Source organism: Pelophylax lessonae (assembly GCF_965119305.1).
Source record: "Pelophylax lessonae genome assembly, chromosome: 2".
Classification (NCBI taxonomy): Eukaryota; Metazoa; Chordata; class Amphibia; order Anura; family Ranidae; genus Pelophylax; species Pelophylax lessonae.
Genome location: NC_138769.1, coordinates 583,566,738 through 583,684,649, shown reverse-complemented (window position 1 = coordinate 583,684,649; position 117,912 = coordinate 583,566,738). Strand labels below are relative to the sequence as shown.

At 43.4% G+C, this 117,912-nt stretch overlaps 1 protein-coding gene across 1 annotated transcript; it reads left to right on the top strand.

Annotated features, from left to right (window-relative positions):
- Positions 1-8,777: 8,777 nt before the first annotated feature.
- On the top strand, positions 8,778-70,912 carry SMAGP (small cell adhesion glycoprotein; the record flags this gene model as incomplete). The annotated part of the gene is made up of 3 exons (XM_082248149.1): positions 8,778-8,868; positions 66,117-66,188; positions 70,610-70,912. The coding sequence occupies 3 exons, from the start codon at positions 8,778-8,780 to the stop codon at positions 70,786-70,788; spliced, it is 342 nt and encodes a 113-aa protein (XP_082104275.1). The 3' UTR covers positions 70,789-70,912.
- Between the last annotated feature and the right edge of the window lie 47,000 nt (positions 70,913-117,912).

Here is a 117,912-nt window from a genome sequence, read left to right as displayed (position 1 = left end):
TTTGATTGCATGGTGATGTGGGGACCCCAAAACTTGATCAACAACTACTCTAAATAGTTACCAAACAACTGGTTCAGTATTCTTTGAGTTTCTCACAGCCACCATCATAACTATACTGCAGCAGGACAATCAAAGGATGTAAACAAACCCTTGGCCACAAGTTTGTTTTTCTGCCCAACATCCAAGTTTAGAGCTTGTTATGATATTAGTAGTAGAGTAGTTCTACATGGACAAGATTAAAAGATAAGTTCACCTTTGTAAAAAAAAAAATAAAAATAAACGCACATCTTTTTGCAGGTAAAAACATGTGCATTTATTTTTTTTTTCCTAGAAGCCTGCAAAGCATTTCACTCGTGATCAGCAGAGCGTGGGTGCAATGCAGGATTTCTGCAGACTGTTTGTGTAAGCTGTCTGCTCGTACCTCGTACGGGCAGACAGTTACACACTGAAGCATCAATGAACTACCTAAAGCATCCTGGTAGTTCATTAAAGCGGTTGTAAACCCAAAAAAAAAAAAAAAAAACCTGCAAGACAAAGGCATAATGAGCTAGTATGCATCGCATACTAGCCCATTATGTGTAACTTACCTTAGAACGAAGCCCCGACACGGACCCCCGGACATCGCTGCGGGCGCTGCCATGATCCCTCGCCGTCTCTTCCGGGTTCGGCAGTGATTGGCAGAAAGAGACGGCTCCGGCGCGATGATTGGCCGGAGCCGCGATGACGTCACTCCCGCGCATGTTTTTCGCGAGTGATTTTCCGGCAAGCTCCCGGCAAACAAAATTGAAGGTCCCCCCGGACCTTCAGAGTGCATGCGCCGCTCGCGCGAGCGGCTGCATGCACTGCAAATATCTCCTAAACCATGCCGGTTTAGGAGATATTATTTGTACCTACAGGTAAGCCTTATTATAGGCTTACCTGTATGTAAAAGTGTCAAAAAGCGGGATACTACCGCTTTAAGAACTACAAACCGAGAGCTGCAAAGGTTGTTGGTAGTTGTAGTTCTCACATTCGCAGAACTATTGAAAATGTAAAATATTGACAGGGCAGTGTGGACAGAGGCCTGTATGGCCAAATTTTTTTTTAAATTGTGACAGCAAGTGCAGGCAGAAGATCCCCCACTCACTGTCCCAATGGCGGAATCGAGAAGGGGGGGGGCACAGGCTGATGCAACAGTAAATATATGGGTGTAACATATAACTGTAGCACCCTCCTAGGTATAAAAGCATTGTTTTCTCCATCTGCTTATCAGGGGAGCCTGATCAGTAATTTTGCATGTTACATGTACCCATGTGTAAATTAACTAGATCTGAGGGAGTGTCCCCACTGTGTCCAATGGGGGAGCCTGTTGGACAGTGGAGGAAACCAAGCCAGTGACACACAGGCTTTTGTGGCTGTCCCAGTGGGAGGGCACAACCACAGTGCATCCTGGGATAGGTCATAAAAGCTGGGTGCACATGTTACAGGGCGTCTTTGGGCGGGAAGCCAGGTCCCAGGACAGGGGCGTAACTACAGGGGTTGCAGAGGTTGCAATCGCAACTGGGCCCCATGCTCCAGGGGGCCTGTGCAGCTCCCCTGTACACCTGGATAGGAGGGGCGGCAGGGGCAGCATGTAGAGAAATCACTGTACTCCTTTTTCCTCCTGTAGCTGCAGGCCCCAAGATGGAAGGAAAGGGGCCCACTGCAGAATTTGTGAAAGGGTCCCGCTGCGGGACTGTAATAAAGGGCCCGCAACATGAGTAAAGGACCCCAGGATCAGTGGGAAGAGCCCCAGGCTTGAAGGGAAGGGCCCCCGGCCAGGGGTCCGAGGGGCCCTTCATGGTTTCTTGCACCGGGGCCCTGAAGGTTCTAGTTACGCCTCTGTCCCAGGAGGAGGGTGACGGCTGTCTCTCCTCCTGTCAGTGTGGAAAGGGGTCACAGGCAGTCGAACTAGTGGACCAGAAGTGTGGTGCTGGGCTGTTTGGTCCAAAGGTAGCTGACAGTGGAGCAAGTGACAGAGCAACCTGAGGAAAAACAGCATTCGTGAGTACCAGGGAGCTTGTCAGGAGTCTGCCCAGGAAGGGGACCACTCCAGGGAGAGTCAGTGGACAGAAGCCAGCACACACAGCAAGTAAAAAAGGGGGTGCCAAGTTAGACCCTGAAGAGTAATCACCTTTTATATCTTCACTTCAGTGGCAAGGTGAAGCAGCGGCCTTGCCGCATACACCACAGCGAGTTGTCCTCAATATTGTGCATAGTTCAAGTTGGAGTATCCCACTCATCCCTTCTCCCACCCCAGTTCCAAATAAAATACAAAAAAACAAATCCCCTGGACTGTTCATTGACTGAGCCGAGGACTTAAAGTGATAAGTTTAACAGGCTGTTGCTATGGGTAACCCAGGGGAATCCATTCTCAGCAGCTCCCAAGGGGGCAGTGCTACATATCATATTACAAAAGGTGAACGTATCGTTTAAACTTATCATAATAACATGTTTATTCTTGGAACTGATAGCCTGAGCTTTTAGGGCTTGGCTACTTAGTTATTATACTCTTATTATTTAATGGTTTGTTGTGTAAACTCATATGCTGGGTGTGTCTATTTATATGTCTGATTATGCTGTTTACAACTGTATATCATGGCTCCCATCCTATGTACTGTTAACAGCTGTCCCATAAAAAAAACCTTGCTGGAGACTGATAGCCTGAATAGTTAGAGGTATGAAGATGTTAAAAGGAGTTTGTTGTAGCCAACTATTTCTTCCAAAAAGGGCTAAGTGTGTTTCTAAATGCACAAAAAAAAATAAAAAATAAGACAAAATAAAATAAAAAACAAAGAACCATCGTCAGCTCTACAGGTGAATGGGAACCTCAAGTCTGTGGAGAAGCTTTACTAAAACTGGAACACTCATAATCTAGTGCAGCTCTGCATGGTAGCCAATCAGCTTCTAATTTCTGCTTGTTCCAATAAGCTTTGGGAATAAAACGCAATAGCCGATTGGGTTTTATGCAGAGTTGCACCAGGGTTGGGACTCTCCAGCTTTAGTAAATAACCCCCTATGAGTCTGTAGCCCCCCTCTTAGTCAAGTGCTAGGCAGAGAGAGTAGTTTTGGCTCTGTCTGCTTATCAGAAGAGTAGCAGGCAAAACATAGGTGCACTCTGCTTATCAGGTAGCAGGATTATTAGGCCTGCTTAGTGTGCTCAGTGTGTAACTCATTTGGTCTCAGGGAGTGTTCCCAGCACACCTTATGGGGAGGCACGTTGGATGCTGGAGGAAACCTGACCAATGATACACAGGCTTTTGTTACTGTCCCAGGGTTTGGCACAGACAGTGGTGCATTATGGGACAGGGTAAAAAAAGCCAAGGGGACATGAGGCAGGGGTCTTTGGGCAGGAGGCCAGGTCCCAGAAGGAGGGTGGCGGCTGCCTTCTCTTCTGCAACGGTTGGTGGTGGTCACAGGCAGTCGGCCTGGTGACCAGTGTATGTGAGGCTGAACCCAGAGGTCTAGGAGAAGCTGACTGCAGGAGTTGGGGCATCAGTGAATCTGAAAAAACAGTATCCATGAGTACAGAGGAACTTGCCCAGGATCTGCCAAGGAAAGAGACCACTCCGGAGTGTAGCGTCAGTGGACGGATGTCACCTAGCATAGAGAGGAAGGGGGTACTAGGGGAGTACCCTGAAGAGAAGTACCATAGCAACATTTACTTTATCTTCATTCAAGTGGCAGGATGAAGCAACGGCCTTGCCGCACTCTCAAGTTAGATGTCCTCAGCATTGTGAATAGTTAACAGTTGGAGTATCCCACTCATCCCTTCTCCCATCCCAATTTAAATAAAACCACAAAAACAACAACCCCTGGACTGACCCAGGGGAATCCTTAAAGTGTATTACTCAGCAGTCCTCTAGGGGGCAGTGCTACAAGTCTATATAGATGGTCTCAGGTGGTGCTCCTCTTCTGTCTCCCCAGATACAGGAAGAAACTGTAAATGAGGATCTCTGCAACATATAGGCCATGCTGCCCACTAGGGCAAATCCTAGTAACAAAGGCTGTAACAAACAGAAAAAGCGAGGGTGCACCAACCTAATGCATTATCATAAGACCATTTTATTGGGAAAAATATAAAATCCCAATATACCCACACAAGTGAACAACTGCAGGCATAAAATCAATTCAGACCCAATGCTAGAGTTGTGCCCATCCACAAGGGCGTAGCTTACAGGTTTTAAGGGCAGTGATCAGATCAGAGCTAACCACAACACCCTCTCTGCAGTATATAAATAATGATTAAGGAAGACACCCAGAAATGCAGAGCTCACTCTTACAAAGGGGAGGGCTCATATTGCCAAAATGACACTCCAATAGCGTCAATCTTTGTGGAGCTGTAATCAGACCCGGTTGACCAATCAACCAACTAAGCCGCACATGGAAAGATCACAATTTGCACAATCAGCATATAAATATGTACACATAATTCATGAACAAGTTAATAAATAAATGGAGAAATAGATACATATCCAAAATATGTAATAATTTAATCCATAGGTCTATAAACCAAATATTATATGCATAAATACAAGAAAAAAAGTAAAAATAATAGGAAAAAGCAATTGTACAGCAAACTGAAACCCTTTGTTCATCCCTAATAGAAACTAATATCCTGCATCAATTCTTAAAGCCATGCTAAATCCCCACTACATAAGCAATAATAAATACAGTATTGTTAAAGAACATACAGTACTTCGAGTTTATGTGATGGATTTAGTCCAATTCTCCAGCTTACAGGGCTTACAGGCTTCCCCCATGCTGACATGCACACTAGGGAACTGGGCGCCACACATTATTATTTTGTACTATTTTGTACTATTTAATAATATTTAGCATTATCAGTTTATTATGAATTTTTCAAAATTCATCATATGTACCTTCTTATACAATTTTCTCTGTTATAAGTTGGTTCTTATCAATTACTATTCATGTTGTTATTTATTTAATTATTTATTATGATTACTGTGCTGCTTTTAGGGATTTCATTCCTCTTTTCGTCTTCCCGATCCACAGGAATGCAGGGCTCCACATGATGTAATTGGTTCTGGCTGTTCCAATTGACGATAATCTGAGCGCATGCACGCAGTTCTCTAGGCAGGAAAGCACCACCCGGTCCATCAAATTGTATTTACCCAAAAACCAAAAATGTATTATATTACATCTAATTAATCATTAGATGTGGTGCCTGGATCAGTTTTCTTTTCTTTGGCTTTTTTCTCCTCTGTTTTCACCTGGTAATTTGGCCAGTAACACACCTCCTGTATTAGTGAGCCACAACTCTGGATGAATGAGATCAGGAGGCACAGCAGACACTAGCGTTCTCAGTCTGGGAGGGAGGGTAGGGTTAATTATATTAGCAGATTCAAATACACTAACAATTTGAAACAAAACTCCAGTTCACACTTTTAAATTAGAGCAAACAGGATTTTCTTCATTTTAGGATTGGTAGGTATTGAGGGGTTATGGCACACAGAAAGGGTTAACTGGTACACAAAGTATGCTAAACAGTATTAATATCCATAATCTATAAAGTCCAAAAGAATTCCATAGGCTATGGTAAGCACCAGCTGCAGCTGTCCTCAGAGTATGCCAGCTCTGTATGTAAGATAAAAAGGAAGAGATTGGACACACAATCTAAATGCAAAATTAAAATATATTTTTTTGCAAATGATCAAAAAAACTCACAGGAAAAGATAGAGGTACTCACTCTTAATATAAGTGAAACACCGCTGCTCAGCCTTCTCCTACAGGCCCCCCTAGTGGAATCTTGTTGCTGTGGATGATCAAATGGAAGCCAGATGAAAGCCAGGACACCAGTAGGAACCAGGAAGTCACCAGGGCCAGCATGGAGTGCACACATGGGCAGATGTGACATCACAGGAAGGACAACATGTACTGACCTGTCTTTCCTGTGACGTCACATCTGCCCACAGTGACAGAAGGCCACTGGCGGGCCCTGCAGAAGAAAGTGGCGGTGTTTACAGACTGTGGAAAATATTTAATTTCATTTGGAAATCAAGGTCCCAGAGTCTGTAAGAAGAGTGGAGAGCCACAGATTCCAAGTTGCATGAGGTCCAGTGTGAAGTTTCCACAGTCAGTGACAATTGGGGAGCCATGTCATCTGCTGGTGTTTGTCCACTGTCTGGTATCACTGTGCTTGATTGGCCAGCAAACTCTCCTGACCTAAAATCCATAGAGAATCTGTGGGGTATTGTCAGGAGAAAGATGAGAGACACCAGACCCAACAATGCAGATGAGCTGAAGGCTGCTATCAAAGCAACCTGGGCTTCCATTACACCTAGACTAACCACAGGCTGATCGTCTCCATGTCATGCCACATTATTGCAGTAATTCATGCAAAACGAGCCCCGACCAAGTATTGAGTGCATACTATACTGTACAGGGACATACTTTTCAGTAAGCCAACATTTCTGTATTAAAAATATTTTTTTTTTATTGGTCTTTTGTAATATTCTGATTTTCTGATACTATATTTTGGGTTTTCACTATCTGTAAGCCATAATCATCAAAATTAAAAGAAAAAAAATGCTTGAAATATATTACTATGTGTGTAACCCATCTACATAAAATATAGGAGTTTCACTTTTTGAATTGAATTACTGAAATAAATTTACTTTTTGATAATATTCTAATGTTATTAGATGCACCTGTATGTATCTAACAATTGTTCCAAGTCATTTGCAAGTTACATTTCCAGAAAACCCACAGAGGGGTACAGAATTAGTTATAGCCAAACATGGTGAAAAGGATTTGGTTAAAAGTGAACAGTAAGGCCTCTGCGAATTTGAGATAGGCCACAGAATAGGAACCTATGCCTAGAAAACCTCAGAGCACAGTATATAAAATGCACAAAAGTCAATTATGTTTATGTGTGCCTGAATCCAGGCACATCTAAGAGTATTTTATTATAATACAGAGAGAGGATGAGAAAAAGAGAGAGAAAGAGAAGACGAGGAAAAAAAGGGCGGGGGGGGGGGGTCACCACTGCGGGAGCCCGAGTAAAAGTAAGTCAGCACCATGACTCAATAAAGAGCAGGCACAAATAAACTGTGTGGATCAAACGTATTGCAGGTACTCATTAGAGAAGCGAAAGAGATTCCAATAGAACACCTGGTCTTATGTTCCTCGGTCTTGTCTCGAAGGGCCGAGGTAAGGTCCTCTAGTTGCTCAATGATATTCACCCTTGTGAGCCATTGGGCAACTGCTGGGGCAGATAGTTGTTTCCACATGCTAGGGATGCAAGCTTGTGCTGCGTTTAACAGGTGTTTAACCACTTTACCGCTGCTCACTAGAGCTCTACTGCGGCAAAGTGGCTCGATAACGTCTGGCGACGTAGACCTACGTCGCCAGACATTCCCCTTCCTCGGCGGCGCGCGGCGCCGGAGGCTCACTCCCGCTGTATTCAGTCAGGGGAGGAGCGGAGGTGATCACCGCCACTCTTCCCCTATCATCGTGGAATCGAGTGTGGAGATCCGCCAGCTTGTGTAAACAAAGCGGGCGGATCTCCTAAGTGACAGGCAGGGTCAGATTGCAGGGTTCAGCATAGCTGAACTTGCGATCTGTCCCTGTGTCACTCAGTCCCCTCCCCCCACACACGTTAGTAAGCACCAGGCATACATTAACCCCTTGATTACCAATAAAAGTTAACCCCTTCCCTGCCATTGTATTTTTTACAGTAACAGTGCATATTTATAGCACTGATTACTGTAGTAATGTCACTGGTACCCCCAAAAGTGTCAAAAATGTCAGTCAAGGGTCAGTCCGATCTGTCCGCTGCAATGTCGCAGTCCCGCAAACAAAAAATCGCAGATCACCGCCATTACTCGTTAAAAAAAAAACACCAAAAACTACAGAAATCTTTCCCTTAGTTAGTAAACGCAATAACTTTTGCGCAAACCAATCAAAATACGCTTATTGCGATTTTTTTTACCAAAAATATGTAGCAGAAAACAAATTGGCCTAAAATGATAAAAAATTTAGATTTTTACATTTTTTGGGGGGGAATTTCATATAAAAAAATGTGAAAAATATTGTTATTTTTTAAAAATTGTCGCTATTTTTTTGTTTATAGCGCAAAAAGTAAAAATCGCACAGGTGATCAAATACCACCAAAAGAAAGCTCTGATTGTGGGAAAAAAAGGACGTAAATTTTGTTTGGGTGCGGCGTTGCATGACCGCGCAATTGTCAGTTAAATTCGCACAGTGCCGAATCGCAAAAAGTGGCCCAGACGTAAGACAGCAAAATCCTCCGGTGGTAAAGTGGTTTGACAGTGGAGTGAATTTAGGCAGTATTGCAGCTGAGTTATCCTGCAAGGAAATAGTTTGGGTACTTGTTTTTATGGTCCACGGAACTGGGGGAAGCTGGGGTAGAGATAAGTGGTAGGTGTTCCTGTTCCTGATCTCAGACACTTGGAAGTTAAGGGCACAGCTTGAAATAGTCTTTGTACAAGTCCAGGCCTAGCTAAGGACACATGTCCTATAGAGCTGTAACATCTGAAAAAAGGAAACCTAGTGGAACATATAATATTTTATTTTCTAGAGCTATTTATTTTTGTTTTTTAGCAGTTTAGATTTTGATTTTAGTTTCTATTATAATTACTTGCAGATCTGCAGTTTATTTTCATTCGTTTTTTGCTGGTTGTGGTTCTAATATGTAAAATAGCAAAACAAAGTCACTACACATTCCACATTGTAGTTAAACTGGTAAGGTAAGATCAAGGAAACGCCTTTAAATGAGTAAGCATTACCTTCTGTGTTTAAAATTGCGACTAACCCCGGAACAGTCCAGGCTAGACAATACACCGCCTTTGAACAATATACAAGGTACGTATTAGACTTGGACCTTTAACTCAGTGTCTACTATCAGCATCCAGACTTCTTTTGTATATGCTAAGTGAAGAACAAAAAGCATTATAATGATAACTCTGGGAGTAAAAGAGTTAATGCTTCCACATAACCAGCAGTTAGCAAACAGTTCCTGGAATGATTATTCCAGTTGAGTAGTTGTAATACAAATATTTAAGCAATAGCAGTTCCTTGTTTCTTAAGAAACACAAAGGCCAATGAACTGTACCAATATACTGTATAATGAGAGGAATATGAAAAAATTAGGTTTCTGTTTATCTAATAATAAACGTAACGACTTGAAGACCAGGCCTTTTCTGGCACTTTTTTATTTACATGTAACGCTCAGTATTTTTTGTTAGAAAATTTCTTAGAATCCTAGAACATTATCTATTTTTTAAAGCAGAGGCCCTAGAACATAAATTGGTGGGTTTTGCAATTTTTTATATTACATGGTATTTGCACATCAGTTTTTTGAACGTAAATGTTTTTTGGAAAAAAATTACTTTTTTGAATTTTAATGCAAAAAAACACAATATAAAACCCAATTATTTGGTACTAAATAAAAGAAGATGTTACTCCGACTAAATAGATACCAAACATGTTACGCTTTAAAATTGAGCACGCGCGTGCAATGGTGACAACCAACATAAATTTACTATCCATAGGCGAAGCTTTAAAAGCCTTTACAGATTACTATTTTAAATTTACACAGCAGGTCTGGTGCTACAATCACTGCTCATGATCTAACGTTCATGGTGATATGTCACATGTGTGGGACGATTACTGTTTGCGTGCTGGATCGCTGCATACATTTACCTTTGCACGTGAGCACAGGGGCACTTTACATTTTTTTGCTAAATATTATTTATGGATTTATGTTTATTTTTACACTGTTTTTTTTTTTTTTTTCACTTTTATTGCTGTCACAAGAAATGTAAACATCCTTTGTGACAGAAATAGGCATGTGACAGATACTCTTTATGAAGAGGTCTGGGGTCTATAAGACCCCAGATCCCTCCTCTTCCCTTAAAAGCATGTGATCACATTAAGATCTGTGTGATCGAATACGTTTGATTTTTTGAAACTGGTGCAGTTTTAGGTAAGCAGGAAGTGATGTGATGTCATCGCTTCTGGGTTACCATAGCCCAAAGCCAAACAAAGCCGATCTGGTCTTTGTTTCGCTCTGCGATCAGCCAAGCATGTTGATCGGGACTCCCGGTGGGAAAGGAGATCCCGGGAAAGCAGCGGAAAGCAGTGTGAGTCCCATCCCTCTGCTTGTAAAAGTAATCCAGCGGGTAGATAGCCACTAGGATTGCTTTTACAAGACAGCCCACCATCTGCTCTAAGAGTCCTTTCACACTGAGGCACTTGTAAACTGCCCAAAAAAATCTGATCCCTTTTGCAGTGCTTTTGAGGCGTTAGCGGTGCGCTTTTTTTTTTTTTATAGATACGTGACTCAAAAATTGCTTCAAGAACCATTTTAAGGCGCTTCTTTTAGTGCTCCAAAGATGCTGCTTGCAGGATTTTTTTCACCGTACTGCCAGCTCACCGCCCCAGTGTGAAAGCATTCATTGATTTCAATGGTAATAGGTTTTCGCAAGCTTTTCAGGTGCTTTTTCTAGTGCCAAAGTGCTTGAAAAGCGCCTCAGGGTGAAAGGGCTCTAAAAATTGATACCCGGATGTAGCCTGCAGCTGCAGACAACATCCCAGTATAACCATTTGAACTCCAACGACATACCAGGTATGTGAAGTAATAAACTTCATATGAATAAATATACAAATGTTTCTGTTTTGTAACTATTGATACAGGCCTCATCTGTGCTTTTTATTAGTTTATTAGGTTCACTGCTAAATATTGTCACAAGATAGTTGATGGAGTGATGGAAGGAGAAACGCTGCAGCCCAGCATTCCCTTACTCATATAAAATTGTGTCTTTGTATCGTACACAAAATTACATTTATTTTGGGGTGCCTGTAAATTGACCCGAATTACTGTGCAGACTTCTGGAAACAGCAGTGAGCTAATCACAGGAATTTTGAAGGTTTTAGAAAATCATAACTCTTATTATAGCTGTTTGCGTCACCACTTTTCTTGTTCAGATGTCAATGCTGGAATTGTAAGATACCTGGCTGTGTCTCTAATCCTTTCCCACACTATCTGGCTAGAGTTCTGCTTTAAATTACAATATGGCTGCAAATGCAGAAATTTTAAATACTGATTGATTAAAAATAATTTAAAAAAAAAACAGTTAGGCCCCTTTCACACAGGCGGACCATTCAGATCTGCCTGTCCGTATTTTTGGCAGATCTGAACGGTCCCCCCATGCATCCCTATGGGGCATCGGATGTCAGCGGAGACATGTCTGCTGACATCTGATCCGATCCGATCTGTCAAATCTGGACGGATGGAAACCCTATTTTCCATCCGTCCAGCGGATCGGATTGGATGAGAACAGACCGACGGTCCGTTCCCATCCGATTCCCCCATAGAGATGTATGGGGAACTGACAGCTGTGTCTCCGCACACAGCGCGTAGAACAGCTGTCATCCTCCTGTTCAGCGGGGGATCAGCGGATCGATCCCCCGCTGAGATAAACGGAGTCCGTCTGACGGACGGATAGTGTGAAAGAGCCCTTAGGCCCCTTTCACACATACGGTCCATTCAGTTCATCAGTTCAGTCACGTCAAATGTATACGTTTTCCATCCATTTTTCATCCATTTTTCATCCGTTTTTCATCCGTTTTTCGTCCATTTTCATCCGTTTTTCATCCGTTTTCATCCATTTTTCATCTATTTTTCATCAGTTTTTCATCCATTTTTCATCCGTTTTTCATATGTTTTTTTTTTTTACATCCACTACCAATGCAAAAACGGATGAAAAACGGACCGTTTGTCCGTTTACATCTGTTTTTCGTCCGATCCGTTTTTTTGACGGATGAAAAATAGGGCACTCATCCGTTCCAAAAAACGGACATTGACAAGAGCGGATGAAAACAGATGTAAATGGATGATCGTCCGTTGTCATCTGTTTTTACATAGAGATGCATTGATGTCCATTTTTCATCCATCCGTTGACGGATGAAAAACGGACCGTATGTGTGAAAGGGGCCTTATGCTTCTTTTATTAGGCTAACAGTGGGAGTAAACATTTTAATCAGAAACAAAAAGTAAAATACAGATTAAAAACCAATAGGAACTGATTACATTTTAGCTATGTTAGAACCCAGTAAAATAGATTTTAAAGTAGGGCCGCACTTTTATCAAAGCTACTAAAGCTAATACATTTGTTTATAAGTGGAGTGTCACTTACACAATTTGCTTGCTTAAATTTTCATTACTAAATTGAGGACTTGGAGAGTTCAATAAAGGATCATCACATCATTGGAATGTAAGGGGACACCTATGGGTGAACATGATAGCAGTGAGGAAAAGTCTTCTTTGAAGCTGGAGAAACATTGTCCCTTGATTGGGTGACTTTAGTTAACAAACATTTGACTCACTTGGCTACAAGGGACAGTGCATATATACTATATACTGTGGGAAATGGGCTTTGACATGTGAACCGGATCTTGTAGGATCCCTTGTAGGGCAGACTTATAGAAGCACTGGAGAAGTCAGTACTCTGTACTTCCTCCTATGAGATACAGACACCTGAAGGCACCTTTCATGCAGCAAACTAAGCATGACTGCTATGTGATTAGCATGCAAAAGGAGACACTGATGATTCAAGAGGTTGAAAGATGCTGAAAATTAGCCTAAGCCCTCATTCACATTGGAGCGACTTGTCACGACAGGTCAAATCGCATGACAAGTCGCACCCTATTGGCCATATTCAAATTCATGCAATGCCGACAATGCGGTGCCACATCAATTTGAAACAGTAGTTTCTGCACTACTTTTGTTGAATTCTGGTACGACTTGCATAAACATCTGTGCATGAAGCCGCATAGATGTCTTCAAAGTCACACCCAAAATCACACTGACATTCAGCTTTGAAATCATGCGATTTCAGATGAAGTCGCACAATTTCAATGCTGCATTCAATGTGAACAAGGGCTAAACGTACAGACCTTGTCATAACAGAAAATGCTGATAGATCAACTTTCACATAAAAAGTTCAATGCCTGATCTTCTTCTTACTATATAGTAAATGCAGCTTTTTTGGTTAGTGTCTTAATTGTAGTTGTCCAGCAAAAAGAACTTGCTACTGGAGCCCTATCAGTAAAAAAACATTTGCACTTTAACATTACCATTTGCTCCTAATATTTGTACATTTTTGGTGCTGAAAACTGTCTCTGCTCTGGAAAATGCAGTTTAACCACTTCTGGACTGGAAGGTCTTACCCCTTAATGACCAGGCCATTTTTTGCGTAACAATTGCACGGTGTTGCAACACTGTACCCAAATAAAATGTATGTCATTTCCCCCCCCCCCCCCCCCCCCACAAATAGAGCTTTATTTTGGTGGCATTTATTTGATCACCTGTGAAATTTTTATTTTTTACGCTATAAACAAAAAAGAGCAGCAATTCTGAAAAAAAAAAACAATATTTTTGACTTTCTGGTATATAACATTCCCAATAAAAAAATATATATATTTTTTTCATTGTTTTAGGCCAATTTGTATTCTGCTACATATTTTTGATAAAAAAAATCACAATAAGAGCATATTTAATGGTTTGCGCAAAAGCTATCGCGTCTGCAAACTAGGGGAAAGATTTATGTCATTTTTATTTATTTTTTTACTAGTAATGGTGGCTATTAGCGGCTTTTAGCAGGACTGCGACATTGCGACGGACAAATCAGACACCTAACTGACATTTTTGACACTTTTGGGGGGACCGGTGACATTACTACATTAATCAGTGTTGTGTTAAAAAATTATACACTGTTACTGTACTAATGACACTGGCAGGGAAGGGGTTAGCGCCAGGGGTGATCAAAGAGTTAAATGTGACCATAGGGGGTGCTTTCTAACTGTGTGGGGGATGGACTTATGGAATGAACACAGAGACCTATGTTCCTAAATAGGAGGAACACAGGAGCCCTGTGTTCATTGCTGACAGAACAGCGGTCTGCCATGTTTACAACGACAAACCGCTGTTCTCTCTCCACGGGGATCGATCGCGGTTGCCCAGCGGCACCAAGCGCTTCCGCAAAGCGACGTACAAGTACGTAGTTTCGCAGGAACCTGCCGACCTGCTGCAGTATATGTACAGCGGCTGGTCGGCAAGTGGGTAAAACATAGCCTTGTTACAAAATCCTACAAAGGCGCATACCAATTAATCCAATTAAAATGTGCAAAACTGTTCCCCCATATTTAGAAGTAGCAATAGAATTCTGTTTGAACACAAAACAATTACCCTCAATGCTCTAATCAATTTATTTGTGTCCTTTAGCAATCACCTATAAATATTTTAAAAACAAGGAAATTAAATGAAAAATCATCACATGAACAATAATTGAAAATAACTTCCATGAATATTTTCTGATTTGGAATTTTTAATGCCCCTACTTTGCAAGGCTGTAAAAAATATTAACCACTTATAAAAGTCACATTTAAAAGTTTGGTGCTATGTAGATGTATAATTTATGTCCACACCCAAAGAAAAAAGCTGTATCTTCTGAGAATGTACTCTGTAAACTTTATGTGTTGTGTACTGTAAAAATGTAAAAGGTCATAGAACAAAGTGCACAATTTTGGGACAGCCCACAATTTAAAATAAAATCAGAATATATACAATACCCACATCCACTTCCCTGAACAGTGTGTTTTGCCCATGCAGAGTACAGTAACAGGTTAATTTAAATGTCCTACTTCCTTCCTCAGCAGATGATCCAAATCGACCAAAACTTTGTATTTGCTCTGCTAGGAAACAGGAAGTGACATAAGCAGCATGTGTATGTGCGTCAGGGGGGCATTAGGTGAATCTGTTACTTTACCCTACAAGTTTATTTTTTTTTGAATTAACATCTTTTTTATTGATTTTTCCATACAAGCAAAAAATAATATAACAGTAACATTGAAGTAAACATTACGTATTCCGGAACAAGGCGGACACAGTTACCAATAAACGAATACACTGCTATACATGAAGGTTCCGCAAGGAAAAGGGAAAGAAAAAAAGGAATGAAGTGATATGACGTGTAACAAAGTGATAAGGCGAGTATTTGCCAAAAAATAAAAAAATAGGCAACATACACGCTGAAAAACTAGCAGTGAAGCAAAAAAAAAAAAAATGGAGAAGTCCTCCCCTCTTAGTAGAACCTACACCGGGTTGATGTCCTCAAAACCCACTTACATGGGTGCTTGTTCATATGCCCTGGCTCTGAGTCATAAGTATGTTTACCCAATGGGTCGAATCGGATGTTCTCTAACAAATAGGTATCAGTACCAGTGAAATGCGCCCAGGGCTTCCACCGCTCTTTAGTCTGTTCCTCCATATTCTTCAGAGTAGCAGTCAACTCCCCCATCCTATAAATCTCATTAACTTTGGAGAACCATAGCTTACATATAGGCGGTTGGGTTTGTCTCCACATGGCTGGGATACACGCTTTTGAAGCATTAAAAAGTCAGAGTGTCAAAGTGAGCACCTTGTGAGGTGGAGAAGGAACAACGCAGGATCCTCTCCCACCTCGAACGCAGTCAGTTGTTAAATAACTGAGGCTACTTTTATCCAGAAAGGACGTAAAGAGAGGCAAGCCCAGAAAACATGGAGCATTGACCCCTCTCCCGAGCCACAACGCCAACACCTATCCGAACAGGTCGCATCCATCTTATGCAGTACCACAGGGACCCTATACCATCTAGTCAGGATTTTACATCCTACCTCCTGATATTTACAATCCATAGAGGATTTATGTACCATTGTCAGGATCTTGTCCTTTTGTGCGGACGTCAAAGAAATTGCAAGCTCCCTCTCCCATTGAGATATAAATGACAATTTTTGCCGTTTGGATTCATCTGCCAGCAATGAATAACATAGGGACAAGGTATGTCTAAGGGGATTTCCTGCTCTGCATATGGTTTCAAATGTGGTTAAGGCTTGTGGTTCATAGCCCTGCCGCCGAAGAGAAAGAAGAAAATGTCGCAGTTGGCAGATGCTCAGATAGTCCAACAGTGGTTCAGCCCATGAGGCAATCTCTCCATGAGTGGGTAATGGGCCCTGCTGCCATATATCTAATAGGCGTATCCTGCCCATGAGGGCTAATCCACGTACCTTAGCACTTGTACATCCCAGAGAAAATTCCAGGTTACCCAATATGGGAATAAGAGGAGAAGGTGCGGGTGCCACCTTCGGGTGTTGCTTAACACACCGCGATTCTTGAAGAGTAGCCCCAATCTTGGGGTGAGAAAACACAGCATCCGAGGGAGAGAATGAGGACCAGGGGGCCGGTGGAGTCAGCTGACCAGCTTCGCCGACCTCCAAGCCAACCCAACGCTTGGATGCCGCATTACTGTGCCAGTCCAAGACTCGCACAAGGTGTGAGGCTCGGTAATATTGAAGGATATCTGGGAGACCAACTCCACCCTTCGACTTTGGCAGAAACAACGTATGTAACCAGATCCTGGGGGACCTGAAGGCCCAGATAAAGGAACGGAACAGTACCCGAATCTGTTGGAAAAATTATATGGGGACAATAATTGGCAGGACTTGCAGTATATAGAGAAGCCGGGGCAAGATGTTCATCTTAAGTGCACTGCACCGCCCAAACCATCAAGGATAGGGCTTGCCAGGCACGGATCTCTGCCTTTATTATCCCCAACATAGATATGTGGTTTTTCCTGAATAGCTCTAAAGGGTCATCTGTAATCTGAACACCTAGCCCACAGCCCATTGGAACGGAAAAGATACGCGCAAAAAGCGCTCCTCATGCGCTGGAGTAGATATATTGAGTACAGCCGACCTAGTGAGATTAATCTTATAATTGGATAAAGCACCATAAGTGTGTAAGGCCACTAAGATATTTGGAAGTGAGATGATCGGGTTGGTGACAAAAAACATCAGGTCGTCCGCATATGCGGCCACCTTATGTTGATCCCCAGCAACCTGCATACCTGATATATCAGTTGACTGCCCTATTGAACATAAAAAGGGTTCCTTTGTCAAAATAAAAATAAGGAGCGACAATGGAGCCGTTTGAAATTGGAAAAAATTCCGACCGCCACTCATTCACCCTTACCGCCGCCGACGGTGTGGAATAAAGAGCCAATATACTTTGCATCATCTGAGGGCCCAGGCCAATATGTGACAGGGTGGCCCGGATAAAACTCCAGGCTACCCTGTCAAAGGCCTTCTCTGCATCCGTTGATAGTAACACCGAAGGTCTACGGGACACCCGGGCCATATGAACAAGATCAATGTCCCGGGTCGTGTTGTCCCTGGCCTCTCGAGACGGCACAAAACCCACCTGATCGAAATGCACAAGACGGGTGATATGAGGCAGGAGACGGTTCGCGAGTATCTTTGCGAACAATTTAGTATCAAAATTGAGGAGGGAAATGGGGCGGTAACTGGCACATAGCAGAGGATCTTTCCCCTCCTTATGAATGAGGGTAATGTAAGCCCTAAGAGAATTGGTGGGTGGCGAACCTCCGCCTCGCATCGCGTTAAAATGAGCTAGAAGGGGCTTAACTAAACGTGCCAAAAACTGCTGGTAGAATGGCAAATCCGGGCCGGGGGAAGAGAGCTGTCAATACACTCTCCTGTTCCCTTTTACGTTGTGCTCCGATTCGGATAAGGACACCCTAGACAATGCACTTATGAGCCTCCCATACTACTGACGGAGACAAAGACTCATCTACATTATCCGAAAAATAGTTGGAAAGCGACATATCTATCTCTGCCCTAACTTCTGGGATCTGGATTAGCGACTCGTTAAGCCTCCAAGTGTAAGGTCTAGCGGGCTTAGAGTCCCATGCACTGATAACATGGGCAGGAGCATGATCCGAATTGGAAAATACATCAACATGGGCAGAAATTACTAAAGGTAGGTCATTTTGCGGAATCAGGATGAGATCTATTTGGGTGTAGACGTTGTGGGTCGGGGAATAATAAGTATAGTCCCGCTCACCTGGGTGCATCAGTTGCCAAGGGTCAGTCAGATGAAGAGAGCTCTCGCTGTAAAAGGCGCAACCGTGTATGGGAAATACATGAAGTTCCCCTGGAAGCGTCCAAAAGCGGTTCAGCTACATAATTAAAGTCTCCACCCATCACGAGGTGCCCCTCTCAAAAGCCCAGGACTACCGGAAGGAGTTACTGCAAGAAAGATATATGGTCTGAATTAGGCATATAGACATTTAATAAAGTTAGCACCACCCTACCAACATTCCCCTTGACTAGTAAGAATCTGCCCATAGGGTCTGCTAATTCCTCTTTAAACGACCAAGGTAGGGCCTTAGAGATAAGGGTACTCACTCCCTTTGACTTAGAAATAGGCGAGGGGTGATACACCCATGGAAAATCTCTATTGTATAACCTAAGCAACCTAAGGACAGAGTCCCTCCGGAAATATGTCTCCTCTAAAAATGCCATATGTGTATGGCTACATTTTAAATCCAACAGGACGCGTGCCAGTTTTTCCGGGGTAAATAGCCCCCTCACATTAAAAGTGGTTACCTTACAGCCCGAGGCCACTCGCCCCCCACGAAGCAGCATGGTCTCCTCAATGGCCGTGCCCCGGCCCACTGAAAAAAAAAAAAGAAATCCAAAACAAGGAGAGAAGAAATAAAAAAAAAAAAAAGGAGGAAAAAAAAAAAAACAACGCACCAAGCTGTATATCACTACAGACACTAAGACATGGTTAAACCGTAACCAAGCGCAACCAGGCGCAACCTAATGAGGGAAAATGTGGTTAGTAAAGCACTTTAGATAACAAGAGACGTGACTAGAGGGTGACAGCCTGCTAATATAACATTCAGGCTAGGTCCCCCCAGCCAGGTCTACAGATGCGTCCGTCCACCCCTTCAGAGCCCCCGCATATATGCGGGAATAATATACCACCTAGCCCTCCACCCTCCCCACCCCCTCCAGAGATCACTCACCCACCCTCAAACCCTCGAAAGTCCATAATGAATATTCAAAATAGACTGAATCCGTAGGTCCGTCCCCATAAACAGGAGTACATAATGCACACAATGAGAGAGATATCACCATAGATCCCAGAGTGCCCCTTCCCCATCCACCCATTCCTGTGGGTTATACCCCCTGGGCAGCGGGGGACTGGCCACAGTAGGAAAGAGACAACATAACAACAAGGGGGACCTTGATAGACCAACGGGCAGTTTACTTGAGGGTGGGCAAGATTATATAGGACCTCCTGTGTAGGACCTATACTTTATTGGGGGCCATGTCCTCAACAGGGATTCTCTCCGCTACCGAGCCAACACGTCCTCTCCGTCTATGCCGGGACCGGGAGAGTAGGGTCCCATCGGCAATCGGCATCAGCAAGGTCTCGAGAAAGGTAAATAACTTGGGAAGTTGATCATGCCATCTCAAGGCAAATTAGTTTTCGTTCCTTAGGACCATCAAATGGAATGGGTGACCCCAATGATACGTAGCACCAACATCTCATTGCTAACAGTGGTTTTAATATGGCCCTCATCCTCAAAGTGCGACGGGAGAGATCCGGCATTAGACTTATTGAGGCCCCTTCAAATTCCAGTGCTCCGTGATTCCATGCTCAGCGCATGATGTCTTCCTTAAAGGCGTAAAAGTGTATTCTAACCAATACATCACAGGGATGATCCACTCGGGGAGCCAGGACTCTATGTACTCTGTCTATTTCAATGTCCTCTGTAGTGGGGCGGCCCATTAGTTCATTAAAGATCCCAATTACTCTCACTTTAACATCAGGGCCCATAATGGCCTCTGGGAGTCCCCGCATCCTAATATTATTTCTACTGCTGCGATTCTCACTGTCATCCTGTTGTAGTTGTAATGTGATCAATTGCTTCTGTAAGAGGCCTGTGAGTTTTCTAACTCAGTAACTCTAGAGTCTAATAGAGATTGGGCTTCCTCCACAGCTCCTACCCTGCCGTCCGCTTGATTAATTTGATGTTTAAGGGCATTTATTTCATATGAAAGATTACTCACAACTGAGGCGGCCATTTCGTTCATGTCCTGCTTGGTCGGTATGATAGATAGGAATTCCTTCCATTGAGAAGCCGTTGGACAGTAAGGTTGACCAGGAGAAGCAGGAGCTTCAGCGGTGTCTGCCGGCGGTTTATCCGCTGTACACCTCGGGGACGGGGATCCCTGGGGAGAGGGAGAGTGAGCCATAGCCTGCCCCTGAATCGTTTTGGAAGGTTTCTTCTGAGTAACGGGGCTGGCGGTAGGCGGGCGAGGCGGCACCATCTTAGGGAGAGTTGAGCCTGTCTGTATGGAAGGACGTCGGAGGAAATATGCCGCAATGTCCGGTCTCCTACCCGTCTCCGGAGGTTTCACCGGCTCTTCTGGTGCAGGCATATGCAAAGATGCGGGGTAGGACACACACGCTGGCTGCAGAGGCTTAAACACCGCTCTAGGTCACGGAGCTCCGATGCTTCAAGTCCTCATGTCGGCGTTACTAAGCCACACCCCTGCATGTTTATTTTAATATGGGCCAGACTAGGCACAAACAATTAGATCTGGGTGTGCAGCTTTTGGAGATTAATTCATTCATACATTAGTGCCATCTCAACTTTGAAGGTTGATGCTAAATTTTATATTCACAGGTCAAAACATCTATACTATATGTTTAGAAAAAGTAGGGCATTCAGATTACTGCAGCACCAACCTCTTATTTACATTCATCCTGTAAAAGTTAACAAATCATTTAACTGTAGGACATTCACAACTCAAGGCATAATCCCTTCCAATCTTTTGGATACAACTTCCTCTGTTCTTCTCTACTCTGTCACTGACCTTCTTTTTGGTATGATGTATTTGAATATGATGTAAAGATCTATATAAATAAATGTTGTACTTAACTAAAAAGTTGGAAAATATATTGCCCAGAGCATTGACATACCTCGCAACTTTTTGAAATGGGAATGAGGGACACCTATTAGTAAAAGTATGTAGGCATAGGACACACCCCCTTAAAGGAGAATTATACAAAAAAATGGTTAGTTAAAGCCACAAGTGTTTTTTTTTTACCATTACCATTCCTTTATATTGGCTTTTGACATTTACAAATGTGGTCATTTAGAAATTGGATGAAAGGTTTAGCACTGGGAATGCATTTTATATACAACTATATAGACCAGACCAAAATGAGGGACAAATGAGGAGGAAAGAGGGACAAAGGGACTTTGTGCCAAATCAGGGACAGTCCCTCAAAATCAGGGACAGTCCCTCGAAATCAGGGACAGTTGGGAGCTATGCATTGATTGCATTTTCCTGATTAATCCACAAAGGGGATTGACATTCATTATTGGCAGGATTGATTTTTGGTTTTGCAGTTTTTATTTTTGTTAGATGGTGTCCATTGTAAGTGCCTGTAAAGGCATACAATATATGTATATTAATATTAAGTATTGATGGTCTGTTAGTTTTTCTTAATCTGAAATTTTTGACATAGCATTGACATGTCTTTTTTCATTAAATAGTATCCTTCTTTCCAGTAGAGATGGGGGGTATGCTTATTTTTATTCCTTGCAGTATGATTCCCTACACATACCACAGACCTGCAATTAAAGGAAAACCTGTACTGGGCGCAATATAGGCTGCAACTGCTGACCTTCTGAAAATGTGATTAGTCTGGTAGTCAGTGGCTTCAACACTGTTTTATCAAGAGACTTGGTGATCTTAAATATACTGTAAGCTAGTTACCCGGATATAATATTTATCCTATGGCTTCACTACTTGGTGAGCCACTGACTCAAAAAATAATTTACCACCAAAAAATCAGAGCTCTTGATATGCATAATTGGTAAGGGTAAATGCTTTAGATGGTACTGATACCACAGTATTACTGTAATAGCTGGGAAACTAGATTTTCCAGAAGAGGCCAGTAATTGCAGCCACCATTTTCCTCTGAATACAGACATCCTTTAAAAATCCATCAACTTTGGATTCCTTGCCAACAACTAGTGATGGGCTGACCGTTCGAGTCGAATGTACAGTAAATTTGACTCGAACACCATGTGTTCATGCGTTCGCTGAACATACAAACAGTTGTGGCGCTCAGCAGGAAGTTTGCCCGCCGATGAGCACCCCATAATGCACTGCGTGATTGCAGTGCATTAAGTGCTTGTGATTGGCATGCACCTGACCTGTATGTTTCAGCCAATCACAGCACAATGTCCTGTCAGAGCCATGATTGGCCAAAGGCAGGGTGCCTCTAGGCTATCATGGCTCAGGGGTTAAGTCCACGCCCCACACAATATAAGGCTGCTTACACGGCAGCTGTGTGTAGTGTGTTAGTGGAGATTAGGAGTGGACATTAGGCAGGTAGTTAGTGTATTGGGCTTTCATATTTAATGCAGTCAGTGCAGTGTAGTTGGGCAGATTTTTTTTTGTGGTGCAGCAACACTAATTTTATTTAGGGCATAATTGCTGTCCCCCCTTTTGTGTCACAGGTGCTATTCCTTCTGCGTCAGCAGTGTGGTTTTTTTTTTTTTGTGGCGAAGCAGCACTAATGTTAATTAGGGCATAATTGCTTTTCCCCCTTTTGCGTTGTAGGTGCTATTCCTTTTGCGGATAGCAAAAGTGAAAACTGCGCTCAGCATTAAAGTGCTATAGGTGCATTAATAAAAAGTGCTATAGGTGCATCAGTGCATTAGTGATTGTTCACAATCAATAAATATGCAAATACAATGGTATATAAATAAATAAATAAATATTGGCATTGGTTGGGCTAGAAAAGTCCTTAAAGTGCTCTGTGCAACTGTGCAAATCTAAATCTTCAGCAATCTTGGATTAGATGGGAACCTCCACCACAAACACCTCCACCCAGTGGTCAGATGATATACTCCTTACCAGAATGCGATGACCCCTTAATTACAGGGGGTCAAACCCGGCATATCACTCCACATTGGCTCATTGGGAGCGTGAGACCGTAGAGTTCCGGTGAGGTGAGGCGTGGAGCGAGAGCGGCGTCCCATCCACCAGACCAGCTGTATACTTTGTACTACAGGCGCTTAAACACCGCTATGATGTAAGTGCAATATATCTTTTATTAAATCCAGTATCAAACAGGCTATAACACTATTGGAGTTTCCTTTGTCTTTCTTTGCACCTTAATGTCCGGAGATCCGGAACCTTGTCAAAGCATTTGGGCAAAATTCTTTGAGGTGATAACAGTGATGAGGATAACCTTGAGCCAATGTGGAGTGATATGCCGGGTTTGACCCCCTGTAATTAAGGGGTCATCGCATTCTGGTAAGGAGTATATCATCTGACCACTGGGTGGAGGTGTTTGTGGTGGAGGTTCCCATCTAATCCAAGATTGCTGAAGATTTAGATTTGCACAGTTGCACAGAGCACTTTAAGGACTTTTCTAGCCCAACCAATGCCAATATTTATTTATTTATTTATATACCATTGTATTTGCATATTTATTGATTGTGAACAATCACTAATGCACTGATGCACCTATAGCACTTTTTATTAATGCACCTATAGCACTTTAATGCTGAGCGCAGTTTTCACTTTTGCTATCCATTATTTACGTTTTTACGTTCAGATTGCAGCTCGCAGTGTGGAACCAATTCCCGGAAGTTAATTTATTATAATTTATAATTAATTTACAATTTATTTCACTAATTGAATGAGAAGTCCCTGGTGTCAAATATATCCTTTGCGCAGGTCTTTTTGGTTAGCACCATTTTTTTCGCTATTCCTTTTGCGTCAGCAGGGGTTTTCTTTATTTGGCTTTATTACGTTTTTCTTTATTAAAAAAAAAAAACGGTTTATAGAACACCAAGTACAAAAGTATTGCACCCAAGCACCATATTCCCTTCCCACACTCTATAATAAAAAGTTATAAAAACCCCCCCAAAAATCCCCATCATGTCCGAAAGGCCAACAAAGAGAGGCAGACACTCACAGGCCACTAAAAGAGGGCAAGCAGCCTCTGTGTCCACAGTGAAAAATGATGGTCATGGACATGGTGCATCCTCTGCAGGCGGGGCACGCTTGTCCTTTTTTTTTTTCAGGTGCTGGCCGTGTTATTGAGCCACAAAATGCAGAAGAGTTAGTGGAGTGGATAACTAAGCCGTCCTCATCCTCCTCATCCTCTATCACCCAGGCTCATACTAAACATAGAAACATAGAATGTGTCGGCAGATAAGAACCATTTGGCCCATCTAGTCTGCCCAATATATCTGAATCCTATGAATAGTCCCTGGCCCTATCTTGTATGAAGGATAGCCTTATGCCTATCCCATGCATGCTTAAACTCCTTCACTGTATTTGCAGCTACCACTTCTGCAGGAAGGTTATTCCATGCATCCACTACTCTCTCAGTAAAGTAATACTTCCTCATATTACTTTTAAACCTTTGCCCCTCTAATTTAAAACTGTGTCCTCTTGTGGTAGTTTTTCTTCTTTTAAATATGCTCTCCTCCTTTACCGAGTTGATTCCCTTTATGTATTTAAATGTTTCTATCATATCCCCTCTGTCTCTAGTTTGCCTTCCACCGCAGCTGCCAAAACGGGCTATTCCACAGGCTCCTTGTCCACAGCTGCTCCTTCCATAGCCTCACCATTATGCACAGTGGAGTTACCTGAATTATTCGATCATAGTGTCAGTTACATGATGTTGGATGATGTGCAACAATTTGAATGCTCCGATGTTGGTTCCCAGGTTGAGGAAAGAAATAATGTGAGTCTAAAGAGAGCGGTGACGATGACGGACAAGAAACTAGCAGTCATGTTCCCCCATCTGCAGCATACTACCAAGTTTGCTCCAGTGATGAGGAGGGAGGGGATGATGAGGTCACTGACCGTACTTGGGTGCCTGAGAGAATAGAGGAGGAAAGTGAGGAGGAGGAGAAGGCGGAACAACTCCAATGAGGCAGGATGTCCCCCAGGGGCCAGCTTAAGGGCAGCCACCCTATTGCATCACACATCAGAGCTCCACAGGTGCAGGGCGCTGCTAACTGCCTGCTGACTTCCAAAAGTTCATTGGTGTGGGCTTTTTTCAACACATGTGCAGCAGACTGCAGCATTGCTGTTTGCAATCTTTGTCAGAAGCGGATCAAGTGTGGCCAGAACACCAGCCGCTAGGGCACCACATGCTTGATAAGACATATGACGACCTGCCATGCAGTCCGTTGGCAACAGCATCTGAAAGACCCACATCATAATAAAATGCAGACATCTCCCTTCTCATCATCTGAGCTCTCTACCCCTTCTATACCTCAAGTCCTCTCAAAAACCTGCACTGAGAGGGATGATGGTATAGCAATGGGTGCCACAGGTACTTGCACCCAATCTGCTAGCAGTACCCCACCTGTTAATTTGACCAGCAGGCAAATTTCACTACCCAAGTTGCTGAAATGTAATGTAAAAAAAAAGATACTGTCCCAGCCCTCCACATGCTCAGCATCTAAATGCTAGCTTGGCCAAATTGCTAGCACTACAACTGCTGCCTTTTCATCTGGTAGACTCTGCCCCCCTTTCATGAATTTACGGAATGTGCTGTACCCCAGTGGCAGGTTTCAAAAGAAATTTCTTTGCACCTAAGGCCATTCCAGCTCTGTACCACCATGTGGTAGGCAATATTTTGGCCTCATTGGACAGAGCGGTCAGCAGGAAGGTTCACTATACTGCTGACTCTTGTACTATGATGATGTGCGCTAAGAGATAGCAGTTTACTGAGCCCAAATAAATATAATTAAGTGCCACATCCTAAATAAATTGAAAATAGGTTGTTGGAAAAAACATGGACTTTAACGGCACTAGATATGTAAAAATATAACAAATTTTATTGATTCACAACTAAAAAAGACATTAACAACATGAATACTTCGCCTCAAATATGGTGGCGTATCCCCATCCGGGAAAGGTGGAGACACACATGTCAGGCGCCTGTATGACAGCAATTTATGCTGTTATACTCGCTGATCCCCCCTGCTGGGCAGACCTGCCCTATACAGTTTTCTACTGAGTAAATATACTGTTTGGCGGATAATGTGCATGGACACGAATTGCGCCTGCTTCTAATCATTACTTTCATGGCGCTCCTGGCTGCAGACTCCCCATTCCCCGTTATCACATTGTGGCTCTTGCCTTTTACCATGTTGATGCATCTTGGGTATACTCAGAGCATTGAACGAGTAGCTCCAGAAGAAGCTGTTTCAAGCAAAACATGTTGAGCAATCTGGCCCTATGAATTATCTGCATACCCTGTACCACATCAATCGATCTAGATGGACGGCAATACACGCACTATCGTCTGTGAGATCTTCTGATGTATTCAAAAATTACTGCAGTGATTACTGTCTTGATTGTATTTACATAACATTACCTATTGTTGGTGGTTACACATATCAACGCCTCTGTTGAGGCGAAGTATTCATTTTGTTAATGTCTTTTTTAGTTGTGAATCAAAAAAATTGGTTATAGTTTTATAAATCTAGTGCCGTTAAAGTCCATGTTTTTTCCAACAACCTATTTTCAACTGCTGACTCTTGGTCCAGCAGGCATGGTCAGGGATGATACATTTCCTTCATGGCGCACTGGGTAACTCTGCTGGCAGCTGGGAAGGATGCAAAACAGGGTTCAGTGATGGAGCTGCTTCCATCACCACGCCTCCAAAAAGCTGGTGGTGATTCTGCCGCATCTGTCTGCTCCACACCCTCCTCTTTTTCTTCCTCTTTGGCCTCTACTGCTGAATTGTCCTCTGAACCAGCAGTGCTCCCTAAACATTCAAGGCACTACACAAGCAGTCAAGCTAAAAGATATCATGCAGTGCTTCAGTTGGTCTGTCTAGGGGACAGGAGCCACACCGGGCAAGAGATTCTGTCAGCTCTGCAGGGGCAGGCTGAGAGGTGGTTGACGCCACAACAGCTTGAGCCAGGAATGGTTGTATACGACAATGGCACCAACCATCTCTCCGCCCTCCGACAGGGACACTTGACACATGTTCGATGCTTGGCACATGTCCTGAATTTGGTGGCGAAGTGTTTCTTGAACAGGTACCCGGGCTTACAAGATCTTCTGAGGCAGGCCAGAAAAGTCTGTGGCGATTTTCAGAGGTTATACAATGCCAGTGCTTTGCTGGCTGACATTCAACAGGAATTCAACCTGCCCACCAACCGCCTCATTTGGGACATGCCCACCAGGTGCAAAGGGCCATCAATGAGTACCTGAGTGAGTATGGAACAAGGACAGGCTCAGGGGAGCTTGGCTTCTTTTCACCACGCCAGTGGCTGCTGATAATGCATGCACTGTCCTGTCACCATTTGAGGGGGCCACAAGAATGGTGAGCCACGACGATGCATGCATCAGTGAAACTGTCCCTCTAGTCCTACTGCTGGAGCACACACTTTGTGGAATCATGGACAGGGCATTTGAGGCAGAACAGCGGGAGGAATATGAGGACTTCCTTTCCTCACAAGGCCCCATTTATACAGATACCATTCCTGTGGGGCCACAAAACACACAGGAGGAATAGAAGGAGGAGGAGGAGGATTGTAGCAGCATGGATGTAGAGGATAACATACAGCAGTCTTCAAGGGATGGTTTTCATTCCCCAGAAGCCCCAGGAGTTGCACGTGGCTGGGGAGAGGTTGCTCCTGAAAATGTCATCCTTAGTGACCCAGTGGACTCAGAATCTCATGCCTCCTCAAACTTACGCTGCATGGGCTCCTTGATGCTGATCCACGTTACAAGGGTAAAGTTGCAGAGCTCCTTTGCCTTTGCAGAGGGAGCAGAGGATGAAAAATCTTGAGGACTCCTTGAAGAAAAATTTGTGCAACACCTTTCTAGACACTGGGAGGTTACTATTTCCTGGACAACGTGTTTCTGAGGCTTCATTCAGTCATTCAGTGGCGGAGAAGGCAGCAAGCTGACTGATGCCTTTAAACAATTGTTTAGTCCTCAGCACCCAGGGCTGTTAGGTTTAAGCAACCATCAGCAGCGTCTGCAACATATGGTGCAGGATTATCTAGGGGAAAGAGCAGACTTGAAGACCTTTCCAACTGAGCATCCACTGAGTTACTGGGTCTTGAGGATGGACCACTGCCCAGAACTTGCTCAATATGCAATTGAGCTACTGGCCTTTCCTGCTCCCAGTGTTCAGTGCTGCTGGAGGTTTTGTGACGAATAAAAGAATGTGTGTGTCCACAGACTCCGTTGATCGGCTGACATTTATCAAAATGAATCATTCCTGGATCAACAGAAGCTATCAAGCCCCTGATGCTGATGTAACTGATTACATTTGCTAGGGATCTGTGATCCCTTGGAGACTACCTATGCTGCCTATCCTATTCCTGAATATTGATTATGCTAGCTTCCAACAGTGTTTTTGGTTTACAGCACCACCAAAACCCTAGGCCCAATTTTTCTGCACCAGTATCACAGTTGAATGTAAATTTTTGTTCCTAATTTTTAACAGCAGGGCCCTTTTCTGCACCCAGCAAGAGTAACTGTGAGGGGTTACAGTGTTCAGGCACCACCATCCACCAACACCCAAGGCCCAATTTTTCTGCACCTGTATGACAAGTGCATGTAATTTAAATTTTTGTTTCTAATTTTTAACAGCAGGGCCTGTTTCTGTACCCAGCAAGAGTAACTGTGAGAGGTTACAGTGTCCAGGCACCACTAGGGATGGGTGAATGGTTTGGGCTGAGCATAAGTTTGGCCTAAACATTGCCCATTCAGGTATTTGCCTAACACCTGAACTTTCTCGGCACTTAGCGGGATGATCCCGCACCGAGCGCACAGTCAATATGTCACGAACAGGGGTCAGCTCACACAGGAACCAGCAGGATAGGAACACAGGCAGATCATCCTGGCAGGCTCATCTGAGGTGCAGAATCTAAGTACTAAACTGTGTTCACCAGAGCTCCTGATGGTGGAGATGGACTTTGCTGCGTGTTAGCCCCAGGTTGTGGTCCTCAGGATCTCCCCACCGGGAGATGAGCAAGCCAGGGTCCAGTAGCAGATATAGCAGGTAGGGATCAAGCAGAAGCGTAGTCAAGGAGCAAGCCAAATGTCAGTAACAAATGGTAGCGAAGATACGGACGGCAGCAGGAGAGACAAGCGAGATATTGGCTGGTGAAGGCACAATATTCTGGCAACCTGGAAGTGCAGACACATGGCTTTAATCAGGAAGTTCATATCATATGGATTTTGGGGGGGACCCTACGCCGTTTTTTCTTTTTACATTTTGGCGTGGGGTTCCCCCTTAAAATCTATACCAGACCCGAAGGGCCTGGTATGGACTGGGGGGGAGGGGGGAACCTATGGCATTTTTTTCATTTTTTTATCTGTATTGCCGGGAGCCGACAATACATTACAGCCGCGAGCAAGTTTGAATTACATTTTTTCCTTTTAGAAATGTCAGTATTGCTACAACAGGCTACATACATCATACAGATGTGCCACTTTACAGGCACATTAAGGAAACACCCCAGACATGATATTTAAAGGAATTTTTAATTTTTATTATTTCACTTTAAGCATCATTGAAATCACCGCTCCTTAAAAAACGATTGTTTTGAAAACATTTTTGTTGCATTGATGCATGTCCCCCGGGCAGTATCCGGTTCCCCATACACTTTTTATGGCAATAACTTGCTTTTAAACCTTTGAAAATGAGGACTTTTGATTTTTCATATTCGTGGCCCATAGACTTTAATAGGGTTTGAATGTTCACTAGAAATGTTTTCCTGTTCGAGATGTTCTGGTGCGAACCGAACCTGGGGGTGTTCGGCCCATCACTAGTGAACAACTGACTGCCCACCAGCACATGTAGCGCATAATGCCTTTTTTCTCTCTTTTGCGCTATTTGTCAATTTTCCTTTTTTTCGGAGTTTGAGGCATTTTTTATTTATAACAACTGTGGGGACTTGGCATAGAATATTTTCATACCTCGATACTCTGCATTGTGGTTAATCAGTTAGCATTCTGGTTTAAAGCGCTAGAGCCCTTCATTTGAATATTGTCAAATAATTTAAAATGTTTTGCATAGATTTCCCTACACTATCTGAAGACATACTGCTTAGTTACCTATTTTCCACCTGAAGTGGCTCTGGTGTGTAACAGTGGTGAGGACATTATAATGGAAGGCTTTGTTGGGCAGGGAACAAAGTCACTCATTCAATGTTCTTCATAAAGTTCTTTGAAATAAGTTGGTTTGGTTATCAGTTGAAGGCATGATGAACAGTGCTTGGTTCTAAAATGTTAAACAGACAATTGCCAAGAAATTGTTTTAAAGGACACCCTTAAAGGACATTCTGAGAAAACATGTAAGCTGTCGTTGCTGATCTTTCATTCTGCATGTGTTAAGCTGGGTATACACGTATCGAAATTCGGTAGGTTCAACAGGAACCAGCCGAATTGAAATCTGTGTGTACCACTCTTTGTTCAACAGTATCCAATCTTTAGCCTGGCTTCTCTGGAATGGTCCTGCTGGAAAACCAGCATATGATCATCCCATGCGGTCAATAGGCTGCAGCACTGACCAGTGTATTCTAATAGGGGAGGAGGGGGGAGTCTCTGCATGCACATCGCTTGTATGGACCTTCAACCCTTAAACCCACTGGTTGAACTCAAAAAAACTCAAAGTGTTTACCCAGCTTTGATCATCTGGCTATCATGCTTTTCAGTGCAAAGTGTGAACAGTTCCTTCTCACTTTTCTTCCTGCAATAAAGTGGTTCTAAAGGATGAAGGTTTTTGAAAGCATGAAGGTAAAAAAAAAAGCCTTTAGTATGCAGCTCCCCCTACTGCCACTCTTATTACTTACCCAAGCCAGATTGAAAACCAGTTATCTGCAAGAGCGTAGCTGCTGTCCTTGGTCTGTGTCTCCTCATTGGCTGAGAGACAGCACCATGAGCCATTGGCTCCAACTGCTGTCAATCACAGCCAGTGAAGAGGCAGTGGGGGCATGGCCAAGCCCTGTTCTGTGTGTCTTATAGACACATAGAGCAGGCTCCAAAGCAAACATGTGCAAGTGCCCCCATAGCAAGCAGATTGCTATGGTGGCACCCAGAGAAGAGGAGGAGCCAGGAGCGCTTGCAAGGGACCAGAGAAGAGGAGGATAGGGCTGCTCTATGCAAAGCATTGCACAGAGCAGGTAAGTATAACATGTTTACAGTTTAAAGTGTTCTGTATCAAAACATAGGTATAATAAAGGCATGCTAAATAAAATAAAAATTGTGAGGCTAGCATGTTAGTGGGGTATGGGTATTTTTCCGGTTCTATCTGTACTTGCTCCCCTCTCAGGATCTAAGTTGGAAAGAAACCATCATCAGCAGCTTTTTTTCAAGGTCATGACCAGCTTTTTGTAATTTTTTGTATTCGTTCTTGTGATATGTGAATGCGTTCCTCCATCTCTTCTATCTTAGAAAGTCTGGTGAACCACTCTCTAATGGTCGGAATACGTGTAGAACGCCAGAGTACCAGGACACAGATTCTTGCTACATTTACCATAAACATAGCCAGTAATCTGTGATAGTTCTTTTTAGGTAAGGATGTGTCGTGTAGGAGGTATTGCACAGGTGTAAGGTCTAAAGTAAAAGTGGTAACCTGTGCAATGATGTCATGGACATCTTTCCAATAAAGTTGGATGTGTTCACATTCCCACCATATATGGAGCATGGTGCCTTCTGCTTTTCCACATCTCCAGCATGTTTTGGGAACAGAGGGATAAAAATTTGGGGAGACGGGATGGGGATCTATACTATCTAGTTTCTACTTTATAACAGTGCTCCTGAATCGCAACATTAAGTGAACCTTTATGTGTGCACTCATGAATGGTATCCCATTCCTTGCTGGTCAGGGAAGTCTGAAAGTCTTTCTCCCAGGCTACCCGTGCCGAGTCCAAGGTGCTGGGAGACTCTGCTATCAACAGTGTGTAAATTTGGGAGATTAATCGTCTTTGTGGTGTTGTACGTGTACACAACAGTTCAAACGGTGTAAGCTGTCTCGTCCATGTTGTTGGAGTTTGGGTGGAAAGAAAGTTTCATATCCTTCTATAAATCCAAAAGGGGAAAGAATTAGTGAGGGATGTACATAATAGATTCTCATATGTATGAGGGTTTCCTTTCAGGAAGAATTGGTGTGCAAGAACGTCGTTATGTGGCCACTCTTGTCGCAAAAAAAAAGAGGTCGACTCTCCAGGGGAAAAGCTGGGTTACCTCTTATCGCAGTTAGAGGACTTGGGGTCAAGGATAATGACATAGATTTTGCTGCCTGTGTATAGGCTACCAAAGAAGGATAAATGAGGGGCTGTGACTTAACCTCTTGCGACCAATGTTGGGGTGCTATCCAAGGAAGTGTGTGGATTGGGGTTCGTGTAAATTAACGTTTCAAGAGAACCCACATTTTTCTAGTAGCATGTACGTTCCATTTGACAATTTTCCTCAAATGGCAGGCAAGGTAGTATTTATAAAGATAGGGCAATCCAATTCCCCCTTTAGTTTTAGAACGTGTGAGTCGGGAAAATTTGATACGTGGGGGAGAGTTCCTCCAGACGAAGAGGGAGCAGGCTCTCTTGTAGGAAGAGAAGAAGGATTTCAGTAGTTGGATTGGAATAGTTTGCATTAAGTATAGTAAGTGTGGGAGGACGATCATTTTAAGAAGTGCAGAACGGCCAAACCATGAGACATGAAGATTTGCCCATTCTTTAAGATCTGTTTGGGCCTTTTCAGTGCTACATGAAAGTTGCAGTTGTAAAGGTCTGGCAGTTTGGCTGTAATTTGGATACCCAGATAAGTAATAGCTTCCTTTTTCCACAAAAAAGGAAAGAAGTCTTGACAATTATTTACTTCCTGTATTGGGAGGGATATATTCAAGGCATGTGATTTGGTGTAATTGATTTTGAGATTTGAGAGAGTTCCAAAGAAGTCTAGGTCTTTTAATAAGTTGGGCAATGAGGTACATGGTGATGTTAGAGAAAGGAGGACGACGTCAGCGAATGCAGCCACTTTGAATTCTTTGTCTCCTATGTGGACTCCCCTAATATCAGGGTTAGATCTCAATCTATTGAGAAAAGGTTCCAGTGTCAGAACAAAAATTAGAGGGGATGGGGGCAGCCCTGATGAGTTCCATTGCTAATGGAGAAAGAATTTGATAGGTGGCCGTTAATTCCTTTGCGTGCAGAAGGAGTAGAGTACAGTGCCATAATATGAGTTAGCATTTTAGATTGAAGGCCAATTGCTTGGAGAACGTCCTGCATATAATCCCATGCTACCCTGTCAAAGGCTTTCTCCGCATCTAGGGATAGGAGGAAACCCTGGGTGCCAGAAGAAGTGAGCCGATGCTGTAGGTTCAGCACGTGAATGGTGTTGTCCCTGGCTTCTCTACCTGAAATGAAACCTATCTGGTCCAGTCAAGAATGGGAGCAATCTATTACCTAAGATGTTTTTGTATAGTTTAATATCCACATTAAGCAGGGATATAGGCCTGTAGTTCGTAACTTGAGGGGCATCTTTGCCATCTTTGGGAATGACGGTTATATGAACCTCTAGCAGGCACCCTGTGGATGTGTTAGGGTCGGAGAGAGTGCTAAAAGTTTCTAAAAGCCTGGGGGACAAGGTGTCCAAAAAGGATTTGTAATATTGAAGTGTAAGATCTGTCAGGTCCGGGGGGTTTTACCCGTCTTCATTTGTTTAATTGCATTTTGCAATTCCTCTACACATAGATACTTCAACTTTTTTACCCGTCCCCATTTCATAGCATAATTGAAATGACAGATCCTCTTTAAGAAGACATAAGGGTTCACTTTTAAACCGCAATGAAACTGATCAAGCAAAGATTGCACTTGATCAGCTTAATCCCAGGCTACAGCAGCCAAGGAATGATTCCTCTAAATCAGGAAGTAACATAAAAACTCTGTTTCGGTTTTTATTCATCTGTGCACTAGTTCTATCCCCTCTACATGGCAACACCCACATGCCTGGGCCATAGTTGCCAACATTTGAAAAAAATTTCCAGGGACACTTTGCAGCACAGCTATCAATTACTTACCACACCCACTTCCCTAAAGCTCCACCCACTCCGCATAATTAATCTCTGCCTACTTATCAGATTATAGGGTCTACTTCATAAAGAGAGAATTACAGGAAATTGAAAAGGGAATTTAAAACTTAAGGCCAAAGAAGCAAAGTTGGAATAATTCTCCCATTCAGCTGCACTACTTCTGCCTAAAGTTTAAAATTCTCATCCCAATTCCCTGCAATTCTAAAGTGTGAAATGTAAATATAAATAAAGTGCAAGGTGTAAATAAGTATGATTATACTATCTAGTATAAGTAGGTTTTATTGTACTTATTTACACCTTGCACTTTATTTAGATTTACATATTCCATTTTTTGTATGGTCACACCTGAGCACATTTCACACTTTATTCACCTGTCTTTGAATTCAGCCCTCTGTAGGGTGATGGGTTTTGGACATTTTTTGAAGAGACCTATTGTATACATAGAGCAGTGCATTATTCATTCACACAGTCATCTTTTTTGCTTTGATTGGATTGCTTTGGATTGGGATTTTCATCTGTTGATTCACTGCACTTTATTTATATCATATTTTGGACATTACTGTGGACATTTACTGCACTATATTTTTCATTACATCTCGGACGATATTGTGGAATTTTATATTAGTTGGGAGTTTACACTTTTTCTACATAGGATTCACTACGTTTTTTTGGATTGATTGGGCTATTCACTGTCCAATACGATCCTTTCATCATCTTTATATATTTAGTGTTGTCACACCAGCATTATTCATCTTATATTTTTCATTTTGATTGGGACAGCTTCTTACATTTTTATCCATTCTTTTTATTTGTGCTCACACGGCTGACCCGGGTAAGATCAGTTAGATATTTGCACATTCACACTGTTTATCCACAGCATCTATTTATCTCACGCTTTGTCCCTTGGAAGATTAGTTAGATTACTTACTGTTCACTCGGATCGTTTATTTACAGCATTCATTGATTTTACAACATTTTGCTATTTTGGGATATTTTATTGCACTGATTATTCACCTGCACGGATATCGGATTTGTTTAGTAGTTTCGCATTTATTTTGAAGTAACTCACTTGTCACAAGTCTACTACAGATTTGTTCACCTACATGTATTTATGCGGATTCGTTAATCCTTCACATCATTGTATACCTGCACGAATATCATAGATCTTTTTAGGAATATCTATTTTCCACATATTTTTTGATCAGGTTTTTCATATTAATTTTTATGCCGATGTTGATTCACCCCTATATGTGCCATCTGTATATTCACTCTTGTTTTGGGAGTTCATAAGATTTTTTTGAATTAGCACCGATTTTTGTTTATACCATATACAATTTCCTGCAGTATTGGGCTCCCCCTTCACGGCCCAAGTGGCCTGACAGCAGAGCAGGGCCAACAGGTGCTTGCCATCTGCTAAGTTCGGCGGCGGGATGCACACGGGAATTGGGACTAATGCTTGGCTGGGGCTGGGTAGCTGGGCAGGTAGGGCCCCCCGGGCAAGTGGGGCCCCTGGGCAACTGCCCAGTGTGCCCATTCGGTAAGATGGCCCTGGTAGGTAGTGTTTTGGGTTGGGATGGTTGGGATTCAAACCAACAATTCTAGTGCTGCTAGGGTGAAGTGCTAACCACTTAGCCACTTTGCTTCCCCTTTAATGGCCAAGACCTACCCTCCTTTCCCACATACCCTCAACCAATAGAAGATTCACTCCAGCTATATGCGTGACTTTAACTGACAATTGCGCGGTCGTGCGACACTGGACCCATGTGAAATTGACATCCTTTTTTTCTCACAAACAGAGCTTTCTTTTGGTGGTATTTGATCACCTGTGTGATTTTTACTTTTTGCGCTATAAACAAAAAAATAGCGTCAATTTTGAAAAAATAACAATATTTTTCACATTTTTTTATATGAAATTTCCCCCCAAAAAATGTAAAAATCTATTTTTTTTAACATTTTAGGCCAATTTGTTTTCTGCTACATATTTTTGGTAAAAAAAAGTCGCAATGGACGTATTTTGATTGGTTTGCCCAAAAGTTATTGCGTTTACTAACTCGCGTGGGGACCTTAGTACTACGGGGACCAAGTACTACGTCACTTTGCCCAGGAGAGGCTGACCGCCGCAGTAAATGTACTTGTGGCAGTCGGCAAGTGGTTAATATTCACAAAAGTCCTTTTCAGGGCTGGTATTCCGATATAGGTCCAGTCTCTCTTCAGTATAGGGACAGGTATCCAGTCTGTGTTTTAGGGGCAGTTAGAAATCGGCATCTGCAGTGACACAAATCGCTCTGTTAATGTACACAAAAGTCATTTAACCACTTTAATACAGGGCACTTTCACCCCCTTCCTGCCCAGGCCAATTTTCCCCTTTTAGCGCTGTTGCATTTTGAATGACAATTGCGCGGTCATGCAACACTGTACCTACACCAAATTTATGTCATTTTCCCCCCACAAATAGAGCTTTCTTTTGGTGGTATTTGATCACCTCTGGGTTTTTTCCTTTTTGCTAAACAAATAAAAAAAGACCGAAAAGTTTGAAAAAAAAAAAAAAGTTTTTTGTTTATGTTATACAATTTTGTAAATAAATAAGTTTTTTCCTGCACTGATGAGCACTGATGAGACTGCACTGACAGGCACTGATGAGGAGGCACTGATGGGGTGGCACTGATAGGCGGCACTGATAGGCACTGATATGTAGCACTGATAGGTAGCACTGATATGCAGCATTGGTGGGCACTGATAGGCGGCACTGCTGGGCACTGATAGGCGGCATTGATGGGCACTGATAGGTGGCACTGATGGGCACTGATAGGTGGCACTGATGGGCACTAATGGGCACTGATAGGCGGCACTGGTGGGCACTGATGGGCACTGATAGGCGGCACTGATCGGCGCTGACGGACGGCACTGATGGGCACTAATGGGCACTGATAGGCGGCACTGGTGGGCAATAATGGGCACTGGTGGGCGACACTGATAGATGGCAATGATGGGCACTGGTGGGCAGCACTGATAGGGAGGGCACTGGCGGGCAGCACTGATGGGGAGGGCAATGGGGGGCTTCCTGAGCCCTGATTGCCATCCCTGGTGGCCATAGTGGGCATCCCTGGGGTCATGGTGGGCATCCCTGGGGTCATGGGTGGGCATCCCTGGTGGTTCTAGTGTAACCCCCCCCCCCCCCGAGGGTCTGCACTGGTAATCAATGATCTGATTACCAGTGCCGATCCCCCCCCCCCCTGTCAGGGGAGCCGCCGATCGGCGCTCCTTTACTCGTGCCTGTCAGGCACGAACTAAGGAAACCCGATCAACGGCTCTTCCTGTTTACTATGTGACCAGCCGTGATTGGACACGGCTGGTCACATGGTAAAGAGTCTACGTCAGTAGGCTCTTTACCGAGATCGGAGATGCAGGGAGTCAGACTGACACCTCGCATCACCGATCGCCGCTCTGCGCGCCCCCCATATGACGTCCGGTCAGGATAACACAACCACAATCCCGCCGTCAAACGCCTATAGGGCGGGCGGGATGTGGTTAAAGAGCTGCAATTTTGGTATAGGTCTATTACAGTCTCTTCAGTATAGGGACAGGTATCCAGTCTGTGCTTTAGGGGCAGTTAGAGAGATCGGCTGCAGTCACACAAATCGCTCTGTTAATGTCCACAAAAGTCATTTAAAGGGCTGCAAATTTTTTGGTATTGCTGTGCAGTGCACTAAAAAGGGGGGGGGGGGTAATCCACAGTATAATATACTTTGTAGAAAGCATATTATAGTAGATTAGTAGTATTATTGTGCACTGTGCAGCATTGTGACAGGTGTGGTAACTGCTGTTGCTGCAGCAATACTACAAACAGTGCCAAACTCCCTGGCCAATTTTTTGAACAACTGGTGTGATAGACCAGTGGCCCCCCAATACCACATATTGAAGTGAGGTGTTATCTGAGTATACATTTACAAGTGTATTTGTTTCCTGCAACAATATCCAGGACGTCTTGCGGCAGGCCAGGAAAATCTCGGCCCATTTCCGAAGATCTTACATAGCCATGGCTCGCTTTGCTGAGATTCAACGGCGACGCAACCTGCCCCTCAGGCGTCTTATTTGTGACTGTCCGACGCGATGGAACAGAAACGTGCAGTTAACAACTACCTGTTCGAATCTCTGCGGCAGGACAGGTTCTGGGGAGCTTGGGTTTTTTTCACCTCGCCAGTGGCTGCTCATGCGGGACGCATGCAGACTTCTGTGGACATTCGATGAGATCACCAAACTGGTCAGTCACGGCCAGGGCGCCATAAGTGATATCATACCTTACGCCTTCTTTCTGGAGCGTGCATTGCGTCGTGCCATTGATCAAGCCATCGAGGAGCAGGAGCAGGAAGATGAGGAAGTCTCAATGTTGGATGAATTCCCAGTGGGTGCTACTCCATCTAAGACAAATCAACAGCAGGAGTATTAAGAGGAGTCAGAGGAGGATGGTGCTGGGGGGGGATGAGGAGGAGCAAGAAGAGCATGCGTTGTTAAACCTTTCTGGGATCCCTGGTGGATGGGGGGAGGAGAACGAGGATGACATTATCCTGGATGATGAGCTGGAAGCAGGCCACTACACCGCTTCCAGTTTAGTGCGAACGGGGGCCTTCTTGATCCAGTGTTTTAAGGGGGACCCCCGTATAAAACGCATGAAGGCCAAGGAGCAGTACTGGGTGGCAACGTGCTTAGACCCCCGTCACAAACACAAAATGGCGGAAATGTTACCACAATCACAGAGGGCGGTCAGAATGCAGGGCTTCCAGGCCTTGCTGCATGAAATGCTGTATTCTGCTTTTATGTGCGCTGGCAGAGGAATTTCCAGTCACAGAGAGACAGTTGCGGGTAGCAATCCAACAGCGCCTGCAAGAAGAGGGCGGTTTGAAGATGTCTTGGTCACTTCAGATATGAGATCCTTCTTTCAGCCGAACCATCGACAGCTGTACTCCGGATCCAGCACGAGGGAACGGCCCTAGACCGACTGGTGTCCGACTACATTGGGTTAACGGCTGATGTGGACGCTCTGAGGAGTGATGAACCCCTGGACTACTGGGTGGGCAGGCTTGACCTCTGGCCAGAGCTTGCACAATTTGCAATGGAAATGTCAGCTTGCCCCCGTCCAGTGTCCTGTCCGAAAGGACGTTCAGCGCAGCAGGGGGGATCGTGACCGATAAGCGCACACGCCTAGCTCATGACAGTGTAGACTACCTCACATTTATAAAAATGAATGAGCATGGATCTCTGAGGAATTCAACACATGTGACCAGTAGACCATGTTTCATTGAAATTCCTCATGCCAGGCCACAAATATCCACCAGACCGCCATCCACCCACAGCAATTCCTGGTCCTTGGCTTTGCTACATACAGCAGCATAAAAGGCATTTCATGTCCATTGAATGGAAAATTTTTGGGGCCTTTCAGGGCCGACAATTATTTTTTCTGTGAATGCCTAATGTACCTTCAGCCACCAAATACTACGTTCTTACCTGTTAGGTAAACCCATGTGAGCTAATTTTTGGAGCCTATACAGGCGGACACTTACTTCTGTATCTTGTGAATGCCTAATGTACATCCAGCCATCAAATACACTACGTTCTTTGCTGTCAGTTAAACCCATGTGGGCTAATTTTTGGGGCCTATACAGGCTGACACTTACTTCTGTATACTGTGAATTAGTGATGTCGCGAACATAAAATTCGCCGTTCGCGAATGGCGAACGCGAACATCGGCGAATGTTCGCGAACCGGCGAACATTGCGAACCGCCATAGACTTTAATAGGCAGGCGAATTTTAAAAACCACAGGGACTCTTTCTGGCCACAATAGTAATGGAAAAGTTGTTTCAAGGGGACAAACACCTGGACTGTGGCATGCCGGAGGGGGATCCATGGCAAAACTCCCATGGAAAATTACGTAGTTAACGCAGAGTCGGGTTTTATTCCATAAAGGGCATAAATCACCTAACATTCCTAAATTGTTTGGAATAACGTGCTTTAAAACATCTATTGTGTGTATACGATCAGGTATGATGTTGTATCGATCAGGTAGTGTAAGGGTTACGCCCGCTTCACAGTGACAGACCAAACTCCCCGTTTAACGCACCGCAAACAACCGCAAACAGACCAGAACCGACCAAAATGGGACAGGAACTGGGCTTTAAGGGTTAGGGTTAGGGTTAGGTTTAGTGTTAGGGGCTAGGGTTAGGGTTACGGTGAGATACTTAGGGTTAGAGTTAGTAACCCTACCCCTACGGCTCTAACCCTAACCGTCTAACCCTAAGCACTAAAAATAACCCTAACCCTAGCCCTAACCCTAACCCTAGCCCTAACCCTAATTCTAATTTTTTTTTCTGGTTCTGGACATGCTACAGAGCTGAAACTTCACAGGTACAGTTGTTAGACCCCCAGACACTGAATCACACAAAAAAGTTCTTAAAAATTGTAATTTTTTGTTAGAGAGCCAATTATTGGAAAAATTTTAAAAAAATAAAAATAAAAAAATTCTTTGGATTTAGCATTTGGGGGGTCTAAAAAGTGTACCTGTGAAGTTTCAGCTCTGTAGCATGTCCGGAAACCAGAAAAAAATACGAATTAGGGTTAGGGCTAGGGTTAGGCTTAGGGCTAGGGTTAGGGTTAGGGTTAGGGTTAGGGTTATTTTTATGGCTAGGCTTAGAGGGTTAGGGTTAAGGTTAGAGGGTTAGGGTTATGGTTAGAGGGTTAGGGTTAGTGTTAGGGTCTAGGGTTAGGGTTACGGTGAGATACTTAGGGTTAGAGTTAGTAGCCCTACCCCTACCCCTCTAACTCTAACCCTCTAACCCTAAGCACTAAAAATAACCCTAACCCTAGCCCTAACCCTAACCCTAGCCCTAACCCTAATTCTATTTTTTTTCTGGTTCTGGACATGCTACAGAGCTGAAACTTCACAGGTACACTTTTTAGACCCCCCAGACAATAAATCCAAAGAATTCTTTTTTTTAAGTTTTTTTTTTTTTTTTAAGTTTTCCAATAATTGGCTCTCTATCAAAAATGACAATTTTTAAGAACTTTTTTGTGTGATTTAGTGTCTAGGGGGTCTAAAAAGTGTACCTGTGAAGTTTCAGCTCTGTAGCATGTCCAGAACCAGAAAAAAAGATAATTTTTCAGTAGAGCAGGGATGGTGGGAACCCCTTTTACACCTATATGATCTTTTTTTCTGGTTCTGGACATGCTACAGAGCTGAAACTTCACAGGTACGCTTTTTAGACCCCCCAGACAATAAATACAAAGAATTTTTTTTTTAAGTTTTTTTTTTTTTTAATTTTTCCAATAATTGGCTCTCTATCAAAAATGACAATTTTTAAGAACTTTTTTGTGTGATTTAGTGTCTAGGGGGTCTAAAAAGTGTACCTGTGAAGAGTGTACCTGTGAAGTTTCAGCTCTGTAGCATGTCCAGAACAAGAAAAAAAGATCATTTTTCAGTAGAGCAGGGATGGTGGGAACCCCTTTTACACCTATATGATCTTTTTTTTCTGGTTCTGGACATGCTACAGAGCTGAAACCTCACAGGTACGCTTTTTAGACCCCCCCCCCCCCCCCAGACACTAATCCAAAAAAAGTCATGCCTGCCACCGTATATATCAGTGGTGGGTGGGCAGTGGCACTGCAGTGGGCACAGTACACTCTGTGGACCTGACAGTCACTGGCACCCAGGCAACTGCATTTATAAAAAAAATATATATATTTTTACTTTGCAAGCTGATGTGCCACCATATATATATCAGTGGTGGGTGGGCACGCAGTGGCACTACAGTGGGCACAGTACACTCTGTGGACCTGACAGTCACTGGCAGCCCAGGCAACTGCAATAATAAAAAATATTTTTTTTTTTTCAATTTGCAACAAGATGCTGTGCCACCGTATATATATCAGTGGTGGGCAGTGCACTGCAGTGGGTACAGTGCACTCTGTGGACCTGACACAGCACTCACTGCAATTATGACAGAGGAAAAAAAAAATATTTTTTAAAATGCAAGGTACTGTGCCTGTGCCACCCGAAATGAGTGTGGTGTGCACACAGTACAGTCTGTGGTGGGTCTGTGGCCTCTCACACACAGCAGGCAGGCAACTGCAGTGTACAATAGATATATATATATATATATATATATATATATATATATATATATAAAAATACTCAATTACCAGCCCTAAAAAGGGCTTTTGGGGACACTAGATATATATATATATATATATATATATATATATATAAAATACTCAATTACCAGCCCTTAAAAGGGCTTTTGGGGACACTAGATATATATATATATATATATATATATATATATAAAAAGAAAAAAACTCAATTACCAGCCCTTAAAAGGGCTTTTGGGGACACTATATATATATATATATATATATATATATATATATATATATAAAATTACACAAATACCAGCCCTTAGAAGGGCTTTATGGGGTGCTGTCAGGATGCTGTCCTTACAGCAGTAGTGGACCAAGAACACTGACTAGCAAGACCAGGAACACTGACTAACAACTGTCCCTAGCTATTAACAGCAGCAGCAACACTCTCCCTGCTCTCACTAACACACTGCTTCAGTATGATCTAAGATGGATGCTGCCCTTGCTTATTTATAGGAGGTGGGAGGGTGTGGGAGGGAGGTATGCTGATTGGCTGGAAATGTGCCTGCTGACTGTGAAGTTCAGGGTCAAAGTTTGCCTCAATGATGTATTATAGGGGGCGGACCGAACATCGCATATGTTCGCCCGCAGCGGCGAACGCGAACATGCTAAGTTCGCCAGGAACTGTCCGCCGGCGAACAGTTCGGTACATCTCTACTGTGAATGCCTAATGTACCTCTAGCCATCAAATACTACATTCTTTGCTGTCAGTTAAACCCCTATGAGCTAATTTTTGGAGCCTATACAGGCCGACACTCACTTCTGTATACTGTGAATGCCTAATGTACCTGCAGCCATCAAATACACTACGTTCTTTGCTGTCAGTTAAACCCATGTGGGCTAATTTTTGGGGCCTATACAGGCCGACACTTACTTCTGTATACTGTAAATGCCTAATGTACCTCTAGCCATCAAATACTACGTTCTTTGCTGTCAGTTAAACCCATGTGGGCTAATTTTTGGGGCCTATACAGGCCGACACTTACTTCTGTATACTGTAAATGCCTAATGTACCTCTAGCCATCAAATACTACGTTCTTTGCTGTCAGGTAAACCCATGTGGGCTAATCTTTGGGGCCTATACTGGCCGACACTTACTTCTTTATCCTGTGAATGCCTAATGTATCTCCAGCCATCAAATACTACGTTCTTAGCTGTCAGGTAAACCCATGTGGGCTAATTTTTGGGGCCTTTTATGGACGACACTTACTTATTTATCCTGTGAATGCCTAATGTACCTTCAGCCACAGAATACTACGTACTTAGCTGTCAGGTAAACCCATGTGGGCTAATTTTTGGGGCCAATACTGGCCGATACTTACTTCTGTATCCTGTGAATGCCTAATGTACCTTCAGCCACAGAATACTACGTTCTTAGCTGTCAGGTAAACGCATGTGGGCTAATTTTTGGGGCCTGGAAAGGCCGAAACATGCTTCTTTATCCTGTGAATGCCTAATTTTTCAGACTGGAATTGAAAATCAATGGGTCTGTAAAGGTTCCGCCAAATTGTGGAATGGATGCGGACCCATTTTACAGATGTGTGAATGGACCCTATATGTATTAGACATGTATTTACCGGCTGCTCTCAGTTCTGGCTGATTTATGAAAAAAAATATATATATTTTTTACTTTTTTTAATTTAGGACAACTTTTTCAATTGCAATACTTCTGTTATGACATTGTCCATGTGCTGGGACTATTTGTGCACAGCTAGTACGTCTTTTGTGGCTGCAAATATGACCTAAAGGTTTTTAAAGTTTGCCTCCCATTAAAGTCAATAAGGCCCGCTGGGAACTTGCAGTTTGCGGACTTTTGAGAAAATTTGCGGCTGACGTTCGCAAACCGCCCCGGCCGATGTTCGTCCATCTCTACTGATAACCCCCCCCTCCCTTCTCCTAAAAAAAAAACAAGAAAAAAACTCTCCAGTAATACACACCAAACTGAGCATGTGCAAAGTGCCTCAAGGCTCTGTACTATCAGCAGTTGGATTGGGGACAGTAAAAGAAGGGGAAGATCACACACCTTTTTACATAAGGTAGAGGATTAACCCCTTAGGTTCCACAGAGAGTATAATAAGCATGCTTTACTGCATATACAGTCTAATTTTTCTGTTGTGGGTTTAAAGCCGGGTACACACGATCAGAATGTCATATAAAAAATATCTCTTTCGAACCAATCGTGCGATAAACTGATTGTTAGTACACAGCTTTCGTTCAAAATTTTCAGAGGGGGCAAACACGAAAATTTTTCTCGTACAATACCAGATCGTACGATTTTCATTTAATCAGAACAGTTTTCGGCTGAAAATACAATACAAATACTTTACATCACTTCCGAATTTTTATTCTGTCATACAAGAATTTTCGTACTTCAGTAACCTATTTGTTTTAATTATGAAGACTACTATGCAAAAAAACAAAATAAAAAAAGAGGCGATTATTCATCCGCTAATCTCATCGTGTGTACTAGGCTGAAGACCTAAAATTATTATTTTAATTTATGTGCAAAGCGGCTCTCACAGTGAAAGGTTAATGCGGAATAGACATACTTATCAGCCCAGTGAATCTTGAATTCTCTTCTTTTCATCCACCATTCTGCTGCTGCATGCCTGGTCTTATGTTGTCATCATACTTTTTGCATCATGAAAGGTATAAGCTTATACTGATTTTTTAAAAATAACTATTATTTGTATTGTTATTACAATGCTAATGTTATGAAATGAAAGTGTATACTGTGACCATAGATTCCCTTTAATATTTATGTCAGCTTTTTAATTACTTGCCGACCAGCCACCGTACTTATACGATGGCAGTTCGGCTCTGTCCCGCCAAACGATGTACCTGTACACCAGCTGGAGCGCACGCTAGTGGGGGCGCACGCTAGAGCGGGCGTGCTACAGGGGGAGCCAATCAGCGGGTCTGACGGCTGCAATGTCTGCCGGTCACCCACGATCGCTCTCTGTGGAGACAGAACGGCCGACTGCAACACATTGTTCTGTCAGTAATGTACACAGGGATCCTGTGTTCCTCTTATTTAGGAACACAGGTCTCTGTGTTCATTCAGCAAGCCTATCCCCCATACAGTTAGAAAGCACACCCTAGCGACACATTTAACCCTTTGATTGCCCCTGGTGTTAACCCCTTCCCTGCCAGTGTCTTTAGTACAGTAACAGTGCATATTTTAGCACTGATTACTTTAGTAATGTCACTGGTCCCCCCAAAAGTGTAAAAAATGTCAGTTAGGTGTCCGATCTGTCCACCGCAGTGTCACACTCCCGCTAATAATCGCTGATCGTCGCCATTACTAGTTAAAAAAATAAACGAATAAAAATGACATAAATCTTTCCCCTAGTTTGTAGACACGATAACTTTTGCGCAAACCAATCAATATACACTTATTGGGATTTTTTACCAAAAATATGTAGCAGAATGCATATTTGCCTAAAATAATGAAAAATTTTGATTTTTACATTTTTTTTTATTGGGAATGTGAATGTTTTATAGTAGAATGTAAAAAAATATAGTTTTTTTTTTTTTCTAGAATTGCCGCTCTTTTTTTGTTTATAGCGCAAAAAAATTGAATTTTTGACCTATCGTAAAAATCTATTTCTCTGATGTTCATTGACGGACACAGCTCAGTATCTTCTTGACAGTTGGGTTATACTGTCACCTACAGGAGTAGGACACTAGGCAGGAAAAAACCTGACTATGCCTATAGGGCAGTCCCAGGGAGTATACTACCACTCTCAGCTATAGGCACTCAGTTTTGTTACAAGCAGTGTCAGAAGAAAGCCAACTCCACAGAGGGGTGGGTGCTGTGTCCGTCAATGAACATCAGAGAAATGGATTTTACAGTAAGTCAAAAATCCCATTTTCTCTTTCGTTCATTGACGGACACAGCTCCTTTTCTTCTTGACAGTTGGGACGTCCCAAAGCAGTGTCAAACATGAGGGGTGGGAACAGCAAGAAAAAATTCCCAAGGCTAAACCGTAGCCAACCAGGTAACAGGGAGCTCAACCAGAAACAACTGGAGCTCACCTGAAAAAAACAATACACCCTCAAAGAGGAGCAGGTCCTTTAAAACCTTACGGCCAAAAGAAGCATCCACAGAGGCCAACACATCCACCTTATAAGACTTTGTGAAAGTGTGGCCGCCTTGCAAACCTGCAACACTGACGCCTGATGACGGAAGGCCCAGGAAGCACTTATCGCCCGAGTAGTGTGCGCCTTAACAGGGAAAGGAGGAATTGAATAGGCCTGAATTATCGTCTGTCTGATCCATCTGGAAATGGTCGCAGCAGAAGCAGCCTGCCCTTTTCGAGGTCCATCCGTGAGTACAAATAGTGAGTCTGACTTTTGAAAAGATTCCGTAGCTGCCAGGTACACCCTAAATTGCCCAAACCACATCCAAGGAATGCAAGGCAATTTCCTTAGGATTTTTAGGCATTGGACATAGGGAAGACAACACAATGTCTTCATTCAAATGGTAATCAGAGACGACCTTTGGAAGGAACGACGGACAGGGATGAAGAACCAGCTTATCTCCGTGAACCACCAGGTACAGTGCCTTGTGAAAGTATTCGGCCCCCTTGAACTTTGCGACCTTTTGCCACATTTCAGGCTTCAAACATAAAGATATAAAACTGTATTTTTTTTGTGAAGAATCAACAACAAGTGTTGACCTAAATAACTAATGATGATAAATAGAATCCACCTGTGTGTAATCAAGTCTCCCTATAAATGCACCTGCACTGTGATAGACTCAGAGGTCTTTTTAAAGTGCAGAGAGCATCATGAAGAACAAGGAACACACCAGGCAGGTCCGAGATACTGTTGTGGAGAAGTTTAAAGCCGGATTTGGATACAAAAAGATTTCCCAAGCTTTAAACATCCCAAGGAGCACTGTGCAAGCGATAATATTGAAATGGAAGGAGTATCAGACAACTGCAAATCTACGAAGACCTGGCCGTCCCTCCGAACTTTCAGCTCATACAAGGAGAAGACTGATCAGAGATGCAGCCAAGAGGCCCATGATCACTCTGGATGAACTGCAGAGATCTACAGCTGAGGTGGGAGACTCTGTCCATAGGACAACAATCAGTCGTATACTGCACAAATCTAGCCTTTATGGAAGAGTGGCAAGAAGAAAGCCATTTCTTAAAGATATCCATAAAAAGTGTCGTTTAAAGTTTGCCACAAGCCACCTGGGAGACACACCAAACATGTGGAAGAAGGTGCTCTGGTCAGATGAAACCAAAATCAAACTTTTTGGCAACAATGCAAAACGTTATGTTTGGTGTAAAAGCAACACAGCTTATCACCCTGGACACACCATCCCCACTATCAAACTTGGTGGTGGCAGCATCATGGTTTGGGCCTGCTTTTCTTCAGCAGGAACAGGGAAGATGGTTAAAATTGATGGGAAGATGGATGGAGCCAAATACAGGACCATTCTGGAAGAAAACCTGATGGAGTCTGCAAAAGACCTGAGACTGTGACGGAGATTTGTCTTTCAACAAGACAATGATCCAAAACATAAAGCAAAATCTACAATGGAATGGTTCACAAATAAACATATCCAGGTGTTAGAATGGCCAAGTCAAAGTCCAGACCTGAATCCAATTGAGAATCTGTGGAAAGAACTGAAAACTGCTGTTCACAAACGCTCTCCATCCAACCTCACTGAGCTCGAGCTGTTTTGCAAGGAGGAATGGGCAAAAATTTCAGTCTCCCGATGTGCAAAACTGATAGAGACATACCCCAAGCGACTTACAGCTGTAATCGCAGCAAAAGGTGGCGCTACAAAGTATTAACTTAAGGGGGCTGCATAATTTTGCACGCCCAATTTTTCAGTTTTTTTATTTGTTAAAAAAGTTTGAAATATCCAATAAATTTCGTTCCACTTCATGATTGTGTCCCACTTGTTGTTGTTTCTTCACAAAAAATTACAGTTTTATATCTTTATGTTTGAAGCCTGAAATGTGACAAAAGTTCGCAAAGTTCAAGGGGGCCGAATACTTTCGCAAGGCACTGTAAGGTGAACGACAAGACAACGCTGCTAGCTCCTACACAATGTGCCCAGTAGTAATTACCACCAAAACGGCCACCTTCTGGGACATTGATAGCAGGAGAACCTCCCGAAGACTTAAAAAGGAGGCTTCTGAAAAACAGACAGCACCAAATTGAGGTCCCACGTCAGCAATGGAGACCGCACTGAAGAGCGCACTGGAGGAGCCAAGTGCCAAACTCCCTGGATAAAGGTGCACACCAAGGAATGTGTGGCCAATGGACGATGAAAGAAAACCTACTAAGGCTGAAACTTGACCCTTGATGGTACTCAAGGCCAGGCGCTGCTCAACCCCCCATTGGAGGAAGGCCAACATCTGAGCCACAGAAAAGGAGCGAGGGGGAACCCCAAGAGACTCACACCACGCAATGTACTTCTTCCAAGTATATAATGAATGCATAATTTTGTGCTTGTAAAAAAACATTTATATGTGTACGCATGTAAACACAAGTATCGGCATTTACGCGTGTATAGCTACGTACAGCATATTCTACAATGCATATCTATAAACAAAATTACGCAGCAGCTGTGGATCCAGGGTGCCACAAATACAGATGTATTTTACTCTGTATCGCCATAAGCTCTAACATATGGCTGTGTGCAAGAACCAAATATGCTATAATTCACAATTTGCATTTTTGTGTGTTTAGCTGCATTCAGTTAGAATACATTTACAAAAAAATTGAATTCTGTGAGTCCAGGAGCAGATTAGATACTCTGAGGGCCCTTTCACACCAAACGCAGTTGGATGCATTTTGAACTGCACTCCAACTGCATAGACAGCCCAAAATAAAGGTGATCCTATGAGTATAAATCATATCATTGCAGTGCAGTTTAGCGCGGTTAAAAAAGAAGTAGAGCATGCTGCATTTTTACGCATCGCAGTGCAGGGAACGAGCTACAAACGTACAGCACCCACACCACACAGCGCCCCTTTAAGCCAAGAAAACCAAGCACAAAAATGTTTAGAAAAATGCACTGCAAGGGCAGTGCTAATCACAGAGCAAAATGCATGCAAAAGTATTCCAACACACTTCCAACGCACTTCGAATGCATGTAAACATGCAGTCAAAAATGCGCAGTTATGTGCAGTACCTGCTGTTGAATGGGCCCTTAACCATTTCAGAGAAGTGGTTATACCGGGTGATGCCTTCAGCTAGAGGCATCAATCCGGTACCATTTTTTAGAGCCGGCGGTCAGCTTTCAGGTGATAACAGCCAATGTGGCTCAGGAGCCGCTCGGTCATTATCCCATGGAGCGGGAGGGGATGACACCCCCCCCCCCCCCCGCGTGTGCCGCCTTCCATGGGTCTGCCCAGGTCTCCCGTCCCACCGAGGGACCCAAGCAACCAGCCAGCACATCCGCTGGCTGGTTGGTGTCCTGATCAAAGCCGAATTGGGCTTTGATCGGGTCTCCGATGTAGTAACCCGGAAGCGGCGTGATGACGTCACGGCCGGGTTACTCTGTGGCTAAAGGCGCCGAATTTAAAAAACTGTCAGTATTCATAAATCCCGATTCCGGCATTTTGAATACATTGAAGTGCAGTGGCAGGGTCTGGGGTCTTTTAGACCCCCGATCCTTCCAGAAAGAGTACCTGTCACTGCCTATTACTGTCACAAGGGATGGTTACATTGCTTGTGACAGCAATAAAAGTGATCACATATTTCTTTTTTTTTTTTAAAACTGTGCTAAAATTAAAAAACATAATAAAATAAATAGGGAAAAAAAAAAGCGTCCCCGTCGCCGTGAGCTCACGCACAAAGAAAATGCCTACGTAAGTTGTGCCCGCAAATGAAAGCAGTGTTCAAACCACACATGTGAGGTATCGCCACGATCGCCAGAGCAAGAGCAATAATTCTAAAAAAAGAGCTACTCTGTAACTCTAAACTGGTAACTGGTAAAAAATGTAAAGCGTCGCCTATGGTGATTTTTATCTACTGTAGTTTGTCCCCATTCCAAGGGTGTGCGCAATTTTAAACCATAACATGTTAGGTATCTATTTACTCGACGTGACATCATCTTTCACATTATACAAAAAAATGGGCTAACTTTACTGTTTATTTTTTTTTTAATGCAGTGAAATGTATTTTTTCCAAATAGAAATGGCGTTTAAAAGACTGCTGCGCAAATACCACGAGACAAAAAATATTGCAACGACCGCCATTTTATTTTCCAGAGTCTTTGCTTAAAAAAAAAATATATATATATATATATATATATATATATATATATATATATATATATAATGTTTGGGAGTTCTAAGTAATTTTCTAGCTAACTTGTAAACAACATGTATCAGAAATGGGCTCGGTCCAGAAGTGGTTAAGGTGTCTAAACGCATTCAAACATATGTAAACGCAATTATATTTCTCCTGCGTTTAAATAAACCAAACACCAGAAATAGTGTTACTTAAGCATTTGAACATAAACATATGCGATTCTGCTGTCATAAATAACCTGACGATGAGCTATTAGTGGTGCACCAGGTTTAGGGAGACGGTAATGATGTAATGTAAATGCTTTGCTTCCCAGAATGATGTAATCCGGAAGCAGCCAGGCAGAGAAGGGTTACAGGTGGGTGTGGTGGAGGGAGGCTGATTAATGCCGCTCTGCACCTGTCCTATTATTGTGTGAGCTCCTCACCTTGTGCTGTGTGCTAGGAGGACTAGGAAATTGTGCTGTGTACTAGGGGGACGTTGGTTGGTGAGTATCTGCAGGAAAACTGACTGGCCCACCTAGGCTGGTCAATGTTTATGCTTGAGTACCATGAATTGTGCGTGAGTGTGCGTCAGTCCAGGTACGTATGTGTGGATGTTATTGTGAAACAATGGTTCTTCAGGCATACTCCCTCCTTCCTCCTGCTGTAAGTTATGTGATATGCAAAGAATGTCTCATTTTACTAAGCTACCTGATGTGATTAGCCGCAGCGAGCAGGCAAATTATTGACGCCAGTTTCCAGGCTACAGACATGTTGGCTTTCTCTGTGAGGTTCCATTCACACCAGCCTCCTGTGTTTTATTTAAACACAGGAGAAACTATCTGGAAAGTATAAACCCATTCTGCTTCCCAGATAAAGTTCTTGCATTCACGTGTGTTTCAATGTGATCATAGTATTTAATTTTATCCCTGGATGGACAGATTTCTGTTGTCTCAAAACGCACCTTAAATGAATGCATGTAAAATTTATACCACTAAAAATTGTTGTGTGGTGTGTGGTTTTTTTTTTTTTTTTTTTTTTTTTTTTTTTTTTTTTTTGTATGTTAACAAAGATGCACCAAAAAAAAACTTTTTGGTACAAAAACCAATGTGCTCAGTATGAGTATAAGAAAAGACAATGTTTGGTACACAAACAATAGGAAGTCCAGAATTGCATAAGTATAGACTAGTTCTGATGAACTGTGATAAATTGCCACCCTCTGATCTAGTAAAGCTAATTGGATATGTAAATTCTTTACATAGTACACAGGTATGTTCCCTCATTATATATATTTTATTAAAAAAAAAAATAAATAATAACAAACTGCTCATATATTAGTAGTGGTAAGAGTGGAGGAACACCAGGCATCCCACACATTGTCACATTTATTGGGGCAACGCCTATGCTCAAAAAATACATTTTTCATAAGGTAGCATCTGACTCGCCATCTGAATCCATTGACGGGTAGATGGAGGAGCAGATTGATTCAGCCTTTTGGACCAGAAATGGTTTCCCTCCGCAATATTCTAGTGTATTTTGGCCATTGTTACTCATAGATCTATCTCTCTCCAGCAGAAAGATCTGTGGAGTGCATGGCACAAAAATAATTCTAGCAAGTACATCTAACCCCTGTCTCCAATATCTATCTCTCTTATGCCCCGTACACACGTGCAGATTATCTGAAGACTTTTGTCTTCAGATTTACCTTTTCTATGTAGTGCAAGGGCCTGCCGGATTACATACAAATTGAAAGTGTTTAGGTTTGACCTCATATTATATGGTTTTGGTAAGTCTGCAGACAAAAGTCTTCAGCTAATCTGCACGTGTGTACGGGGCATTAGGGTACAACCACATTACATGAGTAAAATCTGCACTTTGACAGGTGCATGCTAACGTTGGTGTGCGATGCATCGCATGTAGTCTTACTATGTATGTGTGTATGTATGTGTGTGTATATATATATATATATATATATATATATATATATATATATATATATATATATATATATATATATATATATATATATATATATATATATATATATATATATTATATCTGATGTAACATGTATAGTTGAACGAGTTACCACTAAAAATCTTTACATGCATTTATATACACTTTAGAAATGTCCTATAAACAAAATGTACGTATGTTTATTGGCAGTGTACATGAGGCCTAAATTGATCATCTAGCCTGGCAGATGTCTATAGAGTGAAAATAAAAGGGACCGTTTCTAAAGCTGTAATAAACACGAAAGCAAACCCTTACTATATTGCAGTTTGCCAACTTAGATGTGATGGCTACATTAACTTTCTTTTTTAGGCTCTTTTTATTTACACCTAGTGGTCCTGTCCACCAGCTGTCCATTTCCAGCTGCTCCAGGGGGCAGTGTGGCTCAAGATTCAGTGCATCATTGTTTTTTTTTTTTTTCCCTCAAACTTTATTTGCAGTGTACAAAATGGACACTTAATTCATGGCAATGTACAGCAGCTTGATGCGCAGCTGTACAGTGTGCCATGATAAAATGCTGTCTGCCTCTTAGCGCAGACCCAGGTTGTGTTGCAGTGTGACTGGGACCCACAGGAAACAATTGCTTTCTGTGTCCTTGCAGTAAGAGAAGTTTTACAATGTGTGAATTGGCCCCCCCAGACTGACTCTGTTGCTCCTTCATTCAGATTGTAGACACGCTAATACAGGAGGTGTTACTAGCCAGATTATCAGGTGGATAAAGTGGGGGGGGGGGGGGAGCATAAAAATAAACCCTAACTCAACCAACACCTCAATTATTGGGAAAACTGCAATATATTTAATTTTTGGTATTGTGTTTAATACTGCTTTAAAAGAGAAGGACCATAGTTCTTTGGCCCCGCTATCCCTGTAGGTCGCAGGAATGCACTTAGTTCTCTCCTGTTTTTAGCTAAAGTTGATGATGTCACTCAGTTGGTCCAGACCCTGGGGGGATCCCGACTTTAATGTCAGTATCCACCCAGCTTACTGCAGCATGACAATCGTTGGTGAGCCGTGTCCTAAACAGCACATCACCAATTGGGTTAAAGAGCAAATAACAATGGCTCTTTACCATGTGATCATCTGGGTCCCCAGCAAATGCTGGCATTTCCTCTTCTCAGCGCTGTCACCGTCTGAGCAAAGGAAAGCCAATAACTGCTTTCCTGTAACGGCACATCAGTGCAGAAAAAAAATTACTTATAAAGTTTTGCAAATAACAGAAATGAGGTTTTTTTTAGTGTGGGTTTTTTTTTTTTTTCTCATTTAGCAAAAAAGAAAAAACCTTGCGGTGATCAAATACCACCAAAAGAGAGCTCAATTTGTGGGAAAAAAATGACATGAATTTGGTTTAGGTACAGTGTTGCATGTCAGTGCAATTGTCATTCAAAATGCAACAGCGCTAAAAGCTGAAAATTGGCCTGGGCAGGAAGGGGGTGAAAGTGCCCTCTATTGAAGTGGTTAATTGTCCTGAGCACTCGTGTCCCCAGGAAAGAAAAGGAAGGTAAATCCCATATTTTCAGTTGCCACCAGAACCGGAATGAAGAGGAAATCTGCAATGGGAACACATGATTCTATGACGGCTGTAAAGCAAGTGGAGTTGTTTCACAATAGAAGAGATCCATCCTCCCTGAGACAAAATGTCAAAATGACAAGTTTTTTTATTTATTTTTATTTAATCTTCATCTCCTTAAGAGCCGGTTCACACTGGGGCGACCTGTCAGGCGACCTGGTCGTCTGCCATAGATTAGTACAGGACCCGTTCTAATAGGAGCGCCACAAGTCGCTCCAACTTGGAAAAAGGGTCCGGAGCTTCTTTGGAGCGACCTGCATTGACTTCAATGATATGAAGTCCATGGCGGCCACGCCGAGGTCGCAGTGCGAGCTGCGCACCGCGACCTCACAGGTCGCCCCGGCAAGTCAGGTCGCTGCAATGTGAACCGGCTCTTAATCAACCTAAAAAAAACAAAGCCTTTAACCACTTCAGCCCCAGAAGGTTTATTCCCCCCCCCCCTCATGACCAGGCCATTTTTTGCGATAGGGCACTGCATCACTTTAACTGACAATTGCAAGAACATGCTTATGCTGTACCCAAATACAATTTTTTTTTTTTTTTTCCCCCCCAACAAATAGAGCTTTCTTTTGGTGGTATTTGATCACCCCTGCAGTTTTAGTTTTTGCACTATAAACAATAAGACCGACCATTTTGAAGAAAAGCAATATTTTTTACTTATTGCTATAAAACAAATCCTAATGTAAAAAAAAATCGAATTTCTATGTATTCTGCTACATATTTTTGTTTTAAAAAAAATCCTAATAAGTGCAGTCTACAAACTATGGGATAGCTTTTGTCACAATTCAAAAACAGTGTGGCTGTGCGGGGCTACTGCCGCATCATTCATTCAGAGTTCTATGAATGAATAAACTACATCTGTCTGATATTGCAGCAGATGGCTTGTAGTTATCAGTGAACTGTAAAGGCGCTGCTGAGCACTCTCGTAGTTCATTAATCTTCCTGTTCTCCAGTTAGGCTGCATTCACATGTCAGCGTATGGATCGCGGGCAGAATCGCCGCGATTCCGCCCGCGATCCGGAGACAATTGCAAATCGCGGGACGCCTGTGCGTTGCCCGTGATTTGCAATAGCACCCCAAGCGCTGAGCGATGTTGCCGCAATTTCCGCCTGCCGAATCGCGGTAACATCGCGCAAAAAAAATTGCGGGACGCAATACGCTCCAAAGAAGCTCTTGTACTTTTTTGGGCGTAATGCGTCCCGTGTTTTTTTTTTTTTTTTTTTTTTTCTGCGCGATGTTACCGCGATTCGGCAGGCGGAAATCGAGGCATCAGCGCTTGGGGTTCTATTGCAAATCACGGGCCACGCACAGGCGTCCCGCGATTTGCAATGATCTCCGGATCGCGGGCGGAATCGCGCCACGATCCATACGCTGACATGTGAATGCAGCCTTACTATCTGCCCATTTGGGGTGTATGGGTAGACTACTATACTGAGATTCTGCAAGAGCCTGACGTTGCCGTAGCAATCTGATGATCACAGGTGCAATGCTCTGCAGGCTGTAGGGGGATTGGGGAATTTAAAATACAGATGAGACTCAAAAAAATTGAATATCAAAAAGTTCAATATTTCAGTAATTTCAAAAAGTGAAACTTGTATATTATATAGATTCATTACACACCGTGATATTTCAAGCATTCTGTCTTCTAGTTTGGATTATGGCTTTCAGCTACTGAGAACCTAAAATTCAGTATCTCAGAAAATTTGAATATTAAGACCAATTATTTTTTTTTTTTTTCCCCCCCCCAAGCAACGGACCTCATCAACTGATGTCATTGGTTGTTGGGATGCTAGAGTCTAGAAAGTCCTAATGGTGCATAATGAAAAAACTTGTGGCTTTGTTTAACTAAAGGCAGGCTTGATCCACCTACTGGCTTGTATACAATTATCGATGCATTTTGTCATCGCACCCTGGTTGAAAAAGGTGTTTAAGGCAAGATTTTCTCCTTCCTTTTTGCCTCAGTTACAACTGTAAAATGTTGGAGTTCCCCTTACTTTGTCAGTGAAAAAAGGTCCCCAGAACAACTTGTGTGATTCCCAGCAGCAAAAGCATTACAATAAAGACCAGACCAAGGTGCTAACCATTCTCAGTTCTCTCTAAAGCTATAAAAAAAGAGTAGTTTTTGATATGCTTGTGTTACATTAAACTAAACTTTGGCTCCTACATCTATTGTTTAAAAAAGTGATGTGTGTGTACATGAGTGTATATACAGTATGTCAAAATCTTGTAGATGGGTATTACAGCAGAATTTTTCTAGTTAACATATGGGGACTGCAGGACACACTGCGTTCAGGATCACATCTGTGTACTTGGCTTATTACTGAAAGGCATGTATGGATGGATCGATTTCAGATGATCTATTTCTGAAAATAACCTTTGACTGTGGTTTTTTTTTTTTTTTTTTTTTTTGTCTTGTGTAGAATGCACCACTGACCAAGAACAATTGGGTACAAAACTGCTCATGTGCATATTTCTTATGCAGGCCAGGGATTCCATGTTTTGAAACTACTGAAACAGAGATCCATAGCTCAGCTTTAAGACTGGCCTCTCCTGCACATGGACAACCTGGGTGCTGGCCTTCACAGTCCGTCTCTACTATTCATTGAAAACGGGAGGGTAAAAATCCTCCACGTTCCTTCGGCTGCTCTTGCAGTGTTTTTAATAGTCAATGCGTTGACTACATGCGGTAAATGTCTCAAACCCCAAATCAGCCTTAGTTGATGATTCACCACTAATGGCTTGCTCACAATCGCATGCCTGCTCTTACTGGTTTTCGTGGTTTGACTGTGAAACCCAGGCTTGGAAATTGGGGGGGTTAGCCATTGTTTCCCTACACTTTTTTTGTAAGCTAGAATATGTTTCTCACAGTATTGAAAATTGTATTTGCCCTTGGTAAGTGGAAAGGAACTTCTACCCCAGAAACTTCAGTTTTTTCTAGGTCTTTGCCTAACTGAGTAATATTTAGGGCCTGATTTGGCCCTAGCAGTTTAGCTTGCATACAGTAGAGTGAAGCAAGAATTTCTCAGGGGGGACACATCCTGGATTTTTCTCCAGCCTAGATTTTCTTTTGGGTCCTTGGTGGTCTTCTCTCTCCCACGGGTTTTGGCCTTCTTTGCAGCATCTGTGCAAGGTGGTTTTCTGAAATGGCACCTCACCTGAGCCTTTTTCTATCTAAACTAGCTGCTTCAACCTCTTAAACTATGGGACGGCAGGAAGGAGTTTGCTTGTAAACATGACTACCCTTTAATAACAATTTTTTTTTTTTTTTTTTTTTATATAACTAAATAAATAAATAAATAAGGCACTCGGACACTTCGTTGGATGGAAAAGGCCGCGGCTTATTTTATTAGCTGGTACAAACTTTAAATACTCAACCAACAATATTTTCTTTAACATATTCAAATACAACCAACCCAGTCATGAACAACTCGGGTTGTACAAGAATAAAATTATCATTAATTTTAGCAATTATCCAAAACACCATTCATAAAACATAACTTACACAACAAAAAACGTCCCCCTCTGATACAGAGGTGACCCAACCAGACTAATATTGTAAGCCGCGACAAACCTAAAGGGAGGGAGGGAGGGGAAAAGCAGGTGAGGATTTTTGAAGAGATTGAGCTGTGAGGGCTCGGGCGGACCATTAAATAGCCCCCCTTCTGAGGTAGCCTTCCTCCCATAGGAGGGAGAGTGTGGGCGTGGATAGGGGCTCATTCGCTGGAACCACTACTCTAACTAAAAACTGCCTAGTTACTGCAACTAGTTTTGCCCAGCTACACCTGAGGCGGGAAAACCTGAGCAGGAAAGCCAGGAAAACAAGCCTTAGGGTCAAAAGTTCACTAACCCCTGACATAGCTTACCAGTATAACCCATATTAAAATGGCCTCACTAATGCTAACTACCATACTCTCACCCTTCCACCATCCCATAAGAAAGGGGGGCTTATATTAGCCCCCTTTCTCATATTCTTGTATAAGAAAAGAAGGGAGCACTGGGGACTTTAAGGTGCGATTCTCTAAAGTTTCCAACATACACATGGACCAAAAAACTCCATATAGTACAAATACACAAAATTGTATTTCTTTATACAGAAAAGAGGTTTTAAAATCACATCAGATAATGTTAAACAGTAAATAACCACACTTTAGTTGACCTGTTTTGCCAAAATGGCTTCTTAGAACAAGCACTGTTGATGCTCTCCGGCTAAATGGATGAATACAAAAATGATGAAAGTATATACAAAAACAGTGCATGTTTGCAACAGAATATGCAGTGGAAGTTCATTAGATGAGGCCTCTATTGCTTCATTCAACTACCCCTCCATACCTAGATGCCATGCATATAGTTTGCCATGTGTTGTAGGAATGCAGTATTTTTGCTACCACCTTTTTGTGTTTTTGTGCATTCTGTAGCCAGCAGTGGGTCATAGTCTAGTCAGCTGAACTCCTTTAACAGGACTGTTCCTACAAGCAAAGGGTGTCGTTTTTTTTGTACCACATATTTGAGCTTTCTCTAGCAGGCTATGTAATGCCCCGTACACGCGTGCAGATCGTCGGCCGAACGATCGGCCATCTTTTGTCCCCGGGCTGTTGTGTCTGTTGAAAAGTGCAAAAGACTGCACAAGAATTTTGTCCGCCGACTGCAGAAGTGATGCCATGTGATGGTTAACTTTCCCTGTGTTTTTTCTTTTCTGAGCATGCCCAGTCTTGCAAATCTGCTGTCTGTCGGCCGAATTCTGTATTGACTGGCGAACAATCGGCCGCTCTGGTGTCGGCATAGAAAAATTTTAATGCTTGCACGACAGATTCTTTTCGGCCGAAAGTGCGCTGTCGGAAGCATCATACTAACAAGCCGAAAATCGGCCGATCGGTCGTCGGCCGAATCTTAGAGGCATTAGAGATGATTCTGTGTTGGTGATATCTGATAGCCTGACAAACTAGTAGGTTTGGGGAACTTGCTGTGGAGTGCTAGTAAGTCCCTTATTCTGCCTCTTCCTCTTGGGTTGCCCAATGATGGTTTTTAGAGGTAAGTCCCACCTAGGCATGTAGGATACAAAAATCTCCCCTCCTGGGGGAACCCCTGAAGGTGCTGGCAGCTGAAATAGATCGTAAAGCTAGGTACACACAGGAAGTTGTTCTCTCTGTTAACCCACCAGGCTGGGGAGGGGGGGGGGGGACAGGTTTCTGTACTAACTAAGCAATGTTAGTGTGTGGCAATCTCCCACCCCCTTTCAACAGAAGGCGGTCATTAGAGTAGGAGAGAGCGAAGGACCCCCCCCCATGCGAGATGGAGATATAATTTTGTCCCTGTCACAAAAGCTCACTCGCTTTGGTGAAATGGTTAAGTGGAGAAAGGAGCTATGCCAAACCAGATCTGGCAACCTGGTTGAGCTTCAGTAACCTTACAAAACATTGCAGGATAGATTTCCTGTCCAGCCAAGGCCAGTCCTTCAGTGGAAAGGACCTTCAGGCTGTAGACTCAAGTAGTATTACTTGCTAAATCCTCAGATGCTGCCCTGTAAGATGACTTGAGAAAAAGAGTTGGGTACCTGGTACCTCCTTTTTTGCCCAAAAAAAAAATTTGTTTTATGGAAGGATAGTGTGGATTTGCCTGTTGCTCCTCTGGTACTTGTATATTACTGAGGTACATGAAAGCATTTAAAATGGTGGATGATGTGTTTTTATGTGGGAGGAGGCCTATCTCTCAGATGCTGCCCTGGAAGACTTCCTAGAAAAGGAGTTGCCAGGTACCTAACTGGTGTGTGTGTGTGTGTGTGTGTTTTTTTGTTTTTTTTTTTTTCTTGGGCACACAAGTCCCTTCCTTTTGAAATGGTACAGCATCAGGTGTTTTGATTCTTCTAATAAAAGCTGCAAGGAATGTTGTGTGGTGTTTGTTTGGGTTTTTTTTTTTTTTTTCCAGCCTAGGCCATCTTTAGAAATCCTGTTGGGGGGGGGGGGGTAAATAATTGACCCTCTGTTTCCCAAGTGGAATTCGGTCTGTGCAGTATATCTTCCTATAGAGGTTATCGGGACAGCCCTGTCCAACCATGGGATGTATACTGCAGGTCAATTGTCAGGCATGTGCTGCATAAAAGTTATGAGACAGGCTTCTTACATTGAATTAGTCCGGTATGAAGCCAAGCGTTATTATCAAGGTGCAGCTAGTCTATTAAAAAAATGACTTGGTAAACATTTTAAAAATCAAAGTAGCTTTGAAGAGGCAATTCTGTCATCTAGAAAAAAAAAAACTCTTCTGTTTTGTTGCTGTTATTGAGCACTTGTCTTTTAATAAGCTAGTTTTAATAGTTACTGTGGGTGTAAACATGCATTATCCAGCTTTCCAAAGATATTTTTAAGTGAAATAACACTCCTCAGGACAACCATAAATTGTGGACGCTACAGTTGGGCAAAAAATCCAGGAGGAAAGATTTACCTGGATATCAATTGAAAAAGGGGGGGGGGGGTGTAGGTAATAGCATTGGCACACAAGGTATCTCTATAGAAGTTGTGCAGTCCAAAACTGTCAGTAATTGTTTGGAGGGTTTTGTGATAAGGTGCTTGATTATTGAGTTTAATTTAGATTTAAATTGAACTGGTGCCATCTTTTCTAGCATCACATACAGTTGTGCTTAACTTTGCATATCCTGGTAGGAATTGTACAATGTTGGCATTGGTATGGAAAATTGCTGATCATGCCAAAAAACTGTACCCTTGAATGTTTTGCCTTGGTGCAGACACACACGGTGACACACAGGTTAATTAAAAGTTAATTTCCCACATCTGTGGCTTTTTAAATTGCAGTTGGTGCCTGTAAAAATAACCAATGAGTTTGTTAGCTCTCGCGTAAATGCACTGAATCATGGGGAGCAGAAAAGAACCATATTACCTGTGTAACAAGGTAATGGAAATGTATATAAAAAGATATCCAAAGCCTTGATGATTCCAACCAGTACTGTTCAATCACTTAATTAAAGTTGGAAAATTCTGGGGATCTCAATACTAAGCCAAACCTTGGTAGACCAAGAAAGCTTGCAACTGCCAGAAGAATTGTTTGGGATACAAAGCAAACCCCACCGGAGGAAAAACATATTCTGCTCTGGGAAAAGATGGATGTGGTTTCAAGGAGCATAATATGATACTTGAACAGACATGTGCTGCATGGTGGAGTTGCCAGAAAGAAGCCTTTACTGCGCCAATGCCACAAAAACCCAGTTATAATATGCCCAACACCTTGACATGCCTCACTGCTTCTAGCATACCACTGTGTTCTGGACTGACAAATGGTTTTAAACGCACAAGAAATCTTGTGAAAATTTGATGGCAAGATGAATGCAGCGTGTGTATGTATGTGTGCTCTTGGACTTTCCAGCACATTAATGACCCTAAACACAAAGCCAAGTTGACATTCCAGTGGTTACAGCAGAAAAAAATTCAAATTCTGGGAGTGGTTAGCAGTCTCCTGACCTTAATATAATCATGGTACTCTGGGGAGATCTCAAACGTGCGGTTCATGCAAGAGGACCAAAGCATTCACATGACCTGGAGGTATTTTGCCAAGGCGAATTGGCAGCTTTTACGCCTGCAAGAACTCAAGGCCTCATAGACAACTATTACAAAAGACTGCACTCTGTCGTCATTGCTAAAGGGGGGAGATGCACAGTATTAAGAACTAAGGTTATGCAGACTTTTGAACAGGGGTCATTTTAATTTGTTTACTACTTGCCATGTTTTGATTGTGACATTTCTGTTATGACCCACAGTTGACTATAAATCGCATAAAACTGTTTGCCTGCTCACTTGTGTGGGTTTTTTTAAAAAGGTACATACTCCAGTCTTGGCAAAAGCTTTTAGAGACTTCTACTCTACACTCTCTAACCTTGAACCAACGTTGCCCTCTTCAAGTTTGGCAACGTCTTCAGACTTGATTATTTCTATCCAAGAAGCAAATCTCCCCACGCTTACAGATGAAGACTCTATCCCAACCTATTTCTGTGAAAGAACTTGCTGTGGCCATAGCCTCCACCCAGCCAGGAAAGGCCTCTGACCCAGATGGCTTCTCTGGAGCTTATTAAAAGATTTTCAATACTTGCACCCCATTTTACTGAGGCCTTTTAATGCCATTATTGAAGACAAAAATGTGCCACTGGACATGTTGAGTACTAGCCTAGTGGTAATTCCCCCCCCCCCCTTATGTGCAAGTTACAGACCTATATCGCTCCTGAACTGTGATAAACTTTTTACTAAAATGCTTGCTATGAGATTGGCTGCTCTGATTACATGCATTCTCACTAAATCAGGTTGGATTTATCCATACATGGGAAACCTGAGACACCATTTGGACCCTTATCAAAGTTCAGAGATCCCATAGCTCCTTTTACTCTTCTCTACCGATGCCGAAAAGGCATTCAACAGGGTAAACAGACTTTTTACGCGAGACCTTTAGAGAAGACTACCAACTGCTGTCTTGGAGAACTGCACTCTATATTCTATTCCCTCCGCTACTGTTCATGTGAATGGCTTTGACTCTGGGCCCATTTAAGATGGCTAATGGCACTAGACAGGGCTGTCTGCTGTCACCGTTACTTTGTTCTTGCGTTGGACTGTATGGTGGAGGAGTGAAGATGCCCACAGATCCAGTTTTATCATATTCGTGGATATGAGACTTTTTATTAGCCTTCACTTATTTTTTTTCACACTTGACATTGAGTGGACTACATTCACTTATTTAATCTATTATGGACTGAAGGTGTGATTTTACTTTGATTAATTATTCATTTATTAGTATTGTTTGAGCGCGGTATTATATATCACTATATAAGGTTATCATAATTACGTTTTTACATGGCTACGTGCTGCTCACATTTGCTGATGTCTTTTAAGCATACACAATAATTTAATAATTTAAGTCATTGCTACTCGCATACACCAAGTTCTATTTGCGCAGGTGCTTTTGGTGCTGAACGCCTTTTTTTTTTTTTTTTTTTTTTTTTTCCTGATGAGATCTTTACCCTGAACTTTCAACCTTTCCTAATGCCCTATCCAGTGACCTAAAGAAATGGGTTTCTCTTGCCTTATGGTTTGGCTGCTGCAATGTATTGAAAATGAATGTCATGCCCAGGTTGCTATACTTGCTGCAGGCCTTGCCACTTACATTGCCTCCAAGCTTTCTTTCAATCTGTGCTCAGTTTGTTTGGCACGGTAAGCATCCCCCGTATCGGCAGAAAGCGGTTACTTCGGCCTAAACTGTGGCATAGGCTTTCTTGGCCCTGCGCTATACTATACAGCAGTCCAAATTGCTTGTCATGGACTGGTGTAGACACGCGAATCTCAAAACTATGGGTCGCATTGGAACAGGAAGCAGCTAATGCGCTACTTGCAGGGTTATCTTGGGCGGGTAAACAGTGTCTCACCTTACCAGTCACCCACTAATAGTTCCTGTTCTAGCTGAAATGGACAGGATTTTCAGATTGGCTTCCTATGGAGAGCTTCCCTTACCCCCCTATGATGCCAATAATGGGGACATCCAGGATTTTTACCTGGACTTGCTGATCTCAATTTCAGTTCATTATCCCCACGAGGCTTATTGCGTGCGTCTCAATTCTTCAGTGCCAATGGATGATGTGCGATGAACAACCTGTTCCCCAGTGCGTCTCTTTCCTTTTTTTTTTTTTTTTTTTTCCCCCCATAAATTCACGGTTATTTTCTTTACATACGACCCAGCTGCAATATTGCTCACCACTGTCAAAGAAACGGTACCACAGATCTTTAGTTAAATACTTGGTAAATGCAGCACAAGCTTGCACCCCCTGCTATGTGGAAACCGTTGCACAAGGGTGAATGAAATTGAGCAACTAGAGGACCTCATCTCGGCCATTTGGGACAAAACTGAGGCACATAATTCCAGGTGGTTGTATTAAAATCTTTCACTTCTTGGACGAATACCTGAACTACGCTCATTCCACGTAGTGTTTTGATGCCTGCTCTTTACTAGGTCATGGACTTGACCTACTTATCTAAAGCTCCCCCAGTGGTGACCTCCCTTCTAGTATAAAACACTACTGGATATGCACGGAATCAGTCAAGCACAGTCATATCTGACTTCTTCCTTTTTTTTTTTTTTTTTTTTTTTTGTGTGTGTTGTTCCTGAGATTTTCCAGGCATAGCTTCCAACTTGGACATCTCTTATTTCTCCAGAGACCTAACTATTCACTTTTAATAAATATCTTCACCACTTTTGGCTAGAATTAATGCTATGCTCCCGTGGACATTTTCAGAAACGTTGAGAAAAAATTTCCAGAATGCCTTGAAAAATTGTTGGGATTCATGCTCCTTTTTTTTTTTTTTTTTTTTTTTATCTGTTGCATATCCTCTAAACAAAAATTGTACTTAATGACCAATTCTCCAAGGGTATGCAAACTTTAGAGCACAACCTGTACTTTCTTAGCTTTTGTTTCTCCACCACCTTCATTCAGCTGATGGGAGAAAGTAAAGCAATGTGTGTAAGTGCTATTGTTCTAGTCAGAGCTTGCTAAGTTCGGAATACTGTCTCCCCACCCACGTGCAACTGTGCTGGACTAATTGCTTACTATTAACTCCAGAGCCTGCAATTCTGGAAAAAATATAATCCAACCTTTATACATTTCTAACCTTCCACTTTAGCTGTGCCTGATTGCTGTACCGCCTCAAAATCTAATTGGAGGTAAAAGAAAAAAAAGGGGGGGGGGTTACTTTAAAATATCTAGAGATATTCTAAAATGTTGTAAGGCACTGACTGGTAGGATTTTGTATGGTGTATGTGTCATCTAGGTTTCTTGCATACACATGGTAAGGTGCTCCCATGGAGAAAACAAACTTTAGAGAGCAAAAGGAAAAATCCTCATTTTTGTGTTGGGTCGTTTGAGCATTGTAGAGATTTGGGTTGGAAAAAACCCTCCATTCTGGACTATCTGATAGCTTACATTGAAGGCCTGTGCACTCACTCTGCTCAAGATCCTGCTGCTGGATGTGAGGCTGAATACACTGACAGAGCAGTATATGTGCTGTTTGTTTTGGGTGCCCATTATGAGGCTTAGGCCATACATTGTACAATATTTTTTTTTTTTTTTTTTTTAGATTTACTACAACCATGAGGTACAACCTAAACCTTTTTTAATTCATTTGTATGCAGGCAGGCTCTTGCACTACATAGTTGAAGGTAAATCTAATGGAAATTGTATAATGTATGGCCAATATGCACGATCAGAAAATCGTCTGCAAAATGCCCCTTTTGAATCGAACGTACACTAATTGGAACAGAGCTGATCATGACCATTCATCCTAAATGATCCAATGGGACAAGCACCAAATTCTTATTTTTTTCTTTGTTTAATCAGGTCAATTTTCGTCACTTCCTCACTTTTTGAATTTTTTTGTGAGCCACCCCCCCCCCCCCAATGGGACACGGATGCAAAAAAACAAAAAAAAAACAAAACTGGTGGATATAACCCTCTCCCTTACTCTATCGAAAATGGGGGGGGGGGGGGGGATTGCTTAGTTCTACTTGACTGACTATAAGGTTGCCCTTGAAGTTTGGCAATTTCCACACTGTTTTGTGCTCCACAAGTTGAAATCCTAAACTTTCTATAGTGGGGGGGGATATTTTTTTACTGACATTTGTTTCTCTCCTAACCTCTTTGTGTAGGTTAACCTCTGCAAAAGGACTGCCTTCCCTTCAAATATGGCACTTGTAACTACAGCAGATTTTGCCACAGGTAAGAATAACTTTCAGCCTGCGAACCTTGTTCTGCTTTTGTATGAAGTGCATACGGTATGCATGATCACATTTCATAGACTGTAGTAGGGGGCCTGTACTGATGAGCTTTTATTTGCTTCATGCGGGTTTTCATTTCCATACAATGTAAATTGAATGTAGAACTCCTTTGAATGATCTCAAACATTTAAAATTTCATATAAGCCCATCAGTAAAGGCCAGAAGACTGTACGCTACCTGTAGTAGCATTGTATTAAAGCAGATATATTTTAATTTTTTTATTTATTTTTTTTCCTCCCCCAAGACCATTCCCCACCAGTGGTGAAAGCAACAGCTAGCTCTGCTGACATGGATGTTGATGCATCAGTAATTGCAGGTAATTGTAGACCACTATTATCCATTTATTTTTCCAGCCATTAAGACCTAAAGCTAAACCAATCGGAAGGTGCTTGTGTGGGTGTTTTTTGTAATCTGCATTGTGCCCCCTTCAAACTTGTACAATTGTAAACTGACCTAAAAAATTGGCCAAAAAAGACTTGTGGAAATTCTATATCTTGGAGCACAGTACAGGAAACGGGCAACATATTTCTACACCATGGGTTAGAAGTGCATACTTTTCTTGTGATTGGCAAACTTCTAGGGAAACGTCCTCCCGGCATGCCCTATAACCCTACCTCACTCTGTTAATCCTCAGCTTTGTAGCAAGCAAGGCAGTGTAAACAAAAGGAAGGGAGGGTGACTTGTGTGTCTGTACTGTACTCCAAGGTATGGAACTTAAGAATAAAGAATTTTTACCTAATTATACAGTAAGACACATGCAAAGTTCGTATGATGGTGCACTATATAGAACACCCTTTATCCTTATGTGTTTTTATATAATGACATGGGGGTTCAGTTTCTACTGCATCCCTTTGAATATATTCTGATGGTAATTACATATGGAGGGCCCAAGAGTCTTGGCTGCTGAGTCTTCTCCGATGTGGTTTTGCAGTATGCTATATCTCAATGTTTTCTCTACATTTGGTGATAGTCTACTCCATGTTAATGTCAAAACTATCAGGTACTGGACATCTAGTTGCAGATGTTTAACTAAGTTCTCCTTGACGCAGATCGAGGCTTTTGACAATTATCTGGGACTGTGTAATTGATACTGATATCTACTTTTGTGCATGGGCCTCAGCTTCAAATGGGCCATGATCTGGGAAGCTTTTATTCTATTCATACTGCTTTTAACTTTTTTTTATTTATGAAAATATATATACACTTTCTGTAGGAAAAGGGCTTTCGTTGCATGGTCTACATCAGTGGTTCTTAACCTTGTTGAAGGTACTGAACCCCACCAGTTTCATATGCGCATTCACCGAACCCTTCTTAATTGGAAAAATAAAATATGTTTTTTTTTAATTCAAAACATAGGTATATATTTAGGATGGTATATATTTATACATAGGTGCACAAAATGAACAAAACCATTAAAGAACAAAACCATTTGCATTAACACTGACCGCTGACCATTTGCATTAACGCTGACCGCTGACCATTTGCATTAACACTGACCGCTGACCATTTGCATTAACACTGACCGCTGACCATTTGCATTAACACTGACCGCTGACCATTTGCATTAACACTGACCGCTGACCATTTGCATTAACGCTGACCGCTGACCATTTGCATTAACGCTGACCGCTGACCATTTGCATTAACGCTGACCGCTGACCATTTGCATTAACGCTGACCGCTGACCATTTGCATTAACGCTGACCGCTGACCATTTGCATTAACACTGACCGCTGACCATTTGCATTAACACTGACCGCTGACCATTTGCATTAACACTGACCGCTGACCATTTGCATTAACACTGACCGCTGACCATTTGCATTAACACTGACCGCTGACCATTTGCATTAACACTGAGCCCTGACCATTTGCATTAATACTGAGCATTGACCATTTGCATTACCAACCAACTAACCAAAAAAAAAAAAAAAAAGGCTCTCCTAACTTAAAAAAAAAAAAAAAAAAAATGCCATACCAATACTGCACACTCACTCACTGTGTATAACTGTTATACACGGGGGGGGGGGGGGCTTTTTAGTAAAACGCTTCTCTGCAGAGAACACCACACCACCACATCTACCTACCTTAGTCCTCCTGATTCTGGGCTGGCTGCTGCGCTCGCCTAGTAGTGCGTGGCCTGTGGGCGGCCTGCTCTGGCCTGGGTCTGGTGCCAGACTGGTGTCAGACTCACTCAGTGAGTCACTTGAGTGAGCCACCACTCACTAAACCTCCTCCTAGGCCTAGGAGTTGGACCTCTCTCCCCTCTAGTCTCCGAGTCCCCGCTCTCTCTGCTCAGTCTGTCCTTGCCGTCAGTGCACTGACTCAGTGTGTCAGTGTCACATGACATGTGAATCACTCCGCCAGGTCCGGTCTCTGTACTGTGGGGATGTTGTTTGTTTCCATGATGACGGCGCGGAGCAGGAGAGGAAGGACATGCCCGAAATTGGAGAAATAGTCCCTGACAGCGAAGTGGTACTAGCGGAGGGTATGCGTGTCATCACGAATCATATGAGTCCTCCACCGAACCCCAGAGACTGACTCACCGAACCCCTGGGGTTCGATCGAACCCAGGTTAAGAACCACTGGTCTACATGATTGAGCACTAGTCAGTTCTTTATATATGCATCTGTCCTTGTATGGGGATTGCCAATGAGACCTAGCTAATGAGGCTTCATCCAGCAGACAATCATATCCCACACATTCAGGCATTACCACACACATTCCCTGGGCCTGACATTGGTAGCTTCTAGGACATGATTCCAGTCCCCTAGCTTCAGGGGAATATGGTATATCCCTTATCTCCTCAAAAGCATATGCCTTTATGCAGATATCCCTACTAGAGATGGTCTGTTATGGCACTATACAAGAGGGTGTACCTACACGAAGGGCATCTGGCCACTACATTATATCATAGTGTTCTATACCATAGTGTATCCTGGGCCAGGGCTGCAGAGGCAGCCAGGCTGTTCATATGATAACCGGCAGCACACTTTATGGGTGTTTCAGCCCATCATTTGCTATCACTCAGACCTTATACCTGGCTTGGGTTGTTATGGCACTGTATTCAAATATAGTCAATATGTATCTTTTTATATGACCCCCCTAAGCAGAAGTGAATCATAAAGCACAACAAATCCCATTGATTTGGGTCCCCAAAATTTACATTCTTGAAATACCTGGATTACTAACTGTCGCATATGCTTGTTGCATCAACCAAACTGTTAAACCATCAAATGGCTGGTGTCATGACTGATCCGATTTGCAGCATAATGATGGTTGCAGATTGGATAGAAGCAGTTTCCTTGGCGGTAAAGGATAATGGGGTTTAATTATGCTTTAAGGCTGTCAGAAGATTGGTCTACAATCTCAGCAGTGCCTAAAAATTCCTAAAATGGGGAGCAACCGAGCATGTGCAAAGCAGAATGAGTCAGAATATTACTGAATTTTGCATAGTATAGACCCATTATTTTTAGCGTGTTTTACCTACCTACAGAAGGGGCCAGCCTGAGGTGATATAGTAGGACTTGGTTTTCTGACTAAAGGTCCACTTTAACAGAACGTGGTGTAACAATCAACATAAATGGGTTATCCTGTTACTGATAAAGACGCAGTCTCTTCAAGCAGGGATCTACCCAAATCTACTCATTCTAGTATCGCAACTAGCGCCAGAGTCCTTGGAGGGGGGGGGGAGACTCCGTTAATGCACAGGAACACCTCGCATTCAGATGAGGAGACCGGTATATTGCATATGCAAGAGTGTACTGTATGATTGTCCTTTTTTACATATTGTTAATATGCATAGTAACTGGCAGTCCAGCAATTTCTGTATATTTCTCTTTTGTGGTCCGGGTACTTTCCTGGTCACCCCTTTCCACACTGATAGTCAAGGGCATTGATTGTTAGCCCATGCTTTAAGTAACTATTTGGACACATCAGGAGTTGCAGTGGAAATTGTGGTCTAGGTATCATGGAATTATACTATACTGTTTTTTTATGCTCCAGTCTCTATAGTCCTTTCCGACTCGGGTATGCGTTTATCTCTTAGCTATTTTCAGACCCAACCAGGTATAGAAAGTGGCATCTCCATGCTTAGTGTCCAATTTGCTGCTCATTGGATGGTGCCTGGGGGGTTCTGGGCCATTGACACTTAGCAAGCCAAGTGCCATCACAGTGATATATGTAGAATCTCTCAATGGAGTCAGAGGTCATTTCCCAAATCTTTGACCACAATATGGACAGAGGAAGGGGTTTGCCTCAATAGTTCCACAGAGCTGGCAGATCAGACTAGCCATTTACATCTACCAATCTCAACCAGGTACCACCCAAGGGGATCACAACCCATTCTACCAGGGCCTGACCATCAGGGCCTGACCATCTTTATATGTGGAGAAAGCAAGAGCTACGCCAGACCAGATATGCCAGGTGACAGCCTGGTCGTGCTTCAGTAACCTTACAAAACAGGATAGATTTCCTGTCCAGCCGAGACCAATCTGTCAGTAGAAAGGTCCTTCAGGCTGTAGACCCCTCAAGTAGTATTACTTGCTAAATCCTCTCAGATGCTGCAGTGAAATTACTTTTTTCTTTTCTTTTCTGGGTGGATGTGGTTTTGGCAAAGCTGAGTCCTTTCACACAAACTTTTAACTCCCACTTAATAAACATTGCTGGTTTTATTTCACATGTCCAATATTGAATATTGTAAACCCTTGTTAATCTGATGGTATTTATTTCATACAGGTGTGATAGCTGCTGTATTCATAACCATCCTCGTGGTGCTGGCACTGATTGCAGTCTATTTGTACAAACACAAAGGCAGTTACCGTACCCATGAGGCAATAGAAGAGGGAGAGGCGGATAAGGCTTTACAAGAAAAGACTGGTGATCCCAGTGAGGAAAAGCAAGAATACTTCATGTGATTTGCACCAACTGCTGACTGTTACAAAAAAAGGAAAATGTGTAAGCCTGTTCACCCAGAGACTAATGGCAATCTATTTATTTGGTGCACTCCTACTTTCAGAAAAATCCAGAAATCTTTTGCTACCTTTTTCAGGAACTGATGCAAAAGTTCTTCAGTTAATACTAGGATGGTTTTTCATTTTTGTATTGATGCTTTTTAGAGGTGGATGTTCGTAACCCCCTCACCCCCCTCACACACCTCTTCACCCTTACCTACCCTTATGCAAGGAGAATTACAGCCCTGTGCCCTTTACTGATATAGGTGTCAGCACTGTTCTATTTGGCCTTCGTTTAGTAGCAATATGTTGGGACAATTTTAAATCTGCAGATATAGGTTTAGTATTAATGACTTTTGCAAAATAAAAATATTTTTTTTTTTAAAGTGTGTGGGGATTTTTATTTTGGGGCAGATTGACACTTGCTCCTAAAGAAGAATTGTAGAAATGTGACTGTTGATGCAAACCATTTAGCATGGGAATCGGGGAGCATGTAACTTTGGTGCCACGTATATCGCACTCCCAGTGTGTATATCTGCACTTGCACTATTGTGTTAAAAATTTAATTTAGACATTAAAGTTACACTAAATGATGACCTTATTCTTAAGCACTTGACCTCGGAAGGTTTTACCCTCCCTTCCTGACCAGAGCATTATTTTGCTATTTGGCACTGCGCTACTTCAACTGGTAATTGCGCAGCCATGCAACGCTGTACCTAAACTAAATTTGTTTTATCATTCATTGATGGACACAGCTCCTGATTCTTAACCATTGGGTTATACTGCTCCCTACAGGTGTAGGACACTAGGCAGAAAAAGTCTGGCTACGCCTATGGACAATCCCAGGGGGGTATACTCCCTCTCTCTGCTATAGATACTCCACTTTTTCTGCCTAGTCTTTTTAGATTAAAAAAAAAAAATTCTCTTTCCTATGAGATCCACAATCAACTGCCGGACTGGGCGACGGGTTGGATAATCTAGATCTAGTGGTCACCCCAGTCTGGCCAGCGAGCACGCGCAGACCTGTGAGTTAAATGTCTCATGAGGGCGCATACGACTTGTGGTGCTGCTATTCTCTTGTAGCCTGTGTGCTTAATGCACAGTGGCCATGTTTGTGTAGTCTGATGGCCTTTTGTCGGTTTGCCATTGAAAATAGCGGCGGCCATGAAGGTGGAACCCTCCAGTCTGCCATTTCAGTGGTGGGAGCCCCTGGTGCTGACTCCAGGATCTTTTTGTTTCTTGATCGCCGTTTGTGCAGTGCAGATACTCCTGGTAGCTGCGGTGCCTGGTTACTGTGGGGTGGTCCTCTCTGGCTGGCAACCCGTGGGCTGCCAGGGTGGTGGTGTTTCTTAGCAGTGTTTTACAATTTTGTGGAGTCCTCTTGGTGATTTTCCCCCCCCCCCCCCCTCTCTGAGGCTGTTGGGCCCTTCGCGTCCCATCGTGCACTGACGGTAGTCCTGGACTCCTTGGTGTCTGGTGGAGGTGGCTTTTGGGTGACGGGCTGGCAAAAAGTGCGCCCCCCCCGCCTTATTTGTCTCATCAGATCCTGAATCTGGTTCGGTGGACGTGGGTCACCCTGCTGGGTCTGCGACCACACCTTCCTTCCTCACCTTCTGCAACCGCGTATATTAAAAAGGTGCTGGTGGACGCACTGATTGTAGCTGTGCGTGAATCTTTAAAAAGGAAGAATGCAGGGGCGCAGGTTCCCTTTGGCATTCGCAAGCCAACAAGAGCGGAAAAGGTGTGCCTTTTCCCTTCCTATTGACAATTGTAGCTAAATGAGGGACAATTTTGGTCTTTTTTTCCTTTTTCTCAAAAAAAAAATAAAAAAAAATCGCACAGGTGATCAAATACCACCAAAAGAAAGCTCTATTTGAGGGGGGGGAAAAAACATCAATTTTATTTGGGTACAGTGTCGCACGACCATGCAATTGGTCTGTTAAATTAACGAATGCAGTGCCAAATCGCAAAATAGGGCCTGGTCAGGAAGAGGGGGCAAATCCTTCCGGTCTTAAAGTGGTTAAGGACCTGGCTGACAGTAAGGCAGAGGCTGTGACCTGCAATATGTAAACACTGGCTTTTTTGGCACTGAGGCTGATAGTCACCATTGCCCTGGTTTTGCAGACTCTGACTGAATGGGCTAAGCTTTTGCACTGTGACCTCGAAAGGGAGTAGCTCCCCCGCCTCTGGTCCAGGGCCTGCAGTTTCTGTGATGTCTCTTTGGTGCAGCTCCCCTAGTGGGGCTCAGCTTGGTTTCAGGATTAGTGTGTTTTGGGTGTGGGGTGTTTATTTTTTTTTTTTTTTTTTTGCTCAGTTACTGGTCTGCGGACCAGATTTCCAAAAATTCCTTGACTGATTTTACTTTTTAAGGAGATTGCCTGTTTGGTGCTACCCTGGATGACATCAAGTCTCACAAGGAGGGAAGAGTACCTTTCTTCTACAGGCTGCAAGGGCCCTCGTTGTAGACGTGGACCCCCATCCTCAGCTCTTGCGTAGTGTTGGGGTTTTTTTTTTTTTTTTTTATGTTGCTCAGGGTCGACTGGCAAGTCAAGAGTGGGCTTCTCCAGACCCGCAAACAAGGCCCCTTCAGCATGAAGGTGTGCCCTCACCCATATCTGGGGTGGGGGGACATCTTCACTGGTTTCCGGCCCCATGGTTTCCCTTGGTACAGGTCAGGTGGGTCCATGAGGTCATTCGGTATGGCTACAAGATCAAGGTGTGGTAAGGTTCTTCCTTCCAACGCTGAACTGTCCCTGGTACACTTACTGGCTCTTTTTGGGGCGGTAGAAGACCTTTACTTTGAAGACCCCAGCGTTAAACTATGGACCTGCAGTTCAGGAACTATAATTCCCATCATCCAGTAAAACCTGTGCTAAATGAAAAAGTATAGCAGCTAGCACAGGCCAACAGACAAACCCATACAAAATAGACAAAAAAAAAGTGCAGTGCTAAAAACTGTTGTACATGATTTATAAAGTGCGTAGTGCAAAAGACTTAGAATATAGGGGGATATATATATATATATATAAATTTAAATGTATACATTAAAATGTGTAACATGAGTTTAAATGAGAAAACTCATGACAAATCCATAAAACATAAATTACATATAGTGTCCAAATAATTGATTGTGTAAAGGGAAAATTGTAAAAAAAAAAAAAAAAAAAAAAAAAACACGACAAAGGCTGTGATCCAAATCACCATTAAGTCCCAATGTGCATATGGAAAAATAAATTAATCCACTGATCCATCCACCTGATGTGTAACCACCAACATATAATAAGGATGCCTGCTTACCAGAAGAATGGCAGCTTTCAAACTAATGGAGAGCTTCACAACACTTTAGCAGGTAATGCCCCATACACACGTGCAGATTATCTGCAGACTTTTGTCTGCAGACTTACCTTTTCTATGTAGTGCAAGGGCCTGCCGGATTGCATACAAATTGAAAGTGTTTAGATTTGACCTCATATTATATGGTTTTGGTAAGTCTGCAGATAATCTGCACGTGTGTATGGGGCATAAGTATCCACGATAGGACAAGCATTGGAAGTATGTATTCAGGCGAGTGTCCAATAGAACGATACCCTCTCCTGGAGAAATCTCATAAACTTGTCGAGTGCAAATCTCTGCGGGATTCTCCTCTAATCCATTGTAGCGACAAACAAGCTTGTGTGAAACAGGCAAAGAATTAGCTCAATGTGAAGTCGTCAGTAGTGGTAATAGTCCCGAATGGAGTTGCTGGGATCATGGAGAGGCAGTGGATGCCAGTGATAAGATCCAGAGAAGCTGTCGGTGAGCTGCCGCTTACAGAACCTCGGAAGAACTGTAAGATGGAGCTGTCAAAAGCCTGGGTGCGAGTAGCCAATCAGGGACCGTTTTTAGAGTCAAAACCACGCCTCCATCAGCTTAGATGTTCCTGAGCAGTGTGCCTGTTTTCTCCAGGAGAGGGTATCATTCTATTGAACACTCGCCTGAATACATACTGCCAATGTTTGTCCTATCGTGGATATTTACCTGCTAAAGTGTTGTGGAGCTCTCCATTAGTTTGGAGGCCGCCATTCATCTGGTAAGCAGGCATCCTTATTATATGTTGGTGGTTGCACATCAGGTGGATGGATCACTGTATTAATTCTTTTTTCCATATGCACATTTGGACTTTATGGTGACTTGGATCACGGACTTTGTGAAAAGGAAAAATTGTAAAAAACAATCAATTATTTGGACACTGTCATTTTTATGTTTATTTGTCATGATTTTTTTTCTTATTTTTAACTCATGTTCCACATTTTCATGTATGAATTTATATGCATTTAATTTATATATTCACCTATATTTATCACACATTTTATATTTTAAGTCTTTTGCACTAAGCACTTTATAATCATGTACAACAATTGTTAGTGCTACATTTTTTTTGTCTACAATTCCCATCATGCCTTGTCATGTCTGTAAATGTCAGAGTTTTACAATGCCTCATGATGGGATGTGTAGTTCCGCAACAGCTGGAATGCTGTAGTTTGAGGATCCCTGCTTTTAAATTGGTCTCTGTTATGACTTCAGAATGTTTTCAGGGATTTTGAGTACCTGTTTACAGTCCCCAGGAAGGCAAGGTGTGTCCAATTCTGGACCCCAAGGCGCTGAACTGCTTTTATGTGGGCGCAGAAGTTCAGAATAGTCTGTTCGTACGGTGGTGGCTTTTCTGCTTCTGGGATTTTTCTTGCCTCCATCGACATCTAGAGAGCTTCCCTTCACATTCAAATATGTGTAGGTCTCCAGCGCTTCCTCCCCGTCTCCGTGGGAGAGGAGCATTATCGGTTTGTGGCTTTACCCCTTTTGGTCTCGCTTCTGCTCCTCGGGCCTTCACTAAAGTGTGGGCCATGGTGCTAGCATTGTTACACCAATATGGGATCGTGGTACTGGGCTTCTTGGACAACCTCCTTCTGTGAATGGAGTCTCCTACTGCTATTGTGGAAAACCTGGTGATCCCATACGAAAATGACAAAAACAAACACAAGGGCGCACTGCCCTAGTGCATTATCCTCTAAAAAGGTTTATTCAAATAAAAAGTATAAAAATATTCGCAAACAAGTTCTTGATAAAAACATATCAAATTAGGTATGTTGTCATCAGCATTGAGATCTAAGGGTGCACCGTCCCCTGAAGCTGAAGAGGCTTACGTGTTTTGAGGCTTAGCTTCTTCCTCAGAGCCTAAGTAGCATGTCTAAGCCCTTTGCTTTATATACTAGACAATGACATGATACAGTTGAGTGTGGACCTTCCCCCACAGGGGCGTGTGCATGAGGTGCCCACCCACATCAGCCCATCCAACTTGATATTTAGACCCTGCCCCAAAAAGGAAGAAAAGGGGAGGAGGGGGAAGAAAAAGGAGAGGTGTACCAAAACAAAGCAAAACACAATAATCCTATCCAGATAAATGTGAATGCTGCACATAAAGAGGACCCCTTAACTCCCCAATAAATGTACTAGATTAAGCATTCCAATAGTAGTATGCAGACATAGGCAAGTATGTGCTGTGAACACTGTGGGCATGGAAATCCACACAATGCAAAATGAAAACAAAAACTTACACAAGTGGTCCTAGAGGAATGGGCATCTCTAGCCAGAGTCTGTATCCTCACCAAGGAAAGAAAAGTGCAGTCACTTCATCCATCCGCTGCCAATTGCAAATTCACTATTTGTTTCAGTGTGGGGGCTGTTCCCAAGTCATCATATAAGAGAGGTGGGTTACAGAGCTTTTTTGTATGGATAACCAGCCAGATTGCTTACCATAATGTGTTCGATGGATGCACTGGAACGCACGCTGCCATTTCCAGAAGTGCGTGGTGCGCTCCACAACTCATCTCAGGGGACCAATCGTCCCAAATGGGCACAGCTACAGATGGATAGACAGCTGGAACGCACGCCGTCAAACCCAGAAGTGTGTTGTGCGTTCCAGACCTCTTTTGCACACACACTTGTTTTGAGTGATTCATTCACTTCGGGAGACTAGGTGACGCCCATCGGGGCATGCCTTAGGACCGAAGCCGTTACCACGACTGCCCACAGCTGCCGGCTAGTGGCATGACTCCCCATATGACTATATGTTGCTCCCAGAGGGGCGTGGCTGCTACCTGAATGACTCCCAGTCCAGAGCCAAGCCCAATTGTTGTGTCTGTAAATTCCCACCACTTGTAAAATATGATCCTGGGAGTGCCAACCACGACATCAACCTCTGGGGAAAGAGGACGTTAAAAACAATAATAATACTAGAAAAAAGTACGCCGAGTACCTCATACACACACACACCCCAAATGTAAGGGAATGTCACTTAATGAAAACACATGTATATTTTCTTGGAATGCATGTATGTATATCATGTATACCCATGATAACAATGCGTATTAATACATAATTCCCTAAAAGGTTACCATGGTATAAATGGCATAGCATAAAGCGAAAAATGGAACAGGAAATTACCTAAGGAGCTGTGATATGAAATCTAATAACATCATAATGCCCTGTAGAGGGTTAGTGGGTAGTCCAGAATATTACAGATGCACTGGTAGATGCATGAAATAAAATACAGAAAAGGAAAAGGGATAAGTTGCACATTAAGCCCAGATTTACCTACATAAAAGTGAGCCTATATGCACATATACCCCCAATTTACCCATTGCACAAGCGTGCACATAAAGCTATGCACATCCGACTTAGACCATAAAGGAAAGATGCAACAACCCAAAATTTAGCTATTGGATATTGTACATGTGGATAAAACCAAACCCTTGGAGGATGCAACAATGTACAAGCAATCCAACACTCCTGATAGCCCTACACCCTTTAATCTATGTTTAGGTTGTGTATTATATTGTGTGCTGAGATATGTGGTATAGATAAGTGATATCCCAACCTTCAGTCTACTAATGTTAGATCAATAGGGTATTACCGGGCTAGGCTTATAGATTATTGTCCTCCATATATCTACGGCAGGTCTCTACTGAAGGGAGTCCTGAACTGGATACTTGTACACTAGTAGGGGTTAAGGTGAATCAGCCACATAGAAGCCTCCGAGACCCCCATAGCTGCACTCCTTTGTGAAGGCAAAGCCTCCTCTCGGGGGAAGATGGTAAGCGATCCACATCGTCAAAAGATGTGTGACTGGGACAAAATGCACAATCTCAAACATCCCAGAATATCAAAACATTGGGGATCCTTCCTCTGGACAAACTCTAGAAACTGCAGGCTGCAATTTGTCTCTTACTGTCCTGCTGATGGTAATCCCTCTGGACTTGCATGCGGGTGCTGGGCCTGATGTTTACTTTCGAGGCAGTTCTGTTTGTACAGGTCCCTTCAAGGGAGATTCTGGCAAAATGGGACAAGAATCCACAGTCTCTGGACAATCAGATCCAGCTGAGCCAGGGAACACAGGAGTCCCTGATATGGTGGCTTTGTGCTTTGGCTGGGGTTATCCTTCCTCCCCTTGTATTCGACAGTGGTCACCACGGATGCCAGCCTGCCTGGCTGGGGAGGCATCCTCGGCAAAATTTCTGCTCAGGGGGTCTGGACACTAGAAGAGTCTGTGCCTGAAACATTGGATGGATCGTTTTCAGGGATGTCCAGTGCGCATTCAATTGGACAATGCCACGGCCGTGGCTTATGTCAATCACCAGGGGGGCACAAGAAGTGTCCTAGAGGTAGCATTCTAAGGTGGGCAGAACGGTTTGTTCCAGTCCCCTCCACCCTACATACTTCTGGGGTGGAAAACTGGCAGCCGCATTACCTCAGTCGGCAGGCGTTGGACCAAGGGGAGTGGTCCCTTCATCTGGAGGTGTTTCATCAGTTTTGTCTCCAGTTGGGCATCCCTGAGGTGGATCTGTTGGCGTCCTGGCTCAACAGGTGCAGAGGTTTGTGGCTCGGTCACAGGATCCTCTGGCAGACACCATGGATGCGCTGGTGGACACATGGGGTCAGTATTGTCTGATTTACGCCTTCCCTCCTCTCAAGCTTCTGCCAAGATTTCTAAGCAGGATTGAGGCAGAAGGGATTCCAGTCATCTTAGTTCCCCCACACTGGCCTCGCCGATTGAGTGTGGCTGGTTGCCGACATTCCTTGGAAGCTTCCTCTCTCAGGGAAGATCTGCTGTCCCAAGGAACAATTGTCGGTGATTCCAATCAGTGGCGGCTGGTGCTCAAAATTTTTGGGGGGGCGCAAACAGAAAAATGTAATAGGCATTGCTTTGCGGCAAAAAACGATGTAAAAAATTGCGTGACTTTGAGGTCGCAAAAGTGTGAAAGGGGCCTTCAGTAATTAAGGTATAATGTGCCCCCTTTCAATGCAGAGAGACCAGCGTGCCCCGTTTCAATGCACAGTGACCCCCCTTTCAATGCACAGTGACCAGTGTGCCCCCTTACAATGCACAGTGACCAATGTGCCACCTTCAAAACAGTGACCAGCATGCCCCCTTCAATGCAGTGACCAGCGTACATGCCCCTTCCAATGCAGTGACCAGCGTACATGCCCCCTTTCAATGCAGTGACCAGCGTACATGCCCCCTTTCAATGTAGTGACCAGCGTACATGCCCCCTTTCAATGTAGTGACCAGCGTACATGCCGCCTTTCAATGTAGGGACCAGCGTACATGCCCCTTTCAATGCAGTGACCAGCATACATGCCCCCTTTCAATGCAGTGACCAGCATACATGTCCCCTTTCAATGCAGTGACCAGCATACATGCCCCCTTCAATGCAGTGACCAGCGTACATGCCCCCTTCAATGCAGTGACCAGCGTGCGTGCCCCTTCAATGCAGTGTGCCCCACCCAGACCAGTGCACTTACCTGGAGCAGACGCGGCGGCGCCTTCTCCTCAGTGTCCTGGTGGCTGGCTTCTCTTCAATCCCCCAGCGTCCATCTCCTCGAGTCCTCCCGCTCCCGCCTCCTCCTCGGCCAATGGCATGGGGTTTGCCTTGCGGCCAATCAGGAAGCGCGTATCGGACGCGCTCCCTGATTGGCCAGGAGGAGGATCCGTTTGACAATAGCGAATTTTCATTCGCTATTGTCACACAATGGGTGGGCTTGGGACGCACTGCTCTGCGCCCCGGGTCCACCCTTTGCATCGCCCTATTAGAGCCTCTGGCTCTAATCAGGTGATGCCAAAAAAAACAGACAGGAGGTGGTCCTAAGGTACCACCTTAGGATACCAGAGAGCGCCATGACACCCCCCACATCCGATGCCAAAAAAAAAAAAGCCCCATTGAACTCCATGCATCCGGCGCCCCTGCATGCAGATTAGGGGGCCGGACGCATTGATAGGGGGGGCGGCACCCCTGCGCCCCCAACGCACCGGTTGCCACTGATTCCAATGCTGTTAAAAGCTAGGAAGATTTACCATATAACGCGGAAGACTTGCATTGCGTGTAGTGAGTCTCCTGGGGTTCATCCTTGTGGGGGGGTTGAGCAGAACCGGTCTCTGTTGCAGCCTTGGGACCTCAATTTAAGTGCGCTGTCCTCCAGAAGCCTCCTTGTGAGAATCTTCAGGAGATTCCCCTGCTTACGCTGTCCCAGAAGGTGGCCTTCACCTCTGCATGCAGGGTGTTGGAATTGGCGGCGTTACCCTGTCATTCACCTTACTTGGTGGTTCACAGTGATGAGGTGGTTCTTCGCCCCTGTCCGTCGTTCCTTCCTCAGGTTGTCTCTGATTTTCATTTGAATGAAGACCTTGAGTTGCCTTCCTTGTGTCCCAGGCCAAAACATCCGAAGGATATTGCTTTGCATGCCTTGGATGTGTACCTGGCAGCTACGCAGTCTTTTAGGAAATGAGACTCATGATTTGTGCTTACGGATGGGCCTTGGAAAAGGTTCTCCACTTCCTCTGCAACCATTTCCAGGTGGATCAGACAGACGGGGATTCAGGCCTATTCCATCAAGGGTCAGGTTCCTCCTTACCCTGTCAAGGCGCACTCTACTCGGGCGCTCAGTGCCTCCTGGGCCTTCCGTCATCAGGCATCAATGATGCAGGTTTACAAGGCGGCCACCTGGTCTTTGGTGCATACTTGCACAAAATTTTATAAAGTGGATTTGGCATCTGCAGATGCTTCCTTTGGCAGCAAGGTTTTGCAGGCTACTGTTGAGAGGACCTGGTCCTCTTTGAGGGTGTATTGTTTTTTTCAGGTGAGCCCCTGTTTACTTGGTTGGCTATAGTTAGCCTTGGGAATTTTCTTTTTTGCTGTTCCCACCCCTCATGTTTAACACTGCTTTGGGACGTCCCAATGGTTATGAAGATCAGGAGCTGTGTCCGTCAATGAATGAAAGAGAGAGAAAATGGGATTTTTGACTTACCGTAAAATCAGTTTCTCTGATGATTGATGGACACAGCCCCCACCCCTCTGTGGAGTTGTAATTCTTCCGACACTGCTTTCAACAAAAGTACCTATAGCAGAGAGAAGGAGTATGCCCCCCTGGGACTGCCCATAGGTGTAGCCAGACGTTTTTTTTTGCCAACTGTCCTACTGGAAGGGGCAGTGTAACCCAATGGTCAAGAAGATCAGGAGCGGTGTTCGTCAGTGAACATCAGATAAATAGATTTTCTGGTAAGTCAAAAATCCCTTTTTTGGGGGGCGCTAGACTGCCAAAAAGTCTCACATATGATATCACAATCCTCTGGAGAAGTAGCAGAATGTATTTTGGGGTGTAATTCCACATCTACCCATGACTTGTGTCAGTACTATATAATTTAAGTGACCACTTTGAAAATAAAAAATATTCCATGGACTCAGCATGCCTATTGGCAAATGCCTTGGAGTGTCTACTGTCCAGAAGGATCAAACTGTCTTGGCGTTTGTGCCCAACATTAGAAGCTTATGCCACACATCACCCACTCTTCTAACCACTTGAAGACCAAGCCTTTTCTGACACTTCTTGACTACATGAAGAAAAACATTTTTTATTTATTTATTTTTTTGCAGAGGCCCTACAGAATAAAATGGTGGGTGTTTTATCACACCATTTTTATGCAGCGATTTTCGAAATGCAAGGTTTTTTGAAAAAAAAAATAAAATTTTTAATGCACAAAAACACTATATTGCCCAAGTGTTAAGTAAAATATAATCTTAGGCCGAGTACATAGATACTGAACATGACCTGTTCTAAAATTGTTCATGCCCGTACAGCGGCGACAAATGATGTACATTTTTAAAAAGCCTTTACAGGTTACCACTTTAGATTTACAGAGGAGATCTAGTGCTAGAATTACTGCCCTCGAGCTGATGTTCATGGTGATACCTCGCATGCATGCTTGCGCTTTTGCGCACGGCAGGGACAGGGGTGCTTTTATTTGTTCTTTTTTTGCTTTCATACTTTTTTCATGCATTCTGTGTGCTGAAAAGAAAAACCTAACAGATTCCTCCATTTACATTGATTGATGTGGATGAAGAGATCTCTGCCAAGAAAAGTGGAAAAAATATATATGCCGATGCAAAGGGGTGATCTGCCCATTAACCACCCCAGGCTCCTCATGCTTGGGCATATATGCTCTTCTCCACACACCCTCCGTTTTTCAGGACAGCCACCTCTGAGAGACCCTGGCTCCTCCCTTCTCCAGGAAACAGCGCCTCAACCATGAAGATTTAAACCCACTGTCAGCCTGTGCCCTTTAGTTCTGGTGTTTCCTCCGGTGAGGATACACTGCCAGGAACTGAGGCTGGAGAGCCAGGGAGGCTGTGGCTGGGTTTTCTGTTAAGGGGAGGCTAAGGTCTCTCCATGTATGCAGCTAAGGGTCTGGGTGGGGAGCCTGGAGTACCTGTAAGGCTGTCTGGCACCACCCCAGCTTATCCTCAGGTGGGTTGAGCGGGAGTCCCGCTTTTTGTCACCCTGGGGGGGCACATGGCGAGGTTTGGCCCGTCCTCCTGCATCTTGCAGCCAGCATTAGTGGTCTGGGGCAGAGGGGGTTATGGAAGTGGTTCTGGGACCCTGGTGTTAAAGCAAAGCCTCAGATAAATTTAAATCTCCATACAGTTCCAAGAGGAGGTGCCATTATGAAAAGCTACTATGGGGAAAGCCCTTTCTAAGGAGTGTATTGAGGGCCTGGTCAGGAAGCATTCTTCAGATCAGTGTACTGATCTGGCTGTACTTGTCAAGGAGCTTTGAATACTTTAAAGATTTGTTTTCCAATTTGCAGATTACTCAGCGCCAGGCTCCCCCTCAGCCAGCACAGCAGGAGATTGCACCAGCCTCACCGGCTGTGCCATCCAGCAGTGTAGGGGCACCGGGGGACACAGAAAAGGAAACTGCAGAGCTTGATAGTGGTAGCTTCAGGCTCCCAGGTGGAGTCAGAGGGAGAAGGGGTGGATGGCGAATCCAATAGCGCTTCTCGGTACAAGTTAACCCTGAAAGAGGTGGATTTTCATGTGCGTTACCTGTGGTTTCCCATAGATTTCTATTACGTCTCTTATTTTTAGTATACTTTCAAAAAATGAACCAAAAATGTAGGACATAATAGAAGTTTATGAGAAACCGCAGGTAACACACATGAATAACGCAGTGTATGTAGGGTTTTTTTTTTTTTTCCACTTCAAGACTGCAATACATATATATATGGTACCATCGTCCCCATATCATATATGAACAAAAATATAGCTCTGAATAAACAAAGCTCTCGCCGAAGCGAGGAGTGATGAGGGCTGGAAACCAAATGGTGGGACTTTATGGGTACCAGATAGAAATTTGATCTTCACCAAAGTATATATAAAAATATCAAAACTTTATTAATCGTACATAAAAACATCCACAAAAAACAAAGTGGAGTGAAAGCCATAGACATGTATATAATACAGACAGAAAAACCAGTTGCTTTGGCAAGAGATTTATATATATATATATATATATATATATATATATACACAAACCCAATTCCAAAAAAGTTGGGACACTGTACAAATTGTGAGTAAAAAATGAATGGACTAATTTACAAATCTCATAAACTTATATTATATTCACAATATGATATAGATAACATATCAAATGTTGAAAATGAGACATTTTGAAATGTTGTGCCAAATATTGGCTCATTTTGGATTTCATGAGAGCTATACATTCCAAAAAAGTTGGGACAGGTAGCAATAAGAGGCCAGAAAAGTTAAATGTACATATAAGGAACAGCTGGAGGACCAATTTGCAACTTATAAAGTCAATTGGCAACATGATTGGGTATAAAAAGAGCCTCTCGGAGTGGCAGTGTCTCTCAGAAGTCAAGATGGTCAGAGGATCACCAATTCCCCAATGCTGCGGCGAAAAATAGTGGAGCAATATCAGAAAGGAGTTTCTCAGAGAAAAATTGCAAAGAGTTTGAAGTTATCATCATCTACAGTGCATAATATCATCCAAAGATTCAGAGAATCTGGAACAATCTCTGTGCATAAGGGTCAAGGCCGGAAAACCATACTAGATGCCCGTGATCTTCGGGCCCTTATACGGCACTGCATCACATACAGGAATGCTACTGTAATGGAAATTACAACATGGGCTCAGGAATACTTCCAGAAAACATTGTCAGTGAACACAATCCACCGTGCCATTCGCTGTTGCCGGCTAAAACTCTATAGGCCAAAAAAGAAGCCATATCCAAACATGATCCAGAAGCGCAGGCGTATTCTTTGGGCCAAGGCTCATTTAAAATGGACTGTGGCAAAGTGGAAAACTGTTCTGTGGTCAGACGAATCAAAATTTGAAGTTCTTTTTGGAAAACTGGGATGCCATGTCATCCGGGCTATAGAGGACAAGGACAACCCAAGTTCTTATCAACACTCAGTTAAGAAGCCTGCATCTCTGATGGTATTGGGTTGCATGAGTGCGTGTGGCATGAGCAGCTTACACATCTGGAAAGGCACCATTGATGCTGAAAGGTATATCCAAGTTCTAAAACAACATATGCTCCCATCCAGACGTTGTCTCTTTCAGGGAAGAACTTGCATTTTCCAACATGACAATGCCAGACCACAAACTGCATCAATTGCAACATCATGGCTGCGTAGAAGAAGGATCCAGGCAGACATGGGAGTAAGTCACACATGTGCAAGTCACAAGCAAGTCTCAAGTCTTAACCTTCAAGTCTCAAGCAAGTCCCAAGTTACTGTGGTCTCAAGCAAGTCCCAAGTTACTGTGGTGAAAAGCAAGCAAGTCAAGTTGAGTCGCTGCTAGAAGTCAAGCAAGTCAAGTCAAGTCATTTATTTTGGTCAAGTCACAAATCAAGTCAAAATACTGATCTACCCCAATTTTCACCTTTAGATTTCAATATCTTTATTGATTTTATGAAAAAAGAGAAACACTCATGGAATAAACAGGCAATAATCACCATGGGAAGTAGCATACAATTAGTAATATGTAACAAGGTCAACAGAGGAAAGCAGGAATATGGCAAACGAAACAAAAAAAACCCAAAGATAGTTGGTCAGTGGCTCTTGTCGTGGGCTGGAGCCGGACCAGCCGGACCAGATCCCGCTCCGCTCCCTCCAGCGCCCCCAAGGGAACACACTGCGCCTCGAGGGAGGAAGTGAACACCCTGTCTCCAACCCAATAGACTGTTTATATATATAGAAAAGCTGCTCATCCGAAATAGATGGCGCTAAATCACAGACCAGGTAAGTTCTATAGTAGCCACAACAGGTGGTAGCAAAAGGCAATAACAGCCCTAGGTAATCACATCAACCTAAGTCACAGTGTGGTAGAGAATGAAAGAGACAGAAAAGAAGGAGAAACAAGGGAGAGGTTGAGATGTAGTAGAAGAAAAGAAAGAGGAAGAGATAGAAAGTTGGTGTCCAGGCTCACAGAAGGAGGGCTCAGGTAGCCCACACAGGCCATCCAGTCCCTCCATTAGGGGGGGGTGATCCCCTTTATCCGGAACCCACCAGGTATCGCACCCAGGGGTCCCAAGTCTTTTCGAAGAGGCATAGTTTATGCTGGAGGATGGCCACCATCCTCTCGTTGATCATAATCCAGGTCAGCTTAGCCTTAAGCAACTCCAATGGCACCACTGGAAATCTCCAGGAGCGGGCTATAACTATTTTGGCTGCGGTAAAAATTAATGTCACCAGGCGTTTCATATGTTTTGAGGTATTCTCGATTGGTTTACCTAGAGGCGACTGGAGGGGTGATTTGACCAGGTTAATGAGGGTGAGACAGTATATAAAATTATAGACTCTTATCCAGAACCGTCTGACCTTAGGACAGGTCCACCATATGTGCAGGACCGTGCCCCGCTGTCCACACCTCCTAAAGCATTGCGGAGTGGCCTCTCAGACTGCTGCAGCCAATCTGACCGGGACCATGTACCACCTCAAGAACACTTTGTAGTTGGCCTGTGGATAGAGACATTCAAGAAGTTGGGACAGAGCATGTTGAATAATTGGACATACCATGTTTTGAAGAGTTTCCAGTTATCCCTTCACCATCCAGCCCTGAACTGTTCCGTGCTGAAGACCCTGGTTCTCTTCCTGAAGAAAATGTATAGACACCTATTGTGGATGAAGGCCTGGTGTTACCTCCAGTGGAAGATCAGAGAGATGCACCTGATAAGTTGGAAGAGCCACAGCCAGGATGTAGTTCATGAAGACTGGAACCAGAGCCTGAACTGAATGAAAACATGTTCTCTAGACTTAGAAGAGAAATCCATCCTCCAAAAAGGCTTACTTACAATAATACCCTTGGAGAGAGCTTGGATGAGCTTATTGCAACTACTCAACATCCTAATCAAGCACCGACCTCTTCCACTGAACCTTTGGTGGAAGATGACCCTGTTCCACCCGCTGACACTATTAGGTGGGCCACTAATTTATTACTGGACTGTTGCGAGAGTGACTCAGCTTTTTCTAATGCTTTGCATAGTCAGTTAGTTGAAAGTTATTTTATTGATCAGTTATCAACTACTTTAAGTTCTATTTAGGGTTGTTATTGACTTACCTCTTCTTACAGACTAGTGTATATTTGGTTCTCATAAGGAGAATTCCTCCATCTTTGGGGACCAAAGAACTTCAAGTGGGGGGAGGATGTAGCCAAGCTGGGACTACTACCTATGCATATATGTAATGAATACTCGAGGTATCGTTATGTTGTAACCAGAGTACTCCTTTAAGGTTCTTTACAAGAAGGATTGGCTTTCCCTGGAAACAGACGAATTGGATTGTGGGAGATGTAGTTTGGATCTGATGGCAGATTGTTGCATGGATGGCAAGAGGGACTATACTTCCAGGGAGCCATGGGAGAGTGAAGGATCATGGGGAAGCCAATATACCTCTTTGCGGCTCGAAGGCACGCTCTCTTGCTTTCGGGACTCGTGGAGGACAGATTGGTCAGAGAGTTGCCAGAGGATACTGTTGGTGACGTAGGCTGTGGAGTGCGGCCTAGGGAGAGCCGAGCCCGGCCTCAGCGGTGCGGATGCTGGTAGTCACTGGGCAGTGATAGATCCAGTGGAGCTAAGTACAGAGCGGGTGAAGCTGAACTGACTGACCGGAGCAGCGAGAGCCGAACATCCCCTGTGACACAGGAGCGGGAGGGGGGAGACACTTCGCCTGGGGGACTGGATAATCACAGGTGGACACTGCTGTGTAAAAGAGAGCCTGGTGACCTCCTAATTCGCAAGTATAAACCTGCATCCATTATATACTGACTAAAGATAGGATTCCTTACACATCATTACTATGATATTACAAATATCACACTGACACGCTCCAACTGCTGGCAAAGATTGCGCAAGGTCTTGCTAGGTCAGAAACTTGAGTACTCACAGTTCTTAAAGGGGACCCGTTAGAATAATGTTAGAACCTTATTAGGTGAAGATAAGAAATTACTAGTTCTGATTCTAGAAGAGGTTCATCAGTGTTCAAGGTTAATATATACAGCAATATCTTGACAGTTAGAGCTGGTAATTCAGTCAGTCACCATTATTCATTGAATATAACACCCTGTTTGATAAGCATCTATTTCCACAGTGTCAGTCCCTTGAACTCTATCGTGATTTCTGGGGTTCAACTGATTGACGCTGCAATATTGGTTATGACTGAACCCTATTTATTATTATTATTATCTATTGGTTTACCTTTTTCTTCAGTAAACAATAAGAATCCTATCTCCATTGTGTCAGTGTATTTGTCAGTGTATTTATGGAGATTACCACTGAAATGTTTGAACCTGCAGTGCCTAGCGGGTTGGATGCTTCTCAGGGTCAGGTGAGTGCAGAGGAACTTCCACTAACCAGCAGCCCTCAAGGGAGTCATGCTACACATACATATATATATTTCATGCAATGTATGTGTATATGAGGTTTGAGAAAGCGCCAAATTTATGAAACGCGTTTCCTTTTATGTTCCTGTCATACCTGTGATGTGATTTTAAGGCTTCAATAAAGTAACTAAGAAGTGCAGCAATATTACAGATTTTTGCTTGTCTCCTAACCAAAATTACCTGCCTCTAGGAGATCCTCATCCATCATTTCCCGCAGTGCATCAACTACTTCTCTTTTGAGACCAAACGTTTAACTATTGGACTTTGTCCACCTCTGGAGACTATTCCTCAGGTTTACCTTAGGTTTACAGCTATGACTGGATTTTGGATATTCAATGGATCGCAGGATTGTGACAATTCCCTCTCTAAAAGGTTAAGGGAGCTGTGTTGTGATCGCTCTACTATTTTGACCTGCATTTGGGGTAGTGACTTTACACAGTTCCTAAATTACATACAAATATGTAGTTCTCGTTGTTTTCCTTATATTGTCTAGATGTTTTTTTTTCTGCAGTCACTTAATTTTGGCTTACTCTGCTGATTTGCCCCCCTTTTTCTTTCTCTGGATGACAAAGAAGAAGGGTCGGGCAGAAAACTAGTGAACTTGCCTGCTGCTCGCAAATAGCAGCAACTTCACACCCAAGTATGGGGGTTTACCACCCCCCCCCCCCCCCTCCAAGCAGTTGCTGTTGCTGATTACACTAACTTTAATCCAGTTTACACAGAAAAAGAGTATGCTGGTAGACGGTGTCCTGCCTTACTTTGTTAATATTTCTTTCTCTTCTTTATTCAGAGCTTTACTCCACTCCAGTGCACCTCTCTGACCAGGACTGAAGGCAACAAAACAGATCTATGGGTTTCCAAACATAGTCCAGTGGTCCCTTAAAAGATGAGTAGACCGCAGCATTGCTGTTTACAATATATGTCTGAAGCGGATTAAGTGTGGCCAGAACACCAGCCACTTGGGCACCACATGCTTGACAAAACATGACGACCTGCCATGAAGTCCATTGGCAACAGCACCTGAAAGACCAACATCATAAAGAAAAGCATACTTCACCTTGCTCCGTCCTCATCTGGGATCTCTACCCCTACTATACCTCATGTCTTCTCAAAAACCTGCGCTGAGAGGGATGATGGTATAGCAATGAGTGCCACAGATACGTGCACACAATCTAGTATGAGCCTGTGTGACAGGGGACGAGGAGGATGAGGACGGCTTAGTTATCCACTTCACCAACTCTTCTGCATGTTGTGGCTCAATACCACGGCCAGCACCAGAAAAAAAGGACAAGCGTGCCCCGCCTGCAGAGAATGCACCATGTCTGTGACCACTTTTCATTGTGGACACAGAGGCTGCTTGCCCTCTTTTAGCGGCCTGTGAGCCTCTGCCTTTCCTTGTTGGCCTTTCGGACATGATATGGATTTTGTTTTTTTTTTTATAACTGTTTATTATAGAATGTGGGATGAAAATATGATGCTTGGGTGCAATCATTTTGTGTTCGGTGCACTATAAACTGTTTTATTATTGTGTTTTATTTTTTGGGAGGGATTTTTATAACTTTTTATTATAGAGTGTGGAAAGGGAATATGGTGATTGGGTGCAATACTTTTGTATAAACCGTTATACAAACTGTTAAACAAATAAACCGTTTTATTATATTTTTTTAATTACTGTATATACTCGAGTATAAGCTGACCCGAGTATAAGCCGAGGCCCCTACTTTTACCAAAAAAAGATGGGAAAAATCATTGACTCGAGTATAAGCCTAGGGTGAGAATGCAGGGCGGCGGGCATGGTACAGGAGAATGCAGGGTGACTGGCATGGTGCAGGAGAATGCAGGGTACTGGCATGGTGCAGGAGAATGCAGGGTACTGGCATGGTGCAGGAGAATGCAGGGTACTGGCATGGTGCAGGAGAATGCAGGGTACTGGCATGGTGCAGGAGAATGCAGGGTACTGGCATGGTACAGGAGAATGCAGGGTACTGGCATGGTGCAGGAGAATGCAGGGTACTGGCATGGTACAGGAGGATCCGGGGTTGTGGGCATACTACAGGAGATGCAGTGCTGTGGGCCTGGTACAGGTGGACCATGCCCGCAGCACTGCATCCCTTGTAGTGTGCCCGCAGTCCTGCATAATGGCAGGTAGTGCAGCTGTTTCACTTACCTGTTCCAGAGGCGCCTTCATTTTAAAAATGGCGCTGCCCGGCGCCAACACGTCATTGCGCACGAGCCGCCGCCCCTCGTATACTTTCGGCTATTCCCGGCCTCTCCCGAGCGGCGGCGGCGCGTGCACGGTGACATGTATGCGACGGGCGGCACCATTTTTAAAGCTTAAGCCCGTCGGAGCGGCCAGGGACTTTTTTTTTTTCCTTGACTCGAGTATAAGCCGAGGGGGACGTTTTCAGCACAAAAAAATGTGCTGAAAAACTCGGTTTATACTCGAGTATATACGGTAATCAAGAAATAATGGATTTTTGTAAAATCTTACCGTAAAATCCTTTTCTCTTAAGCTCATTGACAGACGTAGTCCTCGTTGATTAATAACAACTCGGGTTATACTGCCCTCTACAGGAGTAGGACTAGACAGGAAAGAAAACGTTCTGGCCACACCCTAGGGGCAGTCCCAGAGGGTATATCCTCTCACTTCCTGCTACAGCAAATCAGTTATGTCACAAAGCAGTGTTTAGAGAATTTATCCCAACCCAACTCAAAAACAGAGGGGCGGGTACTACGTCTGTCAATGAGCTTAAGAGAAAAGGATTTTACGGTAAGATTTTACAAAAATCAATTTTTCTCTGTCACTCATTGACAGACGTAGTCCTCGTGGATTAATAACAACTCGGGACGTCCCAAAGCAGTACCACAAATGAGGGGTGGGATAACAGAAATCAAAATCCAGAAGGCCCAACCGGAGCCAACCAGAAGCATCAAGGACTCATCGAGCAAAAAGATGAGACCTAAGTGAAACACCCAACAAACCCTTGAGGTAGACCAACAGTCTCCTCAGATTGCGGCCTGCAGAACCTTGTGGCCAAAAGAGGCATCTGACGATGCCATCACATCAACTTTATAAAATGTTGTAAAGGTATGAACCGACGATCAAGTCATCGCCTTGAAAAACTGGATCGCTGACGCCTGATGGCGGAAGACCCAGGAGACACTAGGCGCCCGAGTAGAGTGCGCCTTAACAGGGAACGGAGGATTCCGACCCTTAATAGAATAAGTCTGTACCACCGTCTGACTGGTCCATCTAGATATGGTCGCGGCAGACACAGGCAACCCCCTTCAAGGGCTATCCGTGATCACAAGAAGTGAGTCCGTCTTACGAAAACAAGTTCGTAGTAGTCAAGTGTATCCTTCTGAACCCCATCCAAGGAGTGTAATGCAAACTCCCAAGGATGGCTAGTCTTAGGACACGGGGAAGGTAACACAATATTTTTATTCAGATGAAAACTCTGAAAACCACTTAGGAAGGAAGGATGGATTTGGAAGGAGAACCACCTTATCCCTATGAACCACCAGATATGGGGAACGTCAAGATAATGCGGCCAGTTCTGACACCCTGCGTGCAGAAGTAATACCAAGAAGGCCACCTTCTGGGAAAATGTAAGCAAGGGAATCTCCCTAATATCTTCAAAGAGAAGTTTCTGAAGAACCGACCACACTAAATTAAGATCCCAGGCTGTAAGGGTGCGCGCACTGGCGGAGCCAGATGTCACACCCCCTGGATGAAATTCCGCACCAAGGAATGATTAGCCAAAGGTTTCTGAAAGAAGATTGCTAACGCTGAAACCTGACCCTTGATAGTGCTCAAGGACAGTTTCTGCTCAACCCCTTGTTGCAGACAGACCAAGATTCGGGTCACCGAATAGGTATGTGGGGGAAATCCAAAAGATCCACACCACGCAATATAAGACTTCCATGTGCTGGAAGTCGCTTTCCTTGCTTTAACTAGAGGTAGGAATAACTGAAGCTGACACTCCCTTGTCCTTCAGTACCTGGGTCTCAATGGCCAGGCCATTAAGCCAGCGATTGTAAAGCAAGATGGAAGATCGGTCCCTGAGACCGCAAATCCTCCCAGAGAGGAAGTCTCCAAGAAGCGTCCGCGACTAGCCTCACCAAGTCGGCGTACCAGGCTCGACGAGGTCAGTCCGGAATTTCCAGAATAACTGGAATTCCCTCCACCTCTATCCTGCGAAGAAGTTCCCGCAGTAACTTGAGAGGATGGAAGGCATGCCGTAGCTGATACTGCCCCCACGGGGCGATCAGCGTTTCTGCTGCGTCCGCTAGAGGATGGCGGGTGCGAGCTACAAACCTCCGCACCTTCCTGTTGAGCCAAGGTGCCAACAGATCCACATCCGGGGTGCCCCAATGAAGGGACAGCTAGTGAAAAACCTCTGGATGAAGAGGCCATACCCCTTGATCCAGAATCTGATGGCTGAAATATCTGCCTGCCGATTTCCCACCCCCGGAGTGAACACTGCGGGGAGATCCGGAACAAACCGTTCCGTCCAACGAAAGATGCTAGTCGTTTCGATGGCCACCAGGACACTCTAAGTGCCCCTTTCTTGACATAAGTCACGACCGTGGCATTGTGCGATTGGATCCGAATCGGGCTGCTCTAGAGCTGCTCGGTCCAGTAAATCAGACAAAATCTGATCGCTCTCAGTTCCGATACCCTATTGGTAACCTGGATGCTATCGGAAGGAATGACTTCCCCTGGTTGAGCATCGGAGGCTCCCTGGTCCGCTCGCTCAACCGAATCCGATTGTCCAGGAAATCGGAATTCTGATTCCATAAGAAAAGAATCTCCTTCAGGAGAATTCGGGTATGAGACTGGGTATACGGTACTGCCTCTAAGAAGGCCACCATCCGTCCCAGCCAATTGACGGACAGCAACATCCGAATCGTTGACTGAACCTTCTGGAGTTTTTCCGCAAGGAGAAACTTTCTTGCCCAGGATGTATCCAACATTCCAAGTCCAGAATTGGACGCACCTTGCCCTCTTTCCTGGGCATTGTGAACAGGTTCGAATAGAACCCCTGAAACCGTTCAATGTTAGAAGGGAAGAATCGTACCGGTGGATGTGATCGAAACTCGATCCTGTATCCTGACCGTATGACCTCACGAACCCCTTAGTCCGGGGTTTTGGCAAGCCATGGATCCGGAAACCGGTGAAGACATCCCCCCACCCCAGAGATGGGTAGGGGCGCATCAGGCTGTATACTTCAGGCTTGGCTGAGCCGGACTTTTTGTTTAGCCGACCAGCGCCCTTTGAAAAACCCTCTGAAGGGGTTTTGGAGGGTTTCGCCTTATCGCCCGCCCTCGCGGAACGAACAAACTCTTTATGAGCAGAAAGGGAAGGTCTTTGTTGGTTACGAGGTCCTCTTTATCCTAACAGTCTGTTGCAAGACAGCAGGTGGTACCGTCTATCCTTTAAAGAGGGATTCCTCAAACGGATAGCGCCTAGCCATGCGTTAGGAAATAACAGGGGTTCGTTTCAAAACGACCCCATTTGGGTAAAGGAAAATCCTTCGCCCTTTTGGTAGGCTAACAAGTACCAAAAAGGAATTTCAGTCTCAGCTACCTCTGCCGGTGTAACCTCAAGACTAAAGGTTTCCCGGATGGACACAACTAGTGCATCCACCACTCTTGTGCTATGGTGGAGGCAGAAACGTTCTCCTCACTGCTGAGGAGACTTTACCTGAGACAACAGCCCCATAAGAGGGACCTGCAGCTGCATTGACCAGCTCCGAATCCGTATCTGAAGTATCAGATAAAAAATAGGGGTAGGCGGGGGTAGCTTCTTGACCCCCGTCCCTGACAGGCCACCTCCACCCGGGATACCAAAGACTCCAAAACTGCCGATAATGCATTAAAAACAAGTGGGGTACTGGAGGGTCCTGCGGCCACCTTGAGGGGATCAGGTGGGGATACCTATGCGGCAGGGTCAATGATTATACAAGACATTTGCCAGCGACAAAAAATGACAAAGTAAAAAACTTTTTTTTTGTATCCCCCAGTCGCAACAGCGCCCCTCAGTGTTACCTGCCTTTTTGGACCCCACAGAGAGAGAGAGAGACCCCAAGGCTCATCCCTGATGCACAGAAGTTTTCATCAGCTTGCTCAGTGCTGTCCTGTTACAGACAGGAAGTCTTTGGCCCTTTTTCCTGGGTAAAGGAGGCGGCTCCGCCCCTTAACACGCCTTCCGGCGCCTCCCCCTGGCTCCACGAGGTGTTTGGTCACCTCAAACATGGCCGCCCCCATGCTGGAGACACGAGGCTACGCCAATATGGCGGCCTCGTGTGCTCTGCAAGACAATGGCGGCAGCCTGTTAGGATAGCGGTGGCTTAGCAGCGGCTTGCGGGATGCTGTATTCGGCCTAGCGGATGGTGATCAGCCTGGCCGGCGGTACCGGACCCTGGCGGGCCGCATGCGGTCCGTGGGCCGTCAGAAGGCAGCCTGCCCTTGCTGGAGGAATGCGATCTGGACTGCAGTTATACATGCATAGACATCGCCCTGTGAACACCTCTGACAGGTAGGATACCTTATGCTACCACAGTAATATTCTAGTACTGCCACTGACTTCAGTCATCTTTACAGTTTTGAAATGACATTAGATTGTCAGCTCCCAAACCAAGTCTCCTGGTTTCTTGTTCACAAAAATCACACTCAAATAGGGGGATCTGTGACATGTTATAGGATAGAGGGGAGACCCATCCTTACCATTTCAGAGAGGGGCCCGCGTTCACCACCAACCCGTCAGGGGGAAAAGGGGGAACATACTACTCACCATACCGGAACCAGGCGGGCGCCAACTCCTGACAGTACCCCTCTCCACCGGGGTGGGAGGGCTGTCGACCAATACGGACGCCGTGACTCATGGTCATTGGCGTTTAAGCGAGACGTTTAACTCGCAGGGCCAGTCCCCGTCCAGTGGGACTATGTCGCGGCCGACCCAGCGCGGAGCTATGGCCTGCACGCGCTCGTAGGCTGAACTGGGGTGACCACTGGATCTCAACATCCAGCCCGTCGCCCAGTTCCAGCTTTCTTGCTTGAAGATCTCACAGGAACACTGGAGAAAAAAGCTGTCTAAAAAAATCTTTCTAAGAAAAAAATCCTGCCAGGACCGAAGATCCTAGCAAGGCATCTAGGTCCTTACTCCTAACTAGACAGAAAAAAAACTGATTTGCTGTAGCAGGAAGTGAGAGGATATACCCTCTGGGACTGCCCCTAGGGTGTGGCCAGAACGTTTTCTTTCCTGTCTAGTCCTACTCCTGTAGAGGGCAGTATAACCCGAGTTGTTATTAATCAACGAGGACTACGTCTGTCAATGAGCGACAGAGAAAAGTTAATAAAGCCAAAAAAAAAAAAATCCCTACTGAGGCAGAAGGAATAGTGCCTGAGATGCACAAGGGGGTACAGCAACAATGCCCTTAATATTATTAGTGCTGTTGCGCCACCAACAAAAACACCCACTTCTGGAAGAGCGCCGGAAATGCACAAGGGGGTACAGCAATTATGGCCCTATTATTATTGGAGCTGGTTCGCCACAAAAAAAAACACCCATGTCTGGAGCAGAAGGAATAGCGTCTGAGATGCACAAGGGGATACAGCAATTATGCCCTTAATATGATTGGTGCTGATTCACCACCAAAAAAAAACACCCACGTCTGGAGCAGAAGGAAGAGTGCCTAAGATGCACAAGGGGGTACAGCAATTATGCCCTTAATATTATTGGTGCTGATTCACCACCAAAAAAAAAACACCCATGTCTGGAGCAGAAGGGAGAGCTCCTGAGAAGCACAAGGGGGTACAGCAATTATGGCCCTAATATTATTGGTGCTGGTTCACCACCAAAAAAATACCCACATCTGGAGCAGAAGGTAAAGTGCCTGAGATGCACAAGGGGGTAGAGCAATTATGGCCCTAATATTATTGGTGCTGGTTCACCGCCAAAAAAAACACCCACAACGGGGGCAGAAGGGAGAACGTCTGAGATGCACAAGGGGGAAGAGTAATTATGCCCTTAATATTATTGGTGCTGGTTCACCACCAAAGAAAAAAACACATATGGAGCAGAAGGAAGAGCACCTGAGATGCACAAGGTGGTACAGCAATTATGGCCCTAATATTATTGGTGCTAGTTCACCACCAAAAAAAACACCCACGTCTGGAGCAGAAGGAAGAGCGCCTGAGATGCACAAGGGGGTACAGCAATTATGGCCGTAATATTATTGGTGCTGGTCCACCACCAAAAAAAAACACCCACATATGGAGCAGAAGGAAGAGCGCCTGAGATGCACAAGGGGTACAGCAATTATGGCCCTAATATTATTGGTGCTGGTTCACCACCAAAAAAAACACCCACGTCTGGAGCAGAAGGAAGAGCGCCTGAGATGCACAAGGGGGTACAGCAATTATGGCTCTAATATTATTGGTGCTGGTTCACCACCAAAAAAAACACCCACGTCTGGAGCAGAAGGAAAAGCGCCTGAGATGCACAAGGTGGTACAGCAATTATGGCCCTTATATTATTGGTGCTGGTTCACCACCAAAAAAAACACATATGGAGCAGAAGGAAGAGCGCCTGAGATGCACAAGAGGGTACAGCAATTATGCCCCTAATATTATTGGTGCTGGTTCACCACCAAAAAAAAAAAAAACACTCGCTTCTGGAGCTGAAGGAATAGTGCCTGAGATGCACAAGAGGAGCAGCAATTATGCCCTTAATATTATTAGTTCTGCTGCTGACGCAGAAGGACGCTTTACCACCTGCCACAAACAGGGGGGAGTACTAATATTGCAGCAACAGAACCTGATGCTGCTAAAAAAAAAAAAAAAATGAATTGAAAAGAAAAAATGTCTACATATCAATGGAAAACAAAAGGGGAATCATTGGGGTGACTACAATAACGGCACTAAACTGACTGCAGTACACTGTGTAACATAAGAATCAGCCCTACACTACACTGCAATGGCTGATATATGTGTATATATATATATATATATATATATATATATATATATACTGCTCTGGCAGATATATACACTAGACTTGGCTGATATATATACTGCACTGGTGGATATATAGCCTACAATAACTGATAAATATATATACTGAGCTATCTGATATATATACAGTGGGTACGGAAAGTATTCAGACCCCCTTAAATTTTTCACTCTTTGTTATATTGCAGCCATTTTCTAAAATCATTTAGGTTCATTCTTCTTCCTCATGAATGTACACATAGCACCCCATACTGACAGAAAAACACAGAATTGTTGACATTGTTGCAGATTTATTAAAAAAGAAAAACTGAAATATCACATGATCCTAAGTATTCAGACCCTTTGCTCAGTATTTAGTAGAAGCCCCCTTTTGATCTAATACAGCCAGGAGTCTTTTTGGGAAAGATGCAACAAGTCTTTCACACCTGGATTTGGGGATCCTCTGCCATTCCTCTCCAGTTCTGTCAGGTTGGATGGTAAACGTTGGTGGACAGCCATTTTTAGGTCTCTCCAGAGATGCTCAATTGGGTTTAAGTCAGGGCTCTGGCTGGGCCATTCAAGAACAGTCACGGAGTTGTTGTGAAGCCACTCCTTCGTTATTTTAGCTGTGTGCTTAGGGTCATTGTCTTGTTGGAAGGTAAACCTTCGGCCCAGTCTGAGGTCCAGAGCACTCTGGAGAAGGTTTTTGTCCAGGATATCCCTGTACTTGGCCGCATTCATCTTTCCCTCGATTGCAACCAATCGTCCTGTCCCTGCAGCTGAAAAACACCCCCACAGCATGATGCTGCCACCACCATGCTTCACTGTTGGGACTGTATTGGACAGGTGATGAGCAGTGCCTGGTTTTCTCCACACATACCGCTTAGAATTAAGGCCAAAAAGTTCTATTTTGGTCTCATCAGACCAGAGAATCTTATTTCTCACCATCTTGGAGTCCTTCAGGTGTTTTTTAGCAAACTCCATGCGGGCTTTCATGTGTCTTACACTGAGGAGAGGCTTCCGTCGGGCCACTCTGCCATAAAGCCCCGACTGGTGGAGGGCTGCAGTGATGGTTGACTTTCTACAACTTTCTCCCATCTCCTGACTGCATCTCTGGAGCTCAGCCACAGTGATCTTTGGGTTCTTCTTTACCTCTCTCACCAAGGCTCTTCTCCCCCGATAGCTCAGTTTGGCCGGACGGCCAGCTCTAGGAAGGGTTCTGGTCGTCCCAAACGTCTTCCATTTGAGGATTATGGAGGCCACTGTGCTCTTAGGAACCTTAAGTGCAGCAGGAATCTTTTTGTAACCTTGGCCAGAACTGTGCCTTGCCACAATTCTGTCTCTGAGCTCTTCAGGCAGTTCCTTTGACCTCATGATTCTCATTTGCTCTGACATGCATTGTGATCTGGAAGGTCTTATATAGACAGGTGTGTGGCTTTCCTAATCAAGTCCAATCAGTATAATCAAACACAGCTGGACTCAAATGAAGGTGTAGAACCATCTCAAGGATGATAAGAAGAAATGGAAAGCACCTGAGTTAAATATATGAGTGTCACAGCAAAGGGTCTGAATACTTAGGACCATGTGATATTTCAGTTTTTCTTTTTTAATAAATCTGCAACAATGTCAACAATTCTGTGTTTTTCTGTCAGTATGGGGTGCTATGTGTACATTCATGAGGAAGAAGAATGAACCTAAATGATTTTAGAGAATGACTGCAATATAACAAAGAGTGAAAAATTTAAGGGGGTCTGAATACTTTCCGTACCCACTGTATATATCCTGCAAAAACGGATAAATATATATACTGAACTATCTGATATATACAGTATATACTACAAAAACTGATAAATATATATACTGAACTATCTGATATTTATATCCTGCAAAAACTGATAAATAGATAAATACTCCACTATCTCCTGAAATAGCTGATAAATATATATATCTACTACACTGGCTGATCTATTAATATATAAACTGCACACTCCACTAACTACCCTGCATAATTTTCACTCCTAACACACTACACGCGGCTGCCGCTTAAGCAGCCTTTATATAGCGTGGGGCGTGGACTTAGCCCCTGAGCCAAGATTGCCTAAAGGCACCCTGCCTTTGGCCAATCACGGACATTGTGCTGTGATTGGCCAAAGCATACAGGTCAAGGTGCTTGCTTTGGCCAATCACAAGCATTGCATTAGGGCAGGCGAATTTCCCGCGAACGGCCCCGTTTGTTCATTGTTCTACGAACAAACGAATACCCCATGTTTGAGTCGAACTTAGCTTTGACTCAGATTCAAAACTCATCTCTACTCTGTATCAAAAACACACTCCTGAACCTTGCACTCTGTATGGAATGCACCCCTAAACCTTGAACTCTGTACAAAATGCACTTAGCGTAACGAACTCTTCCACAGTCTGCGCAAAGCCATTTGTGATGGAAGCTTTTTATTCTTTTTTTTTTTTTTATGATTGTGCTGGGGTTTGTGTACGTGAGACTCCAGCTGGTGGCACAGCAATCAAAGCATATTTTATAAGTACAAGGTAGCACATTTTTTAACCACACCCCTTCAGCCGCACCCACTCTGAAGCATTTGGCCAAACCCATTTTGCCACGCTACGCGCGCTGCAGGTCACTTTCTCCATTAAGTGTCCCTCATTCTGAAGTTTAAATGTTGGGAGGTATGCTTAAAGTGGTTCTAAAAGTTGTTTACTCATATGCATTCCCTGTGTTAAAGTAAAAAACACCTGTTAAAGTACATTTTGTGCAGTACCGCCGTTGCACATAGCAGGTAAGTATAACATTAATAAATATGAAAAAAATAAAAAACATTAGTATCACTTTAATGACTCTGTTCTCTATTTTTTGTAAAATAGAAACAGCTGTGATTAATTAAACTGGTAAGGGTATCTTAAGATCAATGTGTAAATTGGCAGCGCTTTAATATACCACAAAAGTATAAAATATAATATCATAAGAAAACAATATAGGAAAATGTAATATCAAAAAACAATAAAGTCTCTAAAAATCTCTAAAGTCTTTATTGGTAGTATACAAAAGTTGTATAGCAATAGCAATTAATGTGCTTGAAAACCCTAATATTGTACCAAAAATAAAAGTGCTCTTAGAAAATATAGGAGTCCTTTTTTTTTTCTAATCGTCTGTGAATTCCTATTCCACAAAGTGTCAAAGTGATTCAGCCAGTAACAAATAAAGTATTCCAGTGCTCACCCCCCAGTGGTTTGGATAACTCACCACTCACCAGAAACAAATGCTTCTAGCAAAAGAAAGGTCTAGCAGTGCTGTGAGTATTTTTGGCACAATTTTCAGCTTTCAGCACTCTCGCACTTTGAATGATAATTACTCAGTCATGCAACTGTGTACCCAATCAAATTGTTGCTTTTGTTGCCACCTATGTCTCCTCAAAATGTATTAATCACTGGGAGATTTATCGCAAAAATTTGAATTGTTGGTATCTCATCCCTATTAAGCTATCTAAATTTTACCCTTCCTATTCAGCTTTATGCTGGAGGAATTGCAGTGAACAGGGCACATTGCTTCATATAATGTGGTCTTTTAAATCAATTAGGTCATTTTGGAACAAAATATTCACTTTGATCTCTGAGATCATGGGATATACGATTGCTCCGAATCCTGAATTAGCTTTTTTACACTTGACTATACATGAGATCCTGTTTAAATCCTGAGTGGGGATAGTTTATCTGTTATTGGCGGCAAAGCTTTCAATCACTAGGTTGTGGAAATCCCAGAATATTCCATCTCTGTCTGACATGGTCGTTATGTTAAATCATCAGTGTGAGATGGAAACAATTTTGGCCACTATAAATTGGATAAATAGAGTATTTAAAACCAAATGGAGTTCATGGCTGGTATCAGTGGTTTAAATGACCTAAGAATCTTCGTCTATGACTATTGGCCGAATATGTGTGTATAGTTTCTATTGCTGCTGGGATACTTTGGAATGGCTTCTACCCCTTTCCCCTCCCCTTCCCCTATTGGTTATTTATTTTTTTCCTTTAAAAGTTTGCAACTTGTTGCATGATCAATTGGTGCTAAGGATTACAGATAGTTGTATGGTGTTTATGGTATTATTAACCCCGTATGGGAAAAATTACTCTTGGCTGTTTGTACGTTCTGCTACTGATTGTTGTTGTTATTTTTTGTTACTAGTTGAAAAAAAAAAAAAAAAAGCTTTAATAAAGAAATATTGAACTTAAAAAGTGAGTAAAGTTTAAAATTCTTAAATTTAATTTTATTTCTGTACATGCAAATGCATTGGGAATACTGCACAGTCTATTCCAAATCAAAACATGAAGAAAAATATTTCAGACTTGTTATTACTTTACAGAAAGTGAAGAAAAAGGAAAATTAGGCTTTTCCAAAAAATATCTGTGTCTGCATTTTTCTTTACAAATTCAAACATTTACTGTCTAAAAAAAAAAAAAAAAAACTTGAAGTTTTAGCTTTCCTGTGAATCACTGAATAATTAGTTGTATAACCATTATTTATGAGAATTGCTTCATATCTGTGTTGCATGGAGTCGACCACTTCTGGCACCTGTGAACAGGTATTTCAGCCCAGGACAATTGCACTACATTCCATAATTCCTCTACATTTCTTGGTTTTACCTCAGAAACAGCATTTTTTATGTCACCCCACAAGTTTTCTATTGGATTAAGGTCTGGGGATTGGGCTGGGTACTCCATAACGTTAATCTTGTTGGCCTGGGCCCATGATGCTGCTTGCTTACTGGTGTGTTTCGGGTCATAGTTTTGTTGAAACACCCATTTCAAGGGCATTTCTTCTTTGGCCCCCAGACCCAAAAGGAATAATCTTCCACAAAATGTTGCATCATTTCTCTTTAGGCCAGTCAATGTGATCTTTGGCAAATTGTAACCTCTTCAGCACATCGTTTTTCCAAAACTGGGACTTTGCAGGGGCTTCTTGCTGATTTTAGCTCGACTTCACATAGGCGTCTTCTAATTGTTACATTACTCATAGGTAACTTTTTAAATGTTGTTCCTTGGATTGTTCTTGTTGTTCTCATATATTACCGAGGGACAATATATGCTTCACAGTTAACTGTGATCGTTTTAAGATCAATAGTTTTTACAATTGCAATACTAAACATGTTATTTACATAAATACGTGTGGGGCATGCTCTATGCAATATGTGGGAAGAACTATTTGCAGACTCAGGGACAGTTTTCAGAAACATTTAGGTTATATCAGGACTTGTCAGTCCACTAAAGTAGCACGCTGCTTTACATGGAGGGGACACTTCATTGATACAGGTGCATATACAGTATTTATCGGGGTATAACACGCGCCGGCGTATAACACGCACCCCAATATTTGGAGAGAAATTTCAGGAAAAAAGCTTAAATTTAAAATAAACAGCTTTGAACTCAGAACATTTTTTTTTTTTTAAATCAAAAGGATATCTCACCAGTGCCCATGAATGCAGCCTCATCAGCAGTCCAACAATGCATCCTCATCAGCAGTGTCCATGTATGTAGCCCACCAGCAGTGTCCATAATGCAGCCCACCAGCAGTGTCCATAATGCAGCCCACCAGCAGTGTCCATGTATGCAGCCCACCAGCAGTGTCCATAATGCAGCCCACCAGCAGTGTCCATAATGCAGCCCACCAGCAGTGTCCATGCAGCCTCGCAAGCGCAATGTCCAAATATGCAGCCTCGCAAGCGCCATTGGAACTGACCATATTTGTTTTAAAAAAGGCCGGGAAGGAGCGCCGAGAGCAGAAGGGGCGGGCCGGGCCGAGGAGAAGGAAGAACGAGCGAGCGCAGTCATCGGAAGTCCCGCCTCCTCTGCCGAGACGTGTGACGTCTGTCATAGGCGGGACTTCCGATGACTGTGCTCGCTCGTTCTCCCTTCTCCTCGGCCCGGCCCGCCCCCTTCTGCTGTTATGACAGACATCTAGTCCTTCCTTCTCCTTGGCCCGGCCCGCCCCCTTCTGCTCTTATGACAGACAGCTAGTCCTTCCTTCTCCTCAGCCCGGCCCGCCCCTTCTGCTTTCGGCAATGCTTCCTGGCCGTTTTTTTTTTTTTAAGATCGGCGTATAACACGCACTGCTGCTTTTTCCTCCATTTTTAGGAGGAAAAAGTGCGTGTAATACGCCGATAAATACGGTAATAGAAAAGGTCAAGAAAGACACCTTTTCGCATCCTATGTAAAGGCCCGTACACATGATACGAAAATCGGAAGTAAAATTTTATCCGACAAACGATCTGCCGATTTTGAGATTGTTAATATAGTGCTTTTGACAGCCCATTATGAATTTTTGGACAACAAAATCTGGATGTGCAGGCTATAAAATTTTTACCGTACGTCAACACAACGTCGAATTTTTGTTTAATTAGTAAAGTTTTCGTCCGAAAAAAATCGTAAGAGCAAGACTAGGCATGCTCAGAAATGAAAGAACACATACAAAACAATTCAACACATGACAACACTTCTGAAGTTGAATTCTGTCGTACGAGAATTTTCGTATGAAAGTAACCTCTTCACTTTCCAAATGAGACTAGCATGCAACAAAAATCGGACGCAAGATCGTTCGATAATCTGATTGTGTGTACGAAGCTTAAGAGAGGTATTTTGGATAGTTAGCTTTCATACTAGGATTCCAGATGGCTTAAATTTTGAATGTGATGACGCTCACTATTATGAATGATAATGACAATTTTATTCCTTCGGGTCTTTCACGTCCTGTATGTTTGGAATTCTTATATTACTAATATTATTTTTCTCTAAAGTTTATCTATCCAAAGTTTTTCTCTGGTGTTCTTTTTATCTCCATGGGATTTATTTTCCAACTGCACTTATGAACCACGTTGACTGTTACCATTTTCTATAATGCTCTGATCATTAGGTAACCCTTTATCTATTGGCTTTCTTTGTGTTTTATCAATACAACACTGTTCATATAATCTATAGTTGGCTATTTTTGTTTCCATATATAATTCCTTTACCTTTAAACATACTATATATATTCATCTACTTATTTTCCTTTAAATTGCTTATCTTTATTTTCTCTTCAGTTTTTGCCTAGTAGCTATGCATATGATTATACATATATATATAGATTCAGGTACTTATTCAATTAATTCAGTAAACAATGACTGATTATTTTTGTGCCTTCCTTAGTGCAGTCGTGGCAGGTGACACCCACTGAGGATTTTTGTGTCTCCTTTCGTGGACTGCATTTGTCGGTTTTTTTGTCCACATTTTTTTTCGAATATTAAATGCTTTCCAAGTTCTGCAATAAATGTTCAGAGAAACCAGTTTACTGACATTCAACATTGTGGGAATAACTGTGCCTGACACCCCCCTGTCCTTCAGAATCTGGGCCTCAATAGCAATACTATCAAATTCAGGGGTGCATAATTTGCCCCCAGACAATAGCTCCAAGTGGCTTGGCATAGGCCACGGCCCGTCCACTGTTAGATTTACTATTTACCAGGCAGGGGAAAGGAATTCCTCTCGGATCCTGCGCAAAAGACGTGACAACAGCTGAATCGGGGGCAAAGCGTAAATTAGGATAAACTGGCTTCAAAGTATCCCCAACGCATCCATTCCTACCACAAGAGGGTCCCATGTCCTCTGGACACAAAACTGTCCAACTTGCTGTTGAACCTGGACGCCAATAGATCTATGTCCGGGTTCCCCCCCAACACTGGCATATTGCTGAGAACACCTAGGGATGCAAGGCCTATTTCCCTGGAACTAACTGCTGATGACTAAAATAATTCGCCTGCAATTCTCTACCCCTGGATTGTGTAATGCAGACAGAATCAGAACACGTCCTTCCCAAGCCAGAAAGTGTTTTACCTCCTCCTGAGCCGTCCGGCTCCAGGTGCTGCTTTGGTGGTTGATGTATGCCACCATTGTCAGACCTTGACCAGCCAACCATGCAGCCTGGTTGTCCGATACTTCAGGGCAAGCAGTACTACCCGAAGCTCCAGACTACTGATAGGCAGAAACTTTTCCTGCGGAGACTATGTTCCATGGACCCCTCCATAACTCTTTCAGGGCTCAACCCTTTGCTGGAGGCAAATAAAGAGCTGTCACTACCAGTGAAGTAAGCCATCATTAGGATGAGATAGATAGGATCAGAGAGATAGCAAAAACATTAGGTGTGGCCAAATCAACTGTTTGGAACATCTTTAAAAAGAAAGAATGCACCGGCAAGCTCAGCAACACCAAAAGACCCGGAAGACTACGGAAAACAACTGTGGTGGATGACCGAAGAATTCTTTCCCTGGTGAAGAAAACACCCTTCACAACAATTGGCCAGATCAAAAACACTCTCCAGGAGGTAGGTGTATGTGTGTCAAAGTCAACCATCAAGAGAAGACTTCACCAGAGTGAATACAGAGGGTTCACCACAAGATGTAAACCATTGGTGAGCCTCAAAAACATTAAGGCCAGATTAGAGACCAAGATCAACTTGTACCAGAGGGATGGGAAGAGAAGAGGAGTATGGAGAAGGAAAGGAACTGCTCATGATCCAAAGCATACCACCTCATCACTGAAGCATAGTGGTGGTAGTGTCATGGCGTGGGCATGTATGGCTGCCAATGGAACTGGTTCTCTTGTATTTATTGATGATGTGACTGCTGACAAAAGCAGTAGGATGAATTGTGAAGTGTTTCGGGCAATATTATCTGCTCATATTCAGCCAAATGCTTCAGAATTCATTGGACGGCTCTTCACAGTGCAGATGGACAATGACCCGAAGCATACTGAGAAAGCAACCAAAGAGTTTTTAAGGGAAAGAAGTGGAATGTTTTGCAATGGCCAAGTCAATCACCTGACCTGAATCCAATTGAGCATGCATTTCACTTGCTGAAGACAAAACTGAAGGGAAAATGCCCCAAGAAGAAGCAGGAACTAAAGACAGTTGCAGTAGAGGCCTGGCAGAGCATCACCAGGGATGAAACCCAGCGTCTGGTGAGGTCTATGCATTCCAAACTTCAGGCTGTAATTGACTGCAAAGGATTTGCAACCAAGTATTAAAAAAGTGAACGTTTGATTTATGATTGTTAATCTGTCCTATTACTTTTGGTCCCTTAAAAAGTGGGAGGCACATATACAAAACTGTTGTAATTCCTACACCGTTCACCTGATTTGGATTTAAATACCCTCAAATTAAAGCTGAAAGTCTGCAGTTAAAGCCCATTTGTTTCATTTCAAATCCATTGTGGTGGTGTATAGAGCCAAAAAGATTAGAATTGTGTCGACGTCCCAATATTCATGGACCTGACTGTATATATACCACCTGCTTTGGACCATACACCTTTCATCACAATTCCTCCTTCCTGCTGTGACAATTGCATCTTCGATAACAACCATATTATGCACTATACAGTATCAGGTACTCTTATCTGGCCACCATTGTTCATCCAAAAAAAACAAACACTTAAAAATTGGTTCAGTCTCTTGAGATCTAGAATAGGTCTCACGTCCCCATTTGATTTTGGAACCATGAACAGGTTTGAATAGAACCCCCTGGAATCTTTCGTCGGCTGGAACTTTCATGAACACTCCCTGGGACAACAGCCGGTCAAGTGCCTGAAATAAAGACTTCCTTTTCAATGGATTTGTGGGTACATTTGGCCTTAAAAAACAAAGGGGGGGGGGTAAAGACCCAAAATTCCAGTCTGCCCCTGAGAAACCGTGAAACGACCCACTTGTCCTGCATCGGCTCCTTCCTTTATTAAAAAATTCAAAAGTCTCCCCCCACACCCATACAAGTGGAGGCGCCCCTTCATAAGGAAGTGGATTTTGAGTCTGTCTTGGAGGACTGCAGTGCATGCACAGCCAGGAATCCTGAAAAAAAAAAAAAGGCTAGCTGGCCGCTTACTTCCCCTAGTGGCACACAAAAAAAGGACATAGGCAGGCAGGGAACCAGGCACTCACCCTAGTGGTCAGTAGATGCCAACAGGCTCATCAACAAACATCATATTCTTGTTTTTTAAGAAAAAAGAGGCAAGCTTTCCAATTCTGGTGCAGCGCCCTGACTTCAGACAGGGTCCAATCTTCACCTTTCATGACGAGCCCTCTCATACAGACATTTAAGGACTCCTGGAATGGGGCCACTGCCTTGGACCTGTACAGCATCCTATCTGAAAGGTCAGATATTTACTGCACAGTGTTCTGATATACAGGCCCTGTGCCAGAAGGCTGTATTACAGTAAAAACCCAGAGGATTCTTCTCTCTATCCAATGAGGCTTGGGTACCATCCACTTAGCTAACAGCTTTCAAATGGATCAGACTCAAGTCCTTAATTCACAGCAGATCTGCTCCAAGAACACATCAGTGGCCATTCACCTTACAGACACTGGCAAAAAAAACGGAAGTACTTCCTGTATAGGAGGGGGTTTTATAAGGGAGGACTTCCTATTTGGTTGTTCAGTCAGTGTCAGCCGCCTACTGATGGCATATAACCCACCTAGTCATGATTATAGCCTGCTCTGTGTCCAGTGATACAAAAGTACAAGAGTACAAAAAAGAAAACAGGGGACTTGCAAAGTGGAGTAGTGTTGTAGGGAAGATGTGCACAGGGTACCAGCCTACAACCCAAGTTCTATTGATATCAAGCATGTGTACTGTACAATTTAGATAAGAGATTTGGAGGAGGTTGTAAGCAATAAAAAGGTACATTTGTGAGTTAAGAATGCATACTTGAATATAATTATTTTTTTAACCCTGAGTTTAGTGTCTCTTTAAGGCAGCCCCTGTATTTAAACAGGCTGCACCATGCACCAAAAACATGCAAGCACAATTGTGTGTAATGCTGTGCATCACAATATATGGTAATGTATTACTCTGTGTTATCGTGCACTCCAATGCAGGTATGTTAAATACCTTTTAAAACTAATGGTACCACAGCACAACAGTATGAACCTGACCCGAAACAGGAAAATAATATAGTGGCTTAACTGTCTGGAAACATCAGCTGTCTCATAAGGGACAGTTCTTCAGTTTCTTCTTTGTTTAAAAGGGCAGATTGTATTTGGTGAACACAAATTGGCCTTGGGCTTCAGCTTTTATAAGACCAGAAAGGTAAAGCAAGTATGATGAGCTGTGCATACTTTTTCATGTAGTTGTAAACCTCAGACATGAAATCTGAACAAAGCAAATTCTTCAGAACTGTATACTGGTCTCTATCCAAAGCAGTGTGATGTCTCTCTGTCACCCCCTTCTGTTATCTGCATCATGTCTGACAGATCTTCCCTACAGCTGTGCTGTTCTGTGTCCCTTCCCCCAAAGAGAATTCAACTTCTCCCTTAGCTGTGAAGTGTGTGAATTCAGATTCTCGCCCCTTGCTTGGTGCTGCTAAAAGATAAAAAAAAAAAAAAGATTCTGAGTGTTGTAGAATGCTGTACAGGACAGATGGCTGTAGGTACTGTTTATGTTGGAGAATTTGCTTCATCTATATGTGTAACCATAGGCTACTAACTTCGGTGGATATATGTAACGGTTTTCAACCACTTGAAGTGGAAAAAATGTATGGAACAAGGCAACTAGCAGGTTAGGAGCGATCTGCAAGGGCAGCCTACATCTTCCTCAGTACTTCTTTCCTTTAAAGTACAGCTCCATTTGTCAATACACTCCTAAAGTTCAAATTAACTTCTATAAGATTTCACCTCGTTAAAGTGGTAGTAAGGTCACATGAACAAAACTTAAAGTCATAATGCACCAACATGCACCGAATACAAGAATATTCTGACAGACTTACTTGCAAACAGAACCTTCTAGCAGTGCGCTGTCTTGACTCTCCCGGGCCCTGGCAGCTTCCATCTTCACCGGTCATACTTCTGGGTTCTGTATCTTTGCTTAAATGGTCAGGCCACAGGCGACGTCACTCCCACACATGGACATGGAAGTAACATCACAAAGAGCAGGCTGTAAATGTGGTCTAAGCTGTGCACGCACGGCTCAGATCACATTACCACTGAACCAGGGGGGACAATTATAACATAAGAGATCACTAAGCTTTCTTCTGTTATAAAAACACTGTCAGGAGTTTTTTTTTTATTTTACTACCACTTTAACAACCATTCTTAAATCTGATCCCAACAGCCTTATGCATACGCGGCAACTGGGTAGGTGGGAATTTACGTCTACATATTTGCATCCAGAATGAATTGTTTCTGCACTCACAGCACAAGAACTAAGATGTCATGAGCAGCTTCCGATGCATACTTGCCATCAAGAGCTTCTGATCATGTGACCACTGTGACAGCTAATCACAGTGGTCACGAGATCTGAAAGGCCACCTCCTGGCATTTTGAGCCTCATATGGGATGGGGGGGGGGGGGAAGAGGCAGCAGCAAGAGGTTAAACAAAAAGTTTTGAATTAAATTCTACTAGTTTATGGCAGGCTTGAAATTTTATAACATTTAGCATGAGGTTTTTAGTGCTGTGCTTGTATAGGGCATGCTTTTGGCACAGTTGTGATTCCCGCTATCCTTCCTCGACAGGGTTGAACTGCTTTCACACCACAGATTTACGAATATAGACTTAATTCACCATTATCAAATTGAATGCTTACCGTTTAATAGTAATGTTTTTTTTTTGTTTTTTTTTTAATCTAAAGCAAAATTAAAATCCTCATCCTTCTAATGACATCCAATCAGATCTTATCCTTTAATTTCTAACATTCCCTGTGAAAATGTAATGGGTAACAGACTCCTCTGCTTACAAACAGGCTATTCGGTTTAGTGAAACTACTGAGTCTTCCCATGATGGTGCTGCTGTTTCTTTAAAAGTACAAAAAGAATAGTAACACATATTGCAGATTTTCATCCATGAGGTTTATTTCAGCTCATCAGTTTAATCAAATCTTCAAAATATTTTTTACACTCTACATTTGTTTTGAGTAAATATAAAAGAAAAAAATCCACATGTGCAGCACAGTGTATTAAAGACACAGACTGTTAAATGCCCTTTAGCAAATCAGTCAAAACAACAGCTAACACACAGTATAGAGAGTGACTAAGTCTTTCTTGAAGACAGGTGCAGCCTGTAGTATGGAAGAATGCAAGCTTCATTGATATACATGGAGAAAGGACAAAAGCAGATAAGCTGTGTGTTGCTTTTGAGCAGCAAAAAATATAAACCAATCCTCAGATCTCTGGAACAATAGGGACCTGTAGGAGAATAAAGGGCCTGAGCAATCAACACATTTACAAGAAACTGAAAGTAAGTTTTCTACAACCACCAACTAGATCCAACTCTATTGTAAAGTTAATCATATTGGTGACTGAGGGTAAGATCTCAATTTCCTCATAAAGCATGTGTTAATACATCTGGCCTAAGGTGGCTTTGCAAGCACAAACCGTAATTTATGCAAAGCTTGTAGCTGAACTGTATCCCTAAAGGGTCTCTTTTTGTAAAGGGGCACAAACATCACATAATGTTTAAGTATATATACAATATTTATGGTTCAAAAGGAGTTATCAAAATGGGGGAGGCGCATCATATAGGCTGACCTGTAACAGACCCCTATTTTTATCACAACCATTAAAAAGGGGATATTATACATTTTGCATCATCGCTGGAGATTTAAATGCCACAACTTCAAAATCCAGTGTAATGCAGGAAATTGCCAGTAAGATTCACCATTTAATCCTTTACAATGTCTATAGCAAATAGGCCTGCTTTCAATAAAAAAAAAAAAAAAAAGAGAAGAAGACCAATATTGTCTAAAGAATTGATAAATCCAGGTGCTAGGGTTGGGTATACCTCCAAAGGGGTGTGTGTCAGGTCTTGTTTGCTCTTTAAACTTGATTTCTCTAAGTACCGAAAGGTTGAATATTGATTTGTCTGAGCACCAGACAAACTTTTGTCAGTTATAAAGATCCATGACTGATATTTGAGCAAGTTTACACTGGTAGGTAATGCTATGCAATGAAATCAAGGGAAAAAAAAAAAAAAGAGCATAAACTTCTACCTATAGTGACAAAGGCTGGCGCCCAGTTCGGTCAAGTCATTGATTTCCTACATATAAACCTGCAGTAATCATACCTCGAAACAAGCACGTGTGATTTTACATGCAAGTTCACTTAACAAAAATAGTGAGATAGATATATATATATATATATATATATATATATATATACACACACACACACACACACACACACACACACACACACACACTTTTTCAACCACCAAACAATTTAGAATTCTGCAAATGTAACTGCAGTCCGAGAGTGAAAATATAGAATAAAAATAGGATGAACTGCTGAACCAGGAATTACCGGTTTCACCTGCCTGGCTGTGCAATGTGGGGGATGAGTGTAAATCGTATAACTAGTTGCACTGAAGTACAAATTCTTTGACAAGTTAAACTTTAAACATACAGTATGCTGTAAGTACTTCAAATATTTATATACTTGCCTAGAAACTTAATTTATAAACAAAATAAATGTTAAATTGGGATTAAGCCCCTGTTTACACAGCTTTGAAATTGTGCTACTTCAAAGTCCCATATCAGTGCGATTAGAACTGCCAATTTATTTGCAGCTTGCAACTTCATTTAACAGAAGTGGCAATGCGATTGGTAAAAAGTAGTGCAGGAGCCTTTTTCGATAATCGCTGCAACGAGCTGCGGCAATATGAATGAATGGTTCAATTTCTGGCAATGGGGTGCGACTTGTCATGTGATTTGGAACTGTTGAATCGCATGACAAGTTGCACTGATGTGAACAGTGGAGGGTGGGCTAAAGGGACAAGTTCACTTATAGTGAGCTCATTCTTTAAGAAATCTCCAACTGCCAATTTCTCCCTCCTTTGTTTCGATTCACAAATGCAAGCTTTTTCTGCTAATCTCATACTTCCTGTGGTAGGGTGGTTACGTTCATTTTCCATGTCCTACTTGTGTAAGTCAACGTAGTCATCCTTTCCTTTTTCCCCAGTAAAGTAGATTGCACACCTACATGCAGACACATTCAGCTCTATGGGAACTGTAGTACGCATATAGCGGAGTATGTGACCAGAAATAAAAGGCACTGTTCGCGTTCACTACACCAGTAGCTGTGAAGCAACAGGACAAAAAAAGAAAAAAGCCTAAAAACAATGGAAGTTCCAAAAGAGACTTCACCACCCCCCCCCCCCCCCCCTTTAAAAACTGGGCCATGGTAATCTTGATATTTTAGACCAATGTGTGTAAAAAAAAAAAAAAAAAAAATAATAAGTTTAGAGTCACTTTTAATCTTAGGGTTAGCTTAAGTGTTCTAGTAGGTTTTTTTTCCCCTACATTTTCAGCACCACTATATTAAAGGCCTGTTCACACATTGTGCTGCTGTTTTTCTGCACTGGATTACCTCAAGTGACTGCTAGGGCACACTGCAACACAACTGGTAGGTGCTGTGTGGTGAGCTTCCATAAAATGCAGACAAGTAGCAATTTTACTGCAGCACACAGGAAGGCGCCACATGTCACCACAGCATGCTACCGTGTGCAGACTATGAATGAAGAGTCACTTTGTGTAAAGTTAAAAGAAGAGTAAACAATATGGTGCGCTTAAAAAACATACATCACTGGCCCTAAACGGACAGCACATCAGTGCTAAAGCGAAGCGTTTTAGCATGCGTTGCTGTGTGAACAAGCCCTAAAAATCCCTCGTGAAAATGAAAGGAGTGGCATGCAAACAAGCCAGAAAAGTCATGGAAAAGATCACATTCATTCAACCCCTTTACACTACAGATCATTTATTAGTATTCATATTCATATAAATGAAGTTAATTTTACTGTAATTTAAAACACCCCTAATATATGGTCATAATAAAAATAGTTAACCTGCAGCAGCAAAGCCCATTTTCTCTGGGGCCACATGCTGACTTTAGACTGCTTTCTCTCCTCACCAGTGCAGCATTAGAGCCTCCTGAGTAGAAAAAAAACAGTCTAATCACATACATGCAAATACTATCACATTCACATATTTACATAAGGACAGACTCCCCCCACCTGTGACAGTACTCAACTCTGGCTATGGATAGCTCAGACACCGAACACTGTGGGATGAAAAGCAAGCAAGCTTGCCCCTTACCCAGAAATTTTGGGTTTTTGCATGCTGAGAAGGTCAGATAGTCTAAAGCCAAGATGTGGCACCAGAGGATGTATCTATATGGTTACTTTTCCTACGTACTTAAAAAAAAAAAAAAAAAAAAATACAAATGAGTCCCCTTTAAGATCAACATTTTGGATAGAGAATACACATTATTTGAGGCCCTTTTAATAGTTGATAAACTCTCACACTACAAGCATTCAATACGCTTAAAAAATACATTAAACACAAGCCCATTCATCAAAACTACATACATTTAACTTTATTGCATTCAGAGTGTAATGCTTATGCTGACCCATCCAGGCAATGAAAAAAAAAAAAAAATGGGATTTTTGACTTACCGTAAAATCCATTTCTCTGATGTTCATTGACAGATACAGCTCCTTATGTTCTTGACCATTGGGTTATGCTGCCCCCTACAGGAGTAGGACACAAGGCAGGAAAAAGCTTGACTACGCCTCTGGGGCAGTTCCAGGGGGTATACTCCCACTCTCAGCTATAGGCACTCAGTTTTGTTACAAGCAGTGTCAGAAGAAAGCCAACTCCACAGAGGGGTGGGTGCTGTGTCTGTCAAGGAACATCAGAGAAATGGATTTTCCAGTAAGTAAAAAAAAAAAAAAAAAAAAAACATTTTCTCTTTCGTTCATTGATGGACACAACTCCTTATCTTCTTGATCATTGGAACGTCCCAAAGCAGTGTCAAACATGAGGGGTGGGAACAAGAAGAAAAAATTCCCAAGGCTGAACCATAGCCAACCAGGTAACATGGAGCTCAACCATAAAAAACTGGAGCTCATCCGAAAAAAAAAAAAACACACCCTCAAAGAGGACCAGTTCCTTGTGGCCAAAAGAAGCATCCGCAGATGCCAACACATTCACCTTCTAAAACTTTGTGAAAGTGTGCACAAACGACCAGGTGGCCACCTTGCAAACCTGTAGCACTGACATCTAATGACAGAAGGCCCAGGAGGCACCAAGTGCCGAATAGAATGTGCCTAAACAGGGAAAGGAGGAACCTGCTCCCTAATGGAATAGGCCTGAATCTCTGTCTTGTCTGATCCATCTGGAAATGGTCACAGCGGAAGCGGCCAACCCTTTTTGGAGGTCCAGCCATGATAAATAGAGTCTGACTTCCTAAAAGACTCCGTAGCTGCCGGGTACACTCAGATTGCCTGAACCACATCCAGTGAATGCAAGGCAATTTCCTTTGGATGTTTAGACCTGGGACATGGGAAAGGCAACACAATGATTTCTGTCTTCATTCAAATAGAAATCAGAGACGACCTTTGAAAGGAACGACGGACAGGGATGAAGAACCACCTTATCTCTGTAAACCACCAGGTAAGGTGGACAAGACAACGCTGCCAGCTCCGACACCCTGCACGCAGCAGTAATGACCACCAAAAAGGCCACCTTCTGGGACAATGTAAGCAGGGGAACCTCCTGAATATTTTCAAAGGGAGGTTTCTGGAGAACTTACAACCAAATTGAGGTCCCACGGCGGCAATGGAGACAGCACTAGAGGAGCCAAGTGTCGAACTCCCTGGATAAATGGTACGCACATAAGAATGTGTGGCCAATGGTTGGTGAAAGAAAACTGCCAAGGCCGAAACCTGGCCCTTAAATGGTACCCAAGGCCAGGCGCTGCTCAACCCCTTGGAGGAAAAGAGGGAACCCAAAGACTCACACAATGTAAAATCTTCCAAGTATGATGGTAGATCTTCCTAGGAGGTAGATTTTCTAGCCTTTAACAGCGTAGGATAGGGATGCACCGAATATTCGGCGGCCGAACATTATTCGGCCGAAAATAGAGAACATAGCACTTTCGGTGTTCGGCCGAATAAGTCAAAAGGCCGAATAATTTTGTGCCGAACAATAGGGCTGAACGATAGTCGATATGATATCGACTATCGTTCTGTGGCCGTAGGAGATATTCATATTGCCGAGGTCACGATATTTACAGGGGGAAGGGACTCGGAGGAGGACAGGAGGACTCACAGACTTCCTGTTAGGCAGGGGAAGCCGGGACACTTCAGCGGTGAGCATACATACATTATTCACTCGTGCACTGCAGCCCGCCCCACACATTCAGTGAGTCTTACTCTCCTCCCTAGTTTTTTCAATGGCACATTCAGGAAGTCAATCACGCCGTGATTAGCTGCACAGCAAACCAATCACGCGTGCCTGCACACCCGATTGGTTCCGCTGTGCCGCTACTCACTGCGTGATTGGCTTCCTGAATGTGCCATTGAAAAAACTAGGGAGAGTAAGACTCACTGAATGTGTGGGGCGGGCTGCAGTGCACGAGTGAGTAATGTATGTATGCGGCTGTGCTCCTTTCCAGGCTCCTACCACCACTACGAGAGACTGTCTGTCACTGTATAATCTGATCGAGTTCACACTGACACTGACTGACTGTCACTGAGTAATTGATGTTACCACATTAACCCTGACCTGCCCAGTGCCCTGTATCTGCAATTAAAATTTACAAGGCTGCCTGCATGCTTCCTGATTTCCATTCCCAGCATCCTTCCCAATCCCTACAGTGTCACTAACATTAACCCTATGGTACAAGGCTGCAGTGTGCACTGAATCCCATTCCCTACAGTAACATTTAGGGAGAGAGACATGAGAGGACAAGAGAGAGAGAGAGAGAGAGAGAGAGAGACATGAGAGGACGAGAGAGAGAGAGAGAGAGAGAGAGAGAGAGAGAGAGAGAGAGAGAGAGAGAGAGAGAGAGAGAGAGACATGAGAGGACAAGAGAGGACAAAAAATTGGCAAAATAAATGGAAAAAATGCGAAACACCGCGTTCGGTATTCGGCCTTCGGCCAAACATTTCATTATTATTCGGCTTCGGCCAAGAATTTCATTTCGGTGCATCCCTAGCGTAGGAATCACTGATTCAGACAAACCTCTATCCTTCAGCACCTTGCTTTCAACAGCCAAGCCATTAAAGCCAGAAACTGTAAAGCAGGATGGAAGATTGGCCCTTGGGACAGCAGACCTTCCCTGAGAGGAAGTCTTCAAGGAGCATCGGCAACCAGCCATACCAAGACTGGCGAGGCCAGTCTGGAGCCACTTTAATGCATCTGTGGCGTCAGCCAGAGGATCCCGAGACCGTGCCAAAAACCTCTGTACCTTCCTTGAAATGTGTACAACAGAGAGGGCTGGAACAAATGGGTCTTTCCACCTTAGAATGCCGGCTACTTCCCGAGCTGCCAGGACATTTGTGCTCCCTTGGTGATTGTCATAGACCACGGCCGTGGCATTGTCCGATTGAATTCGTACTGGACACCCCTGAAGATGAATTGTCCAATGATCCATTCAAAGTCTGATTGCTCGGAGTTCCAGTACATTCTGTGCTGAGGACACCTCCCCACGCAAACAGGCTGGCATCCGTGGTGATAACTGTCCAGTACAAAGGGAGTAAGGATTTTCCCTGCCGAAGTGCTGGAGACCGAAGCCACCTCTAGAGACGTGGATTCTTGTCCCATTTCACCAGAATCTCCTTTTCCAGAGATGTCCTGTGGAACTGTGCAAACAGAACAGCCTCCAAGGTAAACACCATCCGGCCCATGCACGCCCAGAGGTATGACCATCTGCTGGACAACAGAAGCTGAATTGCCTCCTGCAATGTCTGGAATTTTTCCACAGGGAGAAACACTCTGGCTGAGGCAGAGTCTAGAGTCAGCAGTCGGAGGCTCCACTCATAGAAACAGATCATCCAGGTACCCCAGTACCGCGATCCCCCGCTGACGAAACAATGCTAGCAATGGGGCCAACACTTTCGTGAAGACCTGGGGAGTGGTGGCGAGCCCAAAGGGTAACGCCACAAACTGATAATGCTCCTAACCCATGGCAAAGCAGAGAAAGCGCTGGTGACCGGCACATATTAGAATGTAAAGGTAGCCATCCCTGATGTCGATAGAAGCGAGAAAATCTCCCTGATGTAGGGACGCCACTACCGGCGAAGGGACTCCATTTGGAACTTCTGTACCCCTACAAAGCACTTTAGCGTTCTGAGGTTCAGAATTGGACGTATCATGCCTTCCTTACTGGGAACTGTAAAGAGGTTTGAGTAAAACCCCAGAAAACGTTCCGAAGTCGGAACAAGAACAATCATCCCTTGAAGTAACAAGTCTTGCATTGCCACAAAGAGACCCCGTAAGCGATCTGGGGACAAGTGCAGGTTGGAAGAGAAGAATCTTTCCGGAGGATAAGACCGAAAATCAATCTTGTAGTCAGACCAAATGACTTTGTGGACCCACTTGTCCTGTACCAGGAAGGTCCACAGATCCGGAAACCAGAGAAGACCCCCCCCCCCCCTAGATACGGGTGAGCCTGCCCCTTCATGCAGAGGAACCTCACTGGGCCACCCCCAACAAAGGCACCCGACTCAGCCACATGGCCTAGAAGGCCGCAGCCTTTTTGTGGACACGCCGACCACCTAGGGGCAGTGGAGGGGAGGGCAGATGCCCAAAACAGCGGGTAGTGGCTTCAGCCACCCTCAATGGGGCAGCCCCACATAGCTCCCCACCAGTAGGCCACAAAGCCCACAAGGCCAGAAGACCAAGAGTGACCACCAAATTTTTAGAGGGGCTGGGGGGGGTAAGGAGAGGAACCCAAGGGTCCCACCGCCCAAGGGAGGGACCCACTTCCACCCCAAAACCCTCCAGGGGAAGAGGGGGGACAGCTACTTAC